The sequence below is a fragment of the Lactuca saligna genome, chromosome 1, assembly GCF_052625555.1.
Source record: "Lactuca saligna cultivar CGN05327 chromosome 1, ASM5262555v1, whole genome shotgun sequence".
In the NCBI taxonomy this organism is placed as follows: Eukaryota; Viridiplantae; Streptophyta; class Magnoliopsida; order Asterales; family Asteraceae; genus Lactuca; species Lactuca saligna.
The window spans coordinates 168,934,646-169,078,824 of record NC_136417.1 but is presented as its reverse complement, the minus strand read 5'-3'; the positions used below and the strand labels follow the sequence as shown (position 1 = coordinate 169,078,824).

At 39.9% G+C, this 144,179-nt stretch overlaps 1 protein-coding gene across 1 annotated transcript; it reads right to left on the bottom strand.

Annotated features, from left to right (window-relative positions):
* Positions 1-75,746: 75,746 nt before the first annotated feature.
* Positions 75,747-124,102, bottom strand: LOC145013384 (uncharacterized). Its single transcript, XM_078972177.1, has 6 exons — positions 123,904-124,102; positions 122,786-123,138; positions 121,736-122,680; positions 120,973-121,263; positions 77,008-77,066; positions 75,747-75,951 (listed from the first exon to the last, which is right to left on the bottom strand). The coding sequence occupies exons 1-6, from the start codon at positions 124,100-124,102 to the stop codon at positions 75,747-75,749; spliced, it is 2,052 nt and encodes a 683-aa protein (XP_078828303.1).
* Between the last annotated feature and the right edge of the window lie 20,077 nt (positions 124,103-144,179).

Here is a 144,179-nt window from a genome sequence, read left to right as displayed (position 1 = left end):
AATTAAGGCTTCTAATCACTAAGGTACCTTCCTAGCCTTAATCTATAACATATTTGACATTCAATTTCGAGTTTAAGACATGAATTAGGCCAAACATTCATGAGTTTACGGCCATAGAACATTCATGGGCCGTAAACTCATATTTCAAGGGTTTTTAAGCCCTAAAACCCTTCCTTTGCATAGTTGGACACTAGACATGACTTAAGGGCTTAAAGGGAAGAACTTATAACATGTAGAACATGGATTTAGAGGTACAAAAGTGAGTTTACGGCCAAGGAACATTCTTGGGCCGTAAACTCATATACAAGGGGTATTTAAGCGAATTAACCCTTCCAAAACCTAGTTGGGACTTAGACATGAACCATGGACTTGCTAATCTAGACTTGGAACACTTTAAACTTGATTTTTGAGTAATAAAGAAGAGTTTACGGCCAAGACATACTCTTGGGCCGTAAACTCCTCTAAAAGGGTGATTTAAGGCCTTTAAACATGTTCAAATGCTTCCAAACTCAATCTATGGCTTTGTGGTAAAATCTAGATGCATCTAAAAATGGTTTAAAGGATTGAAACACAACAAAAGTATGATTTATGAGAGTTTACGGCCTAGGAACATACCCTTGGCCGTAAACTCATAAAACAATGTTTAAGATGCATCAAACACACCCAAATGGCTTGTACAAATTTCTAGAATCACATGTGATTGTTTTAAACACCAAAAACTATCTTTTTCAATGATAAAAGAGAGTTTACGGCCTTAGAACATACCTCTAGGCCGTAAACTCCAACAAAGGTCTTAATTGATGTTCTAAATTCATAACAATGCTTAGAAAATTAGTTTGAATCACATGTGATTGCCCTAAGTAGCTTAAATCAATTTTTCTTAGCCATTGTGAGTTTACGGCCGTAAACTCTATGAGTGTGGCCGTAAACTCATGTTTTAAATGTTTTAAATCTATTCCAAGTGTTCCAAGGTGCTTAGATATTTATTTCTAGCAATCCCTAAGTCCATTTGAGCCCTTAAAACACCAAAACCTCACCCACATGAGTTTACGGCCGTAAACTCATGTATGTGGGTGTTCCAATGTTGTAAACTCTTTAAAATGTTTACTTATGGGGAGTAAACTCAAGTCCCAAGTCCCTTGTGTCATTACAAATCCAAAGATGTCACCCGGGTCACTCCAAACGCTCGTTTTGAAGTGTTTAACCTCATTGGAGTGTAATGTTCCATATGATTAGTGAATGTATCTCTAATTGTAAATATATGGATATTATATCATTTTACATAGGGTCATCGCGAGTAATCAAACCCCGAACCGAAGTCTAGCATTCAAAACCGACACGTTTCCGAGTCCGGTGAGTTCATACCCCTACTTTTTTTCACTGTTTTCAGGGGGGGAACACAAGCAAAGTACAAGGGAATTCATGTACTCATAACATGTTTTCAAATGTGTGTTTCATATTCTTATGCTTTTATAACTGATAAATACAACTGATAACAGATCGAATCTACAGATCACGTAACATATATTTGTGAAATAAATCTTTAAACTAGTATGTTTTACATGTATTTCACAAATGGTTTTCCACTTTTTATCAGTTAAAAGTATGACATTAAAACATTTGAATATAATACCTGTACACTATTTTGTCCTCGGTAACACTCCACGCACATACGCGAGTGGAGGACTTTCATATTATTACTAGTAAATTTGTTATTCCGGTACGATTGGAGACACGTCCTCGGAGAACACTCCACCTGGATTACGCGAGTGGAGGACTACACCCATAACCAGAATCTCTCGTATTTAGAGAGTGTGACTTGAGTGTATAGATCTATACGGGGCTGACTACCCCACACCTGGCTGCTAGCTACAGCCGAACCGAAATGGTTCAAGGGTGACGAAAGTCATAAGTATGTGGACGACTTATTGCCACATGTGGACTACTTATTTTCACAGGTTTCAGTCTATTGTATGGTTATGGAACTCGCAATTAGGATAACAGAGATTTACTTACAGTAATAATGGATTACTTTATACATCGTTTACATCGTTTACATCTTTTACATCTTTTACTTACTGTAACTAACATGCAGGAAGGTACGGGACCTTCCTGGGGAAAACATGGAATCTAATCACGATTACATCTTTTACATCTTTCACATCGTTTACCTAAGATACATATATGCAGGAAAGCATGGGGCTTTCCTGGGTAACACTTACATAACTAGAAAGAGTCACAGAATGATAAGTAAACAGAACAGTTTAACCAGTCAGATAACCAACTATACATTTTCACATGAGTAAACATGTTTTCAGTGTACAAACTTACTATACTTTACATTTGTGAAACAATAAACAACTTTTAAGAAAATACGGGATTTTCTTGGTGTACATAACATTTCAAAAACAGAAAGGAAACCGATACATTTCCGTAAAACAAAACCGCTTATGAACTCACCAGCTTTATGTTGATTTTCAAACCGCTTGTGTTCTCAGGTCAGCGTTAGAACAGGTACCCGAAGATCATTTTGCATGAATACGGTGTACATGAAGACCCGTTACATTTTGTCTATATATACTATGTATCACAAATGTACAAACTTTACTTTTGAAACAACTGTAAAACTGTTATTATGTAATGTAATGCTTGTTTTACTTTACTTACTATGTACATTGGATTTGATACTCAACATGGTAGTCAACCCCGGAAATGTATTCCGCCTTCGGTTTTCGGGGTGTGACAAATTGGTATCAGAGCCCTTGTTTATAGTGAATAAAGTATACCAAACCTTACATTGTATAAAACTATAAACACTAAAGGGCCTAAGTGCTCTGAATTAAAAGTATCTTCAAACTACAAGTATTTTCAAAAGTATACAAGTATACCAAACCGTCGCTATCCGTAACCACGAGTAGAACAGAACATAAGTAAATGGGTGTTGTGTACTACGGTTAAACCTGGGCAGTTATGTAGTCGTGTCTAGGGTCAATATGTCCTAGCCAACTATATTCATTCGAGACACGACCAACATGTGCTTGGGAGTGACTGTGGTATGTGGCATGCCTAAAACTTACCCTAATATCCCAAACATCGAATCATTGTCGTAAACAATTCATGAAATACTATGGGAGTATTTCTCGATCCCGATCCTCTGTAGTAGTCCTTATTCAAATGGTTTCCCTGTGATCACTCTTAGCGATAAATTATCTATTCGATAACTATTTCCTGCTTTATCGCTTACTCGAATCATATAACTGTCATATCTATCGATTCAACGTAGAGGACTTACCATCCTCTCTTTCTTGATCTTATTAGATCAAGATGCCTCCCCGAAAGAGACCTAGCTCAAAGAACAACAATAATCCTTCCTCGCCGCCACCTCCTCCCCAGTTTGACCTAGCATCAGTTCAGACAATGATGACAGCTGCAATGGTAGCAGCTATGTCACAAATGAACCCTAGTGGTTCGGGTGGTGGTACTCAATCTCAAAACCCTGAGGGTAGCCAGGGACACCAAAGAGGGGGTTCCTATAAGGATTTCATGAATGCGAAACCAACATCCTTTAATGGCGCTGGAGGTGTCATTTCTTTATCTCAATGGTTTGAGAAAATCGAGTCCATCTTTGAAATCTGTGCTTGTGCGGAATCCGATAAAGTCAAATTTGCAGCCTGTACCTTCGCGGATAAAGCTTTGACTTGGTGGAATGGCCGAGTCAAATCTCTGACCTTACCCGTAGCCAATGCCATGGGCTGGGAAACCATGAAGGAACTTCTCATTGCTGAGTATTGCCCCCATGGTAAAATGCAGAAATTAGAGCACGAGCTCTGGAACCTGAAGATGAAAGGTTCCGACATTACTCATATACTTCCCGATTTGATGATCTCGCACTTCTCTGCCCAGGGTTAGTCACTGCTGAAAACAAAAAGATCGAAAGGTTCGTTTGGGGATTATCTCAACCAATAAAGAGTCATGTTTTGGCTGCTCGTCCGGATACCTATGATAGTGCCAAGACCTTAGCACAAATTCTGATTGATCACAACGACGATGTCAAGGAAATCACTACCACTTCTGAGCCGACTCAAAGGAGTGGCGAAAAGAGGAAATTCTGGAAAAAGAAGAAAGGTCAATCTTCTCAAGGATCATCTAAGAAACAACAGACGGTAGCAGTCCATGCTGCTACTGCTACTCCTGTTGTTGTTGTTTCTACTATGGGATCCATAGCCTCAACTCCTACCAGTAAATATGCTGGTAACCTCCCTCTGCGTGACAAGTGTAAATACCATCATCATCCTGGTCCCTGTCGAGAATTGTCTTGCACCAACTGTGGTAAGAAAGGGCACACAGTTCGATACTGCAGAACTCCTACCCAATCAGCTAATCAATCATCGGGAGCAGGTGTTAGTCAAGCCTGCTACAACTGTGGTGAAGTTGGGCACTTTAAAAGGGATTGTCCCAAGAAGTCAACTGTTGGTAACACTGGAAGGGTCCTAACCATGGGACAGGAGGAAGCAGTTGCCGATCCCACTGTTGTTTCGGGTACGTTCCTTCTCGACAACTCATATGCTAGTATTCTTTTCGATTCGGGTGCTGAAAGGAGTTTTGTTAGTCATGCATTCAAACATAATCTAAAACCAAATCCTCAACCACTAACTGAAACGTTTACCGTCGAGATGGCCAATGGTGAGAAAGAAAGCGCTAACGACGTATTCATAGGTTGTACGCTTACCCTAAATGATCACTCATTTCCTATAGACCTCATGCCCGTTTCCATTAAGAGCTTTGATGTTATCGTTGGCATGGATTGGTTGAGTCCCAATCATGCTGACATTCTTTGTTACGAAAAAGCTATCCGTCTCAATCTTCCTTCGGATCAAACTCTCGTAATCTATGGCGATAAACCCAGCTCCAACCTTCATATCATTTCTTGCATCAAAGCTCGAAAACTCCTTCGAAAGGAGTGTGTTGCATTCTTAGCTCATGTGATCAATGAGAAACAAGATGTTAGAGACCTCGCGAGCATTCCCGAAGTCTGTAACTTTCCCGATGTGTTTCCTGAAGAACTTCCAGGGATTCCTCCCGAACGTCAGGTCGAGTTCCGTATTGACCTAATTCCTGGAGCTACTCCCGTAGCAAAATCCCCATATCGCTTAGCTCCCGCAGAAATGCAGGAGTTATCCAGTCAACTCAATGAGTTGCTCAGTAAAGGATTCATTAGGCCGAGTTCCTCACCCTGGGGAGCTCCGATTCTGTTTGTCAAAAAGAAAGATGGATCCTTTCGGATGTGTATCGACTATCATGAGCTGAACAAGTTAACTGTTAAGAACCGATATCCTCTTCCAAGAATAGACGACCTTTTTGATCAACTCCAGGGAGCCATCTACTTTTCTAAAATAGACCTTCGGTCAGGGTACCATCAGTTACGAGTCCTGGAGAATGATATTTCCAAGACAGCTTTTAGGACTCGGTATGGACACTACGAATTCGTAGTGATGCCCTTTGGTCTAACAAATGCACCGGCTGTGTTCATGGACCTGATGAACCGGGTGTGCCGTCCCTTCTTAGATAAATTCGTCATCGTGTTCATTGACGACATTCTCGTTTACTCCCGAAGCGAGGAAGACCACAAGCAACACTTGAGGCTAGTGTTGGAAACCCTTAGATCCGAAAAGCTATACGCGAAATTTTCCAAATGTGAATTCTGGATACGGAAGGTAACTTTCCTCGGTCACATGGTAAGCGAGGAGGGTATTCATGTAGATCCTTCCAAGATTAAAGCGATAGAGAGTTGGTCGGCACCGAAAACACCCACGGAAATTCGTCAATTCTTAGGTCTCGCAGGCTACTATCGACGATTCATTCAGAACTTTTCCAAAATCGCCAAACCGTTAACCACTCTAACACAAAAAGGTGTACCCTTTTGTTGGAGTGATAAGCAAGAAACTGCATTCCAAACATTGAAGAGAGCCTTATGCAGCGCGCCTGTTCTGTCTCTGCCAGAAGGGACAGAGGACTTCGTTGTCTATTGCGATGCGTCTAATCAAGGTTTAGGTTGTGTGCTTACGCAAAGAGGAAAGGTGATTGCCTATGCCTCTAGACAGCTGAAAGCACACGAAGTCAACTATACCACACACGACTTGGAGCTAGGAGCAGTAGTTTTCGCATTGAAGATTTGGAGACATTATCTCTACAGAACCAAGTGCACAATCTTCACTGATCACAAGAGTCTGCAGCACATCTTTAATCAAAAAGACTTAAACATGAGGCAACGGCGATGGGTAGAATTACTCAGTGACTATGAGTGTGAAATCCGTTACCACCCCGGCAAGGCCAATGTGGTAGCAGATGCCTTTATCCGAAAGGATAGTACAAGCCACAAAGTGAAGAACCAGACGATGACCATCCATTCCAACTTACCTACGCAAATCCGAGAAGCTCAGTATGCAGCCCTCAAACCTGAAAACGTGTCAGATGAAACCTTGAGAGGAATGGAAAAGAAACTGGAGATCAGAGGTGACGGAGTTCACTGTTTCATGAATCGAATCTGGATTCCCAAATCCGGTGGATTCAGGGAAATAGTCATGGAGGAAGCACATAGAACCAAATACTCTGTTCACCCAGATTCGGACAAGATGTATCTGGATCTCAAGAAACAATACTGGTGGCCGAACATGAAAGCTGAGATAGCTACATTTGTGGGCAAATGTCTGACTTGCGCCAAGGTCAAAGTCGAACATCAGAAGCCTTCAGGTCTGCTTCAACAACCCGAAATTCCCGAGTGGAAATGGGAGATGATTACCATGGACTTCATCACCAAACTACCCAAGTGTTCTAGTGGGTACGACACCATTTGGGTAATTGTCGATCGTTTGACAAAATCCGCTCACTTCATCCCGATTAAAGAATCATACAAGATGGAGAGACTCACGCGAATCTACATTCAGGAAGTAGTACGTTTTCATGGTGTACCTGTATCCATTATCTCTGATCGAGATAGTAGGTTTACCTCCAGATTCTGGCAATCTCTTCAGAAAGCCCTTGGAACCAAACTAGATATGAGCACGGCGTATCATACTCAGACCGATGGATAGAGTGAGAGAACAATCCAAACCCTGGAGGACATGCTTCGGGCATGTGTCATTGACTTTGGAAAGTCGTGGGATACACACCTATCCTTGATCGAGTTCTCATACAACAACAGTTACCACACCAACATTAGGGCTGCTCCGTTCGAAGCCCTATACGGTCGTAAGTGCAGATCCCCTCTGTGCTGGGCCGAGGTGGGGGATACACAGTTAGCCAGGAGTCGAGTCCCCGACAGTGCTCTCACTGGTCCTGAAATCATCCGCGAAACCACCGAAAAGATCATTCAAATCCGTAACTGACTGAAAGCCTCACGTGATCGTCAAAAGAGTTACGCTGATAATCGTCGGAAACCATTAGAATTCCAGGTTGGAGATCGTGTCTTGTTAAAAGTCTCGCCCTGGAAAGGCACTGCACGCTTTGGCAAGCGTGGGAAACTTAATCCAAGGTATATTGGACCCTTTGAGATCCTCTCCAAGATTGGTCCAGTTGCCTATAAACTTCATTTACCTCACGAACTCAGTAACATTCATCCTGTCTTTCATGTTTCAAATCTTAAAAAGTGCCTATCCGATGAAACCCTAACAATTCCCTGAGACGAGATCGAGATCAATGAAAAACTCAACTTTGTGGAGGAACCGATCGAAATCATGGATCGAGAAGTCAAACGTACAAAACAAAGTCGCATCCCGTTAGTGAAGGTTCGCTGGAATGCCAAGCGGGGACCGGAATTCACTTGGGAACGGGAAGACTCAATGAAACAGAAGTATCCACAACTCTTTTCTTATCCATGATTTGTATCTTGTCTTATGTTCTAAACTTGAATTTCGGGACGAAATTCCCTTTAACGGGGGGATAATGTAACAACCCGAAATTTCCGCTTCATTTCAATGTAACTTTTTCATAAATCAACTCGCGCAACCGATCGTCGTTCCGATTTCCGATTTCCGATTTCTCCGTTTAATTAAGTCATTAATTAGTACACATTTAAAATGACTTAATGGGTGTCTTAATACATTTAAAGATCATTTTAACACTCAACTTTAGTGATCGGAATAATTCTAAAATTTACCGTATCGGGTTACGGTAACTTAATCGGGTACGACCAAAAACCCCGTCTAACGCCGGTATCGGGTAGAATTCCACCGTGTCCAAAACCTAAATACTATATAAACGTGTTTAGGACTTCATTTGAAGCCTTCGGCCAAATTATCACTAAACATTTCCCACCTCTCTCCTAATCCAAGTTTAAGGGATCAAAACTCAAAATTAAGGCTTCTAATCTCTAAGGTACCTTCCTAGCCTTAATCTATAACATATTAGACAATCAATTTCGAGTTTAAGACATGAATTAGGCCAAACATTCTTGAGTTTACGGCCATAGAACATTCATGGGCCGTAAACTCATATTTCAAGGGTTTTTAAGCCCTAAAACCCTTCCTTTGCATAGTTGGACACTAGACATGACTTAAGGGCTTAAAGGGAAGAACTTATAACATGTAGAACATGGATTTAGAGGGACAAAAGTGAGTTTACGGCCAAGGAACATTCTTGGGCCGTAAACTCATATACAAGGGGTATTTAAGCCAATTAACCCTTCCAAAACCTAGTTGGGACTTAGACATGAATCATGGACTTGCTAATCTAGACTTGGAACACTTTAAACTTGATTTTTGAGTAATAAAGAAGAGTTTACGGCCAAGACATACTCTTGGGCCGTAAACTCCTCTAAAAGGGAGTATGATTTATGAGAGTTTACGGCCTAGGAACATACCCTTGGCCGTAAACTCATAAAACAATGTTTAAGATGCATCAAACACACCCAAATGGCTTGTACAAATTTCTAGAATCACATGTGATTGTTTTAAACACCAAAAACTATCTTTTTCAATGATAAAAGAGAGTTTACGGCCTTAGAACATACCTCTAGGCCGTAAACTCCAACAAAGGTCTTAATTGATGTTCTAAATTCATAACAATGCTTAGAAAATTAGTTTGAATCACATGTGATTGCCCTAAGTAGCTTAAATCAATTTTTCTTAGCCATTGTGAGTTTACGGCCGTAAACTCTATGAGTGTGGCCGTAAACTCATGTTTTAAATGTTTTAAATCTATTCCAAGTGTTCCAAGGTGCTTAGATAATTATTTCTAGCAATCCCTAAGTCCATTTGAGCCCTTAAAACACCAAAACCTCACCCACATGAGTTTACGGCCGTAAACTCATGTATGTGGGTGTTCCAATGTTGTAAACTCTTTAAAATGTTTACTTATGGGGAGTAAACTCAAGTCCCAAGTCCCTTGTGTCATTACAAATCCAAAGATGTCACCCGGGTCACTCCAAACGCTCGTTTTGAAGTGTTTAACCTCATTGGAGTGTAATGTTCCATATGATTAGTGAATGTATCTCTAATTGTAAATATATGGACATTATATCATTTTACATAGGGTCATCGCGAGTAATCAAACCCCGAATCGACGTCTAGCATTCAAAACCGACACGTTTCCGAGTCCGGTGAGTTCATACCCCTACTTTTTTTCACTGTTTTCAGGGGGGGGAACACAAGCAAAGTACAAGGGAATTCATGTACTCATAACATGTTTTCAAATGTGTGTTTCATATTCTTATGCTTTTATAACTGCTAACTACAACTGATAACAGATCGAATCTACAGATCACGTAACATATATTTGTGAAATAAATCTTTAAACTAGTATGTTTTACATGTATTTCACAAATGGTTTTCCACTTTTTATCAGTTAAAAGTATGACATTAAAACATTTGAATATAATACCGGTACACTATTTTGTCCTCGGTAACACTCCACGCACATACGCGAGTGGAGGACTTTCATATTATTACTAGTAAATTTGTTATTCCGGTACGATTGGAGACACGTCCTCGGAGAACACTCCACCTGGATTACGCGAGTGGAGGACTACACCCATAACCAGAATCTCTGGTATTTAGAGAGCGTGACTTGAGTGTATAGATCTATACGGGGTTGACTACCCCACACCTGGCTGCTAGCTACAGCCGAACCGAAATGGTTCAAGGGTGACGAAAGTCATAAGTATGTGGATGACTTATTGCCACATGTGGACTACTTATTGCCACAGGTTTCAGTCTATTGTATGGTTATGGAACTCGCAATTAGGATAACAGAGATTTACTTACAGTAATAATGGATTACTTTATACATCGTTTACATCGTTTACATCTTTTACATCTTTTACTTACCGTAACTAACATGCAGGAAGGTACGGGACCTTCCTGGGGAAAACATGGAATCTAATCACGATTACATCTTTTACATCTTTCACATCGTTTACATAAGATACATACATGCAGGAAAGCATGGGGCTTTCCTGGGTAACACTTACATAACTAGAAAGAGTCACAGAATGGATAACATTACATCTTTACAATTTGTAACATACAATAAGGAAAGTATGGGACTTTCCTGGTAACACATGATAAGTAAACAGAACAGTTTAACCAGTCAGATAACCAACTATACATTTTCACATGAGTAAACATGTTTTCAGTGTACAAACTTACTGTACTTTACATTTGTGAAACAATAAACAACTTTTAAGAAAATACGGGATTTTCTTGGTGTACATAACATTTCAGAAACAGAAAGGAAACCAATACATTTCCGTAAAACAAAACCGCTTATGAACTCACCAGCTTTATGCTGATTTTCAAACCGCTTGTGTTCTCAGGTCAGCATTAGAACAGGTACCCGAAGATCATTTTGCATGAAGACGGTGTACATGAAGACCCGTTACATTTTGTCTATATATACTATGTATCACAACTGTACAAACTTTACTTTTGAAACAACTGTAAAACTGTTATTATGTAATGTAATGCTTGTTTTACTTTACTTACTATGTACATTGGATTTGATACTCAACATGGTAGTCAACCCCGGAAATCTATTCCGCCTTCGGTTTTCGGGGTGTGACATAAAGAATCTTACAAGATGGAGAGATTGATGCGTTTATACATTCGAGAAGTCGTGAGACTCCACGGAGTGCCAGTATCTATCATCTCGGATAGGGACAGTAGGTTCACTTCATGATTTTGGCAATCACTCCATAAGGCGATGGGAACAAACCTCGACATGAGCACCGCTTATCATCCACAAACGGATGGTCAAAGTGAGCGAACCATCCAGACGCTCGAAGACATGCTCCGTGCATGCGTGATAGACTTTGGGAAGTCTTGGGATACCCACCTACCTTTAGTCGAGTTCTCATATAACAATAGTTATCATTCGAGCATCAAGGTGGCTCCTTTCGAAGCACTGTACGGGCGTAAGTGTAGATCACCGTTATGTTGGGCTGAAGTAGGTGACACCCAGCTAGCAAAAACACATACGTCGGACAAAGCACTAACGGGACCGGAGATCATTCGCGAAACCACGGAAAAGATCGTTCAAATCAGAGCTCGATTGCAAGTATCGCGTGACCGACAAAAGAGCTACGCTGATAAACGACGAAAGCCCTTAGAATTTCAGGTCGGGGATCGAGTACTGTTGAAAGTCTCACCCTGGAAAGGAGTTATTCGTTTTGGGAAGCGGGGAAAAATGAACCCACGATACATTGGACCTTTCGAAATCATCGCCCGAATAGGTCCGGTAGCATACAGACTGCAACTACCCGCAGAGTTGAACAGCGTTCACTCCGTGTTTCATGTCTCTAATCTGAAGAAGTGCCTATCAGACGAAACCCTCGTCATTCCCCTTGATGAGATCGAAATCAACGAGAATCTCCTATTCGTTGAAGAACCAATTGAAATCATGGACAGGGAGGTGAAGTGTAATAAGCAAAGTCGCATCCCGATCGTGAAAGTACGGTGGAACGCAAAGCGTGGGCCAGAATTCACGTGGAAACGCGAAGACCAAATGAAGCAAAAGTACCCTCACCTATTCTAGCATTCCCAAATCTAGCTTTCAGACAGAATTTCGGGACGAAATTCCCTCTAACGGGGGGATGATGTCACAATTAGAAATTCTGTGTCTTGTAATCACTATACTCAAGTACATGTTGAATTCAAAAACTTAAGAGCATGTATGATGCTTACTCAATGGAAAACTAAACCCCAATTCACTACATCAAGCAATTGGAAACCCTAGAAGTTCTTGATTAGGTCCATTTTGGACTAGGACTTCCTTATTGGACTCTATGGACCAATAAGCTTCCAAGTTGACTATCATGGGCTTAGAACCCTTAAATGGGCTCTAATTTGACCCACATCAATTTAATTCAACATTTTGGGGTCATTTTGGGCCTAGAATGAAATGAATTAAAAGCTTTGATCCATGATTTAACCTAATCTAGCTTAATACAGCATGAAAATCACAATTTTATTTTATAAGGCCAATGAACACCCTAACTAACTCTAATATTGGGCTTAGGGGCAAAGAGCCCAAATTTTCCTTTTTTTCTTCAAAATTCTCGGCCCAAGGCCCACATCCAAGAAGAGATGAAGAAGAGCTGACTATTTGCTTGCCACCTCTTTATTCTCCCATGGATCTCCATGCAAACACATGTTTCCATGCACATCCCATACTCCTAGGAACATATCACTTCAAAGATCATTTCACCTTTCCCTCTCACTCACTCTCGGCCGAAACACACACACACACACACAAATCTCTCACAAACTCTCTCTAGATTACTCAAGGAACTATCCTCCCTCTCCATCCAAAATCTTGAAATTTGGCTTGGGTTTCAAGAGGATTCTTCAAGATTATCATCATCCTTTGGTAAGTTTTTCCATGTCTAAGCTTCAAAACTCCCCTCTCACATGAGATCTCTTATTCTAAACAAGTTTCTTTGGTGATCATACTCCTAGAAAACTCCATAAACTCGAGATCTTCATCAAGGGGTGCTAGGGCCGAAAATCACCAAGTTTTCTTCCATCTTTTCTTCAAGAACCGAAACTACCCCCTAAGGTGAGCTTCATACCCCCTTATTTTCGGTTTATATAAGTTTTGTGGGGGAGAATACAAGCAAATGTGTAGATCTATCATTATGTGTATGCCTTGTATGATTTCTATGCTTATATGTGTGTTTTGTATGATTATGATGTTGGATCTAGTCATGAATCACTAAAAACCGAGATATACTTTATGTTAAATGAAACTAGCATAAAATATACTACTACATACAAAGTATACCAAGAAAAATAGCTAAGTGGCTTAACAACACATAATTTGGGCTAAAAACTCATTTTTTGGACATAAAATGTTAAGAATACAAAGTTGAAGGGCCCAAAATGAAATATTTCCAAATCTGATGGGTGAGATGAGTCAAAACAGTTTCCATAACGTATTTTCTGAAAATATACTCTTTTGGAGGATTAAAAACATAAATTTCAAGCTCAATGGGCTAAAAATGACATTTTCGGCCCAATAGGGCCCAATATGCGAAATTTCCCAAACTTGAGGGGTTGAACCTTGTTTTTCTGTAAAACAGTGGGTTATTAGTGTTCTAAGTACTTTTCAAAGGTCAAAAATGCTTTCCATAGTTAAAAAGGACCAAAGTTGCAAAAATTTTCCAATTTGGGCCAAAAGTGTAAAAATTGCGAATGAAGGGCTACAACCAAAAAAAGTTGTATTTTCAGGGTCTAAAACTATTTTCAACTAAAAAGGTGCTGAAAAATATCACTTTCATTAAGTTTTGATGTTAAAATGCCAAGAAAAATTGTTTAAGGACTAAACCGGAAATTAATTTACTTAAAGGGGTGAAAAAGTAAATTTACAAAATAAAGAGGAGTTGTAAACAGAAAATTTTCAAGGATGATTCAATACACTCGTTGTGAACAAAGACTGACACTACGACTCTCGATGAATTACAACACACAATATCACTAACAATCGTTATCAAACGAATTGATTCGGTCTCGAATCAATAACAAATCCGAAACCACTAACACTACGACGCTCAATACACACATGGAACTCTCGGAACTCTATACTCTCGTGGAACTACTCAATACGTCGACGTACCTTCCTTAGGCCCAAAAGTTTAAAATCATGCTCGTTGGGCCTATCTAGCCCGATGACATGATCTTTAGGCCCAAAGGATACTTACTTACATGTAGTTGGGTCTAATACGACTTAACCTCGTGTAAAAGGACTTTCAATGGCAAACGTACTGCTGGTCCCCAAGGGTCCTTCGGTACTGCTAGTAAAGTCGAGAACTCACGATTGCGAGTTGGGCTTCGGGCCCTTCGCATTCGCTATGGTCTTGGACGACGTAGGGAAATACCGAGGGTTTCGCACCTTCTGTTTTTTTTTCCCTTCGGTCGTGGGGCTACACAAGTCCGGGAGGGTTGGGTTATGTGAATAAGTGCGAGCGACGCCTAAGGGATCGCTTGTACGGTTGTCAACTGGACGTTTTCATTAACGTACGTTACAACAATTCACAACCCACTGTATACCCAATGCCTCCGGAGCTCAACGAATACCTCTAACGTAACGAAACAACAACACATAAACTAATTAAAGCAAAGTGATAGGAAAACATCGGGTTTTCCTAGGGTTTTCAACTAATACACTTACGAACTACATGCCGAATTTTACAACTCGTACGCTTCCATCTTTAGAAAACAAACAAGCATACTCATGGATCTTCACATATTTTTTTTTATGCTATATTATTTTCAGAAAATATCGGATTTTCTGGTGGTTTTCAAAACAATACAAACATTGGATTTTAAACATTACTTATGAACTCACCAACATTTCATATGTTGATGTTTTTCCAAAATACTTGTATTCTCAGGTACCAGGTAAAGTGAAGAAGGAATTTTACTCTATGATGTTTTGCGAGTGTTTAATTTACAACAAACAATTTTATTTTTGGGCATGTAATATTTTGGTAACGATGTAATGGATGTTAATTCTATCGGTTGTAATATTCAAATGCTTGGTAATTATTGATGTTATGTTTCATATATATTCATTGTGATGGTATTCAATTGAGTCACGACAGCCCCCGGACGTTTCCGCCGTCTGGTTCGGGGGTGTGACACATACATAGGGGATCGAAGCCTTTACAACATCAACGAAGGTGGTTCTGCTAACCAAGCTCTGCCCGTCATTATCCGCAGAATAACTCGTAATGTTGAGCAAGGTCGAGCAGCCATCGAGCGGGTCGTGGAGATTGATGCCAACTCTGGTGTCAACACAGTCTACATCCGCCGTCTCGAAGAAGACATGGAACGGACCTGCAGAACCAATGAAACCCTACAACAACATCTGGTTACCTCTCAAGCAGAAGTCATGGAACTTTGAGCTCGTCAAAGGGCTCATGAACAACACTTTGAATAGGTGATCCGTCAAATGAGAGACCTCAGGGTTCTCTCGAGGAATACTCATCGTCGTTAGATGATGTCTAGTACATCATTATCTTTTGGGTTAAGGATTAGCCTTTAACATCTGTGCTATAAGTAGCACTTGTCTGTAAAATATTCCTAACTTTTAGTACTCTAATTAGGAATCTAAGATCTCTCAAACTTTTCCATCTGGTATGATGTAAGACCTATTGTTTGAACGATTTTCCTAAACTTATTACATCGGTAATACCAGTACTATTGACATCTATCTAATCTATGGGAAAAATCTTTACACTCTTGTGTTTTCCTACAAATCTTCCTTGTTATGATCTCAAACACTCATTTAACTGATGTCCATGTGTCACTCTCACCTTACTTACAAATTGATTCTTACCACTTTGCTCATCTTTATAAACTTATAGTTGAAAGATGCCTCCTCGCAAATCTCCCCAGAATAACCCTACACCTACACCGCCTCCTCCACCTTAAGTCATCGATACAGCAGCCCTAAATGTTGTCGTAGTTGCAGCAGTGGCAACTGCCATGGCACGGTATCACTCTACTGATGCAAGCAGAGGGGGAACCCATGTTAACTCTATTCCGGTTGAAACTCCTGTGCGCTCGAGAGAGTGCTCTTACAAGGATTTCACCAACTGCAAGCCGAAGTCCTTTCATGGGACCGGCGGAGTCATTTCCCTCTCGTAATGGTTCGAGAAGACTGAATCAGTCTTCGAAATCTGTTCATGCCGTGTTGTGAGCAAAGTCAAATATGCTGCATGCACATTTGAAGGAAAGACCCTAACATGGTGGAATGGCCACGTTAAAGCTCTAAGCCTCGTCGTAGCCAACGACATAGGCTGGGAAATGATGAAAGACCTCATGATTGAGGAATACTGCCCAAGGGGCGAAATCCAGAAATTGGAGCAGGAGCTTTGGAGCCTGACCATGAAGGGCACCAACATTGTTGCTTATAGCGCCAGATTCAACAAACTGCTGGCCCTCTGCCCCAATATCGTTCCCACAGAGGGGATAAAGATCGAAAGGTACATATGGGGGCTAGTGCGTCCGTATCAGGGGAATGTCCTAGCATCAAACCACGCTACCTTCGATAGTGCCAAGTGACTGGAACAGCGACTCATTGACCATGGAGTCAAAACCCCTGGAACCACGACATCCTTAGCCATCCCGGAACCCTCCAAACCCGTTGACACCAAGCGAAAGTTTTGGGACGACAAGAAGAAGCAGCGACCTGCCAAAAAGCAACAAATTGTGGCAGTGCATGCCGCGGTAACCGCTGCTACTGCTACTGCTCTGATGAAGCAGTATGTTGGAAGTTTGCCTAAGTGCAACAAATTCAACTTCCACCACAACGGCCCCTGCCGTGAAATGCAGTGCTCTAACTGCAATAGGAAAGGACACACTGTCCATTTCTATAAGTTCCCAGCACAACCGATCACCCAAGTCCCCGGCTCTAGCGCGAGCCCAACCTGCTATGGTTGTGGTGAAGCAGGCCACTTTAATAGGGACCGCCCCAAAGCGAAGAATGATGGAGGAGTAGGGAGGGTACTAGCTATAGGCCACGGGGAAGCAGTTGCTGACCCGACAGTGGTGACTGGTATGTTCGTCCTTGATAACTCCTATGCATGCATTCTGTTCGATAGTGGATCGGAGCGAAGCTTCGTGAACCATAAATTTGCTCGCATGCTTAAACAACAACCACACGCACTTAAAGAACAATTCACAGTAGAAATGGCTAATGGAAAAACAGAAAACACCAGTAGCATATACCTAGGATGTACCCTAACTCTAGATAGCCATTCATTCCGAATCGACCTCATGCCGGTCTCAATAAAAAGCTTCGACGTTATTATCGGCATGGATTGGTTAAGTCTTCATCACGCCGACATCATGTGCTACGAGAAAGCAGTACGTCTAAACCTCCCGTCTAACGAAACTCTTATCGTCTACGGAGACAAACCCGGTGCGAGTCTGCGCATTATATCAAGTATTCAATCACAAAAATATCTGCGTAAAGAATACCATGCATTACTTGCTCACGTCGTTGACACGAGCCTCGAAACGAAAGAACTAAAGAACATCCCAGTAGTGAGCGACTTTCCCGACATTTTCCCAGAAGAGCTACCTGGATTACCTCCTCAACGACAGGTCGAGTTCAGAATCGAATTAGTCCCAGGAGCTACCCCAGTAGCCAAGTCGCCCTACCGATTAGCACCAGCAGAGATGCAAGAATTATCTGGTCAACTTATCGAACTGCTCAGCAAGCGCTTCATAAGACCAAGCTTCTCACCTTGGGGAGCACCAGTCTTATTCGTTAAGAAGAAAGACGGATCATTCTGTATGTGTATCGACTACAGAGAACTGAACGAACTGACGGTCAAGAATCGTTACTCTCTGCCTCGCATAGACGATCTATTTGACCAACTGCAAGGGGCGAACTATATTTCCAAAATTGATCTGAGATCCGGATATCACCAGCTACGAGTACTAGAGGAGGATGTTCCAAAGACAGCCTTCTGAACTCGTTACAGACACTACGAGTTCGTGGTGATGCCATTCGGATTGACCAATGCGCCCGCAGTTTTTATGGACCTGATGAACCGAGTATGTCGACCTTACTTGTACCAGTTCGTCATCGTTTTGATTGACGACATCCTGATCTACTCCCGAAGTAAGGAAGAGGATGGCGATCACCTGCGACAAGTTTTAGGAACTTTACGAACGAAGAAACTCTATGCAAAGTTCTCGAAATGTGAATTTTGGATCCGAAGAGTCGAATTCTTAGGACACGTGGTAAGCGAAGAGGGAATCCACGTGGACCCATCCAAAATTAAAGCCATTGAGAACTGGTCAGCACCGAGGACGCCTACACAAATTCGTCAATTTCTAGCCCTCGCTGGCTACTACCGCAGATTCATTCAGAACTTCTCCCAAGTAGCGAAACCTCTTACAACCCTGACCCAGAAAGGCGTGGCCTTTGACTGGGAAGAGAAACAAATGAGAGCATTCCAAACGCTCAAACGAGCCTTGTGCACCGCACCAATCCTATCTCTCCCCGAAGGGATAAAAGACTTCGTAGTCTATTGCGATGCATCAAACCAAGGGTTCGGGTGTGTTCTGATGCAGCGAGGTAAGGTCATCGCCTACGCCTCCAGACAGTTGAAGACACACAAAGTTAACTACACGACCCACGATCTTGAACTAGGAGCAGTGGTGTTTGCTCTGAAGATCTGGAGACATTACTTGTATGGAACAAAAAGCACTATCTTTACCGACCATAAGAGTTTACAACACATATTCGATCAGAAGGAGCTCAACATCAGACAACGATGGTGGGTCGAGCTACTCAATGATTACGAATGCGATATTCGTTATCATCCGGGTAAAGCTAACGTAGTAGCAGACGCCCTAAGTCGAAAGGAATATTCTGGTCGCAAAGTCAAGTCATTGTCAATAACCAACCATTCACACTTGTCTAAGCAAATTCAGGTAGCCCAACTTGAAGCCATGAAACCTGAAAACATGATGAGTGAATCCATCAGAGGAATGGACAAGAATTTAGAAGCCAAGGGTGATGGAGCCTTATATTTCATGGACCGGATCTGGACACCGAAACACGGTGGTTTCCGGGACATGGTCATGACCGAGGCGCACAACACTCGGTATTCCGTCCACCCAGGTTCAGATAATATGTATCTGGATCTTAAAAAGCTATACTGGTGGCCTAATATGAAAGCAGAGATTGCTAGCTTCATAAGTAAATGCCTTACTTGCGCAAAGGTTAAGGTCGAGTACCCGAAGCCCTCTGGTTTACTACAACAACCAAAGATTCCAGAATAGAAGTGGGAGCGGAGCACTATGGATTTCATAACCAAGTTGCCCAAGACAATGGGTGGACTTGATACCATATGGGTCATCGTCGATAGATTGACCAAGTCTGCTCACTTCCTACCTATCAAAGAAACCGACAAGATGGAGAAACTTACGAGAACATACATTAGGGAAATCGTTCGTCTACATGGTGTGCCTATATCCATTATCTCTGATAGAGATAGTAGGTTCACCTCAAGATTCTGGGAATCACTACAACATTCCCTGGGAACAAGGCTAGACATGAGCACAGCCTACCATCCATAGACCGATGGACAAAGTGAGAGAACAATCCAGACTTTAGAAGATATGTTGCGTGCTTGTGTAATTGACTTTGGAAAAGCGTGGGATACCAATTTAGCCGTCGTCGAATTTTCCTACAACAACAGTTATCACACGAGCATAAAGGCAACACCATTTGAAGCCCTCTACAGCTGAAAGTACAGATCCCCTCTGTGCTGGGTTGAAGTGGGTGATACCCAATTAGCCAGGGGGCAAGATTTTGACAGTACTCTCACCAGTCCAGAGATCATTCGGGAAACAACAGAGAAAATCGTTCAGATCCGTGAATGATTGAAAGCCTCTAGAGACCGACAGAAGAGCTACGCTGATAAGCGTAGGAAACCATTGGAGTTCCAGGTGGGCGACTGAGTCCTACTGAAAGTCTCACCCTGGAAGGGCTTCATACGCTTTGGAAAGCGTGGGAAGCTCAATCCAAGATACATAGGTCCTTTCAAGATTCTCACAAGATTCGGCCCCGTAGCTTACAAACTCGACCTACCTAACACACTTCGTAATGTACATTCTACATTCCACGTATCTAACTTGAAAAAGTGTCTGTCCGACTAGACTCTCGAAATCCCACTCGACGAGATCGAGATCAACGAGAGACTCAATTTCGTGGAAGAACCTGTAGAGATCATGGACCGTGAGGTCAAGCAGACGAAACAAAGCTGTATCCCGATTCTGAAGGTTCGTTGGAATGCCAAGCGAGGATTGGAATTCACTTGGGAACGCGAGGATCAGATGAAACTGAAATACCCTCATCTTTTCTCTTAGTTATTTGTAACTTCTTATTTGCTTAAATTCTAATTTCGAGACGAAATTCCTTCTAACGGGGGGATGATGTGACAACCCAAAATTTCCATTCTATACAAACAGTATCACTTCAATAGAAGTTACAACAGTCATAGTCGAGTTTCAGACTTTTCGTATAAGTTGGAGTAATTTAGGGTTTACACTTCAGTGAATATCAGGAGAGTGGATGCACTACAGTTTTGTGCAACACTGTTATTCCAACACCCTGATATATTAGAAATCATTTCAGGAATAAAAATATTTCTGTCAAAAATATATCAGGACTATAAATAGATTTCTGAACTAAATTCATTCATTATTCACAATTCCAACTAGAGAAAAGCCATTTTCTCTCTCACGGATCTTCGGGTTTTCATCCCATATCGTGAGTACACTTCTCTAGTTGTTTTTTAATGCTTGTTTAATGCTTAATAACATAGATTACATGTCAAATATGTGAGATTCGGGACTTTAGCGCCCAAGAACGTTCTTGGGGAGTAAATTCCAAAACAAAGCTTAAGGGAAATCTGGTCCCATTTCCTTGATAACTAACTAGCTTAGGTTATTATGTATGAATATTTGAGACTAGAAAAGAATGAAAAACACATAGCTTTAGGAGTTCACGGCCCAAGAAAGTCTTAGGCCATAAACTCCAAATTGAAGGGACATAACATGCCCTAATCACTCCTAAGTCTTTAGACTTTAATACCCAATTAATCCTAGCTAATCTATGGACTTTTAAACATCAAGAACACCCCTCAAAAGGGATTTTACGGCCAAGGAACAACTCTTGGGCCGTTAACACCAAGTAAGGGCACCAAAGTGTGCCTAGGGTCCTCTTTAGCCTTAAAAAAAAAGCCTAGAAGTTATCCTACTTGTGCAAGGGACTTGAAAGAATTAAAACACCCATCCCTTGAGAGTTTACGATTGTAAACTCCAAAAGAAATGGTCTTTTGGCTGTAAACTCCTCAAAGGAGTATTTTAAGGAACTAAACTACCCAAAGGATTAAACCACCAAGCTAGGCTTATTCTAGAGATCATTTAGCACTTCAAAACAGACATTACCACCAAGATTAGAGTTCACGGCCGTAAACTCAAGGGTTTATAACCGTAAACTCCTTGTGTGGGGTTTATTGGGTAGTAAAATCTTATATAAAGCCCTTTGGTTCATTAAACCCCTTAAGCCTTGTCCCATAACAACCTAGAAGCAACCCTTAGGAACTATAACACTTATACCAAGTGTTTACATGTTCCTGAGTGTCCCAACTTATTTTATTAAGTTATTGTTGGGCCAATTAGTTATATATATGCTCATTATATGATAACTAGGCTCGTGCGTGTGAACAAGTCTCCGTTTGCCACCTAGCACGGTACCCGATACTTCAATCCAATCCACTCACCATAAGTGAGTTCATACCCCTTTAATTAACCTTCGAAATGCTTTTAAATGTTTTAAATACTTTATGGGGGGATACAAGTTAAATACTTATAGTTATTACGTCAATCACATGTGATTACATTAATCACATGCGATTAATAACTAGAAAACCAATGATTTTATCACTGTTCAAAATGTTTTACTTCAAAATGTTTTACAAACTCTTTTACTTATCAAATGCTTTTATTAAACTTTGGTTTACTTCTTATAAATTGCATGCCCATATATGTATAGATATATAATAAATGTTTAAAGGGCTTAGGAAGGCCATTCACCCTATTTCCTTTTCGCGATTGAGATGTGGTCTGGTGGGATTTCGGGTAGTCGTCCGAAGGACATTTCAATATTAATTATATATCAAATATACATGTGTAGACATAAAAGTACTTCCATATTCATACGTATCAGTACATCATCAGTAAGTTACCATCGGGGTAACATAGGATCATACTACTATAATTTCTAGATAAATGAGTCAGTTCATTCATGAGTTCATACTTATTACTATGAATACTTATACAACTATACTAGAAAGAGAACATATACAACTATACTAGAAAGCGAACATATACAACTATACTAGACAGAGAACATATACAACTATACTAGAGGAAGAACATATACAACTATACTAGAACAGTTCATTACATTACATATACAAGAATACGTTAACAATTGTGATCCACTGTATAGGAGCATGCCTTAATTGTCATGGCCCGAGTTGTAGCCAGAATTCTCTTGGAGGGAGAGCGTGAGTTTGCGTATATATCTATACTGGATTGACTATCCTACACCTTGATGCTACCTACAGCCGGACCTGCAGGTCTGCGGGTGCCAAACGTCATTCCGTTATTACGACCATTCATATGTCGTTGTTACCAGTCGATAGTATGGTGCAATTTATCACATGATACCTTAATATAAATCCAGTTTAAGGTAGTTGGTACAGTAGTAGTTCCTATAATACAACACTACAGTACTACAATAATTTACCCATTACATACTTTTAGTGATTGTTTCACTTAAACTTTAATGTACCAACTATATTTTCTTAAATGATAGTTACGCTTGGAAAATTACACACTTTTACAACAAACGAGCATACAAAACAGTTAAGCCTTGGTAGAAGGCTACTTTAATAGAAAATATAGGTTTTTCTGAGAGATTTCAAACTTGTACAAACACTTGCAAACATTTACTTACATTTTACAAACTTACACTTGAGACATGTTCAAACGTTTTTTGATGACAAACACTGACACTAAAATACTTATGAACTCACCAGCTTTATGCAAAATAACTTGTATTCTTAGGTCATCAGTAGACCGGTACCGATGCCAGCTTTTGAGAAGATGGAGCGTATCCAAGACTCCTCTTATTATTTTTATTTACATTATTTTTGGTGTCTACACACTTGTATTAAAATTATATATTTAATGCAATGGATGATGTTGTTTGCTTATTTACTGTTATACTGTGTTGTGATACTTTACATGACGTCCACCACCCGAGAACATTTTCGCCATTCTTGGTTTTGGGGTGTGACACTATCTTCTAGGTTCTGGGGCTGGGGACCACCTCCTGAACTACTGGGGTTTCTTTGTGACATGGCGGCTGTCACTGCTGCAGTAATAGTTGCCTGAGGTGTTGTAAGATCAATTTGAAGAGAAGGTGGTGGCGTAGGGTTATTGGTCTTTGAGTTGGGTCTCTTTCTTGGAGGCATCTTGATCTAATAAGATCAGGAAATAGAGGATGGTAAGTCCTCTGGATTGAATAGAGAGGTATGGCAGATATATATTTCGAATAAGCGATAAAGCAGGAATGAGTTATCAAAACAAATAATTTTATCGCTAAGGAATGATCGGGGAACATCGCTTGAATGAGGATTTCTACTAAGGATTTGCTCGAGAAATACTCCCACAGTATTTCATGATTCGCTACGACCACGGTTCGATGTTTTCGATACTAGGGTAAGTTTTTGGCATGTCGCACACCATAGTCACTCCCAAGCACATATTGGCAGTATACAACACCCATTTACTTATGTTTTGTTCTACTTGTAGTTACGGGTCTCGACGGTTAGGTATACTTGTATACTTTTGAAAATACTTATACTTTGAAGGATACTTTTAGTTCAGAGCACTTAGGCCCCTTAGTGTTTATAGTTTTATACCATGTAAGGTTTGGTATACTTAGTTCACTATAAATAAAGGCTCTGATACTAATCTGTCACACCCCGAAAACCAAAGGCAGAAACATTTCCGGGGCGGACTCCACGTTGAGTATCAAATCCAATGCACATAGTAAGCAAAGTAGACAATCATTACATTACATATATAAAAGTTTACATTTTTTTCAAAAGTAAATTGTAAAAGTGTGATACATAGCATATATGAACAAAATGAGACGAGTCTTCTACGTACTCCGTCTTCGCCAAAAGAGATCGTCGGGTACCTGTCTAATGCGGACCTGAGAATACAAGCGGTTTGAAAATCAGCATAAGCTGGTGAGTTCATAAGCGGTTACTTTTCAGAAAATTGTATGAGTTCGTTTGGTTTCCTGGAAAGCGGTTATCCAAGAAAATCCCATATTTTCTTAAAAGTAAAGTTTAGGAAATCCAAATTGTAATGTAAAAGATGTACACTGAAATCATAATTGTTCTTGTCAATTGTAAAGTTTAGTTATCTAACTTGTCACACTTTTCTGGTTATGTATTACTGTTACTCAGGAAAATCCTATATTTTCATACATGTATGTTTGTGTGAACTGTTACCGATTCTGTGTGTGCGAACTGTTACCGATTCCGATTATGTTCAATTTTATCCCCAGGAAAACCCCATATTTTCCTGAATGTATGTGTCTGTGTGAACCGTTACCGATTCTGTGTGTGCGAACTATTACTGATTTCGATTATGTTCAATGTTATCCCCAGGAAAACCCCATGTTTTCCTGAATGTGTGCAAAGTCTCCTAAAAGTCCGATTATCCTTAAATGTACATTAGTTTTATTATGTACATAAAACTAATAAATAAGTGTAAAGTGTTAATAATCTTTATTGCGTCCTTAACCATACTTCAGACTAGATATGACTCGGGTCGTGGCCAGTATCCTTTTTATGACTTTCGTCACCCTTGAACCTTTCGGTTCGGCTGTAGCTAGCAGCCAGGTGCGGGATTGTCAGTCTCGTATAGATCTATACACTCAAGTCAAGCTCTCCTCTGCTCAGAGATTCTGGTTACAGAGGTAGTCCTCCACTCTCGTGCCACGGGATGTGTTACAAAGTACGTGTCTCCAATCTTTAAGATTACTCATTACTTCTCGTGCCTAGGGAAGTAGTATCTATGACTAACTATATTCTAATGGTGCCGGTCCTTTACACTCGAGCCTAGGTGTTTTATTAAGGTCAATACGATTGTTTTATGTTTCCTAATGGTGTCTATTCTTTACACTCAGGCCTAGGGTGTTTTATTAAGGACATTACAAATGTTTTATGATCTCAATCAATATAAGTGTGAACAATCAATTGTAAAGTATACAACATAACAGTATACAATAAGAATTGAAAATCGTTTTGAACAAACAACTCTGCGAGTTAAAACAGTTTGTTAGTAAGTTTTCAATTCTTAAAAGTGTGAGAACTATGAAACCATTTAAATGAAATAATGTATTTAAGTGCAAGATATTCTTGTACTTTTGCTTGTATTCCCCCCTTGAAAACATTTAAAACCCATTGAAAAAGGGTAGGGCTATGAACTCACCAGACGAGAAAATGTGACGTTCCGGATGCTAAGTGTCGAATCGAGGCTTGATAACATGCGAGATTCCTATGTAATATGAAATGGTATACAAATATATCTAATTAGATTCATAAACTTTAATTAGATATGATATTACGCTCCAATGAACGAAAACACCTCAAAAAGAGTGTTTGGAGTGACCCGGTTGACATCTACGGACGTGTATTGATGTGTGGGACTTGGGATTTGAATTTACTCTTCAAGAGTAAACTCCCTAATGAGTTTTTGGCCTTATACACTACTCACACATGAGTTCAAGGCCGTGAACTCATGTTGGCAAGGTTTATGGTGCTTAAAGGGTCAATATCACTTGGGAAGTGTTGGAACGATTTTACCTAAAGCATGGGAGTAAATTAAATCATCAAATGACATGCAATTAGGATTTTACGACCCTGGAGCACATGTTATGGCCGTAAACTCTCAAATGAAGAGTTTTGTTATGTTTAAGGTCCCCAAACTATTTTTGGTTGGTTCTATGATTTATTCTAAGGCTTTTGGATGGCTTTCCAAGATGTTTGAAATGAGTTTAGCCCCATGTTTGAGGGGTTTACGGCCCAAGCACATACCTTGGTCGTAAACTCATGTAAATCCCTCAAAATCCATGTTTTAGGTGTTCTAAGTCTATTTCATGAAGTCATATACCCATATCTAAAGTCTAGTTGTGGTTTGGAAGGGTTTTGTTGCTCAAAAACCCCATTTTCATGTGTTCATGAGCTAAGGCTGGTCCAGTGCCGTAAACACATGTTTATGGTCCTATCCCATGATTTGAACACAAAAATGAAGGCTAAGGATGTTATACTAAGGGCCAAGATGATTACCTTGGTGTTTTGAAGCCTAAATTTGATGTTTTTGGACCTTGAATCTAGTTTGAGGAGAGAGGTTAGAATTCTACCCGATACCGGCGTTAGACGGGGCTTTTGGTCGCACCCGAGCATGTTGTCGTAACTCGATATGGTTGATTCTAGAAATGTTCTGATCACTAATATGAGGTGTTAGAACGAGTTCTAAAGGCATTAGGACACCCATTAAGTCATAATATAAAATACACGTCAATGACTTAATTAAGAGACGGAATCGGAAACGGCGATTGGATTATCGAAATGAGTTACGAAAAGGGTTGGAAGCAGTGATGCAAAATTTCGGGTTATTACAAATTTCATCAGTTTTAGGTTTCGAAAACATTTATAGTTTTCTTGTATTACCCCCCCCCCCCCCTGAAAACATTCAAAAACACGGAAAAAGACGTAGAGTTATGAACTCACCAGTCGAGAAACGAGTCGGTGTTGATGGTAGGTGTCAGTTCGGGGCTTGATAACGTGCTAGGTTCCTATGTAATATGGAATGATACATAAATGTATCTAATTAGACTTTAATTCACTAATTTGATGTGATTATACACTCCAAGACGCGAATACACTTCAAATCAAGTGTTTGGAGTAACCCGGGTAACATCTATGGACGAATAGGGCTTAGATGATGAGTTTGCTCTTCAAGAGTAAACTCCTTAGGGACTTTTCGGCACTAAGACCATGTCCACATGAGTTCACGGCTGTGAACTCATGGATGTTGGGCTTTAAGGTGCTCTAGGGTCAAATATCACTTGGGGAATATTGCTAGGAATTAATCTAAGGCATAGGAAGGAATTAAACCACCAAAGGGAGAATCAAAGGTAGTTCCCAGCTGTAAACTAGTATTTTACTGCCGTAAGCTCCTAAGTGTCCTTTATTTTTATGTTTTGGTGGTCTTAGATCAATCTCATGTGATTCAAACTTATTTTACAAGCCATGGAATGGGTTTAGGGCATCATTTGACTAAGGTATAGGAGTTTACGACCTAAGAACCTATCCTTAGAGGGTTTACGGCCGTAAGCTCCCATGGGGGTTGTTTTCATCATGTGTAAGGACCCTAAATCGATTGTGCTTGCTTCTAGACTTTAATCTAAAGATTATGATGTGTTTTAGTGGCATCTTAACACTTAAAATTGAGTTTACTGCCCATGATATGGAGTTCACAGCCCAAGCATGTTCTTGGTCAGTAAACTCATGTTTACTACCCAAATGTTGAGTTCAAGGTGTTCCAAGTCCATTCCAATAAAGCCTTAGGTCGATTCCAAGATCCAAGAGTGATTTAGGAGGGTTTTTGGGCTCCAAAACCCATCTTATATGTGTTCACGGCCCATGAGTGTTCCAGTGCCGTAAACACATGTTTATGGTCTATTTTCATAGTTTGAACACAGATTTGGAAGCTGAAAAGGTTATACTACAACTTAGGATGGTTACCTTGATCTTTTGAAGCTTCAAATTGATGATTTTGGACCAAGGTTTGAGTTAGAGAGAGAGAGGGAGAGCAGTGAAAGAGGGTGAAAAAGCTTCAATTGGAAGCCATTTGAACTTTAAATATTAATCAAGTTTGAGACACGGTGGAATTTTACCCCATATTTACATTAGACGAGCCTTTTGGTCGCACCCGATAAAGTTGCCGTAACCCGATGTGGTCGAAACTAAAATTTTTCTATTAATTAATTTGGAATATTTTCTTGTGATAATAATGTGTGTGAACAACCATTAAGTCATAATAAACGACTCAAATTTAATGACTTAATTTAATAACGAAACGGAAACAATTCGAAAACGACGAATTTTATTGACGGAACGGGTTACAATGACGGAAAGAATTTTGGGTTGTCACAGTGTTGTTGGAATTGCCCATCCTTCGATGGCTTGGATTTTAGAAGGATCCACATGAATTCCTTCCTGAATAAAAACATGGCCAAAAAAGTTCACACTTCGGAGACAAAACTCGCACTTGGAGAGTTTTGCGTATAATTTTTCGGTTCGCATGGTTTCTAGGATTTGTCGAAGATGTTGGTCGTGTTCTTCTTCGTTTCAGGAATATACGAGGATATCATCGATGAAAATGATGACGAAATTATCAAGAAAAGGTCGGAAGATTCGATTCATTAGATCCATGAATGCGGCAGGAGCATTCGTTAGACAGAAGGGCATTACGACAAATTCATAATGTCTCGAGTTCGGAACACGATTTTTGGAACATCCTCCTCCCAGACCTTGAGTTAGTGGTATCTAGATCGCAGATGTATCTTTGATAAGTGACTAACTCCTTGGAGCTGATCAAATAGGTTGTCGATTCGTAGAAGTGGATATCGGTTTTTTAACTATGAGCTTGTTAAGTTCTCTGTAGTCAATAAGCATCATGAAGGTACCGTCTTTCTTCTTTACAAAGAGAACTAGAGCTCCCTAAGGTGAGAAACTGGGTCGGATGAATCATTTATCTAAAAGCTCACTGAGTTGGCTAGACAACTCATGCATCTCCGCAGGAGCCAATCTGTAGGGCGATTTGGCGATGGGGGTTGCTCTTGGTACAAGGTCAATTCAAAACATGACTTGTCTTTCTGGGGGTATCAGCGGAAGATCATCAGGAAAGACATCTGGGAACTCACAAGCTACTGGAATGTCTTGAATGTTGACCTCTTTATTGGATTTGTCTACTATGTGAGCCAGCAACATCAAGTCCCTTTTTCGTAGGTACTTTTGCACTTCAATGCACGAGATAATATGAAGGATCGTGTTGGGTTTGTCTCCATAAACACCTAGGGTTTCGCGATTTGGGAGATGAAGGCGAACAGCCTTCTCATGACACATAATTTCTGCATGGTGGGGGCTTAACCAATCCATGCCGATAATCACATCAAAACTCCTAATGGAAACAGGCATTAAGTTGATTTGAAATACGTGATGATTTAAGGCTAGGGTACATCCGATATAGATTTCCCCAGTGGATTCTATCTTCCCATTAGCCATTTCCACCGTGAAGGTTTCCTTAAGCTTCTGGGGTTGTTAATTTAACAAGTGTTTGAATTTGTTGCTCACAAAACTTCGTGATGCTCCGGTATCAAATAGGATGGACGCATAAGTGTGGTTTAGGAGAAACTTACCAGTAACAACAGTTGGATCCTGAACCTCTTCTCCCTGACCCATAGCTAGCACGCTTCCTGTCCTGCCACATACGTAGCAAGTGTGGATTGATCCTGTGTTATTGTTTTTGTTGTTGGTGTGTTGTGGTTGTTGTTGCGGTTGTTGTTGCTGTTGTTGTTGTTTTCTCCTTGTGGTTGACTTTGGGGAGGATTGGTCATGCAATACTTTGCTGTGTGACCCTTCCGATTGCAACTGGTGCAATGCATTTCTCTGCAGTCTCCATTATGGTGGAGACTGCATTTGTTGCACTTTGGAAGAGTTCCCGAATACTTCCTAGGAGCACTTGGATTACTTGAGGCTGGAGCATGTGGTGTGAAGGGTACTTGAGTGGTTGCAACATTGACCGTCACCGTTTGTTGCTTCTTTGCTGATTTCGAGCCTTGTCACCCTTTTCTCTTGTTGTTCTTTCCATTCTTGTTGTCATTCTTTTTCTTGCCTTCGATTTCCACAGGCTTCTCGCCCTTTTTGTTGTTGTGGTCGTACAGTTTGTTGGATAATCTCTTGGCATTGTCGAAATTTTCAGGTTTTGAAGTGATCACATTTCCTTGAATTGGGGAGGTCAATCCCCAGATGAATCGTTTGATTTTCTTTCCTTCAGACATAATCTTGCTAGGCCATAATACTGACAGCTTGCTAAACTTTGATATGTATGCATCTATATATCAGAGTTTCGGACGGTGAGATCCCACAACTCTTGCTCCATCTTCTGGATTTCGCCACAAGGGGAATACTCAGCCATTAGCATTTCCTTCAACTCCGCCCATAGCATAGATTTGGCTACAGGGAGAGTCATGGCCTCTATATGTCCATTCCACCAGGTGAGAGCCTGGTCGACAAAGGTGCACGTGGCAAACCTCACTTTCACTTCCTCGCGGCATTCACAGATTTCGAACACTGATTCCACCTTCTCAATCCACCTTTTCAGGGCTATTACACCACCCGTGCCATTGAAGGTTTGCGACTTGGCATTGGTGAAATCCTTGTAGGAGCATGTTTTTGTTGGTCCTTGATTCATCCCATTGTTCGAGCTTCCTGCCCCTTGTCTGTTGACTCCATAATTGTTCCCTTGGTGAATCTATGCCATTGTTGCAGTGACCCTAGCAGACACAGCTGCTTGGAATGCAGCTGAGTCAACTTTCGGATGGGTTGGTCCAGGGTTACCGCGAGTTGGTCGTCGCGGCATCTTTCTATCATGGAGCGGAAAGATGTTGAGTGCCTATGGTTTTGTGAGATTGTGATCCTATAAACTAGGTGCGTGACACGAACTTAACAATTTCACATTTTAGCATACAATCATGGATATATAACACATAGTAGATTACAACATCACAGTAGAATACATAAAATATTTCATTAATATTATCCACATTTTTTATGCATGAAAATTTTGCTCAAAGGAGCATACATAAGTGGTGCAATTTCGGCAGCATAACAGCTCTATGAGTAGTGTAATCACTTAAACATAGAGCCGGGGTACATAGCATAGATCCTAATAACGTAATATTAAAGACGGGTACGACTAGTTCTAGTCATGGTGGGATGCGCCAGAGAGTGGTACTGAGGAAGTGGACGCTCCTTCAAGGCGAGCAACCTATCATTCCGCATCTCAAAGTCGAGCCTCCCACCTCACCTGTCTCATGTGGAACTCTCAGATAACCTCTCACGTTTCCTGCTCTACATGCTCTACCCTAGTCCGCATCTGGTGCATCTGATCGGTGGTGCTCTTAGCTAGGTCACCAGTGTTCTGCACTCGTCTCACCATGACCGGAAGAGCACGATCGGCCGGTCCTCTATCCCTCAGGTCATAGAACTCGCGTGACATGCCGAACGGGGTTCGTTGTCCCTGTTGTCTGCTCCACCTCCAAAGGTCGATACCCTAGGGGGTGTAGGGCCGGTGGGGCCTACCCGATAAGCGGGCACTCTAACAAGATAAGTGGTGTTGATGACTTCGGACTCTATGTCCGAATCACCATCTTCTTCTTTGCTGGGTTCCTCCTTGAGACCTCCTTCGGCTTCCTCTTCCTACTGGTCCACCACTCGCTCGGCAGGTCCGCCTTCGGCTTCCCCCTCAGGTTCCCCTTTGGATTCCTCCACAGGGTATTTCCCAGGTTCCCCTTTAGACTCCTCATCGGGGTCCTCTTTAGGTACCTCCTAGGATTCTTCCAACCATCCGTTATTCCCCTGATTAGGGAAATAAGGATCTCTGGGGTGATGGAAACCAGCCATGCTGTATACGAGGGTTTATAAACATGCTAATGTCATTTCCTAAGACGTTTTAATTATTGTATATATTGAGTTGCTACTCTCTTTTTGGTGATAAAGGGGTATGTTTTTAGGTCTTCCTACCATCGCGATTTCCTAGGGACACGTGATAGTTGTACCTTGGAGGAAATGTAGTTGATCAGGCTACATCCTCTCCTTGATACAACCATGAACAGTCCCAGCTTACCCGAGATGATAACATTATCTTGTTTGGTTTGGTATTATATTTTGTTTCCTAATTCACACAGGCAAAGATATTTTATAGTTGTGTTTTTATTTGTTTTGTTTTGTTCAGAGATGGGTTAGTCCATTTTTGGTTTATAGTTGCATATCAATGTGTGGTTAGATATGCGAGTTCACTATAAACAATGCTCTGATACCAACCTGTCACACCCCCGAACCAAACGACGGAAACGTCAGAGCGCTCGTGTGACTTTAATTGAATATCATCACAATGAATATACATGAATCATAACATAAACATCACCATGCATCAATATATTACAACTGGGATTGTTCACATCAAGTACATTGTTTTAACATTACACATTCATAGCATAAATTATTTGAGGGCTTTTAACAACATAACATCTAACGTTACTTCATATTACTCTTCCGCTTACCTGCTACCTGAGAATACAAGTTATTTTCGAAAAATGTCAACATATGAAATGTTGGTGAGTTCATAAGCAATGTTGTGATAAAATGATTTGTATAGTGTGTAAAACCCTGAAAATCCGATATTTTCTGAAAAGACTTTTATTTATCAAAGTGTGAAGATCCATAAGTTGATGCATCAATGATTCCAAAAACATGTACATATGAAGGATATTTTGTATTATAGTTATAAAATTTCGAGCAAGTAGTATTGAATTGCCCGGAAAACTCAATGTTTTCCGATGTTGAAATGTATTCGTGATTACTGATTTTTGTATTGTCTTAATGAATGAATATTGATTAATCCACATTGTATATCGTCCTAATTTCATCTACGTTAATTTCTCGTCAGCCTTAGCGAACGAAGAGAAGGGGAGCATTATGTCCCACTACCATCGTAAGTACCTTAGGCTGTCGTGGATGCGAAAGACAGATGGTCCAACTCGCATTTAATTAGTGTGACCTTACTAGCTTTTCTAACGGGACACATTGGCCCACTAGCACATAAAAACTATAGAAAGTCCTTTTATAAAATATTGGGTCATTGAAGGCCCAATAACATATAAGCGTTATCCCTTTGGTCCCAAAGATCATGTTGGTGGTCTTGCAAGGCCCAACAAGCATGATTTGAAACTCATAAGCCCAATGTTTGTTGATTTACTCATTGTAGTCATCACATATCTATTGAATTGTTTTGATTTAACGATTGTTGTTTTGTATTGATTCGAGACCAAATCAATTCATTTATAACGATATTTGGTGTTGAATGTGTATTCGTTTTCCGCTTTGTCGGTAGTCGGGGATCTTGTATTTTGTCTCAATGAATTAATTTGTTTAAAAGTAGAATTTGACCTTTTCACTACCTTTCTTTTATAAAAATAACACTTTTAATCCTTTATATAAAAGAATTTCATTTTTAGTCCTTAAAACATTGTGTTGACACTTTGGTATCATAAACTTGTTTAAAAGATAGTTTTTAACCCAAAATTTATTTTGCTAACAGCTTTAGCCCTTCCAGAATGGTATTTCTCGGTTAGAATCCCATTTTTCGCAAGTCTTACAGTTTTGTCCCAAAATCTAAAAACTTTACATTTTTTATCCTTTTTGGAGTGGAAAAGCATTTTTCACCTTTGAAATAGTTTTATTGCACTTCTTATCCACTTTTTTGCAGAATGTTTCATTTCAGCCCCTTTAAACTTCATTTTTCGCAATTATGGGCTTATTGGGCCAAAAAGCCCAAATTTAGCCCATTAAGCGAAAAATGTGCATTTCAAGTCCTTTGAAAATTCTAATATTCAGAAAAATGATTATAGAAACTATTTTGACCTTTTTGACCCTCAGGAAACCGTGACTTGATAGTTTTTAACCCAAATTTTGTATTTTTGACAATTTAAGCCCTAAAATGGGTTCAATGTTAGAATATGTTCCTCATAACCTTATAAGTTATTTTTCTTGACTTGTTTAATGTAAAATAACTTAGATTATGTTTGTTTCCTTTCTCATGTCATAAATCTCGAGTTAACACCCCTTTTGGTTACATATTTATCACAAAAACACATTAAATCACACATACATGCATAAAATCACACATAGCATACACATACACATAGAAAAGAGAGGGGTATGAATCACACCTAGAGTTGTTTTTTCGGTTTTGAAGAGTGAAGATGAGGAAATTTCGATCCTAGTAAGCTTTCTTAGAGGATCTCGAACTTAAATGCTTCTGAGGTGCAACATTACAAGTTTGATTACATTTAGAAGAGAGTTTGATGAAATGAAGTAGCTAGATCATGGATTAGTCATCAACTTACCTTAGATGACGAATTACTTGATGAAAACTTCTTCAAACACAAGCAAATTTCAAGATTTTTGGATGAAGAAGAAGGGATGAATCTTGAGTGATTTAGAGAGAGTTTTGTGAGGTGTGTGTGTTTATTCTCTTGCTTTCGGCCAAAGGAAAAAGAGAGAGGGGAAGAGAGAAGATTGATGAGATGTTTACTTGGATGGATGGGAATTGCATGGAAAACCATTAAGTAAAAATGAGGTGGCACACTAAAAGTAAACTCCTCCTACTATGTGGGCTTGGGCCGAGAATGGCAAGGGGAAAAGATAAGATGATTGGTGTAACAGCCCGAAATCTAGGTATTCTTCTATTTGGCCTGCATCTTGGTTATGTTGTCATTTTAGGGTTTTCATGATAAGCGAGTACGCTGGGCGTACAACGTGTACGCTGCGCGTACTCGCGCGCCTCTTTTGGATGCGTTCACCCTCAGGTACGCTGGGCGTACCCAAGGTTACGCTTGGCGTAACTGGTCCAGATCTAAAAACCCTAATTCCTTTGGAGGGCTATAAAAGGAATGTGTGGCTGGACTTCTCAGCCACCATCCCTTAGAGAGAAACACTAAAAAGAGTGTCCATTCGTTCCTTAGCCATTTTGTGTGTATTCTAAGCTTGGTGGTGCCATTCCAAGGTTGCAAAGCAGAAGAAGAGCTCATTGGAAAGACTAGAAGTGGTGTTCAAGTGTAGATCTGAGTTTTGCAAGGGTTAAGGCTTCATTTTAAGGTAAAAAGTTTGGATCTTGTTACTTGGTTCATGTTATATGTTTCAAGTACCATTTTCTAGGGTTTTAAGTCCCAAAGGTAGAGAGTTTTGTGAAAATGGCCTCCATAAGCTTAGATCCTTCATATTTCTAACCTATTTGAGTTGTAGACTCATAAAAATGACATCTTGGACGTGAATAGTGCACCATGCATGAGATCTAGGTCCTTGAGTTGGAATAGAATGTTGTTAAGAAGTGTTGGAGCCTTTAAAGCCATGCCAAGGCTTAAAGGTCTCGACTTTATGGGTTTAGACGCACTATCAGAGTCGGATCTAAAAGTTGGAGTATTGGCTTAACCGATTAAGACCTGAAATGAAGAGTGTTAGAATCTGATAATTACGTTGGGCGTACCTTCCAGTACGCACAGCGTACTTGGTAGAGACTCTGATCCATGGGTTGGTGATGTACGCCCCGCGTACATCTACCAGTACGCCTCGCGTACTCATAGGGTTGACTTTTAGGGTTTTGGTCAACATGAGGACTTTTGGTCAAGGAAGGGTAAAATGGTCTTTTACCCTATGAGGAATGATGATAAAGGTAAAGTGTTAGATGTGGAAGTCTTTGATTGTTAAATGATACTTTTATGATTAGGCGAGGTAGGGTCGTCGTTGGGATTTGGAGATAATGAGTACGCGAGATCTTAGACTTTCCATGAGTTGAGTTTTCTCAATATACTGTACCCGGAAGGGTTTTTATTGTGTGACCGGAAGGTCGGATATGTTATGAAATATATGTATTGTATGTGATAAGTTAATCATTTATATGTGCCATGTATGATATGCTTGATATGGGCCGGAAGGCATTATGTTATGGGCCGGAAGGCGAATATGTTATGGGCCGGAAGGCGTTGTGATGTCGACCGTAAGGTTGACGTGGGTAGGACCGGAAGGTCTACCTAGTCGGGACGGAAGTCCCCTGAGACACATGGACCGGAAGGTCAGGGCCGAGAAAGGCGTATGTGCGTAAGTTGTATTTGGGGAACTCACTAAGCATTTATGCTTACAGTTGTTGTGTTATGTGTTTCAGGTACTAGTGAGGACCGTGGGAAGGCGCCAGGGTGATCGTACACACTGTCGGAGAAAAACTATTTTATGATCATTGGGATGTATTTTGTTATGATAACATTGTTCACGTTTGAATTTGAAATATTAATCGATGGTTTTCGATGTTACAAAAATGAAAATTTTGTTTTAAAATTTATGTTGTTATAAGTTGGTATCAGAGCCTTGGTTTGAGGGATTCGGATACATCTTCGGGCGTAACTGAACTCAAACCGTGGATTTGAGAAAATTTAAAATTAATAAAAGCAATAAATATCTAATAAGAGATTTCGAAACAACCAAAGGAGAAGCAGTGTGTACGGTCAGCCAGCGCCCGAACGTTAAAATCCCCAAAATACTCCTACAATATGTGTTATGAGATATGTTATGATATGATACGCATGCTAGTAGACTAAGTATTCATATTAGGACTAGAGTGGCCTGATTTGTGATGCCTTAGTCTAGGGAAAACTACTGTTATGAGATGCTTTGAGAGCGAGTGGGTAGCCAGTGCATAGCGAGAATAGAGTACTCATGATCCGGGGTTCGGGGAGGAGGACTTGGGGTGAATACTGATGCGGTGTAGTTGGTAGTATGGGGCCCGTACTACTGAAGACACCGGGTCAGTGGGCAACCCAAGTAAGAATCCTTGGGTATCGGAGACCGAGTAGGGTTGCATTATCGAGTGCGATTATGCTCGATGGAGTCTCTGGTATTTTTATATTGTATTTCAGAGGCATCATGGTTGGACCACGCCATAGATCTGGTACGAGCGGTGTGAGTAACGAGTAGCTTCGTCAGATGATTCACGAGGAGGTGGCTGCGGCGATCAGGTCCGAGATTCCGGAGATGTTTGGGTCTATTAAGATGTGACATCCCCAAAATCACGGCCAGAAAATACCGATTTTGTTTATGCTTTATAAAAATCAGAGTACTTCATTTTATAAAAAGGTTGCGGAATTTGTTCCCAGAAAAACACGATAAATACGTTATTAAAACATTTTCGAAGAAACGTATTTTTATTCATCTTAAAACGTTTGGGATGCCATCGTTAATACAGAAACATAAGCATAAACAGAACTTACAATTATTTACACTAGTGATCTACATCTTTTTAAATCTCTCAGTGTAATGTCACTTCATATCGCCACCTGTGATGTAAATAAACTGAGTGCGTCAGGTTGGGAAACCTGGTGAGTACATAGGGTTTTCAACCCACAATAATATAATTGTTATGTTCAATCATCAAACAATTAACCCAATTACCCATCCCCGTTATCTTCTTTACTCCTAAGAGTCATATATTCTGCATTCGTTATTCCAAAGTCCCTTACTTCCAGGGTTATAGGACTGGCACTAAATCCATAGCTGCCGATATTCATTCGTAAAGCACTAATTCGATAGCTGCTATATCTTACTTATCGGGTACTAAATTCATAGCTACCAGTGCTCAACAGGTACTAAGTCCATAGCTACCAATTCCTACAGGTACTAAATCCATAGCTACCAGTGTCTAACTAATAGGTACTAAGTCCATAGCTACCAATTCCCAACAGGTACTAAATCCATAGCTACCAACGTCTAACAGGGACTAAGTCCATAGCTACCGGTGTTTGTCCCATAGGCACTAAGTCTATAGCTGCCAATGTATACTCACGTCATCTTCTATCTCTCATCATTCATATACCCATCATCATACCCAACATATTCGTGTATATAAAATACGTATACAGTTTAAATCCTTTAAAACATGTATAAAACGTTCATCCAGCATAGACAACAAGTATTCAGATAATATGCACACATAGCACGTAGTTTATATAAAATACTTCATATATATATGTAAGATGAAAGGGACTATGCACTCACCTGATTAGGTGGTGATTCCGAACTCAGACAGCACTTCGTTATCTCAAAACAATTTTCCTCGACAAAACCTAGTATCAATACCACTAGGGTTTAGTTTTTAACGTTAACCAAGACTAATTAATAGTCTAGCTATTATTACTATTATATAAGCGTTAAATAACACTCAATATAACTCATAATAATAGCCCAAATAATTATTTTAAGGTCCTAATAATGTTACTATAATTAAATAAAATCTATATTAAATATAGTATAGGCATAGCTCACTTACAGCGAGTTTTTATTAAAAAAACCGGGCTTCACTAGAGCAGCGTTTCCAAGCCAAAAGCATTTCTTCTCGGAGCCGTCGGGCGCTCCGGGGCTTTCTTCTCGTGCTAGGGAGGTTCCGTAGACTTGGGAGGGGTTTAGGGAGGCTAGAGAGAATTTAGAGAGAGAAAGAGAGGCTTATGGTGTGAAGAAAATATGAGGAGTTCACCCTTGTATTTATAGGAGTTTTATAGTAAAGTAGTCTCTAAGCTTCGTCCGTAACTTTTGCATACGAACTCCGTTTTTTTCTGTCTTTTTACCGTTGAGTTCCTATTAATGAGATCTTCAACTTTCATTTAGACCTCGTTGGCTAATTCTCATTCTATCTCGGATTTACAAAACTGTATCGAATTCGCCGCGCTCGAAAAGTAGAGACTAAGCTTCATCCATAACTTTCGCATACGAGTTCCGTTTTTGTCTATCTTTTTACCGTTGAGTTCCTATTAATGAGATCTTCAACTCTCATTTAGACCTCGTTGGCTAATTCTCATTCTATCTCGGATTTACAAAACTGTATCGAATTCGCCGCGCTCGAAAAGTAGGGACTAAGCTTCGTCCATATCTTTCGCATACGAGCTCTATTATCGACGTTCTGTAACATCCGGATTTTTACCAGGTATCTTGTAAATCTAATTTTGTCATATTGTGAGAGGGACTCGGCGTGTTGGAGCTCAGACTCGCCGAGTAGAGACGCGGAATTGAACGTTGGTGCGCGCCTGGACTCGGCGAGTCCAGGATATGGACTCGGCGAGTCTGCGCTGTGTAATGAAACCCTAAATCTCCGGGTTTGAGGCCTATATAAAGGGCCTTATGGCCATCATTTGTGCTCACCCAACCCTCAGTGAGTGACCCTTGTGTTCTTGAGCTATTTGTGAAGAGAAAGGAGCCATTCTTGATCTTGTGTGTGTGTTCTAGCAAGAAGAAGGAGACCCTAGGCAAGAGGAAGCAAAGGAGGTTGCTATTTCGTGGATTTGGAGCTTAGATCATCACTCTACAGGTATTAGCTCGGACCATTTTCTGTTTAGTGAAGCATGATGCAAATTAGGGCTTGTGGTGGTCATTTATGGGATGATTTGATGCCCATTGGTTCCCTCTTTGAGTTGAGGCCATGGATCTGGATCCATAGAGGTCTAGAGAGCCTCACTCATCAAGCTTTATGAGTGACAATAGAGTCTTTGGCCTTGTGTTGTAGTATTTGAGTCATAAACATCATATATGGTCATATAAAGGTTGTATGTGCATCAAGATTGTAACTTTATGTGCTAAATGAGCTTGGAGGGACTGGATCTACGGATTAATGAACTGGATCTGACCTTTAGAGCAAGATTGAGTCAGTGCATGGCATGGACTCGCCGAGTCCGAAGAACAGACTCGGCGAGTAGCATGAATGTTGCCCGACCACTCTGTGAGTGGCCTCGCCGAGTTGGGAAAGGTGGACTCAGTGAGTCAAGGGGGAGTCAGAATGGACAGGTGGACTGAGTCTAGCTGGACTCGCCGAGTTGTTCTTGAGACTCGGCGAGTTGAGTTGTGGTGGCCCCACAACTCGTGCCAGGTGGAACTCGTCGAGTTGAGGGAATGCTCGATGTGTCAAGGGAAGATTCCAGGGAAATTGGTGTACACGCCCAAACTCGCCGAGTCGCCTGGGTACTCGCCGAGTCCGGTCAAAGTTGACCGTTGACCAGCGTTGACCTAGATTGACTTGTTATAGTGTGGTCAACCCAAGTGGGGAAAGTGTTAATTAGAGGTGTATTGTGCTATAGGGGGGACGACAGCTCGACAGGTCGAGTGATTAGCGATTTCAGGTTTACGAGTTACCGAGACACGCGAGGTGAGTCTTCTCACTATACTTTACCTTGAGTAGGTAAGAGTTACATGATAGAGTATTTGTATGCTATGTATGTTATGTGTTGCACTGCATTACTTCTATGTGCTTGATGCTGTGCATGTTTACAGAGTTAGAACCGGAAGGTTCACAGAGTTAGAACCCGAGGGTTCACAGAGTTTGGGTGCACGGACCCACAGAATTATAGCCTTGAGTGGCTAATATGTGTTATATGTAGTATTTTGGGGAACTCACTAAGCCTTGTGCTTACAGTGTTGATGTTATTGTTTCAGGTACTAGTGACGACCGCGGGAAGGCGCCGGCTTGATCCGTACACACACACATTCGGAGCTTGATATCATGATCTTGGGATTTTGTATTGTCTTGATTGGATAATTAAAATGGTTGTTTAATGAATATCAATGGAATTATGTTTTATAAAAATTGAAAATTTTGTTTTGAAAATTTTCGGTGTTACAAATTGGTATCAGAGCCTTGGTTTGAGGGATTCGGGTACACCTTCGGGGATATTTGAACTCAAACTGAGGAATTGAAGAGATATTTCAAAATGAAACCAAAGTTTTCTAAGAGTAAAAGATTTTCCAGGAAGAAACGTGTGTACGATCAGCTAGCGCCCGAACGGTGAATTCCCAAAATACCTTTATATTATGTGATAATTATTATTAATGTGATGTATTTGCATGCTAGAGTAGGCTAGGTATTGCTAATAGGACTAGAGTGGCCTGTTTTGTGATGCCTTAGCCTAGGGAAGGGTGAGCTGCTATGAGATGCTGAGAGTAATTAGGTAGCAGCTAGGGCTTTGTGTGAGACCCGTTACAGAGTGATTTAACTATAATAGAGTGCTTGGGGATTGGGATCCGAAGAGGAAGATTTGGGGTGTGTACTGAGACGGTGCGGACAGTAGTATTGGGCCCGTACTACTGAAAGCACCGGTGCGGTACACAGTCCAAATAAGAATCTTGGGATACCAAGAATCAAGGAGGGGTGGATTGTCGAATGTAAGAGTGTTCGAGTAAATTCTAATTATCGCATGTTGTATTTCAGAGGTTGATCATGGTCAGGACACGTCGCATGTCGGAGGATGCCGGAACTAGCGATGAGGAGATTTGATAGATCATTCATGAGGAGGTGGCTGCAGTCATCAGAGCTGAGTTACCAGAGATGTTCGGGTCCATTAAGACCGCGTTGATTGAGACATTTGACGAGCGCTATGCCGCTCTTTCTGAGGCTGCGGTTGCAGCGGCTACCGCAGCAATTGCTGCGGCGAGACCCCAGGGAGGTGATGCGACATTGTTTAGGGAGTTCAGCAACACCAAGGCACCAGAGTTTGATGGTACGCAGGATCCGGTGGCAGCTATGAGGTGGATATCTGATATGGAGGGATGCTTCTTCACTTGCTCGTCCCCTTAGCATTTGAAGGTTCGGTTCGCGCAGAACCAGCTTCGCTTGGGAGCGAAGGACTGGTGGAAGTTTGTGACGGCACACTTCACACCGACTGAGCTTTCGGCAGTGACCTGGGAGAGGTTCACTACCATGTTCCGAGATGAGTACGTTCCTCAGGTGGAGAGGGAACGTCTGACACAGGAGTTTCTGACCCTCAAGCAGGGTACCGAGTCAGTCACAGCTATTACGAGGATGTTTCATGAGAGGGCGATGTTCTGCCCTGAGCACGTGTCCACCGAGCAGGCACGCATGAGCCGTTACCTGAGCATTCTGAGACGGGATATTCGGGAGTTCGCTGTGAACTCCTCGTATCGGACATTTTCCGAGCTTCAGGTAAATGCTCGGAAGAGGGAGATTGAGCTTGAGACTCAGGCCAGGGAGGAGGCGGAGTCTCTGGGGAGGGATCAACGGCCGGCACAGTCCCAGCCGGCAGCCAAGCGGGCTAAGCCCGCTGATCCCCGACCCGGGAGCCAGAAGGGCCGCGCTTGTGGAAAGTGCGGCAAGGGTCACGATGGAGTCTGTCGAGCGGGGTCTTGCTACAAATGTGGCAAGGAGGGGCATATGGCCAAGGACTGCCCCAAGGGGTTTACAGTGTGCTTCCACTGTAACCAGAACGGACACCGGAAGGCAGAGTGTCCACTGTTGCGTGGAGCATCTCAGGGGTCTGCTCCCGCCGCCATTAGAGCTACTGCTACAGAGAGTCGGCCCGTGAAGGCCGAGGCATCGAGGGCTCGGGGGAGAGCCTCTCAGCTGACTGCGGAAGAGGTCCGCGCTGCACCCGACGTTGTGGCTGGTACGCTTTCTTTTATTATTTATTTATGGTGTCGAGATATTATGCTTATATTATGCTATGCATAGGTACCTTCCTTGTGAATTCTGTACCTTCTTTAGTGTTATTTGACTCGGGTGCGAGTCGATCTTTTGTATCTTTGGCATTTAGTCAGCATATCAGCGTTAGTCGTGGGGCACTGAGTCGGCCCCTGCGGGTTTCCATAGCCGCCGACAGAGTGATTTGTGCCACGGAGGTCCTCCGGGGATGTGTATTGGAGATTTTTGGGGTTGAGTTTCCAATCGACCTGATTCCTATTGCGATGGGTGATGTCTGTGTTATAGTGGGCATGGACTGGTTGAGCCGATTCGGCGCGGTTATCGATTGCGAGCATCAGCTGGTGACTATATGAGATCCTAGTGGGGGAGTTCTTTCCATTTACGGCGAGGGTACACGTTCTGGATCAGCCTTTTGTTCGGCTGCTAGGGCGAGGCAGTGTTTACTGCAGGGCTGTAAGGGTTTTGTGGCGTATGTGATGGATACGCGAGTGACCTCCGAGAGACCGAGTTCGGTGGATGAAGTTCCGGTGGTGCGTGAGTTTCCAGATGTCTTTCCCGAAGAATTACCAGGTGTGCCTCCCGTGAGGCAAGTGGAGTTTGGTATCGATTTGGTTCTGGGAGCCGCGCCTATCGCTAAGGTGCCGTATCGCCTTGCGCCTCCAGAAATGCAAGAGTTATCCTCACAACTTCAGGAGTTGTTGGGGAAGGGGTTTATTCGGCCGAGTAGCTCGTCGTGGGGAGCACCCATCCTGTAGAAAGATGGCTCGCATCGCATGTGTATTGATTATCGGGAACTGAATAAGTTGACGGTCAAGAACCGTTACCCGTTGCCGAGGATCGACGATTTATTCGATCAGTTACAGGGAGCATCTTGGTTCTCCAAGATTGATTTGAGGTCGGGCTATCATCAAGTGAGAGTACGGGACGAGGACGTCCAGAAGACAGCATTCAGGACGCGTTATGGGCATTATGAGTTTGTGGTGATGCCTTTTGGGCTCACCAATGCCCCGGCTGTATTCATGGACCTCATGAATAGGGTATGTCGGCCGATGTTGGATCGGTCGGTGATTGTGTTCATTGATGATATTCTGGTATATTCGAGATCTAGAGAGCAGCACGAGGAGCATTTGAGGGAGGTTCTTGGAGTTTTGAGATCGGAGAAACTTTATGCAAAGTTTTCCATGTGCAATTTTTGGTTGCGGGAGGTCCAGTTTCTGGGACATCTCGTTAACCAGAAGGGGATATTGGTCGATCCGGCCAAGGTTGACGCAGTGATGAGGTGGGAGGTGCCAAGGTCACCTTCTGAGATCCGGAGTTTCCTTGGGTTGGCAGGGTATTATCGGAGGTTTATTAAGGATTTGTCCAAGATTGCGGTTCCACTCACCAGATTGACCCGGAAGGGTGTTACATTTCTATGGGGTCCCGAGCAGCAGACCTCCTTTGAGACGCTTCGCCAGAGGTTGTGTGAAGCCCCGGTATTAGCTCTTCCGGAAGGGATGGAGGGTTTTGTGGTATTCTGTGATGCATCGATTTTAGGACTGGGAGCGGTACTGATGCAGAAGGGACATGTGATAGCATATGCATCGAGGAAGTTGAAGCCTCGCGAGACGAGGTACCCCACACATGATCTGGAGTTGGGGGAAGTGGTGTTCGCCCTCAAGATTTGGCGGCACTACTTGTATGGGGTTCGATGTACGATTTACACGGACCATAAGAGCTTGAAGTACCTGATGGATCAGCCTAACCTAAATATGCGGCAAAGAAGGTGGTTAGATGTGGTCAAGGATTATGATTGCGAGATTTTGTACCACCCGGGCAAGGCTAATGTGGTAGCCGACACATTGAGTCACAAGGCGGAGAGTGCTCCACTGCGAAATGTATGTTTGCGACTGACTATGATAGCTCCCGTTCTGGACGCCATTCGTAGGGCACAGGCCGAGGCTGTGCGTCCGGAGATGCAGAAGAGAGAGCGGGTCGTTGGGTTGGTTTCGGAGTTCGTATCGGATAGTCGAGGCCTTATGGCTTATCAGGGCCGGATCTGGGTACCGTTTGTAGGCGGTACACGTACTACATTGATGGAGGAGGCTCATAGATCGAAATTTTCGATCCATCCCGGGGCTACAAAGATGTATTTGGACCTAAGGAAGGAGTATTGGTGGCCTTGTATGAAGAGGGATGTCGCATGGTTTGTCGAGAGGTGTTTGACCTGTCGAAGGGTAAAGGCCGAACACCAGATACCGCATGGCAAGTTGCAGCCATTGGAGGTTCTCGAATGGAAGTGGGAACAGATCACTATGGATTTCATCACCAAATTGTCGAGGACTGCCAGAGGAGTCGATGCAATTTGGGTGATTGTGGATAGGTTGACGAAGAGCGCTCACTTCCTTGCCATCAGTGAGAGTTCTTCAGCGGAGAAGCTGGCGGAGATTTATGTGAGGGAGGTTGTATCTCGGCATGGGGTGCCGATCTCGATCGTTTCAGACCGCGATGTGCGTTTCACCTCCCGCTTCTGGAAGAAATTTCATGAGGAGTTGGGTACTAAGCTGCATTTTAGTACCGCATACCACCCCCAGACCGACGGCCAGAGTGAGCGGACAATTCAGACACTTAAGGACATGCTTCGTATTGGACTTTGGGGGTAGTTGGGATACGTATTTACCTTTGGCGGAGTTTTCCTACAATAACAGCCATCATTCGAGCATCGGTATGCCGCCCTTTGAGCTGTTGTATGGTAGGAGGTGTCGGATTCCCATATGTTGGGGAGAGGTTGGGCAAAGGGTAATGGGCAGTACGGAGATCGTAAATCAGATGAAAAAACAGATACAGCTGGTCAGACAGAGGTTATTGACCGCTCAGAGCCGACAAAAGAGTTACGCGGATAGACGCCGGTCCGAGCTGGAATTTCAGGTCGGCGACTTTGTTCTCCTGAAGGTCTCTCCTTGGAAAGGAGTGATCTGGTTCAGGAAGAGGGGCAAATTGGGGCCCCGGTTTATAGGTCCGTTTCGTGTGATCGAAAGGGTAGGACGGGTAGCCTACCGGCTGGAGTTACCAGCAAAGTTGGGGCAGATTCACAACACTTTTCATGTATCGCAGTTGAGGAAATGTATAGCCGACGAGTCGGCAGTGGTTCCATTAGAGGATATTCAGGTAGATGCAAGCCTGAATTATGCTGAGAGACCAGTGGCTATTAGGGATCGGAAGATCAAGATTTTGAGGAACAAGGAGGTACCTCTGGTATTGATGCAGTGGCAACATTGGAAGGGATCAGAAATGACCTGGGAACCGGAGGGTATGATGCGAGAGCAGCATCCGGAGCTATTTTAGAGCGAGACTTCGAGGGCGAAGTCTAGTTCTAGTGGGGGAGAGTTGTAACATCCGGATTTTTACCAGGTATCTTGTAAATCTAATTTTGTCATATTGTGAGAGGGACTCGGCGAGTTGGAGCTCAGACTCGCCGAGTAGAGACGCGGAGTTGAACATTGGTGCGCGCCTGGACTCGGCGAGTCCAGGATATGGACTCGGCGAGTCTGCGCTGTGTAATGAAACCCTAAATCTCCGGGTTTGAGGCCTATTTAAAGGGCCTTATGGCCGTCATTTGTGCTCACCCAACCCTCAGTGAGTGACCCTTGTGTTCTTGAGCTATTTGTGAAGAGAAAGGAGCCATTCTTGATCTTGTGTGTGTGTTCTAGCAAGAAGAAGGAGACCCTAGGCAAGAGGAAGCAAAGGAGGTTGCTATTTCGTGGATTTGGAGCTTAGATCATCACTCTAGAGGTATTAGCTCGGACCATTTTCTGTTTAGTGAAGCATGATGCAAATTAGGGCTTGTGGTGGTCATTTATGGGATGATTTGATGCCCATTGGTTCCCTCTTTGAGTTGAGGCCATGGATCTGGATCCATAGAGGTCTAGAGAGCCTCACTCATCAAGCTTTATGAGTGAAAATAGAGTCTTTGGCCTTGTGTTGTAGTATTTGAGTCATAAACATCATATATGGTCATATAAAGGTTGTATGTGCATCAAGATTGTAACTTTATGTGCTAAATGAGCTTGGAGGGACTGGATCTACGGATTAATGAACTGGATCTGACCTTTAGAGCAAGATTGAGTCAGTGCATGGCATGGACTCGCCGAGTCCGAAGAACAGACTCGGCGAGTAGCATGAATGTTGCCCGACCACTCTGTGAGTGGCCTCGCCGAGTTGGGAAAGGTGGACTCAGTGAGTCAAGGGGGAGTCAGAATGGACAGGTGGACTGAGTCTAGCTGGACTCGCCGAGTTGTTCTTGAGACTCGGCGAGTTGAGTTGTGGTGGCCCCACAACTCGTGCCAGGTGGAACTCGTCGAGTTGAGGGAATGCTCGATGTGTCAAGGGAAGATTCCAGGGAAATTGGTGTACACGCCCAAACTCGCCGAGTCGCCTGGGTACTCGCCGAGTCCGGTCAAAGTTGACCGTTGACCAGCGTTGACCTAGATTGACTTGTTATAGTGTGGTCAACCCAAGTGGGGAAAGTGTTAATTAGAGGTGTATTGTGCTATAGGGGGGACGACAGCTCGACAGGTCGAGTGATTAGCGATTTCAGGTTTACGAGTTACCGAGACACGCGAGGTGAGTCTTCTCACTATACTTTACCTTGAGTAGGTAAGAGTTACGTGATAGAGTATTTGTATGCTATGTATGTTATGTGTTGTACTGCATTACTTCTATGTGCTTGATGCTGTGCATGTTTACAGAGTTAGAACCGGAAGGTTCACAGAGATAGAACCCGACGGTTCACAGAGTTTGGGTGCACGGACCCACATAGTTATAGCCTCGAGTGGCTAATATGTGTTATATGTAGTATTTTGGGGAACTCACTAAGCCTTGTACTTACAGTGTTGATGTTATTGTTTCAGGTACTAGTGACGACCGCGGGAAGGCGCCGGCTTGATCCATACACACACACATTCGGAGCTTGATATCATGATCTTGGGATTTTGTATTGTCTTGTTTGGATAATTAAAATGGTTGTTTAATGAATATCAATGGAATTATGTTTTATAAAAATTGAAAAATTTGTTTTGAAAATTTTCGGTGTTACACGTTCTTTATATCTACGCGTTGGTATTTACGAGTACTACAACATTCATTTAGATCCCGTCGGCTAAAAATCGACCGATCTAAAATTCAGATTTCGGGTTGTGCAGTGCTATGCTAAATCTTAGAAAAATCATAACTTCCTCATATGAAGTCAGATTTGGGCGTTCTTTTTATCGATGTTCTTAGTTTAACATATTCTACGACTTTCGTTTAGAGCGCTAAGGCTAAATCTCGCTCTATCGTAAATTCACTATTTACGCTTCCCGGTATCGTGCCGGTTCTGTCGCGAAACTTCGACGGGTCATAACTTCTTCGTTATAACTCGGATTTCGGTGTTCTTTATATGTACGGAAACCTTGTGACATATAATATAACTTGGTTAAAATTATTTATTCTAAATAATCTTTTGCCGAAAAGTCGTTTTCGACCCATATTGCCTCTAAATTGACTAGCCCGGATCTACGGGCGTTACAATTATCTCCCCCTTAGGATGATTACATCCCGGAATCATCAACGAAACAAGGATCGTATAATGACTCCATACGTCATCTCTTCATCCTAGGTAATAATTATAACTTCTTTATTCCTTCAAGTTTATCTCTTAGACTTATTGATTGTAAGCAATACTTGATCGTGCACCTGCTCTCTACCTCAGATTAGACTCCAAATTATGGCCTATCATCATGTGATGCACATTTAGACTCAGGTCTCTTAAATTCTAAAATAGAGTAAGCCTTCCTTCATGTTCTAATGTGACATAATCATACTTTAACATGTAGCATTTCTAGCTACCAACGAGCGTGATACTTCTATTGATCGCTTTGATTTTAATCGTTTGGTTTAAGTCGGACGCTATATCAAACTTGGTTCTCTGAACCACGTAACCTACTCATCGTAGTCGGACTCAATGTGATATGACCACTAGGGTCGGGATAACAACAATCTTCTCAGTCATTACCGAAATAATGGTAACGACATACTTGAATAAAACGAAATCAATTACTGGCTTCTTGGTAACCTTGTGACTTTCCCTGATCCAAGTGTGAATCCTGTGCTTCCGGTAGTATAGGCCTCTACTACCATTCACACCTACTCATACTCATCCCAAGTATTGTCTCGCAGTTTCCCAAGTCACCATGCAACAAATCACACAACAATTTCACACACCAGATAACAAAACGAAGATTTTATTATTTATCGAAACTATTACATAGGTGTTCAAGTTCACCCTAGACTATGCCTCTACTAGGTTACATCATACGAAACTATGGCTACTGCATAATCCGATCTTCGGGTAAGAAGTCCTCATTCTTGATTCCTTGCATGGTTCTCTGCCTCGTTAAGGATCATGTGAAATGCCCTCGGCCTTGGTGGCGTTTCTGGTCTTGCTGCTTTATTTTTCCTTGGGCAGTCTCTGGACATGTGCCCCTTGCCTCCACATCCGTAGCATACTTTGTCATTATGCGTGCAGTCTTCGGAATAGTGACCAGTCCTCCCACACTTGTAACAAGTCACTTCTTCGTTGCACTTTCCACCATGCTTCTTCTTGCATCTATCACACCATCTTGCTTCACCTCCATCTGCTCCTCCAAGCTTTGAGAATTTGCTTTCCTTGTTCGGCCTCGAAGATCCTTCAAACTTCCGCTTCTCTCCTACCTTATCTTTTTCTAGACCCTTTTCTCTTACCTGGGCCTCTACGTTCTTAGCTGCCCTAACAGTTACTTTCAAAGTAGTTGCCATTTTGACCATTGCGCCAAAGTCAGTGGGCAGTCCGTTAGCAAACCTATCAATCTTGGAGAGTTCAGTAGGCGCCAAGTAGGGGAATAGCTTCATCCTTTCGGTGAATGCGGTGGCATACTCATCAACACTCATCTTCCCTTTCTTCAGGTTCTGAAACTCGTTGTTTAGGTCTATCAGATCTATCTCCGAGCAGTATTGCATTTTCAACTGTTCCAAAAACTCTTCCCACGACATCCTTAAGGCTTCTCCTCGTGGCATCGTATCTGCCAATAGCTTCCACCAACTCAAGACTCCAGTTTTCAGTTGTCTTACTGCGAAGACAGTCTTCTGTTTCTCGTTACAGCTGCAGCTCTCAAACACCATCTCCATCTCAGAGATCCAATCCATAATCTCAACCGGCTTCGGGCTTCCTGAGAGGCTTGCTGGATTCGCACCCAAGAAATTCTTGTACATCCGCCCATCCTTGTTGTTTCTCCCTTCTGGGCCATCCTTTTTCTCACCTTGAGTCCCTACTCGACTCACTTGGCGGCTGCAGTTCCCTTCCTCAGATTGCTCGGGAACTGGCTCCGTCGGTTCAACATGTACGGTAGGTTCGTCCTTATTCAACATCTGTCTCATTTCTTCCCTTTGTTCAGCTAACATAGCCTGAATCATGGCTTGAACTCCAACCATGGTGACTGGCTCAGGCGCAACTTCTTCAACAACAGGTATTTGCTGAGCCACTGGGGGTTGGTTCCTGTTCCCATTTGCGTTTATGTTTCTGCTACGGGTCTTTACCATCTCGATCTATACACTGAATAAGGTGAATTTATACCTTTACTTGACGTTTAAATCATCCTTATCGCTCCAAAACGTTTACATGCTAGTTCTAATACCTTAGTCGTACGTTTAGAATCCTAAACACATAAGGTTTCCAGATCCGGTCGGCAACAGACCATAGATCCGAACAAATAACAGCATATCAGGCACAAGTATTTAGCACATAAAAGCATTTTAGGCACAATTCCTAAAATAATCTAGTGCTCACACCTCACAATCATCGCTTAGCATTCTAAGTTTAAGTCTAGAAATAAATCCATATTCCTAGTTCGCTTAAACTAATGCTCTGATACCAACTGTCAAATCCCTAAAATCACGGCCATAAATTACCGATTTTGTTTATGCTTTATAAAAATCAGAGTACTTAATTTTATAAAAAGGTTGCGGAATTTGTTCCCAGAAAAACACGATAAATACGTTATTAAAACATTTTCGAAGAAACGTATTTTTATTCATCTTAAAACGTTTGGGATGCCATTGTTAACACAGAAACATAAGCATAAACAGAACTTACAATTATTTACACTAGTGATCTACATCTCTTTAAATCTCTCAGTGTAATGTCACTTCATATCGCCACCTGTGATGTAAATAAACTGAGTGGTTCAGGTTGGGAAACCTGGTGAGTACATAGGGTTTTCAACCCACAATAATATAATTGTTATGTTCAATCATAAAACAATTAACCCAATTACCCATCCCCGTTATCTTCTTTACTCCTAAGAGTCATATATTCTGCATTCGTTATTCCAAAGTCCCCTACTTCCAGGGTTATAGGACTGGCACTAAATCCATAGCTGCCGATATTCATTCGTAAAGCACTAATTCCATAGCTGCTATATCTTACTTATCGGGTACTAAATTCATAGCTACCAGTGCTCAACAGGTACTAAGTCCATAGCTACCAATTCCTACAGGTACTAAATCCATAGCTACCAGTGTCTAACTAATAGGTACTAAGTCCATAGCTACCAATTCCTAACAGGTACTAAATTCATAGCTACCAACGCCTAACAGGTACTAAGTCCATAGCTACCGGTGTTTGTCCCATAGGCAGTAGGTCTATAGCTGCCAATGTATACTCACGTCATCTTCTATCTCTCATCATTCATATACCCATCATCATACCCAACATATTCGTGTATATAAAATACGTATACAGTTTAAATCCTTTAAAACATGTATAAAACGTTCATCCAGCATAGACAGCAAGTATTCAGATAATATGCACACATAGCACGTAGTTTATATAAAATACTTCATATCTATATGTAAGATGAAAGGGACTATGCACTCACCTGATTAGGTGGTGATTTCGAACTCAGACAGCACTTCGTTATCTCAAAACAATTTTCCTCGACAAAACCTAGTATCAATACCACTAGGGTTTAGTTTTTAACGTTAACCACGACTAATTAATAGTCTAGCTATTATTACTATTATATAAGCGTTAAATAACACTCAATATAACTCATAATAATAGCCCAAATAATTATTTTAAGGTCCTAATAATGTTACTATAATTAAATAAAATCTATATTAAATATAGTATAGGCGTAGCTCACTTACAGCGAGTTTTTATTAAAAAACCAGGCTTCGCTGGAGTAGCGTTTCCAAGCCTAAAGCTTTTCTTCTCGGAGCCGTCGGGCGCTCCGGGGCTTTCTTCTCGTGCTAGGAAGGTTCCGTAGACTTGGGAGGGGTTTAGGGAGGCTAGAGAGAATTTAGAGAGAGAAAGAGAGGCTTATGGTGTGAAGAAAATATGAGGAGTTCACCCTTGTATTTATAGGAGTTTTATAGTAAAGTAGTCTCTAAGCTTCGTGCGTAACTTTTGCATACGAACTCCGTTTTTTTCTGTATTTTTACCGTTGAGTTCCTATTAATGAGATCTTCAACTTTCATTTAGACCTCGTTGGCTAATTCTCATTCTATCTCGGATTTACAAAACTGTATCGAATTCGCCGCGCTCGAAAAGTAGAGACTAAGCTTCGTCCATGACTTTCGCATACGAGTTCCGTTTTTGTCCGTCTTTTTACCGTTGAGTTCCTATTAATGAGATCTTCAACTCTCATTTAGACCTCGTTGGCTAATTCTCATTCTATCTCGGATTTACAAAACTGTATCGAATTCACCGCGCTCGAAAAGTAGGGACTAAGCTTCGTCCATATCTTTCGCATACGAGCTCTATTATCGACGTTCTTTATATCTACGCGTTGGGATTTACGAGTACTACAACATTCATTTAGATCCCGTCGGCTAAAAATCGACCGATCTAAAATTCAGATTTCGGGCTGTGCACTACTATGCTAAATCTTAGAAAAATCATAACTTCCTCATACGAAGTCAGATTTGGGCGTTCTTTTTATCGATGTTCTTATTTTAAGATATTCTACGACTTTCGTTTAGAGCGCTAAGGCTAAATCTCGCTCTATCATACATTCACTATTTACGCTTCCCGGTATCGTGTCGGTTCTGTCGCGAAACTTCGATGGGTCATAACTTATTCGTTATAACTCGGATTTCGGCGTTCTTTATATGTACGAAAACCTTATGACATATAATATAACTTGGTTAAAATTATTTATTCTAAATAATATTTTGCCGAAAAGTCGTTTTCGACCCATATTGCCTCTAAATTGACTAGCCCGGATCTACGGGCGTTACAATTAAATGGGGGGTGAAAGTGGGTTAGATCTGATCCCACATCGGCTGGGAAGGAGAACTAAACATTCCTTATAAGGGGTGTGGATACCTTCCCTATCACAACGCGTTTTAAAGCCGTGAGGGCAGCAGATCCCATAAGAATTCTGCAGTTAAGCGTGCTCGGGCGGGAGTAGTACCAGGATGGGTGACCCCCTGGGAAGTCCTCGTGCTGAGTGGCCCAATGCGGACAATATTGTGATACATGCCAGAGGGGGATGTTACAAATGGTATCAGAGCTAGGGCACAGGTCGATGTGTTCCACGGGACGTTGAACCCTATAATGGGGGGTGAAAGTGGGTTAGATCTGATCCCACATCGGCTGGGAAGGAGAACTAAACATTCCTTATAAGGGGTGTGGATACCTTCCCTATCACAACGCGTTTTAAAGCCGTGAGGGCAGCAGATCCCATAAGAACTCTGCAGTTAAGCGTGCTCGGGCGGGAGTAGTACCAGGATGGTTGACCCCCTGGGAAGTCCTCGTGCTGAGTGGCCCAAAGCGGACAATATTGTGATACGTGCCAGAGGGGGATGTTACATAAGACCACACTCATGGAGACTGTTGATGAGTGGTACGCGGCAGTGATTGAGGCCGCAGCCGCTGCAGCTACCGCAGCTGTGGCCGCTGCCAGACCGCAGGGAAGTGACTCGTTGCTGTTCCGGGAGTTCAGCAACACAAAGCCACCTGAGTTTGACGGGACGCAGGATCCGATCGCTACGATGAGATGGATTGCTAATATCGAGGGATGCTTCTACACTTGTTCATGTCTAGAGCATTTGAGGGTATGGTTCGCTTTGAACCAGCTTCGCCTGGGAGCAAAGGATTGGTGGAAGTTCGTGATGACAAACTTCACTCTTGCGGAGGTTTCAGCCGTGACTTGGGAGAGATTTACTGCTATGTTCAGAGACGAGTATGTTTCGCCGTTGGAGAGGGAACGGTTGGTACTGAGGAGGGATATCCGGGAGTTCGTCTCGGATGTTTCATGAGAGGGCGATGTTTTGCCCTGAGCAGGTGCCCACTGAGCAGGCTCGGATGAGCCGATATTTAGGTGTACTGAGGAGGGATATCCGGGAGTTCGTATCAAACTCTTCATACCAGACCTTTGCTGAGCTCCAGGCAAATGCCAGGAAGCGAGAGATCGAGTTGGAGACCCAGGCTAGGGAGGAGGCCGTGTCTCAACGCGTGGATCGGCGGCTGGCTCAGTCCCAGCTGGCAGCCAAGCGGACCAAGTCCGCCGATTCAAGGACAGGAAGTCAGAAGGGCCGCACATGCGGAAAGTGCGGCAAGGGTCATGACGGGGCATGTCGATCGGGTGCTTGCTACAAGTGTGGCAAGGAGGGACACATTGCTACGGATTGCCCCAAGGGATTTATGGTTTGCTTTCATTGCAACCAGACGGGCCATCGGAAGTCCGAATGCTCCCAGCTTCGCCAGGGATCTGCGCCTGCTGCAGGGTTACCGTGTCACACCCCGAAAACCGAAGGCGGAAACATTTCCAGGGTTGACTCCATGTTGAGTATCAAATCCAATGTACATAGTAAGTAAAGTAAACAACCATTACATTACATATAGAAAAGTTTTACATTTGTTTCAAAAGCTAAAGTTATACATGTGATACATAGTATATATGAACAACACGAAACGAGTCTTCTGAGAACTCTGTCTTCGTACAAAAGGATCTTCGGGTACCTGTCTAACACGGACCTGGGAATACAAGCGGCTTGAAATCCAGCATAAAGCTGGTGAGTTCATAAGAGGTTTGTTTTATGAAAAGAACGAATTCGTTTAGTTTCCTAAAAAAGCGATTAACCAAGAAAATCCCATATTTTCTTAAGTGTTAGATACTAAATCCAAATTGTAATGTAAAAGATGTATACTGAAAACATGATTGTTCTTGTGAATTGTAAAGTTTAGCTATATAACCTGTTATACCTTTTCTGGGTATGTACTACTATTACTCAGGAAAATCCTATATTTTCCTACATGTGTGTGTGTGTGAACTATTACCTATTCCGATTATGTTCAATGTTGTCCCCAGGAAAACCCCATGTTTTCCTGAATGTGTGTATGTGTGTGTGCCAGACATCATAGAACGTACATTAGCTTTACTACGTACATAAAGCTAGTAAATGAGTCTAAAGCATTAATAATTTAGATTGCGAGTGCTTAACCATACTCAAACTAGATATGACTCGGACCAGGGCCAGTATCCTTTTTATGACTTTCATCACCTTTGAACCTTTCGGTTCGGCTGTAGCTAGCAACCAGGTGCGGGATTGTCAGTCCCGTATAGATCTATACACTCAAGTCACTTTGTCCTACGTTCGGAGATTTTTGGTTACAGGGTTAATCCTCCACTATCTCGTGCCATGGAAGTGTTACAAGGACGTGTCTCGAATCTTTAAGATTACTTTTTACTTTTCGACTAGGAAAGTTGTATTTACGACTAGCTATTTTCTACGTACCTGTCCTTTACACTCGAGCCTAGGTGTTTTATTAAGGACATTACACTCGAGCCTAGGTGTTATCTAATGATGACTGTCCTTTACACTCGATCCTAGGTGTGTTATTAAGGACGTTAAAAATGATATATATGTGTTATCTTATGGTGATTGTCCTTTACACTCGATCCTAGGTGTATTATTAAATACGTTACAATTGATTTGTGTGTCATGATGGTGTTTATCTTTCACACTCGAGCCTAGGTGTATTGTTAAGAACATACAAATGTTTTATGTTTTCTGAGGGTGTCTGTCTTTTACACTCGAACCTAAGTGTTTTATTACAGACATTACAATATCTTATGTGTTCTATCAATATAAGTGTGAACAATCATATGTAAGGTATACAATATAACAGTGTATAATAAGAATTGAAAATCGGGTTAAAACAAACAACTCTGTAAGTTAAAACAGTTCGTTAAAAGGTTTTCAATTCTTAAAAATGTACAATTATGAAATCATTTAACTGAAATCATGTGATTGAGTACAATATATTCTTGTACGTTTGCTTGTATTCCCCCCCCCCCCCCCCCACCTCCTGAAAACATTGAAAAACCATTGAAAAAGGGTAGGGGTATGAACTCACCGGCTGAGAAACGCGTCAGTTTGGATCCTAAATGTCAGTTCTGGTTTTACGTACGCACAAGATCTCTATGGAATATGAAATGATATACAAATATATCTAATTAGATTCATAAACTCTAATTAGATATGATATTACACCCCAATGCGCGAAAACACTTCAAAACGAGTGTTTGGAGTGACCTGGGTGACATCTACGGAGGTGTAATGATGCGAGGGACTTGGGATTTGAGTTTACTCTTCAAGAGTAAACTCCCTAATGAGTTTTCGGCCATATACACCACTCACACATGAGTTCACGGCCGTGAACTTATGTTGGCATGATTTATGGTGCTTAATGGGTCAATATCACTTGGGAAATGTTGGGACAATTTTACTTGAGGGATGGGAGAAAATTAAAACACCAAATGACATTATTTAAGGGAGTTTACGGCCTTAGCATGGAGCTTATGGCCGTAAACTCTCATACTCCCTTGAATAAGTGATTTTAATGTCCCAAAGTTAATCACATGGGATTCTAGAAATTCCTACAAGCCTTGAATTGATTTTTGGGTACAATTTGGCATGCTTTTAGGAGTTTACGGCCTTGGAGCATGTTCTATGGCCGTAAACTCTCATATGTGAGGTTTTGTTATGTTTAAAGTCCTTAAACTATTTTTGGTTGGTTCTATGATTTATTCCAAGGCTTTTGGTGGTGTTGGATGGCTTTCTAACACCTTAAAAATGAGTTCATACCCACGTTTGAGGAGTTTACGGCCCAAGTACATGCCTTGGCCGTAAAATCATACAAAACCCTCAAAATTCATGTCTAAGGTGTTCTAGGTCCATTAACAATATTATAAAAGTCATATCTAAGTCTTGTTTGTGTCTTCGAAGGGTTTAATGCCTTAAAACCTCTTTAAATATGGGTTTACGGCCTAAGCACCATCCTGGGCCGTAAACTCATATACAAGCCTCTAAATCATGAATAAGTCTCAAATTTGAAGGTCCAATATGATGCAAAATGAGTATAGGAAGGTACCTTGAAGATTTGAGACCTTAAACTCAATATTTGGACCTTTAAATCTAGTTTGAGGAGAGAGGTTGGAGTGATAGTTGTAAAATGGAGCAAAAGCTTCAAAATGGAGACTTGGATCACATTAAATAGTGTCCAAGTTCGGGACACGGTAGAATTCTACACGATACCGGCGTTAAACGGGGTTTTGGTCGCACCCGACCAATTTTCCTTAACCCGATATGGTTGATTCTAGAAATGTTCCGATCATTAATATGAGGCGTTAGAATGACTTCTAAGGGTATTATGACAGTTATTAAGTCATTAAATAAAACCCACATTAACGACTTAATAAAAGGCCGGAAACGACGATTGGATGATCGGAACGAGTCGTGAAAAGGGTTTCAATTACGGATATGAATTTCGGGTTGTTACATTATCCCCCGTTAGAGGGGATTTCGTCCCGAAATTCAAAGATTTGAACACAGATCACGAAGTGAAAAGAGATATGAGGATGAATTTACTGCTTTGGGTCTTCAAGCTCGTAAGTGGAATTGGGTCTCTGCTTGACATTCTAGCGAACCCTCACCATGAGGATGTGGCTTTGTTACGCATGGTTAACTTCTCAATCTACGATATCTATTGATTCATACACGATGGTTCGGATTTTTATTGGTTTTCATCTCCTCAAAGGAATTTACTAGGGTTTCGTCAGGTCGGCAAGCCTTACGAATAAAGATGTGGAACACCAAATGGTTGTTACTGAGTCCTGAAGATAGCTCGGAGAGGGCTATGGAATCGATTTCTAACTAAGATCTTGAAGGGTCTAAGGTTCCACAAGTTAAGTTTTCCGCACTTCCCAAGGCGTACTATGCCTTTCCAAGATAAGACTTCCAACAAGTGGGTACACTTTCACATGGCAGAGTAACTAAGGGTCCGATGGTTCTAAGGGAAACTTCTACATGAGTCTACGATTATAGTCGGCGGAACCCAAGAATCGACAGGTTTCCATAGGTGTTCTCGATGTCGACTAATTCTTTATTGCCTTAGCTTTTGGAAAGGTTTACGAGTATGACTGCTTTACTTATCTTCATGACCATGAAAATGGTTCGACCGAAGGGCGCCACTACTACCTCGTAGTGATCGTATCATGCCCTGATTGCTGACTTGCACACATCGTGCTTACTGAGGTTTGGCTACAAGGAAATTCACGGGATTAGGTCGATGCAAGACTGGACTACGCGTTTGGAAAGAATTCTCAAGAATTCTTCAGAAACAACATCGGGAAAGGATTGTAAGCTTCTCGTTTCTTGGTGATCACTCGGACGAGAGATACATGGGAAAGCTTTTTATGCTTTGATGTACGAAGATCATGAGATTCGGGTCGGAGGGAAGTTAGAACGAATGGTTTTCTCGAATCCAGGAATGACAGCATGAATGAGGCTCGGTCATTACATGCTAAGGGTGACATCAATGTATTTCATAAAAAGTTTGTCAATATATTGAATGGAAAAAAGAATATTTTCTCGGATTGAGAATACAATCTACGGATACAACACAAGTGTTCTCGTTCTCACGTGATAACCATCTCGAAGATATACATTTTCGGTTACTCGCAAACGACGGGGGTTAGAAAATGTTCAAATGGATGGTTAACGAATTTCTTTCGGTGCTAGAATCGAAAAGAATCACAGGCATATAAATTTAACGAGGGGAAATGTACCTGTGGCAACGGTGGGATCGGTGGTTGTCTCCTCTTGTCCTATCGCTAGAACTCTTCCGGTGTTGCTAGGTGTTACAGCCTTGGGGCAGTTTCGCTTGAGATGCCCCACTTCTCCACAACCATAGCAGGCCTGACCAATGTCCGCTCCGGAAGTTTGACTTGTTGATTGAATTGGTTTCTTACAGTTTTTCGCCATTTGACCCTTTATGCCACATTTGTTGAAAATTACCTCGATACATGGACCGGAAGGAAGATGATGATAGTTGCACTTGTCACAACTAGGAAGGGTGGTTCCAATATACTTACTGGTAGGTTTCCGAGTTCAGGATCCAACAACAGAAACAGTTACAGGGGAAGTGGCAGCGTGAACTACCACCGATTTCTGTCTCTTTGAAGACTCGTGCGATGTCTTACTTTTCTCTTTCTTCCCAAGTTTTCTTTTCTCCCCACTCCTAATTGTCGGCTCAGGAGTGGTAGCTGCCTCCTCAAGGTCTTCACTATGATCGATTAGGATTTGAGCTAAGCGTTTGGCGCTATCGTATGTATCCGGTCTCGCAGCTATAACGTTTCCTTTAGTTGGCTGGGTCAGCCCCCAGATGAATCTCTCTATCTTCTTACTCTCCCGGGTAACCATTCTCGGGTAGAGGAATGCCAAGTCGTCGAACCTGGAAGTATAAGCAGTGATGTTGGAACCTTTCATCTTCAAGTTCCAAAGTTCATGTTCTAACTTCTGCATTTCGCCCCGATGGCAGTACTCAGCCAGCAGAAGTTCCTTCATGGCTTCCCAACCCATGGCATTGGCTACAGGCAAGGTTAGGAATTTGACTCGGCCGTTCCACCAAGTCAAGGCTTTGTCGATAAAGGTGCAGGTGGAAAACCTCACCTTGTCTGAATCTGAACAGGCGTAGATTTCAAAGATGGATTTGATCTTCTCGAACCATCGGGTGAGGGAAATGACACCTCCAGTGCCATCAAAGAACGTGGGTTTGGTGTTCATGAAATCTTTATAGGAACCCTCTTTTCAGTGTCCCTGACTACTTTCATGGTTTTGGGTTTGGGTACCACCTCTCGAACCACCGGAACCGTCGGAGTTCTATTGAGACATGGCAGTTGTCACTGCGGCTGTAACAGCTGCCTGAAAAACTACAGGATCAATTTGGGGAGGAGGTGGTGGTGGAGGGTTGTTGGTCTTGGAGCTGGGTCTCTTTCTTGGAGGCATGTTGATCTAATAAGATCAAGAAAGAGAGGATGATAAGTCCTCTAAATTGAATCAAGAGATATGACAAATATATGTTGAATAAGCGATAAAGCAGGAAGGAGTTATCAAAGCGGGAAAATTATCGCTAAGGGAATGATCAAAGAACAATGCATGAACGAGGATTTCTACCAAGGATTGGCTCGAGAAATACTCCCATAGTATTTCATGATTCGTTACGACACTAGCTCGATGTTTGTGGTATTAGGGTAAGTTTTAGGCATGCCGCTTACCACAGTCACTCCCAAGCACATGTTGGCCGTGTATCAAATGAATATAGTTGGCCAGGCTATATTGATCCTAGACACGACTACATAACTGCTCAGGTTTAACCGCAACGTACAACACCCATTTACTTATGTTCTGTTGTACTTGTAGTTACGGATCTCGACGGGTCGGTATACTTATATACTTTCGAAAATACTTATATTTTGAAGGATACTTTTAGTTCAGAGCACTTAGGCCCCTTAATGTTTATAGTTTTATACCATGTAAGGTTTGGTATACTTCATTCACTATAAACAAGGGCTCTGATACCAATCTGTCACACCCCGAAAACCGAAGGCGGAAACATTTCCGGGGTTGACTCCACGTTGAGTATCAAATCCAATGTACATAGTAAGTAAAGTAAACAACCATTACATTACATATAGAAAAGTTTTACATTTGTTTCAAAAGCAAAAGTTATACATGTGATACATAGTATATATGAACAACACGAAACGAGTCTTCTGAGAACTCCATCTTCGTACAAAAGGATCTTCAGGTACCTGTCTAACACGGACCTGAGAATACAAGCGGTTTGAAAATCAGCATAAAGCTGGTGAGTTCATAAGCAGTTTGTTTTATGAAAAGAATGAGTTCCTATTGTTTCCTAAAAAAGTGATTAACCAAGAAAATCCCATATTTTCTTAAGTGTTAGATACTAAATCCAAATTGTAATGTAAAAGATATATACTGAAAACATGATTGTTCTTGTGAATTGTAAAGTTTAGCTATATAACCTGTTATACCTTTTCTGGGTATGTACTACTATTACTCAGGAAAATCCTATATTTTCCTACATGTGTGTGTGTGAACTATTACCTATTCCGATTATGTTCAATGTTGTCCCCAGGAAAACCCCATGTTTTCCTGAATGTGTGTATGTGTGTGTGCCAGACATCATAAAACGTACATTAGCTTTACTACGTACATAAAGCTAGTAAATGAGTCTAAAGCATTAATAATCTAGATTGCGAGTGCTTAACCATACTCAAACTAGATATGACTCGGACCAGGGCTGGTATCCTTTTTATGACTTTCATCACCTTTGAACCTTTCGGTTCGGCTGTAGCTAGCAACCAGGTGCGGGATTTTCAGTCCCGTATAGATCTATACGCTCAAGTCACTTTCTCCTATGTTCGGAGATTTTTGGTTACAGGGTTTATCTTCCACTATCTCGTGCCATGGAAGTGTTACAAGGACGTGTCTCCAATATATAAGATTACTCTTTACTTTTCGACTAGGAAAGTAGTATTTACGACTAGCTATGTTCTACGTACCTGTTCTTTACACTCGAGCCTAGGTGTTTTATTAAGGACATTACACTCGAGCCTAGGTGTTATCTAATGATGACTGTCCTTTACACTCGATCCTAGGTGTGTTATTAAGGACGTTAAAAATGATATATATGTGTTATCTTATGGTGATTATCCTTTACACTCGATCCTAGGTGTATTATTAAATACGTTACAATTGATTTGTGTGTCATGATGGTGTTTATCTTTCACACTCGAGCCTAGGTGTATTGTTAAGAACATACAAATGTTTTATGTTTTCTGAGGGTGTCTGTCTTTTACACTCGAACCTAAGTGTTTTATTACAGACATTACAATATTTTATGTATTCTATCAATATATGTGTGAACAATCATATGTAAGGTATACAATATAACAGTGTATAATAAGAATTGAAAATCGGGTTAAAACAAACTACTCTGTAAGTTAAAACAGTTTGTTAAAAGGTTTTCAATTCTTAAAAATGTACTATTATGAACTCATTTAACTGAAATCATGTGATTGAGTACAATATATTCTTGTACTTTTACTTGTATTCCTCCACTGAAAACATTGAAAAACCATTGAAAAATGGTAGGGGTATGAACTCACCGGTTGAGAAACGCATCAGTTTGGATCCTAAACGTTAGTTCTCGTTTTGCGTACGGACAAGATCTCTATGGATTATGAAATGATATACAAATATATCTAATTAGATTCATAAACTCTAATTAGATATGATATTACACTCCAATGAGGGAAAACACTTCAAAACAAGTGTTTGGAGTGACCTGGGTGATATATACGGAGGTGTAATGATGCGAGGGACTTGGGATTTGAGTTTACTCTTCAGGAGTAAACTCCTTAATGAGTTTTCGGCCATATAAACCACTCACACATGAGTTCACGGCCGTGAACTCATGTTGGCAAGATTTATGGTGCTTAATGGGTCAATATCACTTGGGAATTGTTGGGACAATTTTACCTAAGGCATGGGACTAAATTAAATTACCAAATGACATTATTTAAGGGAGTTTACGGCCTTAGCATGGAGCTTACGTCCGTAAACTCTCATACTCCCTTGAATAAGTGATTTTAATGTCCCAAAGTTAATCACATGTGATTCTAAAAATTCCTACAAGCCTTGAATTGATTTTTGGGTTCAATTTGGCATGCTTTTAGGAGTTTACGGCCTTGGAGCATGTTCTATGGCCGTAAACTCTCATATGTGAGGTTTTGTTATGTTTAAAGTCCTTAAACTATTTTTGGTTGGTTCTATGATTTATTCCAAGGCTTTTGGTGGTGTTGGATGGCTTTTTAACACCTTAAACATGAGTTTGTACCCATGTTTGAGGAGTTTACGGCCCAAGTACATGCCTTGGCTGTAAACTCATACAAACCCCTCAAAATTCATGTCTAAGGTGTTCTAGGTCCATTACCAATATTCTAAAAGGCATATGTATGTCTTGTTTTTGTCTTGGAAGGGTTTAATGGCTTAAAACCCCCATTAAATATGGGTTTACGGCCTAAGCACCATCTTGGGCCATAAACTCATATACAAGCCTCTAAATCATGAATAAATCTAAAATTTGAAGGCCCAATATGATGCAAAATGAGTATAGGAAGGTACCTTGAAGATTTAAGACCTTAAACTCAAGATTTGGACCTTTAAATCTAGTTTGAGGAGAGAGGTTGGAGTGATAGTTGTAAAATGGAGAAAAAGCTTCAAAATGGAGACTTGGATCACTTTAAATAGTGTCCAAGTTCGGGACACGGTAGAATTCTACCCGATACCGGCGTTAAACGGGGCTTTTGGTTGCACCCGGCCAATTTGCCTTAACCCGATATGGTTGATTCTATAAATGTTCCGATCATTAATATGAGGCATTAGAATGAGTTCTAAGGGTATTAAGACACTTATTAAGTCATAAAATAAAACCCACATAACGACTTAATAAAAGGCCGTAAACGGAAACGAAATCGGAAACGGCGATTGGATGATCGGAACGAGTCGTGAAAAGGGTTTCAATTAGGGATATGAATTTCGGGTTGTTACATACCGAGACTCGGCCGGTGAAAGCCGAGGCTCCAAAGGCTCGTGGGAGAGCTTTTCAGTTAACTGCGGAGGAGGTCCGTGCAGCGCCTGATGTCGTAGCTGCTATGTATTTACTATTATGCTAAGATATTTTGCTTATATTATGATATGCGTAGGTACTTTTCTTGTGAATTTTGTACCTGCTTTGGTATTATTTGACTCGGGTGCGATTCGGTATTTTGTATCGTTGGCTTTTAGCCAGCACATCGGCATTGATCGGGAGGTGATGAGTCGACCCCTGCGAGTTTCTATAACGGATGAGAAAGCGGTATTCGCCACTGACGTGATTCGAGGATGTGTGCTCGATATTTTTGGGGTCAAGTTCCCTATAGACTTGGTTCCTATAGTGATGGGGGATGTCTGCATCATCGTGGGCATGGATTGGTTGAGTAGGTTTGGGGCAGTCATTCACTGCGAGAGAGAGTTGGTGACTATACGAGACCCTAGTGGGGGAGTGCTTACTGTGTATGGCGAGGGGACTCGGTGTGGGTCAGCATTTTGTTCGGCTGTCAGGGCAAGGTAGAGTTTGTAGCAGGGTTGCAGTGGATTCATAGCCAACGTGATGGACACTCGACTGGCCGCGTGGAGTCCGAATTCGGTTGACGACGTTCCTGTAGTATGCGAGTTTTCGGATGTGTTCCCTGAAGATTTACCAGGTGTGCCTCCGGAAAGGCAAGTGGAGTTCCGTATTGATCTGGTTCCGGGATCGGCGCCCATCGCCAAGGCGCCTTATCGCCTCGCTCCACCAGAAATGCAGGAGTTATCCTCGCAGCTTCAGGAGCTATTGGGAAAGGGGTTTATTTGACCGAGTAGCTCACCTTGGGGAGTGCCGATTTTTTTGTCAAGAAAAGGATGGTTCACACTGGATGTGTATCAATTACCGGGAGCTGAACAAGTTGACGGTTGAGAACCGGTATCTGTTACCTAGGATCGATGATTTGTTCGATCAGTTAGGGTTCGAAATGAAGATATTCAAGATAGACTTGAGGTCGGGTTATCATCAGATGAGGGTTCAGAATGAAGATATTCAGAAGACTGCATTCAAAACTCGTTATGGACATTATGAGTTTGTCGTGATGCCTTTTGGGCTCACCAATGCCCCAGCGGCATTCATGGATCTTATGAACAGGGTGTGCAGGCCGATGCTGGATCGGTCAGTGATCGTATTCATTGATGATATTTTGGTATAGTCGAGGTCTAGGGAGCAGCATGACGAGCATTTGAGGGAAATTCTTGGAGTATTGAGATCGGAGAGGCTGTATGCCAAATTCTCCAAGTGTGATTTCTAGTTATGAGAGGTCCAGTTCCTAGGGCACCTTGTTAACCAGAAAGGGATATTGGGATGTGCCGAGGTCGCCCACTAATATCAGGAGTTTTCTGGGATTGGCCAGCTATTATCGAAGGTTTATCAAGGATTTCTCCAATATCGTCGTGCCACTTGCTAAGATGACCCGGAAGGGTGTTGCATTTTCATGGCGACCGGAGCAGCAGTCCTCATTCGAGACCTTTCATTAGAAATTGTACGAGGCCCCGATGCTTGCACACCCGGAAGGGATGGAGGATTTTGTGGTATACTGTGATGCATCTATATCGGGTTTAGGGGTGGTGCTTATGCAAAGGGGTCAGGTTATAGCCAATGCTTCGAGGCAGTTGAAGCCTCATGAGTCGAGATATCCCACCCACAACCTGGAATTTGGGGTTGTGGTGTTTGCCCTCAAGATCTGGCGGCACTATCTTTATGGGGTTCGGTGTACCATAACATATCTTGATGGATCAGCCAAATCTGAATATGCATCAGAGGAGATGGTTGGATGTGGTGAAGGATTATGATTGTGAGATCCTGTACCACCCGGGCAAGGCTAATGTGGTTGTCGATGCGTTGAGCCGTAGGGCGGAAAGCGCCCTATCCGAGACATTTTTATGAGGTTGACAGTGATGACCCTGATTTTGGACACCATCCGAGGAGCCCAGGCTGAGGCTGTGAGACCAAAAAACTAGAAGAGGGAGCGAGTTGTCGGTCAGGTATCGGAATTCGTTACGGATGGTTGGGGACTTATGAGTTTTCAGGGTCGAATTTGGGTACCGTTTGTGGGCGGTACGCGTACTATTTTGATGGAGGAAGCGCATCGATCGAAATTCTCGATTCATCCCGGGGCTACTAAGATGTATTTGGACCTAAGGAAGGAGTATTGGTGGCCCGGTATGAAGAGGGATGTTGCATGGTTCGTCGAGAGGTGCCTGACTTGTCGACAGGTTAAGGCCGAGCACCAGCGTCCGCACGGTAAATTGCAGCCGCTAGAGATTCCCGAATGGAAGTAGGAACAGATTACCATGGATTTTATCACCAAATTGCCGAGGACTGCGAGAGGAGTCGATGCGATTTGGTTGATTGTAGATAGATTGACGAAGAGTGCTCATTTTCTAGCCATCAGTGAGAGCTCTTCTACGGAGAAGTTGGCAGAATTATATGTGAGGGAGGTGGTATCGCGACATGGGGTTCCGATTTCGATTGTTTCAGATCGGGATGTGCGTTTTACTTCCAGGTTTTGGAAGAAGTTTCATGAGGAGTTGGGTACGAAGTTGCAGTTCAGTACCACATACCACCCGCAGACGGATGGATAGAGCGAGCGGACGATTCAGACGCTTGAGGATATGCTCCGTGCATGTGTTTCGGATTTTGGAGGGAGTTGGGACACCTATTTACCCTTAGCGGAGTTTTCGTACAACAACAGCCATCATTCGAGCATTGGTATGCCACCCTTTGAGCTGTTGTATGGGAGGAGGTGTCTCACCCCCATCTGCTGGGGAGAGGTGGGGCAGCGGGTGATAGGTAGCACGGAGATTGTACTCTAGACGACCGAGCAGATTCAGCAGGTCAGGCAAAGGTTGTTGACCACGCAGAGTCGCCAGAAGAGTTATGCAGACAGGCGTCGATCTGAGCTTGAGTTTCAGGTTGGTGACCTTGTGCTCCTAAAGGTCTCAACTTGGAAAGGAGTGATACGATTCAGGAAGAGGGGAAAGTTCGGACCCCGGTATATTGGACCTTTTAGGGTAATTGCTAGGGTAGGCAGGGTAGCCTACCGGTTAGATCTACCTGCTGAGTTGGGGCAGATCCATAATACCATTCATGTCTCGCAGTTGAGGAAATGTATTGCCGAAAAGTCGGCAGTGGTGCCATTAGATGATATTCAAGTGGATGCAGGCCTGAACTATGTGCAGAGACCAGTGGCGATCAATGATCGGAAGGTTAAGGTTCTGAGGAACAAGGAAGTACCCCTGGTACAAGTGCAGTGGCAACATCGGAAGGGGTCCGAGCTGACATGGGGGTCCAAGTCTGAGATGTGGGATCAGTATCCAGAGTTGTTTTCAATATGAGACTTCGGGGGGGAAGTCTGGTTCTAGTGGGGGAGAATTGTAACAGCCCAAAATCCAGGTATTCTTCTATTTGGCCCGTATCTTGGTTATGTTGTCGTTTTAGGGTTTTCATGATAAGCGATTACGCTGGGCGTACAAGGTGTACGTTGCGCGTACTCGCGCACCTCTTTTGGACGCGTTCACCCTCAGGTACGTTGGGCGTAACCAAGGTTACGCTTGGCGTAACTGGTCCAGATCTAAAAACCCTAATTCCTTTGGAGGGCTATAAAAGGAATGTGTGGTTGGACTTCTCAGCCACCATCCCTCAGAGAGAAACCCTAAAAAGAGTGTGCATTCGTTCTTTAGCCATTCCAAGGTTGCAAAGGGGAAGAAGAGCTCATTGGAAGGACTAGAAGTGGTGTTCAAGTGTAGATCTGAGCTTTGCAAGGGTTAAAGCTTCATTATCAGGTAAAAAGTTCAGATCTTGTCACTTGGTTCATGTTATATGCTTCATGTACCATTTTCTAGGGTTTTAGTCCCAAAGGTGGAGATTTGTTGTGCAAATGTCCTCCATAAGCTTAGATCCTTCATATTTCTGATCTATTGGAGTTGTAGACTCATAAAAATGACATCTTGGATGTGAATATTGCACCATGCATAAGATCTAGGTCCTTGAGTTGGAATAGAATGTTGTTAAGAAGTGTTGGAGCCTTTACAGCCATGCCAAGGCTTAAGTGTCTCGACTTTATGGGTTTAGACACATTAACAGAGTCGGATCTAGAAGTTGGAGTATTCGCTTAATCGATTAAGGCCAGAAGTGAAGGGTGTTAGAATCTGATTGTTACGGTGGGTGTAACTTCTAGTATGCGCAGCGTACTGGGTGGAGACCCCGATCCATGGGTTGGCGATGTACGCCCCGCGTACATCTAGCAGTACGCCCCGCGTACTAATAGGGTTGACTTTTGTTGATTTTTAGGGTTTTGGTCAACATGAGGACTTTAGGTCAAGGAAGGGTAAAATGGTCTTTTACCCTCTGAGGAATGATGATAAAGGTAAAGTTTTAGTTGTGGAAGTCTTTGATTGTTAAATGATATTTTTATGATTAGGCGAGGTAGGGTCGTCGTTGGGATTTGGAGATAGCGATTACGCGAGATCTTAAACTTTCCACGAGGTGAGTTTTGCCACTATACTGTACCCGGAAGGGTTTTTATTGTGTGACCGAAAGGTCGGATATGTTATGAAATATATGTATTGTATGTGATAAGTTAATCATTTATATGTGCCATGTATGATATGCTTGATATGGGCCGGAAGGCATTATGTTATGGGACGGAAGGCGAATATGTTATGGGCCGGAAGGCGTTGTGATGTCGACCGTAAGGTTGACGTGGGTAGGACCGGAAGGTCTACCTAGTCGGGACGGAAGTCCCCTGAGACACATGGACCGGAAGGTCAGGGCCTGGAAAGGCGTATGTGCGTAAGTTGTATTTGGGGAACTCACTAAGCATTTATGCTTACAGTTTTTGTGTTATGTGTTTCAGCTACTAGTGAGGACCGTGGGAAGGCGTTAGGGTGATCGTACACATTGTCGGAGAAAAACTATTTTATGATCATTGGGATGTATTTTGTTATGATAACATTGTTCACGTTTGAATTTGGAATATTAATCGATGGTGTTCGATGTTACAAAAATGAAAAACTTGTTTTAAAATTTACGTTGTTACAATTGGGCCTTGCATGCTTAAGCCCATATCATGACTTATTAGATGATTTTTGGTCCAAAATAAATCAAGGTATAATCTTTATGACCTATTAGGGTTAAATTAACTTGGTTGTGACCCATTAAGGCCCAAAATAGTGTGTTTCATATATGGGTCCAATTAGGGCCCATTAGAGAGTTCTAGGTTCAAGATGGATAAATTGGAAGCTTATTAGTCCATTAGGCTCAATAAGGAAACCCTAGTCCAAAATGGACTTAAATCGGGATTTCAAAGGTTTCCAATTCTATGTTGACCATTTGTAGTGCTAGAATGAAGTATTTGATGAAGTTTTGTTGTTATAGAATAAGCATCATGCATGTTTTCATGTTATTGATTCATAGTTATTCTAAGTGTTGTAGTTACAAGGCACCAAAATATCTAGCTGTGACACATAAACATGCTATCAGACATATCTGCTTGTCCAACCTACCCTTTGGTCCTAACGACCGAATCGTTGGACTATTCCCCTCCTACTACCACTGTCACATAGAACATATCATACTGGCACATAGAACACATCAAGTAATAGCAAACCCGATAATTTGCACAAAGATAATCATCTCAACTGTAATCAATTACTAGTGGGTTGGCCTTGGTGCCTTAGACCTACTTCTAGTGAAGGGTAACTCAGTTCACACTGCTGAAGTCCCATAGACATAACCCCCAACTACTGGATGACAGATTCTCGAACTATCAATATCAAAACATCACGCAATTAATAATTAGGTTCCAACACATAACCATAAATAATTACTTGGGGTAAATACTACTTTACCCCTAAATTAGCTTTATTCAACCTATGGCCCAATCCAAAGGCCCAAAAGCCAAATATGAGACAAAGCCCAGCATATGGCCCATTTTTCCAAATTGTGACCAAACCTTTACAAGGTCTTACCATAGGGCCCAACCGTTTAGTCCACACCAACATTGAACATTCTAATGGCCCAATATCAAATAATCATAAAGGACCAAACTATGGCCCATCTATGGTCTAATTTTCCAAATTGGTCCCAATCCCTCATATGGGACGTACCCTAAGTCCATCAACATATTCTAGTCCATGTGATTATTTTTGGATAGCCCATTAATAATCCAATAATCAAGGCCCAATAGAAAGGCGTCACAATAATCCCAAGTGAAATTAAGGTTTTCACATGAAATGATGATGAGGGTTAAGTGTCTCTACTTAACCCATTAAGGACTTAATCCATTAAGTCTCACCTGGCCTTAGGTTAATTGCAATTAGTTATTAATTAATATTTTATGTTCATTAAATAATTCTGATGCGAACTTGATAAGTTCCAAATTAGGGTTTCATGGCATTAGGGTTTTCCAAACCATAACTAGGGTTTCCAACCCGTATTAGCCCAATAGGCCCAATAACTAGGTCCTTTGACCAATTAGGGTTCATTAGGCCCATTATGATTCCACTAGGCCCATTAAGGTTTCACTAAGTTCATTAGGGATTCATTGGGCGTATTAGGTTTTCAAGCATCCCAGCCGAATCAACACAACAAGGCAAAGCACACCGCCACCTAACACGGCGCCGGTGAAGGCAGCCAGTGATGGGAGATACAAGTTTGGCAGCCGGAGGAGGATGGTTAAGAGGGTGTCGGTTGTAAAGACAGCTAGGGTTAGGGTTACACAGTGGGTTATATACCCGGTCAACAAATCTAACTTATTGCCATAATGGCATAACCAGTCCCTGCCCATAAAATTCTTACCAACTATGATCCAAATTTTACCATTTCAACCCTGCCCCTCCTCTACAATTATTTTCAAATAAGGTCCATAATACTTCCCAAACATGTCCCTAACTTCTAAAATATTTACAAAATAAATCTAAAATTTATACTTCGACCCTCGAATAATCCAAATTATGGCATTTGGATTCCCAAAACCAATACCTTGCGATATAATTATAATTTTAGGGCTACGATTCATTCAGTAATTTTGTCTATTTATTTATGAAATAAACGGGGAGTTCCAACTCCCGCCCTCTTAAATTAGATTTTATCCTCGAAATCATTCCTTACCATTCCTTACACGCTCTACCACTTTAGTAACATGGTCACCATCTTGGGCACACCCTAGCCTTCCCAGGGTAGCCGTGCCCAATCTTCGTAAAGCCCTATTATCTGTGAGTGAACGAATTCCTCGCAACAAGTTAACATCTACACCATCTAGAAATCAGTTGTCTTGAGATGGTCTGAGTCCCAGACAGACTACTCATACCGAATCATTATCGTTCAGACCAGTCCGCTTATTCCCTCAACTGACTACTCAACTTCTGATAACACGAGGCTCCCACTAGGATACTGAAACCATAGACCCAATTATCCCCGCAGGTCATTTAGCGTAACCCAAGCCATCTATTATTCCGTCCAAACTTGCAACCCTAAACACAAATACTAATATTGCCAATCGTTGAAATTGTCCGAACATTGAACTACCTGAAGCACTATATTGCCACTTGGCAGTTTCCCAACATCTACCGAGACCTATCTGGTCTCAATTTGTTCACCAATCCTCTAAAATACCACGTTCCATCCCGGCTGCGGAGGCAAAGGACTCCCACATAGTTGCCTCACAGGACTTCTGAACAAAATCCTTCTCTGGAACTAGTTGGATCTAGTTATCATGTCATTGTGACTCTAATAACTTTTTGATCTAACCGATTGGTTCCATTCGTCGAATCCTGACATCACCAAAACCCAAGGCTAAAAGTGATTGTTATATGACCATTGGTAGCCTTATGTCATGAATGGCCTTAAGCAGTCCATTGGTTCCATGCTCTCATAGTTGTAATGGCGCTTCTATAGTCTTATCATTGGCTTAACCAGGTCTAATCCGTCTAGGTAATTCTGAAATCCAATCCTTGGATTTCCATATCCTCACTGCTACACCCAAACTGGTTGGTACTACTGTTCCTTCCGCGTCCTAACAATGCACTCACACTATCTACCAACCTACTGAATGCTACGGCTACACCCGTATACTTAGAACACTCTATCACTATCTGGTTTCTAGTGAATGCTATAGCTACACCCGTAGAATTACAACACTCTAATACTATCTAGTTGGTAGTGAAAGTTACGACTACACCCGCCGACTTACAACACTCTAACACTATCTGGCTACTAGTGAATGTTATGGCTATACCCGTCGACTTACAACACTCTAATACTATCTGGCTACTAGTGAATGCTACGGCTACACCCACAGACGTACAACACTCTAACTCCATCTGGCTGCTAGTGAATGCAACGGCTACACCCGTAAACTTACAACACTCTAACACTATCTGGCGACTAGTGAATGCTACGGCTACCACCGCAGACTTACAACACTCTAACACCATATGGCTCCTAGTGAATGCTACAGCTATACCCACATACTTACAACACTCTAATACTATTTGGCTGCTAGTGAATGCTACAGCTACACTCGCAGACTTACAACACTCTAACACTATCTGGCTGCTAGTGAATACTACGACTACACCCACAGACTTACAACAGTTTCCATACTCGGTCGAGCGTGCACTCGACCTAACACATAACTGAACTTGAATCCTAACTGGAGCTCTACCCTGGTTCCTGAAACCTGTTGTTTGAGAGTCTCGTAGGTTGACTGCCACTTAGGCCTCCAACAAAAGGCCACCGATGTCTTGGTCAGTCGGGTCAAAGGAACCGCAATATCAGAGAAGTCCCATATAAATCTCTGGTAATAACCCGCTAGACCCAAGAAACTCCGAATCTTAGTTGGAGACCTCAGAATTTTCTACTGCATCACGACCTCTATCTTACCATGATCAACCAGAACTCACATTTGGAGAGCTTTACAAAAAGTCTCTCCCCACATGTACAGTAACACTGAACTCTAACCGAACACAGTCTATGCAAAAATACAATTCTCTTGATCATGCAATGACGAACCACTTATGCATCTAACACCCATAATTGTCATCACCGTCTTCATGCTACCGGCGCTTCCTTACCAATAGTAGTGCCTTGAACTCCAAATTTCATCCATAGACCATTGTCAACACACCTGGACAATGATAGAACCCCTGATCACTGACTTCACTGGAGAACTATCACTCTAACCCTAACTGAGTATCCTCTAAATAATACTGCTGCACAGATCCGAACTAGATCCGGAATGATAACGACACACGCAGAACCCACTCCGCAAGGTACGTCCCTCTGTGGGTTCATCAAGGACCTTTCGGCATCCAAGATGGCATATATGATCATTGATAGCCCCAAAACTAGCAGAAAAACCACCCGAGATCTAACTTATCCAAACTCACACACAATCCTAAAGTGGTATGTATCCCCAACATTCATCTATCAATAGAAGAACATGACATACTCACAACATATGGAGGAATACTGATCAACTTCAACTGACATGATCAACCCTGCCACACCTATAGCAGCCTACACCCTTGGAGTGACAAACTCCATTATGCACTTTCTCGTACGTACTGCACTGACTGCTGCCGTATTGGACTTTCACCCGATGATTAGAAGTCATGGGTCCCTTCCCGGGATCCTCTACTATATGCACCTGGCACAAACCTCACTTCTCAAATTGCTCCCAATCGATCTCGCATCTGCAACCTCATGGAAATCATATCCTTCAGGGTCTGACACCCTGAGACGCTCACTAGCTCACTTGCCAATGTGTAAGCTACAACAACTGGAACATCCTCTATCCCCAAAGTAGGTCACAAACTCTTCCTTGAAGCTTCTCATATTCTCCATGACTCTCACCAATTCGAGGATGGATCCTATGCTTTCAGTTGTACGGGCCTAATACTACCTTCCACACCTATCCATACTCTCCTTAACAATCCTCCCAAATCCTCCAAGTCACATCCTCAAACTGGAACACCGAAGTCTCACTGAGCCTCACTACTAACCCACTGAAACATATCCTAGGCTTTCCTAGGTTCCCGAACTCATCAAGTCCTAAAATGCAAAAAGATTCCAACAATGTCAACTTGCTACCTCATGAATATAGCTAACTCACATTACTAAGAGTCCCATAAGTCACAAAGCAAGCATCATTAAGATAATGGAAAATCTAACCTTCATATTCCAATCAACCCATTCTATCCTTTACTCAGGAATCTATACATGCAATTTAAAGGCTAATACAATAAGTGATAATCTAAACATGCTATCCTATCATTGACTGATCAGTATTGTCATGCAGCTCATTAAGCACATACAACAAGCATATAAGGCATCTTCCTAGATCCTTATCCATAATCTAGCATGTAGTTCTCATACAATTACAGTAGGCATATAAGGCATCCTTCCTAGATCCTCAGCTCTAATATAGCATGCAGTTCTCATAATCATACCATATCATAACATGTATGGGTATCTTAGGCGAAAATTTACTTGAGCTCGGCTGATTGCACACATCACACACCTTGTTCTTTTCAAAGTTGTTCTCTGTTTTCAAACTTCTTTTTATAAAATGATTTTACTTTTAAAATTTTTTCATACTAAGTCCTTAGTGTGAGTCCAGACACACCCGAAGATATGTCTGAATCCCTCAAACCAAGGCTCTGATACAAACTTGTAACATCCCAAAATTCAAGGCCAAAATTTTCAATTTTTAAATAAGTTATTATAAAACCAACAGTATAAGAAACATCCATAATATCATGTCATGTCAAAACCGAAGTCGAAATAATCAAAACATGTTATCATAAACAATATCAGAATGTAATGCCAAATATCTCATGGACAGAAAAACCATAGTGTGATGCGCTGCGATTGAGCCGGCTCCTTTCCTTTGAAAACGAAGTACCTAAAACCAAAACTGAAAACTATAAGCAAGATACTTAGTGAGTTCCCCCATCACACCACATGAAATACAATCATATAGCATATATACCGTTGGGAAATTCTAGGATTCCCGACCAATGCATGTCAAGCCATTCTAAGGTGCCGACCTACCCATGTCTGGCCATTCTACGGTGCCTTCCTACCCTTCGGTCTATATCACCCTGTCAGGTGGATTATTTCACCCCGTACTACTATCACATAATAGCATATCATAAACATGCTTTCAGACATATCTGGATGTCCGTCCTACCCTTCGGTCCTAATGACCAAATCGGGGGACTATTCCCATCCTACTACCACTATCACATAGAACATATCATACTGGCACAGAGAACGCATCAAATAATAGCAAACCATATAATTATCACAAAGACAATAATCTCAGGTGTAACCAACTAACAGTGGGTCAGCCTTGCTTCCTTAGACCCACTTCTACTGAAGGGTAACTCACCTCACACTGCTAAAGTATTGTAGACATAACCCCCAACTATTGGATGACAGATTCCCGAACTGTCAATATCAAAACATCACCCAATTAATAATTGGGTTCCAACACATAACAATAAATACATACTTGGGGCTAAATACTTGATTACACCTAACATAGCTTTATACAAGACCAAGGCTCAATCGAAAGTCCCAAAAGTCAACTATGAGTCAAAGCCGAACATATGGCCCATTTTTCCAAATTGGATCTAAACCTTTACAAGGTATTACCATAAGGCCCAACCATTTAGTCTAGTCCAACATTCAACATTCTAATGGCCCAATATCACATAATGATAAAGGACCAAACTATAGCCCATATATGGCCCATTTTTCCAAATTGGGCCCAATCCCTCATATGGGCCTTACCCTAATCCCGTCAACATATTGTAGTCCATATGATTATTCATGGATGGCGCATTAATAATCCAATCATCAAGGCCCAATAGAAAGGCCTAACAATAAACTCAAGTGAAATTAGGGGTTTCACATGAAATAATGATTAGGGTTAAGTGTCCCTAGTGAACCCATTAAGTCCCACCTAGCCTTAGGTTAATTGCAATTGGTTATTAATTAATATTTTAAGTTCATTAAGTAATACCATTGCGGTACAAATAAGTACCAAAATAAGTTTTCATGGCATTAGGGTTTTCCATACCCTAATTAGGGTTTCCAACCCATATTAGCCCAATAGGTCCAATAACTTGGTCCTTTAACCAATTAGGGTTCATTAGGCCCATTATGATTCCACTAGGCCCATTAAGGTTTCACTAAGCCTATTAGGGCTTCATTGGGAGGATTAGAGTATCAAGCATGTCAACCAAGTCAACACAACAAGGCAACGCACATCCCCACCCGACACGGCGGTCGGTGGTGGCAGCCGATGATGGGAGATACAAGGTTGGTGGCCGAAGGAGAATGAGGGTTGAGAGGATGGCGGCTGTAAACACAACAAGGGTTAGAGTTACATGGTGGGTTATATACCTGATCACCAAATCTAATTTATTGTCATAATGGCATAACCAGTCTCTGCCCATAAAATTCTTTCCAACTATGATCCAAAATTTACCATTTAAACCTTGCCTCCTAAATCCTTTACAAATGTGGTCCGAAATTTACCTTTTGAACCCCAGCCAACCAAAAACCCTTCAACTTAAGTCCTAAAATTAGCATGCAGCCCCTCCTATATAATTTTTTTCAAATAAGGTCCATAATTAACTCTTTAGCCACTGTTTTCATAAATCCTTTCATATTAGGTCTAATACTTACCAAACATCCCCTTATCTTCTAAAATATTTACAAAATAAATCTCGAATCTATACTTTGACCCTCTAATAATCCAACTTATGGTGTTTGGCTTCCCAAAACCAATACCTTGCTATATAATTATAATTTTTGGGCTACAATTCATTCAGTAATTTTGTCTATTTATTTATGAAATAAACGAAATGTTACACACACATACAAACACACACACACACACACTCTCTCTCTCTCTCTCTCTCCCTCTTTCTCTTAAATTGGCATTGGTTTCCACCATTGTGACTATTGTCTATTGTACATACATAAACTCACTCGCTAGCTGTTCCACCTCAATAGCTTGTGCAAACTCCACTCGAAACCATGTCATAAAATCTGACCAGGTTATGGCTTCAATGGTCTGGGCTCCCAGAGTTTACCCAACCTCTTACCACAATTCACGGGCATGCTCCCTCAAATATCCGATAGTGAACCTCACCTTCGACCTCTAGGAGCAGAAGCTCGTCATCTAGGCACACTCAATATCTCCAATTCTACACCTAGACGCAATAGGGTCTTTCACTCCAAAGAATTTTGGTACCTCGCATCTCCTAAAGTCATCGAATTAGGCTCCATGCTAACTACAAGTTAGATCGACATTGAATATCCAAAGGCAACCCTCCATCAATTCCGTGACACCTTCCTAGATCGACCTAAACAACAATTGGGTCGCCTCAAGGATGCCTCTAGTAACCTCTGACGTAATAAACTCGCATAGTCCCTCATCAATTGGTTTGTCACCTGAACCCGAACCAGATTTCGATCCAGATCCTCCTGTCCCACCATGTGTCATCATCTTGCTGAAACATAACATCCAAACAATCAGTAAACATACAAAAAGGCTCACACTCTCGAGCTTCCTAAGTTTATCGTGGTCTTCATTGTCTTGGGTATAGATCTTGTGCATCCAGTAGTACGGGCTTGTTAAGTATTTGAGATATTGAAACTCATTTGGAATTTTTGGTTATTTCGGGAAGCCTTTTTAGGGTTTTATATTTTGGTAAATGTTTTATTTTCCATATTAAATAATCATTAGGTTAGCTTGTGGTGTAAAATTTTTCCCATAAAAGGGTTCTTTGTACATTCAAATCCAAATTATTGAGAATAAAAAACATTGTCAGATTACTTGCACATTATGGTGATTGATTCGTGATTGTTTGTCAGGTTCATCATTTGTCATCTTGTCTTTATTCCTAACAAGTGGTATCAGAGCGGGTTCTTGTAGATCTCAGCAATTATTTCAAGAATCGATCAAATATGGCAAATAAATTTCATGAATCTCACTTTGTTCTTCAAGTTTTGTAATTTTTATGAAAATAAAAATTGAAATATCTCTTAGTATTGCAAAACCCATTTCAGATCTATTATCTTTTAGACATTCTATCATCTGATTTTTCTTAATTTGTGTCTTAGAAGAGAAATAGAAAAAGAAAATTTTGTTTTATTCTTATATTCGTGTTCATATCTGTTATCTCTCTCTAAAAATCATCTCAGATCTATTTTCTCTCTCTATAAAATCTTATCAGATCTACTTTCTCACTCCTCAAGTTCAGTTTCTTCTTGAAGATCTAACAGATGAAATGTATTTATTGTTTGACTGCATTTTAGAACTTGGATTAAAGGTTACTAAACCAATATATGGTTTTAACAAAATAAATATGTGGCATACTCTTGGTCAATCCACATTGAAGAACACTATTGAGTTGTATAATCTTTTTTTAATAAGAAAATATATGGAGATACATATATTGATCGTTTTCATTTATTTGATACTCGCGATTGGCACCCTAGAACACTACTTGGTTTATGAGGGGATCTTTTGGAGGTGATGGAGGCTAAGGGTGGTTGAAAACCTTGCCACCATATTCCCTATATAGGTGCCAAATCCTGAAACTTAGGTTTTATGCACAATACGGCGTCGCGTCGCGGTCTCATTAAACATTCCTATTATGGTGACATGTCACCACCATGCCGAGGCAACCCATGCATTACTCTGTGGATAAACAAAACTCCTAAATACACAAACTATGCATAAAAGATTTTTCAACAATAATACCTATAAATTCAGATGTTACAATTTTAATTAAATGTTTAAACCACATCTAGCATATAATTTCCTAGTTCTACCTTATACTCCACACTTCATACATACAATCACCTCATTGTATATATGAATAAAAATAAACCGAGTCCAGTGAGACAGTAGTGGCGAGACCGAGTTTGTTTGTTGGTGGGAATTTGTTGATACGATTAGTTGAATCTATTGTAGTCTGAACATCTTCATTGATAATATCAGACACTTGGCATTAAAATTGTGGCAAACACTACATTTATGAACGAATGTAATAGCAATTCATAAATGTAGACATGTATCTTTAATGTGAAGGACTGTTCATGTACTTCTAATTATGGGAGGCCCAAGCACGATGTAATAAAGGAATGTGTCGTGTATATATGAATGACGCTCCACATTGGACCAATCAATGTAATTTTTCGCAAAGTAAAATTGATTTTGATTGGATTTGATCAAACAATCTTCTAGTCTCTTAGATACTTTATTCCAATATTTAAACTATTAATCCATGATAGTTATAATTAATTTTAAACAATCAGTGTAATCAAAATTTTTGTTTTAGAAAAGATGAATTAACACTTGAAAATTATGGTAAATTTTTTTTTCCGTACACAACAATTTATGTTTTATAGAGTTGTACAATATAACATTTTAAAGAATAAATTATTGTGTATAAATCAACTCTCATAAAAATATATTCTTTGCTTTAAAAAAAAAACTATGATATTACAATAAGAAGTCGTGAATCAAGTTTAAATTCAACATCAATGTTTGATCGTTTACCGTACTTAAGTCCAGCTTCGAGATGACAATAACACAACTAGAGGTCTTTGTCATCGAATACCTTCAAATATTTTGTAAACAAAAAACTACAGTTATTTTCAAACTTCAAATTTTGTTTGAAGAAAAACCCTTGTTTGCTCAACATTATATAAAAAACTAATTAACATTAACTTTCTTGTTGAACGAAAATATGCAATCTTGATTACTTGAATTTTCATGAAATAATTTTTTTCTATGAACTATATGATGGGTTTGAACCATAAGAACTTTCCTATGAGCACATACAATCACTAATGTTTGGATCTAGGTTTCTCTAATTGAACATGCAATGTATCCAAGACTTTGATTGATAGATCTAATGAAACAACATTCAAATCATAACATATAAAAACTGATCTAAAGGATTACTTTAAGTTGCTTGCTTGAATCTTCTTGTCCTTGGAGCTTACAGTCAAAATTGACACTCCTCTAATGGCTTACAAACACCAACTAGCAAGAGGATGATAATAGAGAGAGATAGAAGGGTGAGAAATCGGTCAGGGTTTCTTGAAATTCAAGAGTGCCGATTTCCTCAACCCTGTAGGTGTATTTATACTAGTGAGCCTCCTAGGGTTTCACCCTTAAAACCCTAATTGGATAACTTAGGCCCTAAGCAATCCAATATCCTTAATGATAAGCCTTGGACGATTTCTAGGCTCTTCCAAACCCTAAAATCGTCCATCCCTTATCCATAAGAAATCACTGCTCAAAATACAACTATCATACAATTGATAGTTTATGCCCCTTTATTCAATTAATCTTTTTAAGTCACCAAATCAATTCATAATTAATTTATGACGTATATTAATCAAATAACAATATTATTATTCCTTATATTATACCCATAATATATTAACAATACTCTTCTCTCAGTATAAATCATCCTGTCAAGTTGCTATGGTGAAGGCAACCCAAAAAGACCATGCGCAACCGGATCAAATACTTGCCAAATATAGTTGCAGCCTTAGACACTATTCCAACAGTCTCCCTCTTGGATAAGTCTAGTAACTATATATACAATCATAATTTGATTAGCAATCGTAGCTCTCAAAGATGCTATCAAACTCTGATCTTATCAGTCATGTCCTTTAGATAAGGGATCGTAGAGTCCTCTGTTAAAATATTATGGAGACAATTCTATGGAACCAATTGTCCAACAATTCGTTTCTCGGTCTCAGATTTATTTGACATAGAACTTAATCGAACACATCAATTTAGTTCTGACCGGGCCCGACACATAAGTCAAATCAAATCATCGAGTGGCCGAGATATCCCTTTTACCCTCTTATGATAAAAGTAACAGATAAACTTCGACTTATATGCATTTACTTATTCATTAATCAATTATACACAACAATGCGTTTTATAACATCAATTTACTGATGTCGTTTCGCATTATCAATGTACAACCAATTAAAAAATAACAAACCATATATCTAGGTTTTAAGACCATATGATATTATCGTCTTGCGATCAACCTTTGCGTGAAATTCCATCAGGTGATTCAAGCAAGCGCGGGTTTGTTCCAATGCTCAAAACAGGTTCATAAGCACTCATGAATGTTCCAACAAAATTTTGCTATGTCTAATACCATTTAGACAATCTACACACCAATTCATGGCAATATTCATTCATACCTACTTCCAACATATGAACGATTGTGGATTGTTTGAATAATTCGATTATTCTAAATAAACTCAATTATTCTGGAAGTCAAAACATGCAAAGTGAAACAATAGTTAGACATTTAACATAAGACAGTAACTTTACTTATAAACAATACTCCTTTATTTATTCATCAAATGTTAAATTACATTTATCTATTAAAAGTTTATAAAATTATCTAATCTAATCTAATATCATCTCTGAGTCCAATACTCCTAGCATGCTGCAAATGCTTAACCCTACTCAGTCCCTTCGTAAGCGGATCTACTGGGTTATCTTATGATGATATCCTCCTGACCACGAGGTGTCCTTCTTCTACTCGATGTCTAATGAAATTATATTCTCTGTCGATATGACGAGATCTGCCATGATCCCTTGGTTCCTTGGTCAAGGCAACTGCTACTTCATTATCACAAAAAATTTCCATAGGCACCTTTATGGCAGGCACAACTCCAAGATCACCAATGAAGTTCTTCAACCATATTGCCTCCTTCGACGCTTCGCTCGCTGCAATGTACTCTGATTCACACGTTGAATCAGCTACAGTTTCCAGCTTGGAACTCTTCCAAGTTACTGCTCCTCCATTAAGGGTAAACACCCAACCCGACTGCAAACGGAAGTTGTCCCTATCGGTATGAAAGCTGGCGTCACTATACCTTCACACCTTCAAGTCATCACTCCCCCCGAGGAACAAAAACCATTCCTTGGTCCTCCGAAGGTACTTAAGGATATTCTTGACCGTAATCCAATGGGCTCTGCTAGGGTTTCGTTGATATCTACTAACCATGCTCAAAGAAAAGGCTACATCAGGGCGATTACAAGTCATAGCATACATGATTGAGCCAACTGTGGAAGCGTATGGTACTCGGATCATTTCTGCTATTTCGGCTTCGGTACTCGAACTTTGAGTCTTACTCAACTTGGCATTACTTTGTATCGGTATTTCTCGTTTCATCGAATTTTCCATACTAAAACGTTTTAGTACTTTATCCATCTAAGTGTTCTGACTAAGTCCTATTAGTCTCTTACTTCGTTTTCTCACTATCTTTATACCCAAGATATAGGAAGCCTATCCGATGTCCTTCATAGCGAAGCAGTTCCCGAGCCAGGACTTAACCTCCTGCAGTGTCGGGATGTCGTTTCCTATGAGCAGTATGTCATTGAAATACAAAACGAGAAAGCTAACTACACTCCCACTGGCCTTGAAATATACACAAGACTCATCTTTGCTTCGTACAAATCCAAACTCTTTGACTTTCTCATCAAAGAAAAGATTCCATCTGCAAGACGCTTGCTTAAGTCAATAAATGGATTTCTCAAGTTTACACACTCTATTGGGATGCTTCGGATCAACAAAACCCTCCGGCTGAGGCATGTAAAAATCCTCAGCCAACTTCCCATTAAGGAAAGTGTTCTTGACATCCATTTGCCAAATCTCATAATCATGAAATGCGGCAATAGCTAGCATCACCCTAATAGACTTTATCTTCGCAACTGGTGAGAAGGTCTCATCATAGTCAACTCCAGGAGTTTGAGTAAAGCTCTTCGCAACCAATCACGCCTTATATGTGTGTACATTCCCATCCACATCGATCTTCTTCTTGAAGATCCATTTGCACCCAACGGTCTTACGTCCGGGCACATTATCAACCAAATTCCAAACTTGGTTGCCATACATGGATTGTATCTCATTGTGCATTGCCTCTTTCCATTTTACAGACTTCGGGCCTGCCATGGCTTCCTTATAGCTATTAGGTTCATCTACATTTATTAGTGTACCATCACTAATATACGTCTCCCCTTCGGTAGTAATATGAAAACCATAAAACTGGGGTTGAACTCTAACTCTTTCGGAACGTCTAAGAGGTAAGGACTGGTCAATAGGTTCAACCGGAGTTTCCTCCTCGGGTTGAGCACTAGCGGTAGAGGTTCCTTCATCAATCGATTCTTGAATCTCTTCAAGCTCTATTTGCCTCCCACTATCTCCTTGGCTTATGAGTTCTCAGTCTTGGAAAACCCCTCTCCTCGCAACGAAGACAAAATTATCACTCGGTCTATAAAAGAGATATCCAAAGGATTTCTGCTGGTAGCCGATGAAAATACATCGCTCAGTACGAGGTTCGAGCTTGTCGTAAGTATCTCGTCTTACGAAAGCCTCGCAACCCCAAACCTTGATATGTACTAATGAGGGAGCCTTCCCTGTCCACATCTCGTGAGGTGTTTTGACAACCTTCTTAGTAGGGACTTGGTTAAGGATATGGGCAGAAGTCTCTAAGGCATACACCCAGAATGAGATAGGTAGTGAAGCACGACTCATAATAGAACGAACCATGTCTAACAAGGTTCGATTACGCCTTTCTGCCACACCATTCAACTGCGGTGTCCCAGGTGGCGTCAATTGCGAAACTATTCCACATTCTTCGATATAGTCGTGGAATTCAAGACTTAGGTACTCTCCTCCTCAATCGGATCAAATCATCTTGATTTTCCTGCCCAATTGAATCTCCACTTCATGTTTGAATTCTTTGAACTTTTCAAATGTTTCTGACTTTTTCTTGATTAAGTAAATATACCCATATCTACTATAATCATCGGTGAAAGTCACATAAAATCGGTTCCCATCCTTTGTGGTAGATCTAAAGGGTCCACATACATCGGTATGTATTAGGTCCAATAAACCCTCACCCTTTTCACATGTGCCAGTGAAGGGCGACTTGGTCATCTTTCCAAGTAAACAAGATTCGCATATGTCATCTTCCCTAAGGTCGAATGACTCTAACACTCCATCCTTTTGGAGTTGGGCTATGCGTTTCTTGTTGACATGTCCAAGACGACAATGCCACAAGGATGCTCTATCCATACTATTGGAAGAATCCATGCATAAAACATCATTTCCTAGGTTATCTACAATCATAACAGTTTCATAAATTCCATTACATGGCATTGCTTCAAAATATAAGACACCATTTAGATAAGCATAAATTGAACCATTCTCATTATTAAAAGAAAATCTAACTCCTTGGCTAAACAAACCGTGAAACGAAATGATGTTTCTTGCCATATCTGGCGAGTAGCAACAATTATTTAAATCTAAACTTAATCCATTACTAAGCATTAAATAATACACTCCAATCTTGGTCACAACCGACGATCTTCTGTTCCCTATGATTAGATTTATTTTTTCACGCTCCACATCCCTATTTCTTCTTAGTCCCTACAATTCATAACAAATGTGGTAACCACACCCGGTATCGAGGACCCAAGAAATAACATGACATGAATCATTAGATTTAGTTGTGTAGGTACCTGCGAAAGACAGCTTGATCTTTCCTTCCCTGATGGCTTGTAGGTATTCTGGGCAGCTTCTCTTCCAATGCCCTATTTTGTGGCAATGGTGGCACTCTGCCTCCTTTGGGTTAGGGTTGGGCTTAGCAGTATCAACTTTGATCCCACTAGAAGAGGAACCATCTCAGGACTTTCCCTTGCGGTAGCTCTTAGATGGAGCCTTCCTCTTCTTGCCCCTTCCCTGCCTAATAGCCAAAACTGGAGCAGCGGGTGGATTGGGAGTTGGTGCAACAGACTTGTCCTTGAGGTTTCTCTCAACAACCCTTAGGAGACCTTGAAGTTTTCTTAGGGTGACCTCCTCGTTGTTCATGTGGTAGGTCATCCTAAATTGGTTGTAACATGGAGGGAAGGAATGAAGTACGATGTCGATAGCCAAGTCTTCCCCAAAGTTGACATTCAGTTTGCGAAGACGATCAACATACCTTTGCATATTTTGCAAGTGTACGGTTAGAGAATCTCCATGTCCCATTTTAGCAGAGATGATGTTAGTGAAGATCTCGTAACATTCCTGCCTCTCGTTTTGATGGTATCTCTCCAATAAGTCTTGATGCATTTCATACGGATACATGTCCTCATAGGACTTTTGGAATTCGGCGTTTATTGTGGCTATCATGATGCAATGAACCATCGTCGCATCACGTTCATGAGTCTCAAAAGCAGTCATTTCAGTCGGAGTAGCAACTTCTGGATTGATCTTCTCGAGCTTCTCGTCAAGGACATACTACTTGTCCTCGTAGCGAGCAATCGTGCGAATGTATCTTATCCATTCGCTAAAGTTCGTTCCATCGAAAGTCACCTTTTGGCAAACGCTCATCAATGTGAATGAGCTACCAACAGCGATGTTCACGTTTGACATCTACAAATAGAAAGGACAAAGATTTATTAGAATTTGAATCCCTAATTATCACCCAATAAGAAAATTAGGGCTACGATCCAACAACATTATTTACATATTAGAAAAAGGATGTTGTAATCCAACATGCAAACAATTTTAAGGTAAGTGAATGACGATTCACTAATTCTCCACCATGAAAACATAAACTTAAGTTTTAAATGTATTGAGAATTTCTAGTTTTCGATGAGATTCATTGAACTTTTCAATGGCATGTTTAAATCTCGATATGCCTCTCTCGTTTGTGACTGGGATGTCGAGGATCACAAAGTGGGTGTGAATAACCATGCAAATCTACACGGTGCCTTCATTGTAACAATCACATATTCGATGTGCCGGTAAACCACACACGGTCCACCGAACTATGATAAACAATGAATCACCCTTTGCCACCTATGCTTAGAACCAATTAGTGTGCCGGTAAACCACACACGCTCCACTAACTTCTTAGCAAGGGTGCAAAGTGTAATTTCATGGGATTGCATCAATTCACTTTTCCTAAGTTAACTAGGATTGGGAATTTGAAAAACATGTAGTTACTTTGTATTTAATATTATACTTTTAACGAGGAGATAGAGTTTCCCTATCCTACCCGTTCGGCTAACGACCCTCCACCGATCAAGCAAGCGGTCGGTGTGAGTGTACACCCATTAAGCGCCATTTTATAGGCAGCAACCTTATACCCACCTTATAGACCGGCTTCGTGAATGAGGCCTACTAACGATAAGACTAGCATTTTAGTTATACATATATATATTAAGCTTGTAATCATATAGATTATAGGGTTGAATTTTAAATTTGTAAAATTCTAGGGTTTGAAATTTAAATTGTCTAAATTCAACTTTTAATCACAAAACTTAAATTTCAAAACTTGAGGACAAGTTTTAAACTTTTCAAAACATAAATGACCAAATAACAAATAATGTAAATCAACCATTTAATCTCATAATTATCCATATTTGATTTATTTAAATGTTTCTTGCAAAACAATTTACCAATTTAATTAAAATAATCAATTAATATCATATAAGTAAATTATTATTCAATTAATAGGTAAATATCTTGAATTATGTCAAGGATATACTCAAATATATGTTAAAATCGGATTTATATTGACCTATTAAGATAAAGACAAGTTTCCATAAGAAAACAGCAAAAAATCCCGAAACTAGCTCCTTCTGACGCACGAACTCGCCGAGTACCACAATGGACTCGCCGAGTTGAGGCCTACTCGCCGAGTTCACTATGGAACTCGCCGAGTTCATCAGGTAGAAGGACAAAAATCGAATTTTGCAATTAACAAGCAATCAACCAATGCATCAATTCAATAGAAACCAATCAAGGCTCTGATACCACTGATGGGTTTGAGCCATAAGAACTATCCTATGAGCACATACAAACCCTAATGTTTGGATCTAGGTTTCTCTAATTGAACATGAAATGTATCCAAGACTTTGATTGATAGATCTAATGAAACAACATTCAAATCATAACATATGAAAACAGATCTAAAGGATTACCTTAAGTTGCTTGCTTGAATCTTCTTGTCCTTGGAACTTAGAGTCACAATTGTCACTCCTCTAATGGCTTACAAACACCAACTAGTAAGAGGGTGATAATAGAGAGAGATACAAGGGTGAGAAATCGGGCAGGGTTTCTTCAAATTCAAGAGTGCCGATTTCCTCAACCCTATGGGTGTATTTACACTAGTGAGCCTCCTAGGGTTTCACCCTTAAAACCCTAATTGGATAACTTAGGCCCTAAGCAATCCAATATCCTTAATGATAAGCCTTGGACGATTTCTAGGCTCTTCCAAACCCTAAAATCGTCCACCCCTTATCCATAAGGAATCACTGCTCAAAATACAACTATCATACAATTGACAGTTTATGCCCTTTTATTCAATTAATCTATTTAAGTCACCAAATCAATTCATAATTTATTTATGACTTACATGAATCAAATAACAATATTATTATTCCTTATATTATACCCATAATATATAAATAATATTTCTTCTCTCATTATAAATCATCTTGTCAAGTTGCTATGGTGAAGGCAACCAAAAAGGACCATGCACAACCGGATCAAATACTTTCCAAATATAGTTGCAGCCTTAAACATTATTCTAACACTATAAGCTTTAGAGCGAATTCCATATCAATATTAATTTTGATCGAAACTTCTTTAGAACCATCAATTTTATTAGAGAACCGTGTTTCTTTAAACTCCTTGAGGAACTCAATCACTGTATTCATTTATTTGATAGCAATATTGACAAGCATAACCTTTTGTTCTAAATTTTTGCAATCCCATATCATCATATATAGTATTTTAGTGAGAGCTATTGGGACCAGAACAAAACTTGAGGTTTTGTGTTTTGATTGCCAAGTGACAATTGATGGAAACCAAAATTAATAATATGTAAAATTTAGCCTTTCCACGACACGTGTCATCTATGGTTCTAAGTATATAATTGTATAGTATAGTATAACTTATATAACGAATAAAATTATTTGTTTATGAGAAAACCAAATTTCATAAGAAGTTCTATTATATATTCTTTATTTAATAGTATTTGATTACTTAACAAATTAGGATACGGATGAAAATAAAATATGATTTATAAATATGATAAAATAAAAAGTATTAACTTAGTTTTATATTTATATCTACTTATAAAAAAACGATGTTGTATAATTACTATAATTTAGGAATAAAAAGACAAATTTGATTTGTTAAATATGTTAGTAATAATACATATAAATAAATGCATAAAAGTCTCCTTAAAAAATTCAATATAAATGTGATTGTCAATTATGTGTAGCTTATAATCAAATCGTATCAAAAACAATATTTATATACAATAATGCATATAAATGTTTTTTTATTGCAAATGTGATTGTCGCCGTATGCCGTCATTGATAATAAGTCCATATAAAAGTATTAAAAATGATATTCATATTTATAACAAGTGTACATAAAAATATTAAAAAATAAGAATGATATGAGACAAATATGGGCATCCTTCGTTACTATAATAAAATTTTAAAAGTAATTTTACTAAATTGTAACATATTTAGTTTATAAATTATGCATATTGTAAATTACAATCCAACAAATAACTATTTAAAAGTCAAAGTTTTTATAAAACATAGAAATGCTATAAATAATACACATATCAGGAACATATCAATTAAATATAATCTTAAACTTGTTTTTAAATAAGTTTTATAACTCAAATAAACTTCTGATATAAGAAAAATGACAGAAGAAAATTTTAATTAAACGTCTAAACTCAAATACAAGGTAGTTTTCGATTTCGACCCTCAAATACACACTTGTATAATTTTCATGTCCTCAACATATCTATAAATAAAAATTAAACACAATGACAACATATGTATAAATAAGAATCAAACACATAAAACTACAGTGAGAAAAGAGGGATGGACTCCATAAAAAGAATAATAGGAAGTCGAATTTTATTGTCGATAGGAACTTGCTGATTTGATTAAATTGCTTGAAGTTTGAACATCTTCAATAATATTACACATGACATTAAAAGTCTGTTGAACATTGGTTTGAAAAACGAATGTGGTAGCCAAATGAAACATAGACGAGTCATGTTTTTTTTTGAAACAACAATGATATAAAAAAGGGAACACCTCAATAGCAAGTAGCTAATAGAGGCCCCAAACCAAGTACATGAAAATAGAGAAGACAGTAAATGAATTACAATTACATCAAATAAAAGATGAGGCACTCCAATCTTCCCAACTACAGAATTCACCTTTGCCCCTATTTTTTATCCAGATAAACACCATGGACTTAATGTTCTCGACAACTTTACGCGGGTTACTGAATTTCGCCTGAAACAACCGTTCATTTTTATGTTTCCAAAGCATCCAAATCAGACCATAGCAGATTGCAATTAATCGCTTTCGTTTTTTGTATTGTTTCCCGATTTAGCCGCAAATTCCACAATATCCACCACTTCATTTACTTCACTCAAATTAATCCCACAGCACCTGAAAATCATCTCTTGCACCATTACCGCAAATGGGCAGCTAATGATAATGTGGTTGGCACATTCAGGCCCGTCAATGCATGAACCACATATGGGCGAGTCTAGATTAATGCCTCTGTGAGATAGTGCCACAGTAGAAGGAATCCGTCCTTGCATAGCTCTCCACACAAAGCAAGTTACCTTTGTGGTGACAAGCTTACTCCATTTGATCATCGCCCGTTGATTGTTGACGGGTAGCGTTTGATCAATCCTTTGCCTTAGCATGTGTGACAACCCGAAAAACTTCTCGTATACACTCCAACACATGGAGTGTGCGGCTACACACTTGAGTGTGCGGCCACACACTCTTGTTTGCGGCCTCACACCATTCCCAACCGCACACTCCACCTATATATGCCACACTTGAATCATTTTTGAACAATTCCTTCATTTCTTCAAGCATAGAACACGAAATCCTCTCAAGTATCATCCATTCTCCTTGAAGATATTCATAAAAAGGTACCAAGAACACCATGAACACCAAGAACACCATCTGGCCGCACACATGGCAGCACACACCATCTGGTAGCACACATGGCCGCATACAGGACCGCACACATGTGCTGGCAGCACACCTGGCTGCACACCTGGCCGCACACACACTTATAGTGTGTATTTTGGCCATACACCCTCTTGTATAGGCTTATAAACCCTCATACAATCATATATGATAATAACACTTCATTATAAGTGTTTACTAGTCCCTATGATGGTCCCAAAATCATCAATTAGTTGTTCATAACACTAATTATATCCATACATGTGCCAGTATGCTAAATAGGCTTCGCGTGTGTACTCAAGTCACCACTTGACAGCTAGCATCAAATCCAACTTTGTCATCAGAACCACTCACTACATGTGAGTTTATACCCCTTTAATTAACCTTTGAAATACTTTTAAATGTTTTAAGTACTTTTATGGGGGGGGGGGATACAAGTTGAATACTTATAGTTATTACATGAATCACATGTGATTAATAACTATAAAACCAATGCTTTCATCACTGTTTCAAAATGTTTATCAAACTTTTTTACTTCAAAATGTTATACAAACTCTTTTACTTATCAAATACTTTTATTTAAACTCTATTATACTTCTTATAAATTGCATGTCCATATATGTATACATATATAAGAAATGTTTAAAAGACTTAGGAAGGCCATCCGCCCTATTTCCTTTTCCTCGATTTGGATGTGGTTTGGTGGGATGTTGGGTAGCCGTCTGAGGGTCGTTTCAATATTAATTATATACCATGTGTGCAAATATAGACATAAAAGTACTTCCATTATTCATGCGTATCAGTTACATCATTAGTAAGTTACCATCGGGGTAACACAGGATTACATTTACGTTGTTGCTAGATCAATGAGTCAGTTCATTCATGAGTCATATACATTATATTACTGTGAGAACATATACAACCATACTAGAGCAGAACATATATAACTATACTAGAGCAGAACATATACAACTATACTAGAGAAGAACACATACAAGTATACTAGAGAGGAACATATACAACTATACTAGGATGAGAACATATACAATGATACTAGAACAAGTAACATTACATTACCTATACGTGAATACGTTTACAATTGTGATCCACTGTATCAGGCATGCCTTAAATGTCATGACCCGAGTTGTTGTTGGATATAGTGTCTAAGTCCATAACTTTATTTGGTATGAACTTGACCCGACCCGACATGGTCCATTTGGGTTGCATGGCATTGCAATACTTGGATAAACTAAATGAGAGAATAAGGTACTTATGATTATTAATATGTTATAAGTTCTAATATATTAATAATAGTTTTACTTAATTAGTATTTGATCAAGTATTAATCTAGTATTATTTTGGTGATCAAAGTGAAACTAATTAAATATGTAAGGGTTGATTATGACAATCATAAATTCTTTTATGGTGGATTAATGATCCATGGTTTATGGGTTATGGATGTAACCATTTGGAGCTCCATGGATAGTCCATGGGAGTTACAAACCCATGGGTCATGAGAAATGAAAAGTCATGATAATTATGGGTCTTCTTAATGAAACCCTAATTGTGACACCACTATAAAAGGAACCCTTTGGCTAGTAAAATTGGACCTAAGAGGTTACTAGAGAGGGCATAACCGATTTTGAGTGCAACAAGTATTCTCTCAAGTTATTCCAAGTTTTGTGGTGTTGTGTGAAGCACTTGAGGCACAACATTTGGGGTGCTAGGCTCACAAAGTCTTGAAGGAATCCAAGCAACAACAAGGTATGTATTTCTACTAGTTCTATGTTTTATGTAATCCCCATGCCATGCTAGTTAAGAAATAACATTGAAAAGAAATTTGCATGTATATAGAGAAAACATAGATTCAAGTTTATTAGGGTTGCATGTACACTTAGGAAGTGTTAGAATGCTCAAAACCCATCAGTGGTATTAGAGCCTAGGATTGTTTTCTGTATACTTGATGCAAAACTGCTTGAAAAACAAAAATTCTGCATTCTGACAACTGTACTCTCCGAGTCCATGGAGAGGACTCGTCGAGTCCATGAACAAATTCATCCTACTCGCCGAGTAGGATAATGCACTCGCCGAGTAGGATCGAGCTGGGCAGATTTTTCGAGTTTTTGTTGCTGGAAATGGATTAGAATCATTATCCCAATCTGTTTTGGACTTGTAAAATCTGTTTTTCAAAATGATAATGATTATGTTAATCCATTTTACACAACTTTTAACAATTTCAAAGTATTATATATGTTTATATGGTTTCTTGAAATTGCTTGACATGAATTTGTGTTCTTATGAGTTTTAGAAGATCATAGGAATTATATGTAACCACCATGTGTGTTTAATTCTTGATCTTAATTGTATTGATGGTGTCCATAACTTGTCCTCAAGTTATGGATAACCAAAGGTCACTTCTTTAATTTGTGTTTATAGAACTAAGGAGGTTTCATAAAATGATGAGTCTTCATTTTTATGAACCAATAAAACTCATAAGTTACAAAATTGAAGAGACTTGGAATAGTTTCAATTCTTGCCCTCAAGATTTGGAATTTGAAAAGTCTTACACTTTAATTCCAAACTATACCTTAGATTTTTAAAAGGTTTAAACATCAACCCTTATACTATTATTATAATTTTATTATATAGATATGTATAAGAATATGTCGTTCTTACCGTTAGTAGGCCTCATTCACGAAGCCGGTCTATAAGGTGGGTATAAGGTTGTTGCCTATAAAATGGTGACTTAATGGGTGTCCACTCTCAACCACCGCTTCCTTGATTGGTGGAGGGTCGTTAGCCGAACGTGTAGGATACGACTTTAGGAAAATGTGAAATTGGTGCTAGCCCATAAAATTACACTTTGTACCTTACCAAGTCGTTAGTGGAGCGTGCGTGGTTAACCGGCATACTAACATGGACTAGTAAGAGTGGCAAAGGGTAACTTGACTTTATTATAGATCGGTGGAGCGTGTGTGGTTAACCGGCACATCGATTAGGTAATATTGTTAAGGGTACCAAGTCAATTTGTATGGTTATTCACACCTTGTTTGTGATCCTCGGCATCCCAGTCACAAACTTGAGAGGGCACATTCGAGATTCAAACATGCCATTGAAAAGTTCAATGTATCTCAAAAGATCTAGGAGTTTCAAAAACCAATAAAACCTAATAATAAAATATTTCGTTCTTATGGTGGAAATTGGTAAATCGTCATTTACCTGCCTTCAAATATTTTATAGTGTGGATTACGGCATCCCTCTTCCACCAGTTTGTTGGATCCTAGCCTTAATATCTCTTTTGGGTGACTTATTAAGGACTTTTAATCTAATGAAACTTATCTTCCTTCTATTCCAGATGTCTTCCAATAACGCTGCTGGCTCAAACCCTTCAGGCTCCTTTTCCCTAAAGAACGTATGTGGTAAGGTCATCTTTGATGGATCCAACTTCAATGAGTGGATCAGAAACATCAGGATGATTACCCGCTATGAGGACAAAGAATATGTCCTTGATAGGGAGCTTAAGGTTGTTAATGAAGCCACTGCTACTCCAGAAGATCTTGCGGAGTTCATTTCACATGAGAAGGATGCCACCAAGGTGTCCTGCATCATGATGGCCACAATGACTCCGGAACTCCAAAAATCTTATGAAGATTTCTACCCCTACGAGATGCACCTAGATCTGATGGAAATGTACCATTAGAGCGCGCGTCAAGATAGGTATGAAATCATTTCCTCCATGATAACCGCAAGGATGAAGGATGGTGAACCCATCACCGGTCACTTGTAGAAGATGCAGAGGTTTGTTGACCGGTTGCTAAAGCTCAATGTTGACTTTCCTGAGGAATTGGCGATTGACATCATTCTCCATTCCTTAGCTTCAAATTATGATCAATTTCGTATGACTTATCATATGAATAAGGAGGAAGTCACACTTAGCAAACTTCAAGGACTCTTAAGGACAGCTGAAAACGGCCTTAAGGGTAAAGCGGTTGGTACTTCTACTCCTTTAACAGCCCCTGTTCTTGCAATTAGGCAAGGGAAGAGTAACAAGAGGAAAAGCCCTTCAAAGGGTACCAAGGGTAAGACTCTTGATGGTTCCTCTTCAAGTGGGACAAAGAAAGGTCCCATTACTCCTTCTTTGAACCCAAAGGAAGCACAGTGCTTCTATTGCCAAGATAAGGGACACTTCAAGCGAAGCTGCACCAAATATCTGCAAGATGTAAAGGATGGGAAGGTTAAACCCACCCATGCAGGTATTTACACAATATTGTCTAACACCTCATCTAATGCTAATTCTTGGGTGCTTGATACAGGATGTGGTATTCACATTTGTAATGATTTGCAGGCACTAAGAAGAAGTGAGCATGTGGAGCATGGGAAGATAAAATTAGTCATGGGCAACAGGAAAGCATCACCTGTTACCAAGATAGGAGTTTATTCTTTATTGCTTAATAATGGGTTAATGTTAGATTTGAATAAGTGTTGTTACTCGCCCGAATTGGCAAGAAATATTATTTCCTTTCATGGCTTGTACAAACAAGGTTTTACATTTTCATTTGATAATAAAAATGGTGCTATTAATGTTTATTACAATGATGTATTTTACTTTAAAGCAATACCTTGTGATGGTGTATATGAAGTCGTGAATGTTGTAGACAATCTAGGAAATAATGTATTGTATATTGATTCTTCTGATAGCTTGGATAAAGCATCTTTGTGGCATTGTCGTCTTGGACATGTTAGCAAGAAACGCATAGGCCAACTCCAAAAGATTGGAGTCTTGGAATCGTTTGACCTCAAGTCAGATGATAGTTGCGAGTCTTGTTTACTTGGAAAAATGACAAAGTCACCCTTCACAGGTACTTGTGATAGGGGTGAAGGTTTATTGGACCTTGTACACACGGATGTGTGTGGGCCCTTCAGAGTTGCTACAAGAGATGCTAATCGTTATTATGTGACTTTTACTGATGATTACAGTAGATATGGATATATTTACACAATCAAGCATAAGTCAGAAACCTTTGAAAAGTTCAAAGAGTTTAAGCAGGAAGTTGAGAATCAATTGGGCAGGAACATCAAGATGCTCCGATCCGATCGGGGAGGAGAGTATCTTAGCATTGAGTTCCTTGACTATCTTAAGGAATGTGGGATTGTCTCACAATTGACACCTCCCAGGACACCACAGTTAAATGGTGTGGCTAAGAGGCGCAATCGAACCCTGCTAGATATGGTTCGTTCTATGATGAGTCGAGCTTCATTACCAATCTCTTTCTGGGGGTATGCCTTAGAGACTGTCGCCCATATTCTTAATCTAGTCCCTACTAAAAAGGTTGCCAAAACACCTCACGAGATGTGGACTGGGAAAGTGCCCAATTTGGACCACATCAAGATTTGGGGTTGTGAAGCTTTTGTGAGGTGTGAGACTCATGATAAGCTTGAGCCCCGAAGCGAGAGGTGTATTTTCATCGGCTACCCACATAGATCCTTTGGTTACCTCTTCTACAGACCCAGTGATAATGTGGTCTTTGTAGCAAGAAGAGGAGTCTTTCGTGAGAGAGAGAATTAATAAGACAAGGGGACAGTGGGAGGCAAATTGACCTTGAAGAGCTTCAAGAGTCAAGTGGTGAAGGAACCTCAAATACTGTCAGCCAACCTGAGGAGGAAACTCCTGTTGAGCCGATAGACGAGTCTGTACCTCCAAGACATTCCACTAGGGTGAGGAACACACCTGAATTTTATTATGGTTATGACATCACCACTGAAGGTGATACATTTATCAGTGATAGTACACTGATAGATTTGGATGAACCTAATAATGATAAGGAAGCCATGGCAGGCCCTGAGTCTGCGAAATGGAAGGAGGCTATGGACAGCGAGATTCAGTCCATGCATGACAATCAAGTTTGGAACTTGGTTAACAATGCACCAGGCCGTAAGAAAGTTGGGTGCAAATGGATCTTCAAGAAGAAGACCGACATGGATGGGAAAGTACACACTTATAAAGCACGACTGGTTGCGAAGGGCTTTACTCAAACTCCAGGAGTTGACTATGATGAGACCTTCTTACTAGTGGCCAAGATTAAGTCTATTAGAGTGCTGTTAGCCATAGCTGCATTTCATCATTATGAGATATGGAAAATGGATGTCAAAACCGCTTTCCTTAATGGGAAGTTGGCTGAGGATATTTACATGGATCAGCCAGAGGGTTTTGTCAATCTAAAGTACCCTAATAGAGTGTGTAAGCTTGAAAAATCCATTTATGGATTGAAACAAGCATCTCGCAGGTGGAATCTTTGCTTTGATGAGAAAGTCAAAGAGTTTGGCTTTTCTAGAAGTGAGGATGAGTCTTGTGTATATGTCAGGGCTAGTGGGAGCATAGTTAGCTTCTTGGTGTTGTATGTGGATGACATACTTCTCATAGGAAACGACATCCCAACTTTGCAGGAGGTTAAGGCCTGGCTTGGGAACTGTTTTGCTATGAAGGACCTTGGGGAAGCTGCCTATATCCTAGGGATAAGGATATTGAGAGATAGGAGTAAGAGACTAATTGGACTTAGTCAAAGTACTTATGTGGATAAGGTATTGAAGAGGTTCAGTATACAAGATTCCAAGAAAGGAGAGTTACCAATCCAGAGTAATGCCAAGCTAAGTAAGACTCAGAGTCCGAGTACAGAGGCTGAGATAGATGAAATGAGTCAGATACCATATGCTTCCGCTGTGGGCTCGATCATGTATGCTATGACTTGTACTCGCCCTGATGTGGCCTTTGCTTTGAGCATGGTCAGTAGATATCAAGGGAACCCTGGCAAGGCACACTAGACAGCGGTAAGGAACATTCTCAAGTATTTGCAGAGGACTAAGGATTGGGTCCTTACCCTCGGAGGCAGTGATGACTTGAGAGTAGAAGGATATAGTGATGCTAGCTTTGAAACTGATAGGGATAATTTTCTCTCTCAGTCAGGCTGGGTCTTTATCCTAAATGGAGGAGCCATTACTTGGAAAAGTTCCAAGCAGGAGACAGTAGCTGATTCGACTTGTGAATCAGAGTACATAGCAGCAAGCGAGGCAGCAAAAGAGGCAATATGGCTAAAGAACTTCATCGGAGACCTTGGAGTTGTACCAGATATAAAGGAGCCAATGGAAATTTTCTGTGACAGTGAAAGTGCGGTTGCTTTGGCAAAGGAACCAAGAGATCACGGGAGATCTAGGCATATTGACAGAAAATACCATTTCATCAGACATAGAATAGAAGAAGGACTCATCGTGGCAAAGAGGGTATCATCAAATGAGAACCCAACATATCCCCTCACGAAGGGACTGAGCAGGGTTAAGCATTTACAGCATGCAAGGCGCATTAGGCTGAAGGATGATATTAGTTTCGATAATTAGATTCCTGAAACTTGTAAAATGTAATTGACATTTGATGATAAATAAAAGTTGTTATTTATTTATGAGTAAGGTGTTACTATCTTATGTTGATTGTTTACTATGTTTAAATTTTGCATGTTTTTACTTCCAGAATAATTGTGTTATGGTATATATCATATTATTCAAACCATCCACAGTCAGTCAAACTTTGGAAGTAAGTATTGATTTAAGAATGTCATGAATTTGGCTTGTACAATTTGTCTAAATTGCTTTGGACAATGCAATGGTTGCTACAACATTCATGAGTACTCATAAGGGCTGAGTATTGGATTCAACCCACGCTCACTTGCATCACTTCATGGAATTTATCTCGAGTGATCGTGAGATGGTAATATCATATAAATCTTCAAACCTAGAGATATGAGTTGTTGACTATGAGTTGGTTATTCAATGATTGTACGAAAACGCATTAGTAACTCGATGTTATAAAACGTGCCTTTGTGAGTAATTCAACAAGTAGTTAGTACAAGCATATCAGTCGAAGTTTATCTGTTCCTTCTAGAAATAGAAGCGATATCTGGGCCCCTCGATGATTTGGTTTTGACCCATGTACCGGGCCCGGTCAGAACCTAATTGATGTGTTCAAGTTAGTTCTATGTCGAAACAAATCGGAGATCGAGAAAAAAATGTTGGACAATAAGTATGACCATGTTCCATGGGTTTGTCCGGCTGATATCATGAGAGCAGAGGATTATATGACCACTTATCTTAAATGGCGTATCATCATCATCTCAGTTCCGAGAGACTTGGAAAGAGCTACGATTGCTAGTCAGGTTTTGAAGTCATATTTGCAAATATAGTTATTAGACTTATCCAAGTGGGAGACTGTTGGATATAGTGTCTAAGTCCATAACTTTATTTGGTATGAGCTTAACCTGACCCAGCATGGTCCATTTGGATTGCATGGCATTGCAATACTTGGATAGACTAAATGAGAGAATAAGGTACTTATGATTATTAATATGTTATAAGTTCTAGTATATTAATAATAGTATTATTTAATTATTAGTTGATCAAGTATTAATCTAGTATTAATTTGGTGATCAAAGTGAAACTAATTAAATATGTAAGGGTTGATTATGACAATCATAAATTCTTTTATGGTGGATTAATGATCCATGGTTTATGGGTTATGGATGTAACCATTTGGAGCTCCATGGATAGTCCATGGGAGTTACAAACCCATGGGTCATGAGAAATGAAGAGTCATGATAATTATGGGTCTTCTTAATGAAACCCTAATTGTGACACCACTATAAAAGGAACCCTTTGGCTAGTAAAATTGGACCTAAGAGGTTACTAGAGAGGGCATAACCGATTTTGAGTGCTACAAGTATTCTCTCAAGTTATTCCAAGTTTTGTGGTGTTGTGTGAAGCATTTGACGCACAACATTTGGGGTGCTAGGCTCACAAAGTCTTGAAGGAATCCAAGCAACAACAAGGTATATATTTCTACTAGTTCTATGTTTTATGTAATCCCCATGCCATGCTAGTTAGGACATAACCTGAAAAGAAATTTGCATGTGTTGAAAAATGTTCTTATGTAACCTTGTATGTGACCATAACTGAAATAAGATGAACTGCTTTTATACAATCTAACAAATATTATCAGTTATTTCAGGTTGCATGAATGCGTGATAAAATGGAAAATACGAAAACACGCGAATGATGAAAACACATATGTGTGACTAAACAGTTTCAACAATATATATATATATATATATATATATATATATATATATATATATATATTATATACATATATATGTATTATGTATATGTATTATATATGTGTTGTGTATGTATTGAATAGTCAAACAAAGAAGAAGTCAACAAAAGTCAAAGACGAAGAAGCCTAAAACCCTTCCCACGTTTTTTTGCTCCTACTACTACATCAACTTGCATCTTTCAACTTACACTCAAGTGCACTACTACAAGATATTTGTTTCTCATATATATACATGTGTATGTAGTGTGTGTTTGTTGTTGGATATAATAGAAGAGAGTAAGAGAGATAGATATGATATAGTGAGTTTTCCTTTGTAAAACTAAACCCTCTTAATCTTCATCCCTTGAGCTAAATGAAGAACACCAAGATCAAACAAGAAGCCAAGTGAAGAACACCAAGATCAAACAAGAAGATAAATGAAGAACACCATCAACCATCTTCATCTTCTTCATTGAAACTAAAGGTTTTTCATCTTCACCACCTTTGATCATCACATCATACACCACCAAACACTTTCCTTACATCAAAACACCAAAACACAACCATGAAACAACCCAAAACCTTCTGCATCAAGATCAACCACAAAACCCATCACTATTCATCATCATCTTCATAAGAAATTTCACCACCTTTACCACCTTATATCAACCTCCTTCCAACCTCTAAACAACCTTGAAAACATCCTCAAAACACAATAACACCATTACCCTAACCAAAACATCACAAACAAAACTTACCTTCATATCACAAAAATCCTGAAATTGACTCTGACACGAACACGCCCCGTGTTAAAAACCAAGGCAAAATCAACACACCCCGTGTTGCCCTCTGATTGCCTTCTTCATACTTCTGAACCTCAACACGCCCCGTGTTCAGCAAGGCTAAATCAACACGCCCTGTGTCAGCATCAGCATCATGAACACGCCCCGTATTCAGCAAGGCTAAATCAACACGCCCCGTGTCAACATCATTCATCAAGAAAACCCTCCAAAACCCTCCTACACGACCCGTGTCACTTGTGCCTTATCCTACACGACCCGTGTGCATGTTTTTACCCAAAAATACTTCAACTACAAATACATAAACCCATGTATTTTGTACCCTTTTGTAAACACTTGTTTTACATAAAATCGAGCTTTAAATGAACTTTTTGTTACTTATCCAATGCCGTATTGATCTTTGAAAAAATATCGACCAGTCGCTCCAAGAGTCCCAATATCGACCAGTCCATTCAAAGAACAAATATCGACCAGTCGCTCCATGAGTCCAGTTCAGTCAATTTATTGACGAACCTACTTGATATATATTTATATATTTATATACTTTATTATAGCTTTACGTCATTTAAATATAGTCATTTATATTATTTATAGCTTTATGTCATTTAAATACAGTCATTTATATTATTTATAGCTTAACGTCATTTAAATACAATCATTTATATTATTATAGCTTTCAGTCATTTACAGATTTCATATTTATACTTACTCCGCAATTGTTATTCTTTTTATATATATATATATATATATATATATATATATATATATATATATATATATATATATATATATATATATATATATATATATATATATATATATATATATATATATATATATATATATAACGCATGATGGCTCGAAGCAGAGTCCGATCATGAGCACCAAATCCCATTGGATGATCATCAAGCAGAAGGTTTCTCAGATGGATCTGACTCTGAGCCGGAAGTGAACAATCTACCACACGTAGGTTAAGCCCCGAACAACGATCCCCGACCAGCATTTCCAGGTCCCACTCCCTTGTGGGTAAACAACTTGAATCGCTGGAGCAACGAACAGGGGCAACCCTTAACTTACTTTGGGGACGGAAGCTTTTACAACGTTAGCGAAGGTGGTTCTGCGGATAAATCTTTGCCCGTCATGGTGCGTAGAATTGCTCGAAACGTCGTGCAAGGTCGAGCAGCCATTGACCGAGTCATGGAAATTGATGCCAACTCAGGCGTTAATACCGTCGTCATTCAACATCTAGAAGAAGCACTCGAAAGGACGAGGAGAACCAATGACGCACTGCAACAACAATTAACCACCGAAATCGCAGAACTTCGAGTTCACCAAAGAGCTCACGAACGACACCTCCGAGAAGTGATTCATCAATTGGCAGATATGAGGATTCGTCCTAGGAATTCCCGTCGTCGTTAGAAGATGTCTAGTACATCTTGTCTTTTGAATTAAGAAATAGCCTTTAGTATCTGGGCTTGTGGTCACGCTTGTCTGTAAAATATTCCTAACTCTCAGTACGCTAACTAGGAATCTAGTAACTGTCAAATTTTTCCGTATGGTATGATGTAAGACCTACTGTTAGGTAAATTTTTCCGTGGAACACATTACATCAATAATACCAGTAATATTGACAGCTAACTAACCTCTGAGAAAATTTTTACACTTGCGTTTTCCTACTATTCTTCCCTATTGTGAATTCAATTCGTACACTCATTCAACTGTTGGACTATGGCTATTTAGTCCATGTGTCACTCTCAACCTACTTACAATTGTTTCTTACCATTGTATCTGTCTTTATAAACTTATAGCTGAAAGATGCCTCCTCGCAAATCTCCCCGGAATAACCCTGCACCTCCACCGCCTCCTCCGCCTCCGGTCATCGATATTGCAGCCCTGAATGTTGCCATAGCCGTAGCAGTGGCAACTGCCATGGCTCAATATCACTCTTCAAATGCCAGAAAAGGTGGAACCCCTATTGAATCAATTCCGGTTGAAACCCCTGTGCGCTCGAGAGAGTGCTCTTACAAGGATTTCACCAACTGCAAGTCGAAGTCCTTTCATGGGACCGGCGAAGTCATTGCCCTCTTGCAATGGTTCGAGAAGACTGAATCAGTCTTCGAAATTTGTTCATGCCCTGCTGCGAGCAAAGTCAAATATGTCGCATGCACCTTTAAAGGAAAGGCCCTAACGTGGTGGAACAGCCACGTTAAAGCTCTAACCCTTGTCGTAGCCAACGACATAGGTTGCGAAACGATGAAAGACCTCATGATTGAGGAATACTGCCCAAGGGGCGAAATCCAGAAATTGGAACAGTAGCTTTGGAGCCTAACCATGAAAGGCTCCAACATAGTCGCATACACCGCCAAATTTAGAGAACTGGTGGCTCTCTGCCCCAATATGGTTCGCACTGAAGGGAAAAAGATTGAAAGATACATCTGGGGGCTAGTGCCTCCATATCAGGGGAATGTACTATCATCAAACCCCACTACCTTCGACAGTGCCAAGCGACTGGCATAGCGATTCATCGACCATGGAACCCACTCCCCAACAGCGACAACAACTCAAGCCGTCTCAGAACCCTCCAAACCCACTGACTCTAAGTGGAAGTTCTGGGATGACGAGAAGAAACAGCGAGCTGCCAAAAAGCAAAAAATTGTGGATGTACATGCTGCAATAACCCCTACTGCTTCTACTACTCCGGTGAAGTAGTATGCAGGAAGTTTGCCTAAGTGCAACAAATGCAACATCCACCACCACGGCCCCTACGGTGAAATGTAGTGTTCCAACTGCGACAAGAAAGGACACACTGTCCGTTTCTGTAGGTCTCTGGCAAGACCGATCACTCAAGTCCCTAGCTCAGGCGCGAGCCCAACCCGCTATGGATGTGGTGAAGCAGGCCACTACAAGAGGGACTGCCCCAAAGCAAATAATGCATGTGGATCGGGGAGAGTACCGGCAATAAGCAATGGGGAAGCGGTTGTTGACCCGATGGTGGTGACTGGTACGTTTTTTATCAATAACTCCTATGCATGCATTTTGTTCGATAGTGGAGCGGAGCGAAGCTTTGTGAACCATAAATTTGCTTACATACTTAAACATCAACCACACGCACTTAAAGAACAATTCACTGTAGAAATTGCTAATGGGAAAACTGAAAGCACCAAGAGCATATACTTAGGTTGTACCATAACTCTAGATAACCATTCATTCCCAATCGACCTTATCCCGGTCCCGATTAAAAGCTTCGACGTAATCATCGGCATGGATTGGTTGAGTCTTCATCGCACCGACATCATGTGCTTCGAGAAAGCAATCCGTCTAAACCTTCCGTCTAACGAAACTCTTATAGTATATGGTAACAAACCCAGTACAAGTCTTCGTATTATCTCTAGTAGCCAAGCATAGAAATATCTACGTAAGGAATGTCGCACATTCCTTGCTCACATTGTCGATACAAGCCTCAAAACAAAAGAACTAAAGAACATCACAGTAGTGAGCGACTTCCCCAACATTTTTCTAGAAGAGCTACCAGGATTACCTCCGCAACGACAGGTCCAGTTCAGAATCGACTTAATTGTAGGAGCTACCCCAGTAGCTAAGTTGCCATACCGATTAGCACCAGCTGAGATGCAGGAATTATCTGGTCAACTTAACGAACTACTCAACAAGGGCTTCATAAGACCAAGCTTCTCGCCTTGGGGAGCACTAATCTTGTTTGTTAAGAAGAAAGACGGATCATTCCGTATGTGTATCGACTACAGGAAACTCAACAAACTGACGGTCAAGAATCGATACCCTCTTCCTCGCATAGACGATCTATTTGACCAACTGCAAGGGGTGAGTTACTTCTCCAAAATTGATCTGAGATCCGGATATCACCAGTTACGAGTGCGAGAGGAGGACGTTCCAAAGACATCCTTCCAAACTCATTACGGACACCACGAGTTCGTGGTGATGCTCTTCCGATTGACCAAGGCGCCCGCAATTTTCATGGATCTGATGAACAGAGTATGCCGACCTTACTTTGATCAGTTCGTCATCGTTTTCATTGATGACATCCTGATCTACTCCCGAAGTAGGGAAGAGCATGGCGATCACCTGCGACAAGTTTTAGGAACCTTACGAACGGAGAAACTCTATGCGAAGTTCTCGAAATGTGAATTTTGGATCTGAAGATTCGAATTCTTATGACACGTGGTAAGCGAAGAAGGAATCCACGTGGACCCATACAAAATTAAATCCATTGAGAACTGGTCAGCACCGAGGACGCCTACTGAAATTCATCAATTTCTAGGCCTCGCTGGCTATTACCGTAGATTCATACAGAACTTCTCCCGAATAGCAAAACCTCTTACAACACTGACCCAGAAAGGCATGGCCTTTGACTGGGAAGAGAAACAAGAAAGAGCGTTCCAAACGCTAAAACGAGCCTTGTGCACCGCACCAATACTATCCCTTCCCGAAGGGATAGAAGACTTCGTGGTCTATTGCGATGCATCAAACCAAGGGCTCGGTTGTGTCCTGATGCAATGGGGTAAGGTCATGACCTACACCTCCAGACAATTGAAGACACATGAAGTCAACTACATGACCCACGATCTTGAACTAGGAGCCGTGGTGTTTGCTCTTAAGATCTGGAGACATTACTTGTACGGGACGAAAAGCACTATCTTTACCGACCACAAGAGTTTAAAACACATATTCGATCAGAAGGAGCTCAACATGAGACAACGATGGTGGGTCGAGCTACTCAATGACTACGAATGCGACATTCATTATCATCCAGGTAAAGCCAACGTACTAGTGAACGCCCTAAGTCGGAAGGAATATTCTGGTCGAAGAGTTAAGTCGTTGTCAATAACCATCCATTCACACTTGTCTAAACAAATTCAGGCGGCCCAACTTGAAGCCATGAAACCTGAAAATGTGATGAGTGAATCCCTTAGAGGAATGGACAAGAATTTAGAAGCCAAGGGTGACGGAGCCTTATATTTCATGGACCCGATCTGGACACCAAAAAACGGTGGTTTCCGAGACTTAGTCATGACCGAGGCGCACAACACTCGATATTCCATCCACCCAGGTTCAGAGAAGATGTATCTTGATCTTAAAAAGCTATACTGGTGGCCTAATATGAAAGCAGAGATTGCTACCTTCGTAAGTAAATGCCTTACTTGCGCAAAGGTTAAGGTCGAATATCATAAGCCCTCCGGCTTACTGCAACAACCAGAGATTCCAGAATGGAGGTGGGAGCGGATCACTATGGATTTCATAACCAAGTTACCCAAGACAACGGGTGGACTTGATACAATATGGGTCATCATTGATAGATTGACCAAGTCTGCACACTTCCTACTTATCAAAGAAACTGACAAGATGGAGAAGCTTACGAGAACATACATTAGGGAAATCGTGCAACTACATGGTGTTCCTATATCCATTATCTACGATAGAGATAGTAGGTTCACCTAAAGATTCTGGCAATCACTACAACATTCCCTGGGAACAAGGCTGGACATGAGCATAGCCTACCATCCACAGACCGACGGACAAAGTGAGAGGACCATCCAAACACTGGAGGATATGTTGAGACCCTGTGTGATTGACTTTGGAAAGGCATGGGATACTCATTTACCTCTTGTCGATTTTTCCTACAATAACAGTTATCATTCGAGCATCAAGGTTTCCCCATTTGAAGCCCTCTACGGCCGGAAGTGCAGATCCCCTCTGTGCTGGGCTGAAGTGGGTAACACCCAGTTGGCAAAGGGTTAAACTCCTGATAGTACTCTCACAGGCCCTGAAATCATTCGTGAAACGACGGAGAAGATCGTTCAGATCCGTGAACGACTGAAAGCCTCCAGAGACCGACAGAAAAGCTACGCCGATAAACGTAGAAAACCATTGGAATTCCAGGTGGGCGACCGCGTTTTATTGAAGGTCTCACCCTGGAAGGGCTTGATACACTTCGGAAAGCGTGGAAAGCTAAATCCAAGGTACATTGGGCCTTTCAAGATTCTCGCAAGAATCTGCCCAATGGCTTACAAACTCAATCTACCGAACAAACTTCGTAACATGCATTCTACCTTCCACGTTTCCAACTTGAAAAAGTGTCTATCCGACGAGAATCTTGTAATCCCACTCGACGAGATCGAGCTCAACGAGAGCCTCAACTTCGTGGAAGAACCTGTAGAGATCATGGACCGTGAGGTCAAGCAGACGAAACAAAGTCGTATCCCGATTGTGAAGGTTCGCTGGAACGCCAAGCGAGGACCGGGATTCACTTGGGAACACGAGGATCAGATTAAACTGAAATATCCTCATCTTTTTACTTTGTTATTTGAAATAATCTAGTAACTTAAACTCAAATTTCGCGATGAAATTCCCTTAACAGGGGGATGATGTGACAACCTGAAAAACTTCTTGCATACACTCTTCAATTCTTTCCAATATTAGACTTATTTTACTATATAGTAGTACCATTTAGAGTCTAATGAAGTGTTCTAAATGTGATATAATCAAGGTAGGAGTGTTAAAAAGAGTTAACACGAAGTGTAGGAATCAAAATCGGGCCAAACACTCCAACACATGGAGTGTGCGGCTACACACTTGAGTGTGCGGCCACACACTCTTGTTTGCGGCCTCACACCCTTACCAACTGCACACTCCACCTATATATGCCACACTTGAAATCATTTTTGAACAATTCCTTCATTTCTTCAAGCATAGAACACGAAATCCTCTCAAGTATCATCCATTCTCCTTGAAGATCTTCATAAAAAGGTACCAAGAACACCAAGAACACCATCTGGCCGCATACATGGCAACACACACCATCTGGCAGCATACATGGCCGCACACATGTGCTGGCAGCACACTAGGCTGCACACCTAGCCGCACACACACTTATAGTGTGTATTTTGGCCATACACCCTCTTGTATAGCCTTATAAACCCTTATACAATCATATATGATTATAACACTTCATTATAAGTGTTTACTAGTCCCTATGATGGTCCCAAAGTCATCAATTAGTTGTTCATAACACTAATTATATCCATACATGTGCCAATACGCTAAATAGGCTTCGCGTGTGTACTCAAGTCACCACTTGACACCTAGCATCAAATCCAACTTTGTCATCAGAACCACTCACTACAGGTGAGCTTATACCCCTTTAATTAACCTTTGAAATACTTTTAAATGTTTTAAATAGTTTTATGGGGGGGATACAAGTTGAATACTTATAGTTATTGCATCAATCACATGTGATTAATAACTATAAAACCAATGATTTCATCGTTGTTTCAAAATATTTATCAAACTGTTTTACAAACTCTTTTACTTATCAAATACTTTTATTTAAACTTTATTATACTTCTTATAAATTGCATGTCCATATATGTATAGATATATAAGAAATGTTTAAAAAACTTAGGAAGGCCATCCGCCCTATTTCCTTTTCCTCGATTCGGATGTGGTCTGGTGGGATGTCGGGTAGCCGTCTGAGGGTCGTTTCAATATTAATTATATACCATATGTGCAAATATAGACATGAAAGTACTTCCATTATTCATGCGTATCAGTTATATCATTAGTAAGTTACCATCGGGGTATCACAGGATTACATTTACACTGTTGCTAGATCAATGAGTCAGTTCATTATTGAGTCATATACATTACATGACTGTGAGAACATATACAACCATACTAGAGCAGAACATATACAACTATACTAGATCAGAACATATACAACTGTACTAGAGAAGAACACATACAACTATACTAGAGAGGAACATATACAACTATACTTGGAAGAGAACATATACAACGATACTAGAACAAGTAACATTACATTACCTATCCATGAATACGTTTACAATTGTGATCCACTGTATCGGGCATGCCTTAAATGTCATGACTCGAGTTGTAACCAGAATTCTCTTGGATAGAGAGCGTGAGGTTGCGTATAGATCTCTACTGGATTGACTATCCTACACCTTGCTGCTAGCTACAGCCGGACCTGCAGGTCTGCGGGTGCCAAACGTCATTCCGTTTGACGACCTACATTTGTCGTTGTTACTCAGTCGATAGTATGGTACAATTAATCACATGATACCTTAATATAAATCCAGTTTAAGGTAGATAGTACAGTACTAGTTCCTATAATACAACACTACAGTACTACAATAATTTACCCATTACATATATTTAGTGATTATTTCACTTCAACACTAATGTACAAACTATATTTTGGTAATGATAGTTACACTTGGGGAAATTACACACTTTTACAACAAACAATCATACAAGACAGTTAAGCCTTGGTAGAAGGCTACGTTTATAGAAAATATAGGTTTTTCTTAGAGATTCACACTTTTACAAACATTTACATACATTTTACAAACTTACACTTGAGACATGTTCAAACGTTTTGATAATAAACACCGACACTAAAATACTTATGAACTCACCAGCTTTATGCTGATAAAATCTTTCAAAATAACTTGTATTCTCACGTCATCATTAGACAGGTACCGAGGATAGCTTTTGAGAAGATGGAGCACATCGAAGACTCATCTTATTATTTAGATTTACATTATTTTTGGTGTCTATAACTGTACAGAACAGACTTGTATTAAAATTATATATTTAATGTAATGGATGATGTTGTTTGCTTGTTTACTATTAATGTGTTGTGATACATCACATGACGTCCTCCGCCCCAGAACGTTTCCGCCGTTCTCGGTTTTGGGGTGTGACAGCATGTGCACCATATAGTTTCCATCAGGGCTTAGTTTGCATTTAATCTCATCTGGACCAGGTTGTAGTCGAATAGTTGTAATGGCCTTTGTCAAATTCTCCAACTCGGTAGTTAATCCCACGTTTATTGGACACCAACTCCGATCCCACTTGATTTCGTCTGCAAGTATGCGGATACTTACCTTACACCTTTTCTTAGATTCAAGAGTATAAAGTGAAGGGAATGCAGTCTTTAATTTACAGGTTCCAATCAAAAAATCATGCCAGAATTGGGTATTATCCCTAGACTTGATCACCTGCTGGAATATATCATCAAAACTTATACCCAACCTTTCAATGTCCTTCTTAGTTCCCGATATGTTGAAGAGGTTCAGTATACAAGATTCCAAGAAAGGAGAGTTACCAATCCAGAGTAATGCCAAGCTAAGTAAGACTCAGAGTCCGAGTACAGAGGCTGAGATAGATGAAATGAGTCAGATACCATATGCTTCCGCTGTGGGCTCGATCATGTATGCTATGACTTGTACTCGCCCTGATGTGGCCTTTGCTTTGAGCATGGTCAGTAGATATCAAGGGAACCCTGGCAAGGCACACTAGACAGCGGTAAGGAACATTCTCAAGTATTTGCAGAGGACTAAGGATTGGGTCCTTACCCTCGGAGGCAGTGATGACTTGAGAGTAGAAGGATATAGTGATGCTAGCTTTGAAACTGATAGGGATAATTTTCTCTCTCAGTCAGGCTGGGTCTTTATCCTAAATGGAGGAGCCATTACTTGGAAAAGTTCCAAGCAGGAGACAGTAGCTGATTCGACTTGTGAATCAGAGTACATAGCAGCAAGCGAGGCAGCAAAAGAGGCAATATGGCTAAAGAACTTCATCGGAGACCTTGGAGTTGTACCAGCTATAAAGGAGCCAATGGAAATTTTCTGTGACAGTGAAAGTGCGGTTGCTTTGGCAAAGGAACCAAGAGATCACGGGAGATCTAGGCATATTGACAGAAAATACCATTTCATCAGACATAGAATAGAAGAAGGACTCATCGTGGCAAAGAGGGTATCATCAAATGAGAACCCAACATATCCCCTCACGAAGGGACTGAGCAGGGTTAAGCATTTACAGCATGCAAGGCGCATTAGGCTGAAGGATGATATTAGTTTCGATAATTAGATTCCTGAAACTTGTAAAATGTAATTGACATTTGATGATAAATAAAAGTTGTTATTTATTTATGAGTAAGGTGTTACTATCTTATGTTGATTGTTTACTATGTTTCAATTTTGCATGTTTTTACTTCCAGAATAATTGTGTTATGGTATATATCATATTATTCAAACCATCCACAGTCAGTCAAACTTTGGAAGTAAGTATTGATTTAAGAATGTCATGAATTTGGCTTGTACAATTTGTCTAAATTGCTTTGGACAATGCAATGGTTGCTACAACATTCATGAGTACTCATAAGGGCTGAGTATTGGATTCAACCCACGCTCACTTGCATCACTTCATGGAATTTATCTCGAGTGATCGTGAGATGGTAATATCATATAAATCTTCAAACCTAGAGATATGAGTTGTTGACTATGAGTTGGTTATTCAATGATTGTACGAAAACGCATTAGTAACTCGATGTTATAAAACGTGCCTTTGTGAGTAATTCAACAAGTAGTTAGTACAAGCATATCAGTCGAAGTTTATCTGTTCCTTCTAGAAATAGAAGCGATATCTGGGCCCCTCGATGATTTGGTTTTGACCCATGTACCGGGCCCGGTCAGAACCTAATTGATGTGTTCAAGTTAGTTCTATGTCGAAACAAATCGGAGATCGAGAAAAAAATGTTGGACAATAAGTATGACCATGTTCCATGGGTTTGTCCGGCTGATATCATGAGAGCAGAGGATTATATGACCACTTATCTTAAATGGCGTATCATCATCATCTCAGTTCCGAGAGACTTGGAAAGAGCTACGATTGCTAGTCAGGTTTTGAAGTCATATTTGCAAATATAGTTATTAGACTTATCCAAGTGGGAGACTGTTGGATATAGTGTCTAAGTCCATAACTTTATTTGGTATGAGCTTAACCTGACCCAGCATGGTCCATTTGGATTGCATGGCATTGCAATACTTGGATAGACTAAATGAGAGAATAAGGTACTTATGATTATTAATATGTTATAAGTTCTAGTATATTAATAATAGTATTATTTAATTATTAGTTGATCAAGTATTAATCTAGTATTAATTTGGTGATCAAAGTGAAACTAATTAAATATGTAAGGGTTGATTATGACAATCATAAATTCTTTTATGGTGGATTAATGATCCATGGTTTATGGGTTATGGATGTAACCATTTGGAGCTCCATGGATAGTCCATGGGAGTTACAAACCCATGGGTCATGAGAAATGAAGAGTCATGATAATTATGGGTCTTCTTAATGAAACCCTAATTGTGACACCACTATAAAAGGAACCCTTTGGCTAGTAAAATTGGACCTAAGAGGTTACTAGAGAGGGCATAACCGATTTTGAGTGCTACAAGTATTCTCTCAAGTTATTCCAAGTTTTGTGGTGTTGTGTGAAGCATTTGACGCACAACATTTGGGGTGCTAGGCTCACAAAGTCTTGAAGGAATCCAAGCAACAACAAGGTATATATTTCTACTAGTTCTATGTTTTATGTAATCCCCATGCCATGCTAGTTAGGACATAACCTGAAAAGAAATTTGCATGTGTTGAAAAATGTTCTTATGTAACCTTGTATGTGACCATAACTGAAATAAGATGAACTGCTTTTATACAATCTAACAAATATTATCAGTTATTTCAGGTTGCATGAATGCGTGATAAAATGGAAAATACGAAAACACGCGAATGATGAAAACACATATGTGTGACTAAACAGTTTCAACAATATATATATATATATATATATATATATATATATATATATATATATATATATTATATACATATATATGTATTATGTATATGTATTATATATGTGTTGTGTATGTATTGAATAGTCAAACAAAGAAGAAGTCAACAAAAGTCAAAGACGAAGAAGCCTAAAACCCTTCCCACGTTTTTTTGCTCCTACTACTACATCAACTTGCATCTTTCAACTTACACTCAAGTGCACTACTACAAGATATTTGTTTCTCATATATATACATGTGTATGTAGTGTGTGTTTGTTGTTGGATATAATAGAAGAGAGTAAGAGAGATAGATATGATATAGTGAGTTTTCCTTTGTAAAACTAAACCCTCTTAATCTTCATCCCTTGAGCTAAATGAAGAACACCAAGATCAAACAAGAAGCCAAGTGAAGAACACCAAGATCAAACAAGAAGATAAATGAAGAACACCATCAACCATCTTCATCTTCTTCATTGAAACTAAAGGTTTTTCATCTTCACCACCTTTGATCATCACATCATACACCACCAAACACTTTCCTTACATCAAAACACCAAAACACAACCATGAAACAACCCAAAACCTTCTGCATCAAGATCAACCACAAAACCCATCACTATTCATCATCATCTTCATAAGAAATTTCACCACCTTTACCACCTTATATCAACCTCCTTCCAACCTCTAAACAACCTTGAAAACATCCTCAAAACACAATAACACCATTACCCTAACCAAAACATCACAAACAAAACTTACCTTCATATCACAAAAATCCTGAAATTGACTCTGACACGAACACGCCCCGTGTTAAAAACCAAGGCAAAATCAACACACCCCGTGTTGCCCTCTGATTGCCTTCTTCATACTTCTGAACCTCAACACGCCCCGTGTTCAGCAAGGCTAAATCAACACGCCCTGTGTCAGCATCAGCATCATGAACACGCCCCGTATTCAGCAAGGCTAAATCAACACGCCCCGTGTCAACATCATTCATCAAGAAAACCCTCCAAAACCCTCCTACACGACCCGTGTCACTTGTGCCTTATCCTACACGACCCGTGTGCATGTTTTTACCCAAAAATACTTCAACTACAAATACATAAACCCATGTATTTTGTACCCTTTTGTAAACACTTGTTTTACATAAAATCGAGCTTTAAATGAACTTTTTGTTACTTATCCAATGCCGTATTGATCTTTGAAAAAATATCGACCAGTCGCTCCAAGAGTCCCAATATCGACCAGTCCATTCAAAGAACAAATATCGACCAGTCGCTCCATGAGTCCAGTTCAGTCAATTTATTGACGAACCTACTTGATATATATTTATATATTTATATACTTTATTATAGCTTTACGTCATTTAAATATAGTCATTTATATTATTTATAGCTTTATGTCATTTAAATACAGTCATTTATATTATTTATAGCTTAACGTCATTTAAATACAATCATTTATATTATTATAGCTTTCAGTCATTTACAGATTTCATATTTATACTTACTCCGCAATTGTTATTCTTTTTATATATATATATATATATATATATATATATATATATATATATATATATATATATATATATATATATATATATATATATATATATATATATATATATATATAACGCATGATGGCTCGAAGCAGAGTCCGATCATGAGCACCAAATCCCATTGGATGATCATCAAGCAGAAGGTTTCTCAGATGGATCTGACTCTGAGCCGGAAGTGAACAATCTACCACACGTAGGTTAAGCCCCGAACAACGATCCCCGACCAGCATTTCCAGGTCCCACTCCCTTGTGGGTAAACAACTTGAATCGCTGGAGCGACGAACAGGGGCAACCCTTAACTTACTTTGGGGACGGAAGCTTTTACAACGTTAGCGAAGGTGGTTCTGCGGATAAATCTTTGCCCGTCATGGTGCGTAGAATTGCTCGAAACGTCGTGCAAGGTCGAGCAGCCATTGACCGAGTCATGGAAATTGATGCCAACTCAGGCGTTAATACCGTCGTCATTCAACATCTAGAAGAAGCACTCGAAAGGACGAGGAGAACCAATGACGCACTGCAACAACAATTAACCACCGAAATCGCAGAACTTCGAGTTCACCAAAGAGCTCACGAACGACACCTCCGAGAAGTGATTCATCAATTGGCAGATATGAGGATTCGTCCTAGGAATTCCCGTCGTCGTTAGAAGATGTCTAGTACATCTTGTCTTTTGAATTAAGAAATAGCCTTTAGTATCTGGGCTTGTGGTCACGCTTGTCTGTAAAATATTCCTAACTCTCAGTACGCTAACTAGGAATCTAGTAACTGTCAAATTTTTCCGTATGGTATGATGTAAGACCTACTGTTAGGTAAATTTTTCCGTGGAACACATTACATCAATAATACCAGTAATATTGACAGCTAACTAACCTCTGAGAAAATTTTTACACTTGCGTTTTCCTACTATTCTTCCCTATTGTGAATTCAATTCGTACACTCATTCAACTGTTGGACTATGGCTATTTAGTCCATGTGTCACTCTCAACCTACTTACAATTGTTTCTTACCATTGTATCTGTCTTTATAAACTTATAGCTGAAAGATGCCTCCTCGCAAATCTCCCCGGAATAACCCTGCACCTCCACCGCCTCCTCCGCCTCCGGTCATCGATATTGCAGCCCTGAATGTTGCCATAGCCGTAGCAGTGGCAACTGCCATGGCTCAATATCACTCTTCAAATGCCAGAAAAGGTGGAACCCCTATTGAATCAATTCCGGTTGAAACCCCTGTGCGCTCGAGAGAGTGCTCTTACAAGGATTTCACCAACTGCAAGTCGAAGTCCTTTCATGGGACCGGCGAAGTCATTGCCCTCTTGCAATGGTTCGAGAAGACTGAATCAGTCTTCGAAATTTGTTCATGCCCTGCTGCGAGCAAAGTCAAATATGTCGCATGCACCTTTAAAGGAAAGGCCCTAACGTGGTGGAACAGCCACGTTAAAGCTCTAACCCTTGTCGTAGCCAACGACATAGGTTGCGAAACGATGAAAGACCTCATGATTGAGGAATACTGCCCAAGGGGCGAAATCCAGAAATTGGAACAGTAGCTTTGGAGCCTAACCATGAAAGGCTCCAACATAGTCGCATACACCGCCAAATTTAGAGAACTGGTGGCTCTCTGCCCCAATATGGTTCGCACTGAAGGGAAAAAGATTGAAAGATACATCTGGGGGCTAGTGCCTCCATATCAGGGGAATGTACTATCATCAAACCCCACTACCTTCGACAGTGCCAAGCGACTGGCATAGCGATTCATCGACCATGGAACCCACTCCCCAACAGCGACAACAACTCAAGCCGTCTCAGAACCCTCCAAACCCACTGACTCTAAGTGGAAGTTCTGGGATGACGAGAAGAAACAGCGAGCTGCCAAAAAGCAAAAAATTGTGGATGTACATGCTGCAATAACCCCTACTGCTTCTACTACTCCGGTGAAGCAGTATGCAGGAAGTTTGCCTAAGTGCAACAAATGCAACATCCACCACCACGGCCCCTACGGTGAAATGTAGTGTTCCAACTGCGACAAGAAAGGACACACTGTCCGTTTCTGTAGGTCTCTGGCAAGACCGATCACTCAAGTCCCTAGCTCAGGCGCGAGCCCAACCCGCTATGGATGTGGTGAAGCAGGCCACTACAAGAGGGACTGCCCCAAAGCAAATAATGCATGTGGATCGGGGAGAGTACCGGCAATAAGCAATGGGGAAGCGGTTGTTGACCCGATGGTGGTGACTGGTACGTTTTTTATCAATAACTCCTATGCATGCATTTTGTTCGATAGTGGAGCGGAGCGAAGCTTTGTGAACCATAAATTTGCTTACATACTTAAACATCAACCACACGCACTTAAAGAACAATTCACTGTAGAAATTGCTAATGGGAAAACTGAAAGCACCAAGAGCATATACTTAGGTTGTACCATAACTCTAGATAACCATTCATTCCCAATCGACCTTATCCCGGTCCCGATTAAAAGCTTCGACGTAATCATCGGCATGGATTGGTTGAGTCTTCATCGCACCGACATCATGTGCTTCGAGAAAGCAATCCGTCTAAACCTTCCGTCTAACGAAACTCTTATAGTATATGGTAACAAACCCAGTACAAGTCTTCGTATTATCTCTAGTAGCCAAGCATAGAAATATCTACGTAAGGAATGTCGCACATTCCTTGCTCACATTGTCGATACAAGCCTCAAAACAAAAGAACTAAAGAACATCACAGTAGTGAGCGACTTCCCCAACATTTTTCTAGAAGAGCTACCAGGATTACCTCCGCAACGACAGGTCCAGTTCAGAATCGACTTAATTGTAGGAGCTACCCCAGTAGCTAAGTTGCCATACCGATTAGCACCAGCTGAGATGCAGGAATTATCTGGTCAACTTAACGAACTACTCAACAAGGGCTTCATAAGACCAAGCTTCTCGCCTTGGGGAGCACTAATCTTGTTTGTTAAGAAGAAAGACGGATCATTCCGTATGTGTATCGACTACAGGAAACTCAACAAACTGACGGTCAAGAATCGATACCCTCTTCCTCGCATAGACGATCTATTTGACCAACTGCAAGGGGTGAGTTACTTCTCCAAAATTGATCTGAGATCCGGATATCACCAGTTACGAGTGCGAGAGGAGGACGTTCCAAAGACATCCTTCCAAACTCATTACGGACACCACGAGTTCGTGGTGATGCTCTTCCGATTGACCAAGGCGCCCGCAATTTTCATGGATCTGATGAACAGAGTATGCCGACCTTACTTTGATCAGTTCGTCATCGTTTTCATTGATGACATCCTGATCTACTCCCGAAGTAGGGAAGAGCATGGCGATCACCTGCGACAAGTTTTAGGAACCTTACGAACGGAGAAACTCTATGCGAAGTTCTCGAAATGTGAATTTTGGATCTGAAGATTCGAATTCTTATGACACGTGGTAAGCGAAGAAGGAATCCACGTGGACCCATACAAAATTAAATCCATTGAGAACTGGTCAGCACCGAGGACGCCTACTGAAATTCATCAATTTCTAGGCCTCGCTGGCTATTACCGTAGATTCATACAGAACTTCTCCCGAATAGCAAAACCTCTTACAACACTGACCCAGAAAGGCATGGCCTTTGACTGGGAAGAGAAACAAGAAAGAGCGTTCCAAACGCTAAAACGAGCCTTGTGCACCGCACCAATACTATCCCTTCCCGAAGGGATAGAAGACTTCGTGGTCTATTGCGATGCATCAAACCAAGGGCTCGGTTGTGTCCTGATGCAATGGGGTAAGGTCATGACCTACACCTCCAGACAATTGAAGACACATGAAGTCAACTACATGACCCACGATCTTGAACTAGGAGCCGTGGTGTTTGCTCTTAAGATCTGGAGACATTACTTGTACGGGACGAAAAGCACTATCTTTACCGACCACAAGAGTTTAAAACACATATTCGATCAGAAGGAGCTCAACATGAGACAACGATGGTGGGTCGAGCTACTCAATGACTACGAATGCGACATTCATTATCATCCAGGTAAAGCCAACGTACTAGCGAACGCCCTAAGTCGGAAGGAATATTCTGGTCGAAGAGTTAAGTCGTTGTCAATAACCATCCATTCACACTTGTCTAAACAAATTCAGGCGGCCCAACTTGAAGCCATGAAACCTGAAAATGTGATGAGTGAATCCCTTAGAGGAATGGACAAGAATTTAGAAGCCAAGGGTGACGGAGCCTTATATTTCATGGACCCGATCTGGACACCAAAAAACGGTGGTTTCCGAGACTTAGTCATGACCGAGGCGCACAACACTCGATATTCCATCCACCCAGGTTCAGAGAAGATGTATCTTGATCTTAAAAAGCTATACTGGTGGCCTAATATGAAAGCAGAGATTGCTACCTTCGTAAGTAAATGCCTTACTTGCGCAAAGGTTAAGGTCGAATATCATAAGCCCTCCGGCTTACTGCAACAACCAGAGATTCCAGAATGGAGGTGGGAGCGGATCACTATGGATTTCATAACCAAGTTACCCAAGACAACGGGTGGACTTGATACAATATGGGTCATCATTGATAGATTGACCAAGTCTGCACACTTCCTACTTATCAAAGAAACTGACAAGATGGAGAAGCTTACGAGAACATACATTAGGGAAATCGTGCGACTACATGGTGTTCCTATATCCATTATCTACGATAGAGATAGTAGGTTCACCTAAAGATTCTGGCAATCACTACAACATTCCCTGGGAACAAGGCTGGACATGAGCATAGCCTACCATCCACAGACCGACGGACAAAGTGAGAGGACCATCCAAACACTGGAGGATATGTTGAGACCCTGTGTGATTGACTTTGGAAAGGCATGGGATACTCATTTACCTCTTGTCGATTTTTCCTACAATAACAGTTATCATTCGAGCATCAAGGTTTCCCCATTTGAAGCCCTCTACGGCCGGAAGTGCAGATCCCCTCTGTGCTGGGCTGAAGTGGGTAACACCCAGTTGGCAAAGGGTTAAACTCCTGATAGTACTCTCACAGGCCCTGAAATCATTCGTGAAACGACGGAGAAGATCGTTCAGATCCGTGAACGACTGAAAGCCTCCAGAGACCGACAGAAAAGCTACGCCGATAAACGTAGAAAACCATTGGAATTCCAGGTGGGCGACCGCGTTTTATTGAAGGTCTCACCCTGGAAGGGCTTGATACACTTCGGAAAGCGTGGAAAGCTAAATCCAAGGTACATTGGGCCTTTCAAGATTCTCGCAAGAATCTGCCCAATGGCTTACAAACTCAATCTACCGAACAAACTTCGTAACATGCATTCTACCTTCCACGTTTCCAACTTGAAAAAGTGTCTATCCGACGAGAATCTTGTAATCCCACTCGACGAGATCGAGCTCAACGAGAGCCTCAACTTCGTGGAAGAACCTGTAGAGATCATGGACCGTGAGGTCAAGCAGACGAAACAAAGTCGTATCCCGATTGTGAAGGTTCGCTGGAACGCCAAGCGAGGACCGGGATTCACTTGGGAACACGAGGATCAGATTAAACTGAAATATCCTCATCTTTTTACTTTGTTATTTGAAATAATCTAGTAACTTAAACTCAAATTTCGCGATGAAATTCCCTTAACAGGGGGATGATGTGACAACCTGAAAAACTTCTTGCATACACTCTTCAATTCTTTCCAATATTAGACTTATTTTACTATATAGTAGTACCATTTAGAGTCTAATGAAGTGTTCTAAATGTGATATAATCAAGGTAGGAGTGTTAAAAAGAGTTAACACGAAGTGTAGGAATCAAAATCGGGCCAAACACTCCAACACATGGAGTGTGCGGCTACACACTTGAGTGTGCGGCCACACACTCTTGTTTGCGGCCTCACACCCTTACCAACTGCACACTCCACCTATATATGCCACACTTGAAATCATTTTTGAACAATTCCTTCATTTCTTCAAGCATAGAACACGAAATCCTCTCAAGTATCATCCATTCTCCTTGAAGATCTTCATAAAAAGGTACCAAGAACACCAAGAACACCATCTGGCCGCATACATGGCAACACACACCATCTGGCAGCATACATGGCCGCACACATGTGCTGGCAGCACACTAGGCTGCACACCTAGCCGCACACACACTTATAGTGTGTATTTTGGCCATACACCCTCTTGTATAGCCTTATAAACCCTTATACAATCATATATGATTATAACACTTCATTATAAGTGTTTACTAGTCCCTATGATGGTCCCAAAGTCATCAATTAGTTGTTCATAACACTAATTATATCCATACATGTGCCAATACGCTAAATAGGCTTCGCGTGTGTACTCAAGTCACCACTTGACACCTAGCATCAAATCCAACTTTGTCATCAGAACCACTCACTACAGGTGAGCTTATACCCCTTTAATTAACCTTTGAAATACTTTTAAATGTTTTAAATAGTTTTATGGGGGGGATACAAGTTGAATACTTATAGTTATTGCATCAATCACATGTGATTAATAACTATAAAACCAATGATTTCATCGTTGTTTCAAAATATTTATCAAACTGTTTTACAAACTCTTTTACTTATCAAATACTTTTATTTAAACTTTATTATACTTCTTATAAATTGCATGTCCATATATGTATAGATATATAAGAAATGTTTAAAAAACTTAGGAAGGCCATCCGCCCTATTTCCTTTTCCTCGATTCGGATGTGGTCTGGTGGGATGTCGGGTAGCCGTCTGAGGGTCGTTTCAATATTAATTATATACCATATGTGCAAATATAGACATGAAAGTACTTCCATTATTCATGCGTATCAGTTATATCATTAGTAAGTTACCATCGGGGTATCACAGGATTACATTTACACTGTTGCTAGATCAATGAGTCAGTTCATTATTGAGTCATATACATTACATGACTGTGAGAACATATACAACCATACTAGAGCAGAACATATACAACTATACTAGATCAGAACATATACAACTGTACTAGAGAAGAACACATACAACTATACTAGAGAGGAACATATACAACTATACTTGGAAGAGAACATATACAACGATACTAGAACAAGTAACATTACATTACCTATCCATGAATACGTTTACAATTGTGATCCACTGTATCGGGCATGCCTTAAATGTCATGACTCGAGTTGTAACCAGAATTCTCTTGGATAGAGAGCGTGAGGTTGCGTATAGATCTCTACTGGATTGACTATCCTACACCTTGCTGCTAGCTACAGCCGGACCTGCAGGTCTGCGGGTGCCAAACGTCATTCCGTTTGACGACCTACATTTGTCGTTGTTACTCAGTCGATAGTATGGTACAATTAATCACATGATACCTTAATATAAATCCAGTTTAAGGTAGATAGTACAGTACTAGTTCCTATAATACAACACTACAGTACTACAATAATTTACCCATTACATATATTTAGTGATTATTTCACTTCAACACTAATGTACAAACTATATTTTGGTAATGATAGTTACACTTGGGGAAATTACACACTTTTACAACAAACAATCATACAAGACAGTTAAGCCTTGGTAGAAGGCTACGTTTATAGAAAATATAGGTTTTTCTTAGAGATTCACACTTTTACAAACATTTACATACATTTTACAAACTTACACTTGAGACATGTTCAAACGTTTTGATAATAAACACCGACACTAAAATACTTATGAACTCACCAGCTTTATGCTGATAAAATCTTTCAAAATAACTTGTATTCTCACGTCATCATTAGACAGGTACCGAGGATAGCTTTTGAGAAGATGGAGCACATCGAAGACTCATCTTATTATTTAGATTTACATTATTTTTGGTGTCTATAACTGTACAGAACAGACTTGTATTAAAATTATATATTTAATGTAATGGATGATGTTGTTTGCTTGTTTACTATTAATGTGTTGTGATACATCACATGACGTCCTCCGCCCCAGAACGTTTCCGCCGTTCTCGGTTTTGGGGTGTGACAGCATGTGCACCATATAGTTTCCATCAGGGCTTAGTTTGCATTTAATCTCATCTGGACCAGGTTGTAGTCGAATAGTTGTAATGGCCTTTGTCAAATTCTCCAACTCGGTAGTTAATCCCACGTTTATTGGACACCAACTCCGATCCCACTTGATTTCGTCTGCAAGTATGCGGATACTTACCTTACACCTTTTCTTAGATTCAAGAGTATAAAGTGAAGGGAATGCAGTCTTTAATTTACAGGTTCCAATCAAAAAATCATGCCAGAATTGGGTATTATCCCTAGACTTGATCACCTGCTGGAATATATCATCAAAACTTATACCCAACCTTTCAATGTCCTTCTTAGTTCCCGATATGTTGTTCCATACACCGGATATTTGTTTCCTTGACAATTGATCAACCAGTTTATTAGCTAAATTATGGATTCCTGTAATAACCTTGCACCATAATGATGAAGATTCGTTTCTTAACTGCCACCACCATTTCACCTTAAGAGCTATGTTAAGTGCTTTGATGGACCCAACTCCTAGACCACCTTTCTATTTGTCTGCTATAACTTTCTCCCATGACACCCAATGTATGTTTTTCTTTTCTTCGTTTCCACCCCACAAGAATTTTCTTCGCAGCTTCTCTAGAGTCTCAATAACCCCAGCGGGTGCTTTGAAAAGTGATAGATAGTATGTTAGGAGATTCCCCAGCACAGCTTTGATGAGTGTTAAACACCCTCCGAATGAGAGTTTTTGCTTTCCAAATGGAATGCTTTGCTCGAAATTTCTGAATTATTAGGGACGAGTACTTTATGAGCTTCAAGTTTGCACCAACTACCACACCAAGGTAGGTTAATGGAAATACTCCATCTTCACACCCCAGGAGACCGGCCCATTAAGTGATTTCAGAAGTGGGAGCCCCAATGCCATAAACTTTGGATTTATTAAAGCTTACCTTAAGGACCGATGAAACTTGAAAACATTTGAGTATACTTGCAAGGTTTTTGAGGTTGGAATGGCACCATTCTCCAATGAATAAAGCGTCGTCTGCGTAAAATAAATGAGAAATACATGGACCATTACCGGGAGTTTTCACAACTTTGAATAAGTTTTTGTCACTTGTAGTCTTTAATGCTACATTGAGTCCCTCCATTGCAATAATGAACAAAAAAGGCGATAACGGATCGCCTTCGCTAACACCTTTAGTAATCTTTAATTCTTTGGTTGGGGTACCATTAATCAATACAGAAGCACGAGCTGATGACAAACATCGAGAGATCCAAGATCTCCATTTGTTCCCAAAACCCATTTGGGCTAGAACTGAATCTAAGTACTCCAATTTAATCGAGTCGAAGGCTTTCTCAAAGTCGACCTTGAATAAAAGTACTTTTTTCTTAATACTTTTCGCCCAAGAACATATTTCATTTATTATTAAAGGACCATCCAAAATATATCTTCCCTTGACATACGCAGATTGTACTTCACCAATGACACTTCCAATCACCTTCTTCATTCTTGTTGCTAGAACCTTGGTTATTATCTTGTAGAAACATCCAATCAGACTGATAGGGCGATAGTCTGATAGAATAGTCGGGTCTTTTATTTTTGGAGCAAGTGTTATGAATGAAGAATTACAACATGAGGCAAGTGAGCCCAGATCTTGAAAGTGACACATGGCTTTCATCACATCATCACACATCAGGTTCCAATAGTTTTTTATGAACTTAAACGTTAGTCCGTCTGGTCCTGGTGCTTTGTCTCCACAACATGCCCAAACGGCCACCTTTACTTCAGTTACGGAGATTGTAGCTTCAAGACGTATGGATTCCATCATCGATAGAGACTTGAAGTTTGAGATGATAAATTTAGGACGTGACTTCCATCTCTCCTTGAACTTCGACTGAAAGAATTTGTAAGTTTCTTTTTTGATATCACTTACATCAGTTGCCTATTTACCATTGATAGTTAGACCAATGATTTGTTTCTTCCGTTTGTTGTTGTTAACATGACCATGGAACAAGTTTGTGTTTTCATCTCCATCCACCACCCATTTCAATCGGGCTTTTTGTTTAAGATCTAATGTTGCCATACGTTCGAGTTCCATGATCCTTTTGAGACCATTACATCTGATCAATAGTTCATTTTCTGACAGGATACGCGTTTCAGCTGCATTTTCCAAGTCTTTGATCATTTCTTTTAAATTTGTAAGTTCTTGGGTTTCTTTTTTATGTTCACTCCTACGCCATTTCTTGATCTCTTCTTTTACATGTTTAAGTTTTGCAGCCAGGTAAACATCCGGCCGACCATATCCGTTGAAACCAGTCCATGCATTACTTACAATCTGGTCGATTCCATCCACTGTGAGCCAAGAATTGAAAAACTTAAATGATGGAGGACCAAAATCTTTTGAAATCGAAGACAGTAAAGGGGCAGTGATCTGATAAGTATCTTGGGTGAGCAGTGGCAGTGAGTGATGGGAAATATGATAGGAAAGAAGAACAAGAAAGAAACCTATGAATTTTACTTAATTTAGCATCGACCCGACTCATATAAGTATATCGCTCACCACCCATATTGAGATCGATAACACCTGCGTCGTGTATGAATTTGTTGAGATTGGAAGCAATATACAGACAAAATTGTGAGTGGAATCTTTCCTCCTTCCGTCTTACTGCGTTAAAATCTCCGAATAACAACCAATTCCCAACCCAGTTCTGTTTAATTTGTATCAAGTCTTCCCATAATTTATGTTTCTCAGAGCCTGGTTGAGGTCCATAGATGTTGGCGAGTATAGTATGTCCAGGAATACCCGACCAACTACCAATGATAATTATGAAGTGTCGATGCTTTAGAACATCTGTTTTCCGAAAGTAGTTGATATCCCAAATTGAAATCAACCCACTAGATCTACTATCAGAATCAACCCCTTCACAGTCCATATCAATATCTCCCCAGCATCCATGAACGTCAATTCTAGAGTAATCTATAAGTTGCGTTTCCTATAAACCCAAGAAATTGATTTTATGGAGCACCTTCAAACTTCTCACCCATCTTACTTTAGCATCATCGCCTATGCCTCGAACATTAAGAGATAGGCAATTCATGGATAACAATTTTGCACACCTGTTTCACCAACCACAGACGCAAGGGTGTGATTATCCGCTTCAATTTGAAATCCGACCAATGCCCCAATTCCTGCAATCTGAGCATTCTCGTTTGGTTTTGAGCAATCAACCTGGCCATTCTGATCATTAGAGATGACGAAAGGAATATCATCAACTGATTTGCTATTTCTTTCTTGGTGGTTAGTTGAATGGATCATCGGCTCTTCTATAATATTATTTTCTGACTAATGGAAGACACCACACTGTTTTGATGGAGATGAGAACTTGAGGTCCAAGACGTTAAAGGCATCTACTTGTGATCTTTTTCTTTTTTTAGCCGTTGGACCATCCATGTTTGGGTTCAGACTAGGGAAGGGTCCAAAACAACCGGACGGAACTAACTTTTCCAATAGTCCAAGTGTTAGTGGGCTAGTTGGCCCATTAGATTTTAGGTTAGTGTTGTCGTTACCGTCTGCCTTAGCCTGGAAATGGAACATCAAGTTTTGAGGAGTTAATACGTTGGGTATACTTCCATCATTTGTTTTTTTGGGGATTTCAACCGTTTGTTCATTGGGAATATCTTTATTTTGGGAATTAACGTTAATTGTTTCCTTATTCCCCACGATTATCAGAGTGGAAATATCCGTCCACCCGCCGACTTCTGATTCGTATCTCGTCTGAATGTTATTTTATGACGGTTCCAGCCTTATTTCTCCTTCTTCTATGTCATCATCGTGATCAGCCATCCATGTATCCGATATACTATCTTCTTCCTCAACGTTTTCACTAGAGTCGTCTACACCCACCACTTCTTCTTCATCTGATTCATCTTCAACCTTATCAAAAGGGGCGGGGAGAAATGGAGACCAATCGTCTGTGTATTCAACTACACCAATCTTTTAGGTCTTACCATCTGCCACGACATTGACTTCTGTGTTGATCCATTTCCGTTCCGATATAAGAACGCCAACCTTTCCCATTGAATAGTCACGTCTTGTAAACAATTTATTGAACGGAGATACAATTCTACCAAAATGTCCCGCGATGACGTTGAAGTTCTCCTCATCCCAGAAACGCAGAGGAAGCCCTAAAATTTTAAGCCATGCAGTCCTATATAGTCTTCATCACATTACACTGAATACGTATGAGAAGTTCTCTCCACCGTATATACTATATAGTCTTTTAATATGTGCTATTAGAATTGGAATAAAAAACGATGTTTTGCCTTTTGAGTATCGATTGTCTATTTATGGACAACGAACTGAATAATATTTTATGCTATGTTACATCATAAATTGAAGTTTATACTTTGTTGGACAACAAGTTATGGCCTAACATATTATTCAGTTTGTCGTCCAACAATAGACAATCGATACTCAAAAGGCAAAACGCCATTTTTTATTCCAATTCTAATAGCACATATTAAAAGACTATATAGTATATGGTGGACTTGGTTAGAAAAAAATTACAATCAAAAGATATGCTTCTCAATGTTATTATTAAAGAAATGAATATGTTGTTTGTTTTGTTCGAGGAAATTAAAACAAGGTTTTTAAGGGAATTGATGAGACTAAGAATATTTTCAACTGAAATTCATATTAATTTTGAATTCCCTATAAAAATTCATATTCATAAAAAAAACATTTTAGTAACAATTTAAGTAATCAAGAACTCGTTCTTTTGGTCATGGAGAACTTTAAAGTAAATTATTTTATATATATTACTAATCAATTGATGGTTTTTTTTTTTAAAACTATATTTGAATAACCCAAAGAGTACAAAAAAAATTTAGTTTTTTGTTTCTAAAATTTATGAAATTCGATGTCAAAAATCTTAAGTCGTGTTATAATTGTCTGACAGCAGAACTTAAGTATGACGAACGATGCCAATAAACTTTATCTGGAGCTATAGCTAATTGAAGATTTCTTATTTTAACATCCTATTCTTTTAAATATAGAGAATATATTTTTAAATAATAATTTTCAAGCATTAATTATAAGAAAAAAAAGTATATAAGATAATAGTGATTACATTGATTGTTCAATTTATAACTTTCAATTGTTAATAGTTTAAATATGGGAGACCAAACAAGAATCTTATTAACAGTGATCGAAGTCAATTTTACTATGCAAATGATTACACTAAATTTTCTAAAGTGTTGCGTCGCTCATATATATGCGACACGTTCATTTATTATACCGAGATCTAGTCTCAAATAATTACTCCCCCGTCTCAATATTATTGTCTATAGACAAAAAACACACAGATTAAAAAAAAACATTAATTACCACTAACTTTATATACTAAAATGATAGTTTGTCCTTACTTTATATTTAATGTTGATGGGTTTTGTACATAAGAACATTCCTAAGTGCGCATACAAACCCTAATGCTCGGATCTAGGTTTCTCTATTAAACATGTTTTGAATCCAAGACTTCTAATGGCTAATTAGTTATAAGAACAACACAAAATCAAAGTTAGAAGCATACCTTGAAACACTTGTTTGATCTTCTTTTTCTTGGAGCTTTAGAGTCACAATTGTCACTCCTCTAATGGCTTACAAACACCAACTAGCAAAGAGGATGATTTGAGAGAGAGGAGAGGGGTGGAATTCGGCCAGAGCTTCTCTACTTCAGATCAAGTCCGATTTCCTTATGCCATAGGGTCTATTTATACTTGTAGACTCCTTAAGGGTTACAACTTAAACCCTAGTTGGATAACTATTACTCAAAGCAATCCAAATCCTCACCATAGATAGCCTTGGGCGATTTGAGACTTATCCTAGCCTAGAAATCGTCCAACCCTTTATCCAATAAGGATTTACAGTCTAAATTTTAACTATCAAACAATTGATAGTTTATACCCTCTTATTTAATTAATCTCCTTAAGTCACCAAATTAATACTAATTAATCTATGACTTATATTAATCAAATAACTATATTATTATTCCTTATATTATTCTCATAATATATTAATAATATCTATTCTTTCATAATAAATCATCCTACCAAGTTGCTATGGTGAAGGCAACCCAAAAGGACCATGCACAATCGGGTCAAATACTAGCCTAATATAGTTGCAGCCTTAGACACTATTCCAACAGTCTCCCACTTGGATAAGTCTAGTAACTATATGTGCAGGTACACTCCGATTTGCAATCGTAGCTCTCAAAGACGTTGTCAAACTCTGATCTAATCAATCTTGTCCCTTAGATAAGGGATCGTACAGTCCTCTATTAGATATCATGCTGACAATACTATGGAATAGTTAGTCTAGCATTTGGTTTCTCGATTTCCAATTTATTTGAAATAGAACTTAATCGATCACATCAATTCAGTTCTGATCGGGCCCGACACATAAGTCAAATCAAATCATCGAGCGGCCGAGATATCACTTTTTCCTTCAAAGGATAAAAGTTACAGATAAACTTCGACTTATATGCATTTACTTATTCATTAACCAACTACACACAACAATGCGTTTTATAACATAGAGTTACCAACGCGTTTTCGCATTATCAATGTACAATCAATTAACCAATAACAAACCGTATATCTAGGTTTTAAGACCATATGATATTATCGTCTTGCGATCACCCATTTACTATCACATTCCATAAGGTGATTCCAGCAAGCGCGGGTTTGTTCCAATGCTCAAATCTAGTTCATAAGCACTCATGAACGTTGCAGCAATCTTTTGCTATGTCTAACACCATTTAGACACTCTACACACCTACTCATGACAATCTTCATTCATATATACTTCCGACATATGAACGATTGTGGACTATTTGAACAATTCGATTATTCTTAATAAACTCAATTATTCTGGAAGTCAAAACATGCAAAGTGAAACAATAGTTAAACAATTAACATAAGATAGTAACATTACTTATCAATAAAGCTCCTTTATTTAATCATCAAATGTTAATTACATTTATCTATTACACGTTTCTAATACTGTCTAATCTACGCTAATATCATCCTTCAGCCCAATACTCCTAGCATGCTGCAAATGCTTAACCCTACTCAGTCCCTTCGTAATCGGATCTGCTGGGTTATCTTCTGATGATATCCTCTTAACTATGAGTTTCCCTTCTTCTACACGATGACTAATAAAGTGATATTTTCTGTCGATATGTCGTGATCTACCATGATCTCTCGGTTCCCTGGTCAAGGCAACCGCACCTTCATTATCACAGAAAATCTCCATGGGCACCTTTATGGCAGGCACAACTCCAAGATCACCAATGAAGTTCTTTAGCGATATTGCCTCCTTCAACGCTTCTCTCGCTGCAATGTACTCTGATTCGCACGTTGAATCAGCTACGGTTTCCTGCTTGGAACTCTTCGAAGTTACTGCTCCTCTATTCAGGGTAAAGACCCAACCCTAGTGCGAACTGTAGTTGTCCCTGTCGGTCTGAAAACTGGCGTCACTATACCCCCGCACCTTCAAGTCATCACTCCTTCCAAGGACTAAGAACCATTCCTTTGTCCTCTGAAGGTACTTAAGGATATTCTTCACACAACCCAATGGGCTCTGCCCGGATTCCCTTGATATCTACTAACCATGCTCAAAGCAAAGGCTACATCAGGGCGAATACAAGTCATAGCGTACATGATTGAGCCAACTGCGGAAGTGTATGCAACTCGGCTCATATCATCTATCTCGGCTTTGGTACTCGGACTTTGAGTCTTACTCAACTTGGCATTGCCTTGTATCGGTAATTCTCCCTTTTTCGAGTATTCCATAGTAAAACATTTTAGTACCTTCTCTAAGTAAGTGTTCTGACTAAGTCCTATTAGTCTCTTACTTCTTTCTCTTACTATCCTTATTCCCAAAATATAGGAAGCCTCTCCGAGGTCCTTCATAGCGAAGCACTTCCCGAGCCAGGACTTAACCTCCTGCATGGTTGGGACGTCGTTTCCTATGAGTAATATGTCATCGACATATAGAACGAGGAAGCTTACTACACTCCCACTGGCTTTGACATATACACACGATTCATCTTCGCTTCGTACAAAAACAAACTCTTTGACTTTCTCATCATAGCAAAGATTCCATCTGCGAGACACTTGCTTTAATCTATAAATGGACTTCTCAAGCTTACACACTCTATTCGGATGCTTTGGATCCACAAACCCCTCTGGCTGAGCCATGTAAACATCCTCAGCCAACTTTCCATTAAGGAAAGCGGTCTTGACATCCATTTGCCAAATCTCATAATCATGAAATGCGGCAATAGCTAGCATCACTCTAATACACTTTATCTTCGCAACTGGTGAGAAGGTCTCTGCATAGTCAACTCCGGGAGTTTGAGTAAAGCCCTTTGCAACCAATCGTGCTTTATACATGCATACCTTTCCATCCACGTCGGTCTTCTTCTTGAAGATCCATTTACACCCAACGGCCTTACGTCCTGGCACATTATCAACCAAATTCCAAACATGGTTATCATACATGGATTGGATCTCGCTATCCATTGCCTCTTTCCATTTCGCAGACTCCGGGCCTGCCATGGCTTCTTTATAGCTATTAGGTTCATCAAGATTTATTAGTGTATTATCACTAATATACGTCTCCCTTTCGGTAGTATTATGAAAACCATACAACTGGGGTTGAAACCTAACTCTTTCGGAACGTCTAAGAGGTAATGATACGTCAATTGGTTCAACCGGAGTTTCCTCCTCGGGTTGAGCGCCAGCGGTTGAGGTTCCTTCATCTATCGATTCTTGAATCTCTTCAAGATAGATTTTCCTCCCACTATCTCCTTAGCCTATGAGTTCTCGCTCTCGGAAAACTCCTTTCCTCACAACAAAGACAACATTGTCCTTCGGCCTATAGAAGAGATATCCAAAGGATTTCTGCGGGTAGCCGATGAAAATACATCGCTCACTACAAGGTTCGAGCTTGACGTGAGTATCTCGTCTTAAGAAAGCCTCGCAACCCCAAACTTTGATATGTGCTAACGAAGGACCTTTCCCCATCCACATCTCGTGAGGTGTTTTGGTAACCTTCTTAGTAGGGACTCGGTTAAGGATATGGGCGACAGTCTCTAAGGCATACCCCTAAAAAGAGATAGATAGTGAAGCACGACTCATCATAGACCGAACCATGTCCAACAAGGTTCGATTACGCCTTTCTGCCACACCATTCAATTGTGGTGTCCTAGGTGGCGTCAATTGTGAAACTATTCCACACTCCTTGAGATAATCGTGGAATTCAAGACTTAGCTACTCTCCTCCTCGATCGGATCGAAGCATCTTGATCTTCCAGCCCAATTGATTCTCCACTTCATTCTTAAACTCTTTGAACTTTTAAAAAATTTCTGACTTTTGCTTGATTAAGTAGATATACCCATATCTACTACAGTCATCGGTAAAAGTCATGTAGAAACGGTTAGCATCATTCGTGGTAGATCTAAATGGTCCACACACATCGGTATGTATGAGGTCCAATAGACCCTCACCCCTTTCGCACGTACCAGTGAAGGGTGACTTAGTCATCTTTCCAAGTAAACAAGACTCGCATGTGTCATCTTCCCTACGGTCGAATGACTCCAACACTCTATTCTTTTGGAGTTGGGCTATGCGTTTCTTGTTGACATGTCCAAGACGACAATGCCATAAGGATGCCTTATCCATACTATTGGAAGAATCCAAGTACAAAACATTATTTCCTAAGTTATCAATAATCATAACGGTTTCATAAATTCCATTACATGGTATAGCTTCAAAGTAAAAGACACCATTTAGATAAGTTAAAATAGAACCATTCTTATTATTAGAAGAAAATATAAAACCTTGTCTAAACAAACCATGAAAAGAAATGATGTTTCTAGCCATTTCTGGCGAATAGCAACAATTGTTCAAATATAAAGATAAACTATTCCTAAGCACTAAAGAATACACTCCAATCTTGGTCACAGGCGGCGATCTTCTGTTCCCCATGATTAGATTTATTCTTCCATGCTCCACGTCTCTACTTCTTCTTAGTCCCTGCACATTAGAACAAATATCGTAACCACAACCGGTATCAATAACCCAAGAAGTATTGTGAGATGAATCATTAGATTTAATTGTATATATACCTGCGAAAGATGGCTTGATCTTTCCTTCCTTGATGGCTTGCAGGTATTCCGGGCAACTTCTCTTCCAATGTCCTATCTTGTGGCAGTGCTGGCACTCTGCCTCCTTCGGATTACAGCAGGGCTTAGCGGGATCAACTTTGGTCCCACTAGAAGAGGCACCATCTCGGGTTTTCACCTTGCGATAGTTCTTTGATGAAGCCTTCCTCTTCTTTCCCTTTCCTTGTCCAATTGCCAAGACAGGAGCAGCGGGTGGATTGGGAGTTGGTGCAACAGACTTTTCCTTGAAGTTGCTCTCAGTGACCCTCAAGAGACGTTGGAGTTTGCTTAGGGTGACCTCTTCTTTGTTCATGTGATGGATTGTAGCTTGGAGGCAAAGAGTGAAGCACCATGTCGATCGCCAAGTCTTCCCCAAAGTCAACATTTAACTTGCGAAGGCGGTCGACATACCTTTGCATCTTTTGCAAGTGCACGGTAAGAGACTCTCCATGACCCATCTTAGCGGAAATGATGTTCGTGAAAATATCATAACGCTCTTGTCTCACGTTTTGATGGTATCTCTCCAATAAGTCTTGGTGCATTTCGTACGGATACATATCCTCGTAGGACTTTTGGTATTCGGAGTTCATAGTCGCGATCATGATGCAATGCACTTTCGCTGCATCACGCTCGTGAGTTTCGAAAGCGGTGATTTCAGCGGGAGTAGCAATTTCGGGGTTGATTTATCGAGCTTCTCATCGAGGACATACTCCTTATCCTCATAGCGAGCAATCATGCGAATGTATCTTATCCATTCGCTAAAGTTCGTTCCATCAAAGGTGACCTTTTGACAAAGGCTCATCAACGTGAAAGAACTCGCAGCAGCATTGTTGGCGTTCGACATCTATAAATAGAAAGGACAAAGATAGATTAGAATATGAATCCCTAATATTCACCCAATAAGAAAATTAGGGCTAGGATCCAACAACAATATTTACACATTAGAAAAGGGATGTCGTAATCTAATATGCAAACAATTTGAAGGTAAGTGAATGACGATTCACTAATTCTCCACCATGAAAAACATAACTTTAAGTCCTAAACGTATTGAGAATTCCTAGGTTCGGATGAGATTCATTGAAACTTTTCAATGGCATGTTTAAATCTCGATATGCCCCTCTTGTTTGTGACTGGGATACCGAGGATCACAAAGCGGGTGTGAATTACCATGAAAATTAACATGGTGCCTTCATTGTAATGATCACCTATTCGATGTGCCGGTAAACCACACACGCTCCATCAAACTATGATAAACAATGAATCACCCTTTTCCACCTTCGGTTAGAACTAATTAGTGTGCCGGTAAACCACACACGCTCCACTAACTTCTTAGCAAGGTGCAAAGTGTAATTTCATGGGAATGCATCAATTAACTTTTCCTAAAGTAACTAAGATTGGGAAATTTTAAGAAAACATGTAGTTACTTTGTATTTCTTATTATACTTTTAATGAGAGGATGAGGTTGCCCTATCCTACCCGTTCGGCTAACGACCCTCCACCAATCAAGCGAGCGGTGGGTGTGAGTGTACACCCATTAAGCGCCAATTTATAGGCCGCAACCTTATACCCACCTTATAGACCAGCTTCGTGAATGAGGTCTACTAACGGTAAGGCTAGTATTTAAGTTATACATATATAGATATTAATCTTGTAATATTATATTAGTATAGGGTTGTATTTTAAACATGTAAAATTCTAGGGTTTGAAATTTAAATTGTCTAAATTAAACTTTTAATCACAAAACATTAATTTTAAAACTTGAGGACAAGTTTTAAACATTTAAAACATAAAGGATCAAATAACAAATAATTTAAATTAACAATTAATCACATAATTATCCATATTTGATTAATAATTATCATATAAGAATTTGATCAAAAATATAGTCATATATATCATAAAATCGGATTAGGGTTGATCTAATATGATTAAGGTAAGTTTCCATAAGATAAATATGAAAAAATCCCGTTTTTGGCTAATCCTGACGCTCGGACTCGCCGAGTACCCACACTGGACTCGCCGAGTCGGGTCAACTCGCCGAGTCCACTATGGGACTCGCCGAGTCCATGACTCAGATAGATAAAAATCGAATTTTTCATTTAAGATTCAAACATTCAAGCATCAATTTAATAGAAAGCAATCAAGGCTTTGATACCGCTGATGGGTTTTGTACATAAGAACATTCCTAAGTGCGCATACAAACCCTAATGCTCGGATCTAGGTTTCTCTATTAAACATGTTTTGAATTCAAGACTTCTAATGACTAATTAGGTATAAGAACAACACAAAATCAGAGTTAGAAGCATACCTTGAAACACTTGTTTGATCTTCTTGTTCTTGGAGCTTTAGAGTCACAATTATCACTCCTCTAATGGCTTACAAACACCAACTAGCAAAGATGATGATTTGAGAGAGAGGAGAGGGGAGGAATTCGGCCAGAGCTTCTCTACTTCAGATCAAGTCCGATTTGCTTATGCCATAGGGTCTATTTATACTTGTAGACTCCTTAAGGGTTACAGCTTAAACCCTAGTTGGATAACTATTACTCAAAGCAATCCAAATCCTCACCATAGATAGCCTTGGACGATTTGAGGCTTATCCTAGCTTAGAAATCGTCCAACCCTTTACCCAATAAGGATTTACAGTCTAAAGTTTAACTATCAAACAATTGACAGTTTATACCCTCTTATTTAATTAATCTCCTTAAGTCACCAAATTAATACTAATTAATCTATGACTTATATTAATCAAATAACTATATTATTATTCCTTGTATTATTCTCATAATATATTAATCATATCTATTCTATCATAATAAATCATCCTACCAAGTTGTTATGGTGAAGGCAACCCAAAAGGATAATGCACAATCGGGTCGAATACTTGCCTAATATAGTTGCAGCCTTAGACACTATTCCAACAAATGTTCCATTAAATGCTTAGTTGGTTAATTAATAATGAGGGGTATTTTAGTAAAAATATTATTTATTTTTAGAAGTGGACTATTATTTTAGGACAAACCAATAAAGAAAGATGAATTATAATTTTGGGAGTGAGGGAGTATAAAAATGAGAAACATCCATCACATTAACTTGACTTGTCTACGTTTTATACGACTACCATATTCGTTTTTCAAACCAGTATTCAACAGACTTTTAATGTCATGTTATCGGTATTATTATTAAAGATGTTCAAACTTCAAGCAATTTAATCATATCAGCAAGTTCCTAGCGACAATCAAAATCGATTTTGTCACACCCCGAAAACCGAAGGCGGAAACGTCTCCAGGGTGGACTACCAAGTTGAGTATCAAATCCAATGTACATAGTAAGCAAAGTAAACAACCATTACATTACATAACAAAGTTTACATTTGTTCAAAAGTAAAGTTTTACATTCGTAATACATAGTATATATGAACAAAAGTAGTGACGAGTCTTCTGTACGCTCCGTCTTCTCCAAAAGATTCGCTAGGTACCTGTCTAATGTTGACCTGAGAATACAAGCAGTTTGAAAATCAGCATAAAGCTGGTGAGTTCATAAGATGTTTGCTTTGTGAAAAATGAACGAGTTTCCTTTTGTTTACCAAAAAGTTGTTATCCAAGAAAATCCCATATTTTCTTAAAAGAGAAAGTTGATGGATTGTTAGGTTATACGGTTCTGATTGTTTAACTATGATCCCAGGAGAGTCCCATACTTTCCTAATTGTATATTACTAATTGTGAAAGATGTAATGTTATTCAGTTTGTTACTCTTTCTAGTTATATAAGTGTTACCCAGGAAGGCCCCATGCTTTCCTGCATGTTGGTTCCTAATGTGAATGATGTTAAAGATGTAAAAGATGTAAACGTGATTAGGTAATGTTTTGTTTTCCCCAGGAAAGTCCCGTACTTTCCTAAAAGTAATTGCTAGTTATTGAACTTTGATATACTGATTTATTTCCTTTCGTACCTATTGCATTAAGTAGGTATATTGTTAATCTAATAGTATTATCTCGGAATATACTTAGATACATATCTTCATATTCGTGTTCTTATTCTTAAACATATTCTTGTCCTTATTCGTCTTCGTATTCGTATTCGTTACTGTATTCGTTTCTCTATTCCTACTCCTATTACTATTCGTATTTGTATTCGTATTCGCAGTCGTATTCGTATTCATAGTCGTATTCGTTTCCCTATTCCTACTCCTATTACTATTCGCAGTCGTATTCGTATTCGCAGTCGTATTCGTATTCGCAGTCGTATTCGTTTCCCTATTCCTACTCCTATTACTATTCGCAGTCGTATTCGTATTCGTATTCGTTATGTTCCTAATTATAGTTTCATTATCCATTCTATTCCTAGTTATAGATGTGTTATTCGTTCTGTTTCCAGTTGTAGTTCCATTATTCGTTCTGTTCCTGATTATAGTTTTGTATTCGTTCTATTCCTAATTGTAGCTTCGTATTCGTTTTCGTATTCGTAATTAATTATAATTATAAATTAGTAGAAGTTATTCGTAGATTATGAAACTTAGTTTAGATTAGAACATTTTATCGAGAAATCTGTGATTAGTTTGAAAGCTAAATTCGTAATTCGAACTATTTGATAAACACAGTTATTGATATTAGAACATACAGAGTGAAAATGATTAAACTGAAAACAATAAGTTTGAGTACAAGAATTCCTTGTACTTTTGCTTGTATTCCCCCCTGAAAACAGTGAAAACAGTTGAAAAAGGATAGGGGTATGAACTCACCGGACGAGAAATGTGGCGAATTCGGATGCTAAGTGTTGGTCCAGGGCTTGCAAACACACGAGGTTCCTAAGTATAATGTAAAGATACACATTTGTATCTAATTAGGACTTAGGTTGGTTATTTGATAAGGACAATTGTTTCTAGTCGTGATAACACCCCGATACAAGTGTTTGGAGGGACCCGGGTGGCGTTTAAGGACGGGAATTGAAGCGAGGGACTTGGGACTTGAGTTTACTCCCCATGAATAAACTTATACAAGAGTTTTTGGTCCAAAACACCCATTCCCCATGAGTTTACGGCCGTAAACTCATAGTGGGGTGGTTTATGGTGCAAATTTGGGTCATAAATGGATATGGACACTTGGAAATGCTTGGAATAATTTGCTTAAGGCTTGGATTGAATTAAAAACACCATTTGCAACACTTAAGGGAGTTTACAGCCTAGGCATGGGATCTTTGGCCGTAAACTCTCAAATCCCCTTGATTAAGTGTTTTTAAGGTCTTAAAATTAATCACATGTGATTCTAAAAATTCCCACAAGCCTAGAAATGAGTTTGGGGCACCAATTGACACCCTTTTATGAGTTTACGGCCATGAGACATGTTCTATGGCCGTAAACTCTCAAATGTGGGGTTTTGATGTTTTTAAAGCCCTAAAACTATTTTTGGTTGGTCCTTTGATTTATTCCAAGGCTTTTGGTGGTGTTGGATGGCTTTCTAACACCTTAGAATTGAATTTATACCCATTTATAAGGAGTTTACGGCCCAAGCATATGCCTTGGCCGTAAATTCACACAAATCCCCCAAAAATTATGTTTAAGGTGTCCAAATGTTAATACCAATATTCTAGAATTCAAATCTAAACCTTGTTTGTGATTTGGAAGGGTTTAAGGTTAAGAAAACCCCATTTATATGAGTTTACGGCCCAAGCACATGCCTTGGCCGTAAACTCCTTCAAACCTTACAAAATCCATGTTTTAAATGTTTAGAGTCCATATCTTGAAGTCATTTAGCCATATCTAGGTCCCAAAATTGTCAAGGAGGGGTTTAAGGGCTCAAAACCCTTCAAAATTGGTGTTTACGGCCTAGGCACCTTCCTGGGCCGTAAACTCATATGTTGTGTCCCATTTCATGTTTAAATCTCGAATTTGGAAGCCAAACATGCTTTAGATTAAGGTTAGGAAGGTACCTTAGGGATTTGAAGCCTTAAAATTGAGTTTTGGACCCTTAAACTTGGATTTTAGGAGAGAGGTTAGAGAGAGAGAGTAGAGAAAGAAGGAAAAAGCTTCAAATGAAAGGTTTAACACGTTTATATAGTTCCCAAAACTTGGACACGATGGTATTTTACCCGATACCGGCATTAAACGGGACTTTGATCGCACCCGATTAAGTTACCGTCACCCGACGGGAATGTTTCTAACTTTTTAAAGTAAACACTTTTGGGTTAATTTCTTGAGTTCCTAAGGGATTTGAACACTCATTAAATTATAATAAACGTATAAATTTAATTAATTAACCCAAAGCGAGAACGAAACGAATCGTCTAACGGCGAAATCTCACGGGTAGAACAAGTTTTCGACGATGGAAGACTTCGGGTTGTTACAGATTTGCTATTATTCTATTTGCGGAGTCCATCCCTCTTCTCTCACTGTAGTTTTTATGTGTTTGATTTTTATTCATACGTTTTTAATTTTTATTTTTTCATATGTTCACAATGTACATAAGAAGTGTGGATTTGAGGGTCGAAATAGAAAACTGCATTGAGTTTAGACGTTTAATTAGAATTTAATTTTATTATTTTTCTGATATCAAAAGTTTATTTGAGTTATAAAAATTATTTAAACACAAGTTTAAGATTATATTTAAATGATATGTTCCTGTGTATTATTTATAGCATTTCTATGGTTTATAAAACCATTGACTTTTAAATAGTTATTTGTTGGATTGTAATTTACGATATGCATAATTTATAAACTAAATGTGTTACAATTTAGTAAAATTATTTTTAAACTTTTATTATCATAACGAAGGATGCCCAAATTTGTCTCATATCATTCTTATTTTTTAATATTTTTATGTAGACTTGTTATAAATATCAATATCATTTTTAATACATTTATATGAACTTATTATTAATGACGACATACGGTGACAATCACATTTGAAATAAAAAAACATTTATATGCTTTACTGTATATCAATATTGTTTTTGATACTTTTATGTTGATTTGATTATATGCTACACATAATTGGCAAACACATTTTTAATAATTGTTTTAAGGAGACTTTTAAACATTTATTTTTATGTATTATTACTAACACTAGGTAAAAACTAAGTGGAATCCACGGGTGTCAATATTAAATAGAATTTAAAATTTATTTATGTAATAAATAATATATCATTAAGTTAGAAAACTTATATTGTATTATTTATAAAGTTTGTTTTGTATATGATGCAATTGGCTCTCTATTATTTAAAAAAATATTGATAATATAAAATGGATAAAACTAAACGTAATGAAATTTTAAATCCAGTCATTACACATGTACAATTGCAATCGTCATTTTAAGTTTTTACTTTTGGTTTCAAAAATTACAAAAAAAAAAAATTATGTATAAAAAAATAACATTTCTGAAATTTTTTTTATATGCGTTGATGAATTTATCCTTCTTAATAAATGAATGATTTTTTTACCGAATGTCAATCTCTCATGAGTTTTGACACTTGTCATTTTGTGGTATTTTTGAAATAATATTATCTACTTCTCAATTTTCGGTCTGTTTCAATTTTTAAAATTAAAGTCATATACCTATACACGTAAAGTATTAAATATCATATATATATATATATATATATATATATATATATATATATATATATATATATATATATATATATATATATATATGATATTAAATTGCAATAAATACGTTTCTTTTTTTTTTTATTTTAAAGTTGTACATTAATTTTTTTTGTACACTTTAATGTTTAATCTTTTTTTTTTAAATCAACCCGTGTAATACATAGGTTTCACACATAGTTTAGTAATAATAGGTTGTTTTACAAAATGGTTACAACATATAAGACTTTCCAAAAGATTGAAAACTCAAACTGGTTGATGTACTACCAACATACACAAAAAAAAAAAAATACTTAACTTTTAATCATTCTACACTAAAATACTAATGTATTTCATAGTTTAATAGAAAGAATTACATAATTTCTCCCAATGCTAGTCAATTGACAAAACAGCTGCGGTGTTATTAAATTTACAAAACAACTCATGTGTTATAAAACAGCCCATATGTCATAATTTTAGTTAACTGTTAACCATTCTACCCTAAAATACTAATGTACTTATAGTATGTTCCTAACAAATACATAAATGCTCCCTATGTTAATCAATTGACAGAATAGCCCCTGTGTTACTAAATTTACAAAACTACCATTGTCTTAATATATTAAGTTAAATTTGGTCCCTATGTTATTTGATTGACAAAACAACCTCTGTGTAACTAAATTTTCAAAACACTCCCTATGTTAAAAAAAATTACATAATGACCCCATTGTAGATCTAGCAAACAATTTGAATCACAATTATACTCAACTTTCCGAACCTAAAATTTTCAAATTACAAACTTTTTTTAAGTACTTGTGTTTAAACAAAGATTTAATTTTAGGTTTATTAATATGTTATTTATATATAAATGGATGAAAGTATGTTTTCATTACATGAAAAAAAAAAAAAACAATTTCTTCCCTATCAGGTATGATTCCCCACCAACCATGCTATTGAAAGTATGTTTTTATTATAAGAAAACGAAAAAAAAATAAGAGAACCACAAAATTGATAAACCAACCAAATAACCGATCCAACTGGAAAAAATAATGTTTAAAATCCAACTGCTATACAAGAAAGGAATGGAATAAGACAATAGATGATAGAATTCATGTTGGTATCCTGAGAGACACTCCTATATCTGTAAAGAAGACCAAGATTTTTTAGAGAAAATAAATCACATTTTGAGAAACATTAAAGGTGCATCAGATTGTTGTTTTGTATATGTAAAAGGGTATATTATTGGAAAGAAATAAAACATGACTAAATCATTGGGAAAAGTCATGTTTGAAGATAAGAAGATGATGCTTAGGAGTCAAGATGATATAATTTCTGAATTAGGAGGAATATGTTGGACAAAACTGTAAATTTGGTCCCTGTGGTATTCAAAAAACTTTGGATAGGGTCCAAAAAGTTTTTGACTTGCATGGAAGGTCCAAAATCAATATTTTAATACTATTTTGATTTAAAAAAACAAACAAAAAACAAAAACAATTTGCTACCAACCACCCCACCATACTTTTGTTGGATTAGTGTTTAAGTCCATAACTATTTTGGTATGTACTTGACCCGATGGTGCATGGTCCTTTTGGATTGCCTTCACCAAAGAAACTTGATTGAAGAAATAAATAAAAAGAGAGAGGTTATTATGATTTATTAATATGTTATAAGAATAATATATTATAGGAGAAATCGTATTTGTTTAATTAATATTGGTCAATAATTAATTAGGAATAAATTTTGTGATCAAGTGTAATTAATTAAACTAGAGGGGTTGATTTTTAATTATGTGATAGTTACAAAATAAGGTAAGGATTATCTTAAATATAGGGTGAACGCATTTAAGGAGATAATGCCTTAGAATTCGACTAGGATACGGGTTTCTAAGACTTATCTTATGGTTACTTGGTGGGCAAGCAACTGGATAAGGATAAGGACTAAAACCCTAATCATTACACCTATATAAACCCCCTAAGGCTCATGAATTCGTCTAAGCCTTCCCAAGAAGTCCTAAGGACGAATTCCTACCTGTCACACCCCCAAACCAAGGATGGCGGAAACGTCCGGGGGTGGAGGACTTCATGTATAGCATCATAACCACAATTTTAATAGCAATTTAAGCAAACACAACCAACATATATATAATTGAAAAAGTTACATCACTTGTATGAATTACATGTTTCAAAATCAATTACAATATGTTGTCAAAATGTGAAAAGTTTGACGCCTTAACGTCCCATCCTCAAAAGCACTTGATAACCTGATTAGTGTTTTCCTGTGAATACAAGTTGTTTGAAAAGTGTCAACACAAAGGTTGGTGAGTTCATAAGCTTTTATTAATAAACTTAGTAGGAGTATTTCACATGTAAATGTCGCGTTTGTTTCAGAAAAATCCGGTATTTCCCTTGAAATCCGAGAAATGTAGCCTTATAACCAAAGACTAGAGTGTATGAGAAATCATCGTTTCTTAGTAACAATGTTATGAGTTTAAAATGTTATGGAAAGTAAAATTTCTTTTATCAACCTAAAACCTACTTCGGTTTTATGAAACCCCGTAAACTTCATGAATTGTTATCCCCCTAAGTGAGTCGCTATAATCATACTGTGACTATGTGAACCTGCCACAACGTTTCTCAGGCGTCGCGAAAATGAAATGACATTTGTCACCCGTAGACCTGCAGGTCCCACTGTAGCTAGCAGCAAGGTGTGGGGTGTCAAACCCAATATAGATCTATATACAAGTATCACGTTCTCCCTCAAGGAGATTCTGATTATAACTACCAGGAATTATATCCCGCACGCGGACGTACGGGGAGAGAGAGAGAGAGTCTCACAACATAGGTTAACAAGTTTACTTGAAATGTGTGTGAATATAAATCTTTCTTGTATGAATGTACCCTTTTTGTACGAGTGCGTGAGTGATGTATCACAAACTATACCTATTATAGTTTATCTAAAGTGTATGTGATATGTATAAACTCTTTTATGGAAATGTGTTAGTGTTATGAAATTATCAAACTATACTTTTTATAGTTAAATAATCCGTGTTCTAAAATGAAAGAATAATATTTAATATGAATGTCTTAGTTTCAGTTCATAATGATAAACTAACATGGAAACACATTCAAATATTAGAACTTATGATTATACACTTTGCTCAACATAATACAAAGTGTTATGATATTTACATGCTGTTGGCTAACTTTAGCCATTCTGCCCTGTATTTGGAAAAATCATAGAAAAATCATACGAAGTCGAAAACTAGATCCGTAAATTCTGAGAGTTCACAAAATGTGTCTAGTTTGCTCATAAATTTTATCTCAATTTATAATGACCTCTAACTTGGGTGAAAAAGTCCAAAATCACAGACTGGTCCGGATTGTTGTTTGAAATGATAGGCAGTTTTGTAAAAATCACCATAAATTGTAGAAAAATCGTATGGAGATGTGCAAGTAGCCATTTTAAAGCTAACAACTTGAACTATTTGCACCTTGTACAGTTTTGAAAACAAAAATGTTTAAGATGCCCAAAACAGTCCGTGAATGGAGTTGAACTTTTCTGATGTAAGCTGTTAGCAAAATTTAGTTATGTTCTTAGTGTTTTAACTTGTATTCCCCCCCTAAAAACTTGAGAAAACATGAAAATGTAGGGGTATGAACTCACCTTGAGTGATTTCAGTAGATGATTGTTGAAGAATGGAAGTGTTTAATTCAAGAACACTTGGAGATGCCTTGAAGGTTTTCGAGAATCTAACATCATAGTTAGGGAGTTTGTGTAAGCAACCAAAGATTTGAGTAGAATGAAGTGAAATAGTAATAGGGAGGATGAATTTTTACTTACTAAGTGTGGAAGAACACTTGAAGTCAGCCTTGGATCTCGAAAATTTGTGTAGGAGAGTTTGAGAGAAAAAGGGGTGTTTGTTACTTAGTGGAATGAGAGAAATGAGAGAAAATGAGGAGTGTAGTTGTTTGTTCCAGCTCAAAAACGTGGGAGTGGGTGAAATTTGAGTGTAAGGGAACATTGAAGTGACCTAGGTAAGGTGGAGAGGTGTGGTTAGTCAAAGAGTGAGTGTGGGGTGGTTGCTTGTGGCTTTGGATAAGGCAAAGTCAACACTCCACCTTTAATAATTCATCCATTTGATTTTTATTATTTAAATAATGATTTTCATCAAAATATGTTTAAATTATGAATATTTAGAGTTTATTATGTTAAAATATAATTTCTGGAGAAAATCCCGCTTTAAAATCATGAAAAACGGGCTTAAAATGTCAAAAATATCAAAAATGGGCTGAAAATGACAAAAATGCGAGACCTGGCCGAGGTTCGGCCCTCTTATGCTGAACCGAGAGAGAGAGGGAGGCGGAACCGAGAGGAGAGGAGAAGGAGGGAAGAACCGAGAGCACGAAGAGACAGAGAGGAGAGAAGGGAACCGAGAGTGCGCGAGAGACAGAGAGGCGGAGTCGGACCGAGAGTGCGCGAGAGGCAGAGAGGCAGAGAGGCGGAGTCGGACCGAGAGTGCGGCGCGAACAGAGAGTGGGGGCGGACCGAGAGGCACCGAGCGCTCTGTCGTGAACAGTACTTTCGGTTCCGGTTCTTGCTTCTTGCTCTCGGTTTCGGTCTTCTTACTTTCGGTTCCTAAGAGGACCTCTCGGTCCTAAGGAACTTCGCCTCTTATAAGAGGGTTTCGGTTCCTAAGGTCCATTTTTCTCGTTTTCGCCCCGTTTTAAGCCGTTTTTGACCCGGTTAAGGGCCGGAATGACCCGAATGATTCCAAAAAGTCGCGGGAAGCTTTTGAGAGAGATTTGGGAGAGATTTCTCACACTTGGAGAGATTTGGGAGAGATTTGACATTCTTGGAGAGATCTCTCATACAAAGAGATATTTGAGAGAGGTTTCACATATTTGGAGAGATTTGGGAGAGATTTGACATTCTTGGAGAGATTTTTCATACGAAGGGATATTTGAGAGAGATTTCACATACTTGGAGAGATTTGACATTCTTGGAGAGATTCCTCATACAGAGAGATATTTGAGAGAGGTTTCCCATACTTGGAGAGTTTTAGGAGAGATTTGACATTCTTGGAGAGATTCCTCATACAGAGAGATATTTGAGAGAGGTTTCAAGTGTGGCATTTGTGAGTGTTTGGTTCCGTAATGCGAGTCCCTTGAGCCCGTTAAGTCATGATTAAGGATCCCACACACTCCTAATGAGTATGCAACATGGTTTTCATCAGTTTAATTCATTGATTATTACTAAGACTTAGGAAATTTTTAACACAAAACTTTTCTCCTGTGATGTTTTCCCATTAATATAGCAAGTTATACAATACGAACATAACACCAACCCTAATACACAAGGTTTAATAGAGTTGACCGGCTTGACTTGATGGCTTGACTTGACTCAAGATTGACGATTGTCACATCATCCCCCCCGTTAGAGGGAATTTCGTCCCGAAATTTAAATTCGGCTGGGACTTCAAGGGTTTGGGAAAAGATGTGGATATTTTTGTTTTATTTGATCTTCACGTTCCCAGGTAAACTCAGGCCCTCGCTTCGCGTTCCAACGAACCTTCACTATGGGAATGCGACTT

Bases quoted from the DNA above. Each gene is read 5' to 3' on its own strand.
- LOC145013384 (XM_078972177.1), bottom strand. From the start codon at position 124,102: ATGATCCATTCAACTAACCACCAAGAAAGAAATAGCAAATCAGTTGAT. The intron at 122,681-122,785 runs GTTAACAACAAC...AAATTCTTTCAG, and splicing joins CAAACTTGTTCCATGGTCAT to TCGAAGTTCAAGGAGAGATG. The intron at 77,067-120,972 runs GTAAGTATCCGC...GTTATGTTTCAG, and splicing joins AATCTAAGAAAAGGTGTAAG to CAAGATGATGACACATGGTG.